At 34.1% G+C, this 109,095-nt stretch overlaps 3 protein-coding genes across 4 annotated transcripts in view; all 3 read right to left on the bottom strand.

The window, feature by feature from the left end:
- Positions 1-5,848: 5,848 nt before the first annotated feature.
- LOC126887433 (apolipoprotein D-like) lies at positions 5,849-18,056 on the bottom strand. Its single transcript, XM_050654964.1, has 5 exons — positions 17,761-18,056; positions 12,326-12,456; positions 8,060-8,148; positions 6,855-6,944; positions 5,849-6,002 (listed from the first exon to the last, which is right to left on the bottom strand). The coding sequence occupies exons 1-5, from the start codon at positions 17,878-17,880 to the stop codon at positions 5,875-5,877; spliced, it is 558 nt and encodes a 185-aa protein (XP_050510921.1). The 5' UTR covers positions 17,881-18,056; the 3' UTR covers positions 5,849-5,874.
- A 33,189-nt stretch (positions 18,057-51,245) lies between these two features.
- LOC126887432 (apolipoprotein D-like) lies at positions 51,246-87,508 on the bottom strand. Its single transcript, XM_050654963.1, has 5 exons — positions 87,267-87,508; positions 78,697-78,830; positions 60,151-60,239; positions 59,238-59,327; positions 51,246-51,420 (listed from the first exon to the last, which is right to left on the bottom strand). The coding sequence occupies exons 1-5, from the start codon at positions 87,375-87,377 to the stop codon at positions 51,287-51,289; spliced, it is 558 nt and encodes a 185-aa protein (XP_050510920.1). The 5' UTR covers positions 87,378-87,508; the 3' UTR covers positions 51,246-51,286.
- Positions 87,509-103,908: 16,400 nt separating this feature from the next.
- The window catches only part of LOC126887429 (apolipoprotein D-like), a 16,118-nt gene continuing 10,931 nt past the window's right edge, over positions 103,909-109,095 (bottom strand). For both annotated transcript variants that reach the window (XM_050654957.1, XM_050654958.1), the window contains exon 5: positions 103,909-104,062. In XM_050654957.1, coding sequence (XP_050510914.1) covers positions 103,932-104,062 — 131 coding nt within the window. In that variant the 3' untranslated portion in view covers positions 103,909-103,931. The remainder of the gene's footprint in view (positions 104,063-109,095) is intronic.

Raw genomic sequence — 109,095 nt, forward strand, 5'->3', positions numbered from 1 at the left:
ACTGTGTCATACCTCATAGGTATGATGTCACTTCTTCATTTGAAGACATAAGTGGATAAAGGTCATATGTCACATTTTTTGAGAAAATTGTTTTATTGGGTTTTTGTTCTTATAATACCTATGCTGTTTTACCTTTTAAAATTTTAAAATAACCTATTTTTAGCTAAATAAAAATAACAGGAAGGTATTAAAGCAATATGTCCCACTAGATTTTCGAATTCTAGTGGATAAAGGTATTATGTCCAAAATCTCATTTGGACATAATACCTTTATCCATGTGAAATGTGTAAATATGGAGAATTTTTTTTTACTACTTTAAAGATCTGCTGACGAACCTCTATTTGTGTAAAAAGCAAACAAACACTTCAAATCAAAAGGTTCATTTTCGTGTTACGTAAACTGGATAAGAGTTGACGAATTTGGCTTCTATCTCTATAAGACATAGATACCTTAATGACTACATGCTATTCTGCAAGTAGATTTAAGAGGAAACAGTAGCGATCAACAGGTAGCGAAAACGCGTTCGAAGATTGCGGCTGTAATTTTGAATATTTTTTCGAGATATTTGGTACACGTATTCATAATATAATAAAGAATGGCGGTACAGAGCCCAATTTTAAAAATATATTAATATGTGGAAATTACTATAGAATAGAATAGAATAGAAATATGCTTTATTGCCACTGAAAATTTTTACAATTTTATGGACAAAGCTTACATACAATCAAAAGAAAAACATAATATAAATAACAAATAACAACTACAATTTACTAAAATTAGATAAATCGTCAATAATGTACAGTATAAGATATAAAAGCCAAGACAAAAACAATTTACTCTGTAATTAAATACAATATTAAAAAAACGAGCCTGTACCGCCATTAAGAAGAACAAAAAAATACACTTTCTTCAAATAAACTTTTTTATCCGATGCCTAGATTTTGTGTCATTTTGGAACTATTAAAATTTTTTATTTCATTAGTAGTTCCAAAATGACACAAAATCTAGGCATCGGATAAAAAAGTTTATTTGAAGAAAGTGCATTTTTTTGTTCTTCTTAATGGCGGTACAGGCTCGTTTTTTTAATATTGTATTTAATTACAGAGTAATTTCCACATATTAATATATTTTTCAAATTGGGCTCTGTACCGCCATTCTTTATTATATTACGAATACTTGTGCCAAATATCTCGAAAAATATTCAAAATTACAGCCGCAATCTTGGAACGCGTTTTTGCTACCTGTTGATCGCTACTGTATCACCTTAAGAAAAAAAAAAGGACAGCACATTCTGACCACAACTAAATATAGACCAAGAAGACTGGAAAATAAAACTGGTAGTTTGAGTTTGGAAAAACTGGGAAATTTAAGAGACCGAATAAAATTTGTTCCCGAAGAGTATACAGGGTGATTGATTAGTAGGGTAAAGCTCAATAGCTCCGCTACAGTAATAGATAGCAATAAAAGTTAATAACAAAAATTTTAGCCACCTTTGAGCTTCACATTACAAAATTAGTTAGAATGTTACAGGGTGTTCGATAACACAGTGGCAGGCCTAACTTTTATTTTTTTAAATGGAACACCCTATATATTATTTTAAATTCGAAATCCTGTTAACTTCTCCATCGCAAAAATATAAAGGTTTGTTATGTTATACAGGGTGTTTACAAAGTTATAACCAATTTTATATGAAAATCGTAACAAGTTCAACTCCCTGTATAAATAAAAATAAGCACAACAGCAATGGTTTATTAATGCCATATTTTTTTATTTATTGTCAAAATTTTTAAGAATGATTGATATTGCTAATTTTCTTTATATCAAATACAGGGTGAGTCAAAACGCAAGTACATTATTTTCTCAGTAATGTTAAATGGAACACCCTGTATTTTATATCATTATTGAAAATTAACATTAACGTACTTTAATTTTTGTATAACATGCCCTATGCCCAAATTTATTAGTTTTCGAGATATTTTCATTTTTCAGAGCAAATTATTTTAGGTGTTTAAATTTATCTAAATTTTAAGTAAGCTATGACTGAATTGACAATTGAAGATTACCGATTATCAATCCGGTAATCAATGTAACACTGTAGCAAATAAAGAAATAAAAATAATTTGTTAGTAATACATTTTACAAACAAAAACACAACCACTACATGCAACATTTTTGAAACAATTAAAAACTATCTTTTTATGTAAATACAACAAATAAACAAAGAAAATTAGTAATAAATTTTACAAAAAAAAACACACAAACACAAAATACAATATTTTGTGAAGACAATTAAACACTGCTTTTGTATGTAAATGTAACAATGTAACAAATAAATAACGAAACATAATTTATCAGTAATACACTTTGCAAAAAAACATGTTTGAAAAAATTAGAAGCTACTTTTAATAAAATATTTTTAATATTTAATTACATAAAGTGTTCAAAATTATCGCCTACCACATTTATGTACGCCTAAAAACGATCATTGAATGAGCTACTTTCTCTACGGAGCATTTGTAAATTAACACATCGAAATACACTTTGTATTCTATTTTTCATCTCATCCCTTGTTGTTGGAGGTATTTTATAAACTTCATTATTAACGTAACCCCAAAAAAATCAGTCCAGTTTATTAAATTCTGGTGATTTGGGTGGCCACGCTACTGGTCCATTGAAAAATGAAAATATCTCAAAAACTAAAAATTTAGACATAGGGAATGTTATCTAAAAATTAAAGTACGGTAATGGTACTTTTCAATAGTGATATAAAATACAGGGTGTTCCATTTAAAATTAATGAGAAAATAATATACTTGCGTTTTGACTCACCCTGTATTTGATATAAAGAAAATTAGCAATATCGACCATTCTTGAAAATTTTGACAATACGTTAAAAAATATGGCATTTATAAACCATTGTTGTTTTGCTTATTTTTATTTATACAGGGAGTTGAACTTGTTACGATTTTCATATAAAATTGGTTATAACTTTGTAAATACCCTGTATAACATAACAAACCTTTATATTTTTGCGATGGAGAAGTTAACAGGATTTCGAATTTAAAATAAAATATAGGGTGTTCCATTAAAAAAAATAAAAGTTTGGTCTGCCACTGTGTTATCGAACACCCTGTAACATTCTAACTAATTTTGTAATGTGAAGCTCAAATGTGGCTAAAATTTTTGTTATTAACTTTTATTGCTATCTATTACTATAGCGGAGCTATTGAGCTTTACCCTACTAATCAATCACCCTGTAGATGGTTTTATGAAATCGCGATAGAGGAAAATAAAGAAAGTCCCAAAAAGAAATGAAGAACCTACTAAAAAAATATGTTTTTAATAATTTTACAGTTCGTATTGCCTTTTTTTTGACAATAAATGCCCATTTTTGATACTTAACTCTTTCATCCACTTAAACCTAACATTTTTTAATTATTTTTACTATATGGATAAAGGTAATATGTCCACAAAATTTAAAATATTTGGCTTAAAGTAACTTTTTTAAAATTCAATTTAAATTGTGAAAAAAGTACCTTCAAATACGTGTTTAAAAAAGTGTAGCAATGCAAATTTATAAAATAAATAACTAACTTGGAACAAAAGACACTAAAATGCTAATTACTCAAAAACATTATTTTGTTACATATGACCTTTATTCACTTATGTCTTCATTTGAGGTATGCGATGTCCATGAAATTTTGAGGATTCTCCCATAGATCCACATTTCAAAGGACTCCAATTTATTTGAAAGCTGGACATTGAAGCAAGAACACATAAATAAGCTACAGTCCTTTGAAATGTGGTGTTACAGGAGGATGCTTAGAATAGCCTGGACACAGATTTTATTTTATTTATCGTATGGCATAGATACAACAAGAACACATAATTTAAAAAAAGTATATAAAACATTACATGAGGTATCACAAACGAACATCTAATGTATTAATATACTGTAAAACATTTTCGGTCGCATTAAGGAACTCATCGAAAACTCCAGGGTACCGCCTTCGGGGGCATTCCTCAATAATGTGGCGGACGGTCTGCCGTTGCGCACCACAGTCACACTCAGGAGTAAGGGCCTTTCCCCATCTATGCAAGCTGTCAGCACATCTACCGGTACCTGTTCTTATTCTGTTCAGTGCCGTCCATGTATTGCGGGACAGTTCAAAGCCTGGCGGTTTCTGATCGATACAGGCCATTTGGTGTGATTCCTGTGGTGAGTCGCTCTCTCATTGTCTTCTCCAAGCGTTGGTGAGGTCGAAATGTTCCTGATGTAGGGAGGTGGCCCTTAACAATGGGGGATATCTGGAGCGCAGTCTGTTCATTTCGATATCAAGCTTATCATGGTGGATGGGTAGTTGATGGTTAGCCTCGATTTTTCGATATTCTCTGAGAAGAGAATGACTTCTTCTTAGTTTAGGCGGTGGAATGTGACTCAGAATGGGAAGCCAATAGTTCGGTGTTGGTCGAATTGTACCTGAGATCATTCGCATTATCTGGTTTAATTTGGTGTCAATGATCTTCGTGTGTTTGCTATTGAGCCATACCGGCGAAGCATATTTAGCCGCCGAGTATACGAGTCCTAGAGCGGATGATCTGAGTACGGAGGCTGAGGACCCCCATGTGGTGCCACATAGCTTTTGGATTATATTATTTCACGTCTTCAGTTTTTCTGCCGTTCTTTGTAGGTGTTCCTTAAAACTTAAGGTTCTGTCAAGAGTCACTCCAAGATATTTTGGTGTTGAGTTATGAGTGAGTAGTCTGTTTTCAAAGTGAACGGAGAGTTTTTTGTTGGCTTGGGCATTATTCAGATGGAAACAGCACACTTCAGTTTTCGTTGCATTGGGCCGTAGCCTTCATTTGCGAAAATATTCACCCATAACAGCAAGGTCATCCGTCAGTATTGTTTCTGTAAAATTCATGTTATTATGTCTTGCTGCAATGGCCCAATCGTCAGCGTACCCAAATTTCTGCGAAGTTGTCCTAGGTAGGTCCGCGATGTATAAATTAAAGAGTAAGGGTGCCAAAACAGATCCCTGTGGCAGTCCATTGCTGAGCTTCATTTGGACACTTCTTAAGTTGCCCATTGTGACGTGAAAAGGTCTGTCGGTGAGCATTCTATCAATGAGTTTGGTTACCTTTTGGCACGGGATGGCATGGATCAGTTTGCAGATTAGTCCTTGTCTCCAGACGGTGTCGTATGCAGCTGATAGGTTCTTTGAAAACCTGCTTTGATATGTGTTGTTAGGGATAGGATCTGATCTATGCAGCTGCGGTTAGGTCTGAACCCTGCTTGCTCAATAGGTATCACCCCCAATATGGTGTTACTAATTCTGTTGTGGATTAAGCGTTCCAACAGTTTATAGACACAGCTCAGCAGTGCAATCGGTCGGTAGTTTTGGGGTTGATCATTTGCTTTTCCTGGTTTCAATATGGCTATAATGGAGGCCTTTTTAAGGAAATGGGGGATTTCCTGGACACAAGAAAACTAACACGGAAGTATTGCGAGAAATAATTTTCAAAGAACACGAAATAATAAACACAATAAAAATAAGAAAGTTAAACTATCTGGGACACGTAATGAGGGGACAGCGATATGAACTGCTAAGACTGATAATACAGGGAAAGGTGAGGCGGAAGGAGTATAGGAAGAAGGAGAGTGTCATGGTTGAAGAATTTACGGGACTGGTTTAAATGCAGTTTAATCGAACTCTTCAGAGCAGCGGTAGATAGAGTAAAGATAGTGATGATGATATCCAACCTTCGATTGGGAGACTACTCTTAAAGAAGAAGAAGTCCTCTACATTTACAATTGAACTATTAATCTGCCAGATAAAAATAACAAATATACTTCAAAAATCTATTCTCATTATTAATCACATGTTTTATCAGTATGTAATAATAAAGTGGCATCAAGATTGTTGTCGTTGATAACTTTGAGGGCAGCATTGATCACATCATTCGATGGATTTAGACTTCTTGTCTGAATGTAAAGATTCTCTGAAACAAAACGAACAGATAATACGTACTCAAGAAAACTCTTGATTTATTTTATAAACAAAACACTAGAACACATGTTTTAAATCTCCATCTTAAACTTTTCTTATCAATTTCCGGCAGCTATAGGTAATAACGTACCATTCATCGAATATTTCATTTTTATCCTTTAACCGTTGATTGATAGATGTATATCTGTATATTTATCAATTAACGCTTTAACAGTGGACGGCTGCAGCTCAGCGGCAAGATACTGCTTCCATCTTGCAAAAATGTAGAACCTTACCAGGCACTCAAATTTATCTGTTTTGTCCTTTGTTAAGTGTGTAGCTATACGTTAATTTAAGTTGCCACCAAACTCTTTCATATTAAATGACATTCGAGGATAATACCTTCTCTTTATTGACGAAATGCCCCTGAAGATGCTCTAGATAGCGAAAGTATACTTGGGCAAGATTAAATAAATTCAGTGCTCGATATCTGCCTTTGCCTTTGTAAAATTTTTTCTATTACTTGAGTTATAGAGAAAATGTTGTCTGTTGTGGATCTACCTGCCCTAAAGCCGCTTTGTTCCTCTGATTCGTATGGGTGGTACTCTTCACATATTAGATCTTTTAGAATTCTTCCGTAAAGTCGATTTATTGTACTAGTTACGACATTTTCATTTCTAAAAAGGATACGAGCCGTTTACCGAGCTTCGGAGGATACAAGCCGGTTTACCCCTGAAATAGTGTGAGCATCGACACTAGCTACTTCAAACATGTCCAAAAGTATCTCCCCGGCAAAAATACCGATATGATTATCCTCATTTAACTTTTTATTTAATAAAAATTAAAGTAAACTTTTTATACATACCTACAACATGCCCATCCTGTATAATGCATGAGTAAGGTATGAAGAATTGGTCATAGTCTATATCAAGAATCCAAAAAGGTGCTGTCAATGCTGGAAACATACGTAATAAGTAATATTTATCTAATAATTAAAAATAAAAAACAAACCACTTAAAAAAATATGACATCAATAACTCTTCTTTTAGTAAATAAAATATCAAGTGCTATTATTAGCAATCGAAAAACATTAAACGATTTCATTAAGTATGTCACCCGAATATTGTAAATTTATTTATTTTAACTTCCATGTTCGCAAATCTTACACAAGTGAGCTTTTAATGATTATTATAAGACCAAGAAAAAAAGCACAGAGATATAAAAACAATACCTAGTACAAAAAGCAAACGAGAGTCAAGATAAGCAATTCTCTGCTATATTTTTAAAATAAGAAGAGGAAGAAAATCGTATAACGAAGTATAAAAAATAAGTAAAAATACATTCTTTATAGATGTCAATTGTATATTATAATACAGTATGCGCAAAATAAACAGTACAGAAGTGAATATTTAAATATTTATGATTATTTATATATATTTAGTAAAGATGATATTATAGCCTTGCAAATATTATTCACGACGACTTTTCCGATCAAACATATGTTAAAGATACCATATGGCCTATGGCATGAAAAAAATCTATAATTCTAGTCCGCAATTCCTTAATGTTAGACGGTAAATCGGTCTGCCTCCTTCAGCATTCCCCATATGTACCCATCAGCTGGCGTTATATCTGGTGAGTGGCGATCTCCCAAAATGATCACGCAGTATTCTAAGAGTCTCACTGGCCGTGTGACAGGTTGACCCGTCCTGCATAAACCATTGTTGATTTTAAGCTTGGATAGTTTTCGCGACCCTTTCCGTACGACCTAAAATAGCACTCCACAATTTTTTTCTGCAAACTGACAACTATCCTGCAGCATCTAAGATTAACACGACATTCACATATAGGTACATTATAATTATGTTCGGAAACCACTCGTACGTTTCAGCGCATGACACATAAAAAATTGAGGCATATCTACACATTTCAGTAGTGTTTATTTTGCCACATACCGTATTTCTATTTACTGGTTTTATTGATGCTAATGATAATGATTATTCTCCAGTACACTATTTAATATAATAATATCAATTAAGAAACTTAAATATCAATTATCTACTAACTAACCAGGATTTTTATATGTTACTGTAAACTTGGCTTCGCCTGTTGTCGAGTCTGATACTCCAACTCCTTCGAGTATTGTCCATTCATTTGATCTGAAAGATTTAAACTACATCAAACAGGATTATACCTACTTATTTTTAGAACTTTTGGAAAAATAAAGTGAAACCGTAAAGATTACCTATAGAGCAGTGGCGACGCGTGACTTTTTCGAAAGTTGTTACCAAAACCAGATGTAAAAAAATCTTATTTAAAAAAATTATTTTGAACCTCCCAAATATAAGTTTTTGTTTTTAATCCTGTGGTATAAAATCAAACAAATCACTATTCCCAAATTATATGTATGTAATTATGTATATGTAATAGGTATAACAATAAATAATTAACAAACTAAACAGATTATTCTATTATAAAATTAACATAAAAAAAATTAGGAAAAGTAGGAAAAAGAACATATATGTATTTTGAAAACTATTGTTTATATTTTAAGTCTTCCATTTTCAATAATCCCATTTTTTTCTTCAAAATGATATATAAAAAAAATATACAACGAGAATGACTTTTCCAGTAGTTGATCAATTACGCAATACGCAGCAACACTCTTCCATGTTTAAATGCAAGCACACTGTAATCTGTAATAGGTACTAATAAACGAACCATACCAAACCAAAATATGGTTACAATACTGATATACACAGCGTGCCAAAGCGCCGTCTCTAGAACCGTTGCTCCTTCAAAAATTTCAGAAACGAGCTAGTCCCGAGCGACAGCGAGTATTTTCCTGCGTTACCACACCGAAATGTGGTAACAGCATATAATTAACGTGCAACGGATTCACATAATCTCGCCAATATTTTCGTGCGTCTAGTTGGCTATTTACTGAATTAGGTACTATTAATAAATATTTCTGTTAGTAAAAAATATAAATGAAATTCTTTCATATAGACCGGACTCTCAAAGGAGTTTCGTTTGAAAAAATTGCAGACCGGATTCTGACTTCTGAAATGTGTTGTTGTAACCCTGAACTTTAATTTCACAGATGTTGCCAGTCTGTACTGTGGTTCCCCCTCCCCCCACCCCACCCGCTCCCATACTTCATAATATTTTTTTTCAAAAATTTCTACAGACTGTACAATAGCACCAGTAAAGTTAATTTTAAATTTGAATCGATCTCTTAAATATGACCTACATAACAAAAAATGAATCATAAAAATCGGTTCATAATTGATGGAGTAATCGCGTAATAAACATAAAAAAATCATACAGATAAAGGCTACATGAAAAAAATAAAGATGCGATGAGATAAAAGCTTCTTTTATTGTTCAATCTCAAATTAATCCCTTAATTTGTAATCTCACATTTTTTCTTAACTTCCTAAACTTTTATAGTTTCACCGTGTATGATTGAAACATTGGGAAACATCGAGTAATATTTTAATAATTAGAGTCCATTCAACCTGCAAACTTAATAAAATGCCAAATAATATATTTTCCAATTGAACTTTACAAGTTTTGCAATAGCTTCCTTTAAACTGTAGTTGCAATCTTTCAACATGCAAAGTCCGTAGTTCGGTTGTCATGCAACTTATTGACGAATTGTATATTTTGACGAGATTATAAATTAACCAAAGGGTCTATTTTGGGTTGCAGTCTAATTGAAATAGTTACCTCGTTAACAAGTGCATAAGTCGTTGTTCGAAGTTACGCCGAGTGTAATTATTATCTGTAGCTGTCATTAAGGGCAATCTATTATAGAAAGTTAACTGACCAACATCTATATTGTAATACTCAGTAGCTGTAAATAAAACCCCATTTTTACTCCACACTTCCAACATTTATTTACCATCATCGATCGAGAAGAAGCGGACAAAGGGGCATTACAAAACAATTCGATCCTTAGATCTACGTCGAATTGTCCATTTATTGAAGTCTATTAAAAAGACTATTGCCGGACTTACAGCCATTTTTTCATAAGAAGGTTCCTACTCACCCCCACCTCTTATTTGCCAAGGTAAAATTAAACTTGTGAAATCAAATATGCGGAGAATTTTATGAAGAAGACGATGATTGGATTTCCAGTGCGCTTTCATTAGGTAAATTTTGTAAAATTTTGATTTTTTAATTTTTGATATTTAATAACGCCATCTAGCGGTGAGCCTACAATTATGAAAATAATTTCCAGGCTTTTTCCGAGGCAACTTTTGTTATAAATATTTTTTTCTCAAAGCTGTACTATAAACGGTTCCTGAGATATGGCCGAGAGCCGTTCTTATTGGGACACCCGGTACATAAAAGACATAAATAATAACTTATATGCATTAAGTTCACTTAATTTTATTAACTAGCGGGTTTTATTGGTTGAATTTGTCTGTCGATAATTAAGTTTTATGTCAGCTAACATATTTTAATATTTCAACAATTTTTTTTAATTTTGGACCCCGTTGGGGGGAATTTTCCCATTACCCCCCTATTAGAGCCGCCACTGGTTCTCTCAAAAAAATTGTAGTAAATCGTAATTGCAACAATTTCTGTCTGTATACTTTTTGTCGAAAAGTTGAAAATGGGGAAGATATTGAACAAAAACAATTGCTTTAAAATCAATCGGGTCTTACGCTCGAGCTTTTACCGCATACGTACTACCTTAAATCTTGATTTTATCAAAAAAATGAAGAAGATCGAAATTGTGCAAAATTTAATTCTCTTCATTTTTGTAGAGGTTAGAATTTGTTGTAAAGGTAATAATAAACGAGATAATTCAATAAATCAATAATTATGCTTTAACTGTCACTGTTTTTCCCCATAACTCGGAAAATATTGACCGCACGAAAAAAATTATAATAAACGAAATTATATAATATCACATTTTAAACAATTCCAGTTTATATATTTTTTGTCGAAAAGTTGAAAATGGCGGAGATATTGAGCAAAAACGGTTCTCGTTTAAAATCAAGATGACGGCTAACGCAACGGTCAAATTCAGTTGAGATTTTAAATTTTTACTTCTATTGACCCCCCCTAAAGATTAGAAAAATAAAATTTGGGGCAGCTCCTAATGCAAGGTCAAATGGTATCCCGAGTGGGCTACTAGGGAAGTGGGCGAGGCGCGCAAGGTCGGAACGGCAACGCACCACGCATGCTCGTGGCAACAAGTATTTTCATACGGCTAAAGGTACCAATAACCCGTATCAAAACTCAAATCACGGTCGGCAATTTTTGCAAACGATTATGCGTTTCGAGCCTGCACTAATAGTAGTCATAAAATATTTATTTGCAAGATTTTTAACTATTACCAATGGTAACAGTGGTTACATGGACGCTTCGCCAGTGCTATAGAGTTCAGAACTCCAAATGTTTTTTGGGTATGGGAGTATTTTGAGTATTGTTTCGCAGTATTTTTTGGATATTAGGTAAGTATCGAGTTCAGAACTCCAAAAATTTTTTGGAGTATAGAGTCCAAGATTTTTCCAAAAGTACTAAAAATAAATATAGGTAATGTATGTGGTGTTTTAAAAAGGTAGTTGAACGATTTTTAACATGAGGTATCACTCAACCCCCATTTTCCATTAAAGATTTTAAGGGTTGTGTCTGCTCCCGCTAGAGGGTTGATGTAATAAATTTGACCTGCTTTTGCATATTTTTAGATTTTCTGTAGGGACCAAATTATAGAGGGTGGTACCTTTTCCAATGGACACACTCTCTAGGTAAGATATGGTCCTTTTCATAGGCATTTTTCAGTGCGTCAAAAATGATAGAAAAAAAGGTAAGTCCTTGATAATACACATTTATAACATTTATTATTCTAACATGACATTTTAGTTAATTCTGACAGTTGTCACATTTTATTTGCAATTTGGCATAAAAACAAATCAATTGTGTTTATTGCATTTATAAAATGGTATTTTCTTTGATTTGTATAGTCTTATAAATTGTACAGATTATATTCGTAGATATATTATATAATTCGTAAATAATTTTTTTCGATTATGGCGCAATCTATCGACAACTAGAATAAATGTTATAAATGTCTCTAATCACAGACGTGCCTTTCTTTCTGTCACATACAATTTAATGCTTAGAAAGAAATCGAAAAACTGTGACGCACTGAAAGATGCCTATGAGAAAAAGAATACATGTTATTCTACAAACGTACAAAGGGGCACTGGTGCCTAGTGCACAGTTTTTGGTAGGTACGTATAATAATTAGTCTGTTCTCAATTATGCAATAAATATTTATGACAACTAAATTAACTTATTTGGAAAATAGTGTACTTACTCTGCATTAAGATATCTGGTGTTAATTCCAATCGATTCATCGCTATTGAGTGAATATTTCGTGGAAACACATTTACCGTTATTTTCTAGGATTGTTGGATACCTTTGTTGTTCATACCAGAGACCAACAAACTAAAACAGAAAAAACTGGATCAGTCCAATGTGTCGGTTCTTTTGTCTGTGTTTGGTTTTCATCATCATCAGTGGCGTCACAGCTCTTTACGAGCCAAAGTCTTCTTTAGAACAATCCTCTATTCGCCCCTGTCTCTGTCAGCTCATCTCCATGCTCTAATTCCAATAGATTTTAAATCATCCTCTTGGTACCTAAGTCTCGGCCTTTCTCTTGCTCGTTGTCTCATCGGCCCTCTTCGGTCAATAACTTTCCTTACTATGATATCTTCCTCCCTCCTGATTACATGCCCTGTCTCAGGTGCCAAATTGCCACGTTTTCCAAAACTTCTATACAACGCCTGCGCCACAAACCTTGTTCTTTTATCTCTCCCTATATTCTTCTTAGGATTTTTGGCTCGAAACGTTTGAGCAGTTCTTGGTCATTCTGTGTAAGTGACCACGTTTCTGAACCATATGTTAGCACTGGTCTTATTAGCGTTTTATACAGTCAATTTAAGTTTTCTAGGTAGTTTTGATGCCATCTGTCTTCTTAAGCCATATTAACACTTATTAGAGAGCACTATTCTTCTTTTAATTTCTTTACTGACATTGTTACCTTTAGTTAGCAGCGATCCTAGGTATATGAAGGTGTTGCCACCTTCCAGTCTCAAGTCGTAAATTATTATTCTTGTAGGTGTCTGGTTGCTTGACCTAGTCCAACTAGGTGCCTAGTGGGTTTGGTTTCGGTTGTGGTTAATCTTTCGGTCAGAATATCATGGTCAGAATAGGTCAGGAACAAAGAGGTTCTGAGAAAAATTAATAAAGAAATGGAAGTCTTAAATACAATCAAAACAAGAAAATTGGAATATCTAGGACATATTACACGTGGAGAGAGATACAACTTGCTCAAACTTATTATGCAGGGAAAGATTCAAGAAAAAAGAAGCATAGAAAGACGCAGAATATCATGGCTGCGCAACCTGAGAAAATGGTATGAGTGTACATAAAACGAACTTTTCAGAGCAGCCTTCTCTAAATTAAAAATAGCTATGATGATTGCCTCCGTCGCGGAGATGGCACTTGAAGAAGAAGAATCGTTCGATCCTGTTTTAGGTGTCAGTCACCTCTTTAGAACGTGGTTTGTTTTTTATGGTGACACTGGGATCGCTGTGGATCACTGATGGAATTGATGTCTTTGCTGTGGATTGGTTTTGTCTGCGGAGTAGCCACCTTCACAGTTTGGTCAGAGAAGAAGGGACTTGGTGGTAAAACGGTCCCTTTCAGAAATTTTTTGTTATTAAATAGATTGAATGGATTAAAGATTCAGTGAAAGTTAAGAATTATGAAAATTTAGTGGATGAGACGCAGGGAGAGCAGCTGTGGCTGTATCCTCCCTGTGACAGGTATAATTGTGCAATGAGATCGGGAAACCACAGGAAATCGATCTCTCCCTGTCCGTGGCAGAATTCGAAGTGAGCCATTTATCTAACCGTTAGATAAAACTGACACAAATATACATTGTTTCAACCAACAAGGAATCTTAAGTCTATAATAGATTACGTGATAGTTAAACAAAATTCACAAATACTCATTAGGGTAAGAACAGAACAAGTGGGTCGAGGTGGAGGTGGAGGTCGCGGTGGATGCTACTAGTTAAGTTGCGGTCGATGTCGACAGCACATAGCAAGGATGTCACCTGCGCTGTCAGTCGAGCTATAGTCGGTTCGCTAAACTCAGACACAACTGGCTAGTGATTCTAGTAAGTAATTTTGCCAAATTAAAAAAACAATTACTAAACAATTAATAATTACTAAATAGTTAGTAATTTTGTCAATTTTTTCAAAATTGGCCAAAAACAAAAAAATTACCTACTAAAGTCACTAGCCAGTTGGGTCCGAGTTTAGCGAACAGATTATAGAACTACTATCAAGTGAAGTAGTTTAATAATGAAATTTGAATGACAAAAAGACTGTGCTTTTGCGATGTTGTGTCAGTCAAGTGCTTATACTCATGAAATGTCAGCTGTAAATAATCAGACCCTCCTTCATATTTCAAAAATTTACTGAATTTAGTTACTTTAGAAATTAAAAAAAACTGAATACAGAAAAGAGATTATATAAAAAGTATCAACTCAGATAGCGCAGGTAATGACAACTTGGCTTCGAACGGACCAATCACAGGGAAGCATCCTTGTAGGCCACGCAGTAGACATCCATGTAAAACAAACTCATTTTATTTTCAAAAGCATCGATGTAAACCTCCTGGATGGCATCGCGCTAAACCTCCACCGCGACTTACCTGCTCTGTTCTCTTTCATTCAGTACAATGTGTTTGTTTTACATGGATGTCGGCATCGACCGCGACTTCCACCTCCACCGAGACCCATTTGTTCTGTTCTTACCCTTAGTGATATTAGAGCTATGATAGGAGCAGTATGCGGATCAAATCACCACATGGTCAGGGCGAGAATTGTTTCCCATGTAGATTAAACGAAAGTGTCTCACCAAGCCAAGACGAACAGCCTTTAGAAAGAATTGAACTTCCTCGGTTCAATCTGTCCAGTTTAATTCATGAGAGCATCCGTGCACTATATAAGACTCTAATGGACACCAAACATGACGAAACACTAAGAAATACCAAATTCATATATTATGAGAACATAATATCAAGTATTCATCAAACAACATAGGAGGTCTGAGGAATCAAACAAAATAAAATTAGTAACAAGCTGTGGTGGAATGAAAACGTCGAAAATGCGGCAACAGAAAAGAAAAGATTATACCGCATAGATGGTTGAGTACAAAATGTGACGCAGACAAAGACCGATACAATGAAATGAAGAAGAAAACTAGAATGATAATTATGACCTCAAAAAATTAGACATAGGAGTGAAAGTGCAGAGAGATAGAATCTTATATTGGAGGACGACAATGCACTGAGGAGTGGAAGTTTATAAACTCTGTTAAGAAGCCGACTAACGAGAAAGTGATTCTAAATCCCATAAATCCCGAGGATTAGACACATTATTTCAAACAGCTATTAACTGAGAACAGGGACGAATTTTAAGAAGGTATGAATTCATCAAGAATCGAAAATTACCATAGATATCAATAGAGTTCAAAAAGCTATAGCAGGGATGAAGAATGGGAAAGAAAGCGGACCAGAGGGAGTAACTACGGAACTAATACAATTGAACTTGTACCGATATCCCTCTATAGTGTCTACAATTTTTCCTTTCACCTTTTTTATATATTGGAGTCATATATGCTGTTTTCCATTCATCTGGTCTTGGATGTCCGTTAATATATTCGTTAAATATCCTAGTGATCATTCGGTGTAATTTCTCTGAGCCATTGGGTCTATTGAATAAAAATAAGTATTTGCTTTTACTTACAAGTATTTAAATATTTACTTAATAGTAATTAAATAAAGCATTAAAGAAATGACTTTATTCAATTACTATTAAGTGAATACTTAAATATTTGTAAGTAAAAGCAAATACTTATTTTTATTCAATAAACCCAATGGCTCAGAGAAATTACACCGAATGATCACTAGGATATTTAACGAATATATTAACGGACATAATGGAAAACAGCATATATGACTCCAATATATAAAAAAGGTGAAAGGAAAAATTGTAGACACTATAGAGGGATATCGGTACAAGTTCAATGCGGCGTCGGCTATATGGTCGAATACTACGGGACCTGATAGAGGAAGATTATCAATCGTCTGAAGACAAAGAACAAGGAGGATTTAGAGCAGGTCGTTCATGTACAGATAACATCTTTTGTCTTAAACAAATTATAGAAAAGAAAGTTGTAACAAATTTAGAGTTGCATATGACTTTTGTAGATCTGGAGGAGGCTTATGACACAGTCCCCCTAAATAAAATATGTGAAGTTCTGGGCACATCAAACATATATCAAACATTGCTTAGTGCTCTCAAAGATCTATATTATGGTTCGAACTCCCAAATGAAATTCGGAAACCTCTTAGCTGAAAAATTTGCAGTTACTAAGGGTCTCAGACAGGGATGTTGTATCTTTCTGACTCTGTTTAAGATTTGTATTTCTGCAGCTCTGAAACAACGGAAAAGGAAAGTCAAAGGAATGGGTATACAATTGAACGATCAGGATTGCATATTTACTTTACAGTTTGCAGATGATCAGGTGGTGATCTCAAATGACAAAGAAGACATGGAATATATGCTTAGAAAACTAATTGAGGAATACCAGAAATGGGGATTAAATATCAATTTAGAAAAGAAAAAATAGCTCTCAATTGGCGCTGAAGCAGAACAACTCGATATCGATAACAATCAAAAAATAAATCCATGCGATCAATATAAATACCTGGGCGTCATCTTCCACCGTAGTGGAAAAGACGAACGAGAAATAGAACATCGAATCATACAAGCACGAAGAGCTATAGCATGTCTAAACGGAGTTTTATACAGTAAAGAAATATCAAAGAAAAGAAAATGGAACATATATGAGACAATGGTTAAAACTAGCCTACTTTCTAGAGCCTAGACATGGAGAATAATCGAGAAATATAACAAAAAGATCGAAGCCACGGAAATGGATGCCATCAGAAGATCGATGAGAATATCAAGAGCCGAAAGAATAAGGAATGAAGTAATAAATCGACAAATGGGTATAGAGGGCACTACAGTTGAGGATATTGAGAGAAAACAGCTCATATGGTATGGCCATGTGAACCGAATGGGAGACGAAAGATTGCCTAAAAAACTATGATGGCAACCGTCAGAGAAGATAAAACGAGGAAGACCACCACAGAGCTAGAATCTGGGAGTCAGGAAAGCGATTAGGGCTCGAAATCTAAATGAAGATCTAACTCAGGCAGAATACAGTGGACAACGTCGTAAGACGTTATGAAACCGAATATAAATATATAGACAAAAAGCTGGAGTTGCCTCCAGGATGTTGACATATTCATTAGGGAGTTCTTTACTGGCAAAGGTCAGAAATTTTGTTGGAAGGAAGAGTAGTTTGCGTTCGGATTGTCTGATGTATACATTACCAAAGGATGAGCAGATAATTTTGAGCACATTTTGAGCTCTAAAGTTGTGGCCGTTGAGTATTTTTATCGTTTACTACTTCTACTCGGACAAGACTTTTTTTCGAAAGTCAACGGACAATAATGATGATGCATTTAGAAATATTTTATTTGACATTTTGTTTTTTCGATTTTTTGAAAATTGTATTTGATTGCTTTTTGTGTGTAACATTTTTTGTAACACAATTCACTGAATTTTAGTCCAAATTATAATATATTGAAACTAAATAAGTAACTTACTTTTGAAGGATCGAAATTTAGTACTCCCTTTACATCTGGACAAGAAGCACGAGGAATATGACCGTGTGCATTTACTACAAACATACACAGAATTGCAACCAAAATGCTCATTTTCTTCATTTTACAATAAACCTTTGATCTGTTTTGAATCTTTACTAGTATAACTTTTTAATATATTTTAGTAAAATTTTTTAGTGGATTTTATATGCTTTATAATCTTGATTTATCAGTAAGCTATATTTAGTTGATAAACTATTTAATCACATTAACATAATCAATAGTTAATAATGGCTTAATCATATGAACTAAATTAGCTTTATTTTAAAAACAAGTACCTCACTACAATAATTACGTGGCTAAAGGTTTCAAACCAAGGCCAAAAAAACAAAACAAAAAAGTACCTACCGATTCATTATTTTTTCTTACAGCTGGTAACTAGATAACAAAACTATCAAGATTAACATTGTATTAAAGTAAGATTGAAAATCTTAATGGAAATGTAGGTGAAACTTATCGATGAGGGTGTTGATTCTATATACATTGCTGTTAAATAAGTTTACAATTGTTTGCTAGCGAGAAAAAACATGCTATCGGTCCCAAGCTATTGGTGAAAAACTGGAGAGAACTAACACTATCACCTACCGTGGTCGTAATCTAAATGAGAACTGGAACATGATCAAAGAAATTAAAATACATACGCATAGAGAAGGCCAGAGCTACATTCTTTAAAATGAAGAAACTATTACATATGTCGAAACAATATTACTTTTAGTCTGAAAGTTAGATTAGTGGGATGTTATGTGTTCTCTACTCTTTTATATGGTGTCGAAGGTTGGAGTTTAACGAATACACTTCCCAAGAAACTGGAAGCTTTTGAAATCTGGGTGTACCCTCTGCATTCCTTTTCCGAACTGCCGTCAACAAAATTACTATAGCCAATTTGGTAGCCAATGCTCGTTAATAGAGCACGGCACATGAAAAAAAAGTATACAACAATCATTAACATTAAAGTATATTAAAATTTGTATGTACATAAACAAATCAGATATATAATACATTTAATTTTAAACATATTCGCAGTAACTTTGTGGAGTTACTTCTATTTGCCTTCGAGGAATCTGCATAGGGATTACGTACACTCGATACGCATCGTATCCGCCATGTTTTCCCGTAAGGCGCTATGGGAAAACATGGCGGATACGATGCGTATCGAGTGTACGTAATCCGGGCCCTGGTTTGCATTTAGAACGTCGACAATATCATACAATTCGTCTACTGGTGGATATTGCTGTCTTACTAAAAGGAAAAGATTCGCTGAAACAAAAAACAAAAATTGATATTGTAGCGTGATTAGTGTAATTACTTCTAATTACAATAAAACTAGCGGTTCGTAATTTATATACGACTTTATTTATATAAGTTACAGACGAATTTATCTTATACACTAAACTTATTCACAAAATATGCCCGTATTTATACCCAGTTGTTATTCTGGAACAATCGACTCCCATCTCGAGCTATCGGCTTGTTCCGCCTACGTGACGTACCTTCCAGAATTCTCCGGCGAGGCCTAGCACATCCGATTACGTCATTCTCGAGGTGTTTACTGTTATACGGGGATCGGCCAAGATTTCTCTTCCGCTACACTGCTCCCCTCTTAAGATCTGAGCGTCTCGATCAGCAACTCTAAATGAAGGCCCAGGATGGCGGAATCTACACGACTCTCCAGCTCTGCATACACCCTTCAAGAAGAAATAACAGTCTACTGTCTTTGAAGGGTACGACATCTTCGGGTTCATGCAACACACAGTGATTTGTACACCAGTTCCTCTGAAGACCACTTCAAGCATGCTTCTCACAATCTTCCAATCCAGATTTTCTACTGCATGGCCTATTTTTGGTAAAGCCAAATTTTTGATGTCATAATTACACACGATTTTCTTCAAATTAGTTAGAGCACGCCATATGTTCTCGTAGCTTGGCGTGTCCGTATAAGACTTTCTGGTCACCATATACAGCAAAGATCGAGGACCATCTTCCAACCGCAGTACTCTTCCAATTTTAGGCTGCTGATTTCTTAACTCGTCCAGGCGGCCGAACTTTCTATTGAATACGGACGATATTCCTTTAGTCATTTCGAGGTCTTGGGCAACACAGTGGGCCAGAGAGACGTTTTCTGGAACACCAAACAGATCTTGCTGAACTTCTGTGGTCACGCCGAATCTAGCACTCTTTCTCGCTGCGTAATTTGACATAAATTGATTAAAACTTGGCTGTGCGACATCTTTCATCTCCTGTTGGAGGACTCGTGCTTCTTCTGTTTCATTTGAGCCAGCATATGGTGCAAGACGATTTATGTGAATAACTTTTGGTTTACCGTTTGGCAACTTCTTAATTCTATATATTACGTCATTTATTTTCTTCTTAACTTCATATGGACCTTCCCATTGTCTTTGCAGTTTAGGACATAAGCCTCGACGACGTTGCGGATTATAAAGCCAGACAAGATCACCTACTTCGAAGCTTTCATTCTTGCATCGAGAATCATATTGATCTTTCATTCTGTCACTGGCTATCTGGATGTGTTGTCGGGCAAGTTCATGAATGTTGTTCATTCGTAATTTCAGGCGGTCAACGTAGTCTTCGCCTGCAACATGTTCCTCGGAAGGTCCGCAGCCAAACTCTAGGTCGCAGGGCAACCGAACTTCACGACCCAACATCAGGCAGGTTGGTGTTTGACCTGTAGTTTCATTTACGGCCGAGCGGTAGGCCATCAGGAATAAATGAATGTGTTGGTCCCAATCTCGCTGATGTTCAGATACAACTTTGGACAAGTGTTTACCCATCGTTCGGTTCATCCTCTCGACCATCCCATCTGATTGAGGATGCAGGGGTGTTGTTCTGGTCTCATTGGCACCAATCAATTTACAAACGTTTTGGAAAAGAGCTGACTCAAAGTTTCGCCCTTGGTCGGAGTGGATCTCCAAGGGAACACCAAATCGGCTAAAGAATTCTTTAACAAGTACCTCTGCAACGGTAGCAGCTTCTTGATTCGGTAATGCATAGGCCTCGGTCCATTTCGTAAAATAGTCCATGGCTACCAGAATGTATTTATTTTCAGCATCGGTTTCTGGAAATGGACCTGCAATGTCGATTGCTACTCTTTCCATAGGACTTCCAACATTGTACTGTCTCATGGGTGCTCTCTTTTTACCAACTGGACCATTACCGGATGCACACAGTTCACATTTCTGGCACCATCTTCTTACATCATCTTTACAGTTCACCCAATAGAACCGTTCTCGAACCTTTTGCAGAGTCTTCGTAATACCAAAGTGTCCACCTGATGTACCGTCATGCAACTGACGCAATACTTCTGACACTTTACTTTTAGGTACAATCAACTGAAGCTTAGATTCTGTACCATCATCGTTCTCAAAGGTTCTGTACAAAAGATCATCTTTTAGTATCAGGCAATTCCATTGGCTCCAGTAGGCCTTGACTTCCGGACTACATGCACTAATGTTTTGCCAACTAGGTCTCTCACCTCGACGCATCCAATCCAATACTCTTTTTATACATGGATCATCTTCTTGGGCGTGTTGTAACTGTTGGGGCTGCCATTGTTCATTAACTACGGTAGTTCGTCTCACAGGGCAACGCTGTTCCTCTACTCTAAGCCGGTGATTACAACTTTCACCGCATGGCCGTATCGAGGAAGCATCTATATTTGAACGAACTCTTCCAGCCCTCTTCACGCGTCTCTTCGGCATCGTGTCACGAATCACCCTCCGTACCATTTCCACCAAACGTTCATCTTTTCTCTTATCGCCTTTTTCCATGGCTATTACTCCATTGTTTCGTGAAGCTTGGCCAGCTGCTTCGTGTTCCAAGGCAATAGCAAGTGCTTCATCTAAAACTTTCGGTCTTGCTAGTCGTAAAGCTTTCTGTATTTCACTATCTTTCAGCCCATTGACGAAGGTGTCTACCGCAATTTCTTCTAAAACGCTGTCTGGCACCTCTGGATAAGCCAACCGCACCACACGAGCCACATCTGCTTCAAATTCTTGCAGATTCTCACTTGCTCGTTGACTTCTACTTCGCAGTTGTGCTTTGTATACTTGTTGTAGATGGGCATCTCCATAGCGTTTTTCTAGACGAGTGAACAAGGTCTGGTAACAATTTTCTTGACCCTTAGGAATTGATCTTAATAAATCTGCAGCATCACCTCGCAAAGCAGCAGTCAAGGAAACAGCCTTTTCTTGTTCGGTCCAATGGTTGGCGGTCGCAATAGCTTCGAATTGTCTAAGGTATATGGACCAAGAGGACTTCCCATCGAATGGTGGTAATTTAAATCTCATATGATGCGATGTTTCGTCTCTCGGTGTTTCATCCTTCACTACAAGATCTAAAGCTACTGCATTAACTGATGGTTGTACTTTTGTATCAGTTATCATGCTCTCTAGTTGTTTGATCTTCTCTTCTAGCATTTCTTTATTGTCGTCTACACTTTTCTGTATCTTATCGAATGTTCTGGAAACTTCTTCAAATTTCTCGTCGGTCTGTCTACAAACGTCTTTTATTACTTGAGAAACACTTTCAAATTTCTCATCGCTTTTTCTAGAAGTTTCATCGATCTTTTGAGAAACACTTTCAAATTTCTCGTTGTTCTGTCTAGAAGTTTCATCGATCTTTTGAGAAACACTTTCAAATTTCTCGTTGTTCTGTCTAGAAGTTTCATCGATCTTTTGAGAAACACTTTCAAATTTCTCGTTGCTTATCTTAGAAGTATCATCAATCGTTTCAGAAACAGTTTTTAATTTCGATAAGATTGCTTGTTCTGCTGACTGGAAGTGGAACGTCTTTGGGTCTTCTCCGTTCTTCGTGAGGACATCCTCGAGTCGTGCTTGTAGGACTATCTTGAGCCCACTGCTGTCCAGATCCCGTTCCTCTAGCTGTTCACGGAGCTGTTTTACTGTAAGTTCTTGTAGCAACATCTTTGGTCGGCACACACGTACTTTCCAAAATGTCTTTTAACAGTCTTTCCGAATACCGAACAATCAACGCACTTTAACTATTCCCGACGAATAAAGTCCAAAAGTATTTTAAAGTCTTTCCGAATACCGAACAATTAACGCACTCCGGTTATTCCCGACGAATAAAGTTCAAAAGTCTTTTAAAGTCTCTCTGTAATTCACTTATTTATATCGCACTAAGTTAACCCCACACCTGACACCAACTGTAGCGTGATTAGTGTAATTACTTCTAATTACAATAAAACTAGCGGTTCGTAATTTATATACGACTTTATTTATATAAGTTACAGACGAATTTATCTTATACACTAAACTTATTCACAAAATATGCCCGTATTTATACCCAGTTGTTATTCTGGAACAATCGACTCCCATCTCGAGCTATCGGCTTGTTCCGCCTACGTGACGTACCTTCCAGAATTCTCCGGCGAGGCCTAGCACATCCGATTACGTCATTCTCGAGGTGTTTACTGTTATACGGGGATCGGCCAAGATTTCTCTTCCGCTACAATATGATTATTTATTTTATGGACGTTTAATATTCTTATATTCTATCTATCTAATAAGCCCTAAAGATCTATCCTTGGATATAGGCCTCCTCTTCCTTCTTCCATGCCTCTCTGTCTTGGGCAATTTGCATCCATTTTGACCCGGCATGTTTCTTCAGGTCATCTGACCATCGCATTTGTGGCCCTCTTTTCGTTTGTGGTTCCACGGTCTCCAATGTATAATTGTCTTAGACCAACTTTCATCCGTCTGCCTTATGGTGTGTCCGGTGAACTTCCATTCAAGCTTTGCTATTTGGGTTGAGACTTTTGTTTTGTCACGTTTAATATTATTAAAAAAAAATCGCAAGAGAATGCGGCGACTGCCGCAACATTAGCTTGATGTCCGTGTGCTAAAGTTGCTACTGAAAGTCATCCATAACGGAATATATCATAAATTGGACATAGCATTAAAATGATAAGCGATTGGGTTTAACACCAAACACGCAGTTTGATTACCTCCTGCAAATATTTAGGGGTTTGGTTCACTGATACTAATGACCAGACAAGCGAAATTAACGAGGCGAATAGAAAAATAGCGAGGCAATCATTTATCAAAATGAAAAAGTTCCTATGTTGCCGAGACATAAATCTGAAATTGAGAACGAGAGTGTTAAGATCCTATGTTTTCTCCTTTTTGATGTACGTCATGGAAGCTTGGACACTAAAAAAGATAAATATCAAAAACATTGAGGCATTCGAGCTGTGGTACTACAGGAGAATGTGGAAAAAAATAAAATATGTATAGGTCATAATGTGTAGCAGAGAGTGTGTTCTTTTATTTTCCATAAGTACGTTATCACTAAAATGAATAGGTGACAAAAAAAAAACAAAAACTGGAGCCGACTGAAGCATTTCTGAGGTTTACGGCGCCACTGTGCCGTAACGGTTGCGTATACGAAAAATGCATAGGACCTTATTTGTAGAGAAAGCAGTGGTCTTTAATTTTGTATTAAAATGCATAGGAAAAAATGCATGGAAAATGCATAGGTAATGAGAAAATCGTCAAAACATGCTCTCCAAGGGATAGGGGTAGTTTCTGCAGTATATTTTGTATATTTTCAAGGATAGGATATTTATAAAAAACCCTATTGATGAAGCATATGTCCATATGAGCCAAAAAGCAAAAAGAAATTGTTTTCAACCACCCCTTTGTTTATTTTTTTTGGATAAAGGGGTTGCATTAAAAAATCGCTTTTGGTGTCCATACATAGGTAATCAGAACGTGCACAAAATGATATATCAGGCAGTTTAATAAAGGGCATGGTATGTGAAGGATTCCAAGAAAATCACTGTATTTATTAATTTTCCTTTTTTTGGGGTGGTTCCAGAAAAAATGGAGGTGCATTATAGAAATTTGTAAATAATACCAGTACATGGATAATCGCTGAAAGTTCTTTTACTCTAGCATAGGCGTTTCAGATGGTATAAAAAGGGGTTTTTTTTTTAAATGTAACACCCTGTAATTAAAAAATGGGCAATTGCCCTTAAATGAAACCTATACCAAAAAATCAGCCACTTATTTGTGATTAATCTTCCCAGGGTTCCTTCTTAATTTTCATTACAGTTAGGGAAAAATATATTTTTTTTAATCATCTTTTTTAAAGACTTGTCAAGTTTGGGGCGCCACCCTCGCTAAACGGTGGGTGATAGACATATGCTGCCGGCAAATAAATAGTAAGAAATAGAGTCCTCTTCATTTAACTATTAAGTAAATTTTTTGCAAAACGTACAGGAAGGGCTACGTTTCGCAAAAACCACAAATTACCCCCTTTAAAGGGATGAAAAGGGGGTTCCGGGGCAAAATTTTTTAAGAAAAAGTTAGTCTTATAATAAACACCCCTTAATATATCAGAAAAAAAATAAAACCGGACTTGTGTCCATTTTGCGAGGTTCAACCTCTGTTTCCTACACTATATCCACAAGGAAGAATTTCCTGTATAGTATTTTTACTACAAAAACGTTACTACGTAGGTCAAAATTTTTGACGTAAGAGAACTGTCAAAACATTAGATTGTGACTTTTCATTATTGCCGTGTTTATAATAAACATAGCAATAATGAAAAGTCACATTCTAATGTTTTGACAGTTCTCTTACGTCAAAAATTTTGACCTACGTAATAACGTTTTTGTAGTAAAAATACTATAGCTGGCTGTATACCATTAATTACAAGTAAATTTAATAAAAAAAAAAGAATGTGTGTGTACTTTGTACGCACGTAAGAAGTTATACTTCTATTATATGATTTCTTAAAAATAAATATACTTTAAACAGTTTGTTTTAATTTTTTTTAAAAACCAAACTAATTTTGTGCTTACCGCTTTCAAAAAAATAAAAAAAAGTATAGGATTGCACTGGATTCGAACTCAAGACCTCTCGATCTCTGGCCAAATTAGTCGAGGCATTGAAGCACAAAAAAGGCCTTACTGTCGATTTTTGGCGCAGTAAGACGGATTTTAATGCAGTTTGGTGCGTTGGATTCATGAGAATGTCAGGAAATTTTGTGAACTAATGTAATGAACAAGAAATCTGAAATTGCATTTGTGCATAAGAAAAATGCATTTCAAAAGTGCATTTTGAAATAGGCAATTATTATAAATTTGCAACTCGGTAAATAGTTGGGCAACATCCCGATTAATTATTTTAATTATTTTTAAGTCCATATAATAATAGTCTAAGATGCCAATAAACAAAAAATTTTTCCTTATGGGGAATCGAACCAAGTACTAACACGTCCGTAACTAGATACACATACCGCTAGCCTACGCAGACACTTGCTAGACACGAGCGATATTAGGTATAAACAAAAACAAATAGGTAAGTAAAAATTGTAAAGACAATTACTACATACTTAAATGTATTATAAAATTAATATATTCCTAAATTTTAGAGGAAACATTCGTAAATACATTTATACAAAACATTCGAAAAATCGACACTTCAATCCTTCAATACCTCGACTAAATGCTATACCAAATACGCTACGAGTGTCTGTATCGGTTCGGACGTACCTAATGACAATTCACGGTAACAAACAGACAAGGTGAATAAATATGCAATAAAATGTTTTAATAATACTCATCTTATTCCTGAGGATGACAAATCCAAAGACACAAAAATTATAATAAATATATTTACTAAAAAAACTAATATATTCTTTTCACACCTTTTCTTGCACTGATATATTTATACATAACTAGAAAGATTTTAGCAGCTAAACGCCATACTGTCTGTGTGCGCTTGCGCGCAGATTATGAAATTTTACTCTCAATCGCGCCTAAAGAAGTATAACTTCAAAAATTTGTCTTGGTAAAAGGTATAAAAAGCCCCTATAGGGCTACAAACATAAAAACAAAACGTTTTCGTTTTGTAACAAGAGCATCATCAGTGTTACAAGAACATGGTGAGCCACCCAAAATTCCTTTTTTAATAACAATAGATAGCAAATTATTGTAATAATAAAAATGGTACATACCTAGAGTAACGCCATCATCTCGTTCATAACAGGAGAAACCTACAGAATATATATTATAGTCTGTACCAACAATACAATAAGGTATAGTTACCTCTGAAAACAAAGAGAACAGTTGTATGATACCCAAAAAATATTTGAAGACAATATAAAATTTTTCCTAACAATTTTATTGTACATCATTGTTTAGTTTTCCAATTTTCTGAGTGTAGATATACAAATGTAAATTTACAGATATATAATAGAATAGAATAGAACAGAATAGAATAGAATAGAATAGAATAGAATAGAATAGAATAGAATAGAATAGAATAGAATAGAATAGAATAGAATAGAATAGAATAGAATAGAATAGAATAGAATAGAATAGAATAGAATAGAATAGAATAGAATAGAATAGAATAGAATAGAATAGAATAGAATAGAATAGAATAGAATAGAATAGAATAGAATAGAATAGAATAGAATAGAATAGAATAGAATAGAATAGAATAGAATAGAATAGAATAGAATAGAATAGAATAGAATAGAATAGAATAGAATAGAATAGAATAGAATAGAATAGAATAGAATATAATAGAATAGAATAGAATAGAATAGAATAGAATAGAATAGAATAGAATAGAATAGAATAGAATAGAATAGAATAGAATAGAATAGAATAGAATAGAATAGAATATAATAGAATAGAATAGAATAGAATAGAATAGAATAGAATAGAATAGAATAGAATAGAATAGAATAGAATAGAATAGAATAGAATAGAATAGAATAGAATAGAATAGAATAGAATAGAATAGAATAGAATAGAATAGAATAGAATAGAATAGAATAGAATAGAATAGAATAGAATAAAATAGAATAGAATAGAATAGAATAGAATAGAATAGAATAGAATAGAATAGAATAGAATAGAATAGAATAGAATAGAAATATGCTTTATTGTCACTGAAAATTTTTACAATTTTATGGACAAAGCTTACATACAGTCAAAAGAAAACATAATATCGATAACAAATAGCAACTACAATTTACTAAAATTAGATAAATCGTCAATATATTATGCACAGTATATAAGATATAAAAGCCAAGACAAAAACAATTTATTGCAAAATTTATATTAATTGCAAATTGAACATACTTACAACAAATAAAATAAAATACAACATAAGGAACTGACTGTTTATGCTACTGTTTATGAAACCCAATTGTCTTAGTTATTCATTAAGAAATTCTTCTATTGAATAGTATGGTCTTTTAGATAGATAGGCTTTTGTCATTTTACGGAACTTTGGGAAAGATGTTGCAGATTTAAGTTGTAACGGGAGATGGTTGTGCAGTTTCTTTGCGGAATATAATATAGATTTCTTTATTAACTCAGTGGATGGAATCGGTAAATAAATGTCAAAGATTGAATTTCTGGTGGAGTAAAGATGATTGGGCCTTGCTGGAAAGACATGAAGGTGTTTACGAATTAAACAAACCGTTTCTAGAATATATAAAGTGGGAAGTGCTAAAATTCCGTGATCTCTGAAGTAACTTCTGCAATGTGTAGATCTTCTGAGGCCAAACATATATCTTATTGCTCTTTTTTGCAATTTAAAAATAACATCAAATTGAGCAGCTGTACTAGAACCCCAAAAAGGAAGACCATATCGAAGATGAGACTTGACCAACGAAAAATATGTTATTTTAGAAGATGCTAAATTGAGTTCCCTTGAGACAGATCTTATTGCATAGCAAGCTGAGCCCAGTTTCTTACTTAACGAATCGATATGAAGGGACCATTTGAGGTTGCTGTCTAAAAAAATACCAAGAAATTTTACAGAATCAACGGTACTGATCTGGCTATTATTAAGAGGCAAAGGTTGAAGAGCTCCTTTATAGGATAATGCTACTGTTTTATTTACGTTAAAAGAGAGTAAATTAGAGTCAGACCAGGTCTTTATCGTCAATAGATCCGAAGTTATAGTTTCATGAAGAGATGCAATAGTTGAGTTGCTTCAAGTGATACTGGTATCATCAGCAAAAAGAAAAAAATTTACCATCGATTTTTAAATTAGTGATGCCATTTATAAAGATAAGGAACAGAAGAGAATCCAATACTGAACCTTGTGGTACTCCACATACAATGTTTTTAAGACTAGAGTCAGTGTCATTTGCTCTAACTAGTTGTTTCCTATTATTCAGGTAGGATTGGAACCAATTCAAAGAAATACCTCGAATTCCATAGAAATTTAGTTTTGTAATCAAGATGTCGTGATTTACACAATTAAAAGCTTAAGATATAATATAAATGCGAAGAAAAAAATATTATCATGAGGATATTCTGGGCTGGCGATAACGGACTTGACGCTCCCCTTGAGGCCTTCTTCCAGTTGGGACTTCTTCCCATACCAGCCTTACCATTCTTTCGTCAGAATGGGTTTTGGGGTGTGGTGCCCATTGGAGTCTTCTGGACTTTATTTCTTTTATGATGTCGGCATCTGGGTAAAGTTATTCGAGCTCTTTGTTAGTTCTTATCCTATATTGTCTTGATGTTTCATTAAGCACAGACCCAAAGATCTTTTTTTTCCTTATTGGCTTTGGATTACTTGATCCATTCAGCCACGATAGATAATAAATTACTATTTGCTACAATATTCCAAATATAATAACATTACGTACATGTGCGCACGTATATAATATTTATGCACGCACATACATACATAGGTAGATACTGAAATAAATAAAAAGCAAAAAAATACAAAAAAGGAGGTGGAAACATTAAATTGAGCGGCAGGTAGGTATACTCTTCATTCATGGCCCTAACCAACTTAAATTAATTTACAAATAATGAAATTGACAAAAAAACTAAATGCTAATACTAAATACTAATAAATATATAAGTTTTTTTTTACACTGCGCTAAGGCTTCAACCCGGTTCGACACCTCGGAGGTTTAGACCTTCTTTCTGTTTTTAATTTTTTTCTCTTTTTTATTTTATAATTTATTATACTTTTTTTTTAAAATTCGATTTAATCTTTTCTTTTTTGTTTTGTTTTTTTTTGTTTTTTAATATTTCTTGTTGTTTTACTTTATCGTACTACATACGTAGTATGAGTATAAAGGTCGATTCATATTATACGTTTTCGGCACGTAACGTAGCGTTTCCGAAAAATATTGTTTTTATGGTTTTAAATATGAACCATTCATCTATACGAAACGTATCGTATCATACACTTCTTTGTTAAAACAGGTTTTTATATTTTCGGAAACGCTACGCTACGTGCCGAAAACGTATAATATGAATCGACCTTAATACATAAAGTTATAGGATCGTGCAAAAATTTTTTTTTTAGATTTCACTTTTTTTCGACGTTTTGAGTCTCCCTGAGTCTATAAAGCAAATAAAAAAACATGTCGGAAGTATGTACGTACGTACGTACGTACGTACGTATGTCGCCACCGCCCAGCAAAAACTACTGGACCGATTTCGATGAAATTCGGTATGAGTAAGTTTAAGAGAATTTTGTCGAGAAACTAAGCTTTTGAAAAAGACCTCTCAAAGGGGGGCCGAAATAGGGGGGTTATTTGGGGCCCATTTTTGCAAATTTTGACCGAAACGAATGAAATTTAACTAAAAGTTAGCTCATCGATAGGTAAATAGAAATACGGCATTTGACATTTCCAAATCCAAAATGGCGGCCAGCATGGCCGACCGCCCACTCGAGACATTTCCCTACCAATCTAAAAACTTGTTTAAGATAAATTTAATTTGAAAAACATTTATATAGCCTAAAGATGGGGCTATAACAAGAATATTATGGTTTTTCAGAAAAAGTTATGAGTTGCCTATATTTAAGGGGTCAAAGTTTGATATAACTTTGAACTACATTTTCTCAAAAATGGCTCCAAGGAATTTGTTTATTTTTTCATATATTTTTAATATCCTATCGTTAAATTGAATAACGTTAGTCAGATTTCTTAACTCCTCATAAGAGGGGAGTAAAAAAATATTCGAGTGCCCGTAACTTCCTCTGTAATATAAACTAAAATTTGAAATTTGGCAGACATATATAGTACTTTATTATCTATTAGCACAATAAATTTTAGCCACAATATGGCTTCCGGTTGAACCGGAAATGAAAAAAAAATCTTAATTTTTTAGATACGCCCTGTATATTTTTACATATTTTGAAATAATGTAAAATTACCTTTCCATAGACATAAAACTCGTTGCTATAACTCAAAAACTCGAACAGTTACAGAAAATAGAAATTTTGCTAGAATCTTGTGTGTGTCCTCTCTCACGCGATCATAGCAGAGCATTATTATAGGGCAGTCAATGAGGGTATTTGGCTTCGAATTCCATCCTACTACATCGATGTACTTGATATTTTCACAGTAAGTAGGGAATAGCTCAAGGAACAATATCTACCCTATATACTATGGCGCTTTTATCTTGGGTCAATTCCCACCCCTTCAAGGGGGTGGAAAATTTGTTGGTCAAAATAAGCATGGAAGTGGCTAGAGAACCTATTTTTAAGCAAAAACTGATCTATACTTTTTTTTGAGAACTCAATACTTTTTGAGTTATGCGTAGTTGAAAATTGGCCATTTTCATTTAAAAATGACACGTTTTCGGACGGTTTTTTGTGAATACCTTAAAAACTATGCATCAAACTAAAAAACACTATATAAAATTTTTTTAGATTATAAATAACAAAGAGATTCGTTCCTTCGTGAATTTTCTATTTATAATAAAAAAAGAGATATGGTAGGTAAAAAGAGTTTGTTTTTTGGTGCATGTTCAAAGTGCTCATGCTTTTGTAGTGTTTGAAAAGGCCTTTAAAACGAGCACCGTTAAATGTCGGTTACATTCAAACTAAGCGAGATATGGTGCAAAAAAATATATGACCAATGTATTTTAAGGAAAAATAAGAAGTACATACATTTAACCCCTCATCCACCAGAATTTAAATGCATTGTTTTTCTTTTGCAATACCTCTTAATATAGTGTTATTTCTACTTTCAAAAAGTTGGGCGGGTGAAAAAATAAGATCAAATTATAGAGCGCATTTTATTTTTTTTTAAATTCTTCCTTTTGCTCCATGCAATTCGAAAATAAAAATGTTCTATCCCCGAGAAGTGGTGGGAACTGCCCCCATGATAAAAGCGCCATAGTATATAGTATATAGGATAGACTTTGAATTACGAGATTGGGCTACTCCCAAAATTTCATTAAAATCCATGCAGTAAAATGCAAATATTGTAAACTATTAATTTCTCAGAAAAATGAACTAATTTGAAATGAAAGTATGACTAATATTCTATTGATTTATACAATAATCCATAGTGTGTCCCCGAACATTTTCTCAAATACAGGAATTAATAATGCGTAGAACCATAAAATATTTTCAAGTATACAAGGTGTTTCTAAAATATCAAAATAACGAGTAATTTTGTTATTTTTATAGAATGCCAGTATCTAGTATCATCTTTACAGTTCACCCAATAGAACCGTTCTCGAACCTTTTGCAGAGTCTTCGTAATACCAAAGTGTCCACCTGATGTACCGTCATGCAACTGACGCAATACTTCTGACACTTTACTTTTAGGTACAATCAACTGAAGCTTAGATTCTGTACCATCATCGTTCTCAAAGGTTCTGTACAAAAGATCATCTTTTAGTATCAGGCAATTCCATTGGCTCCAGTAGGCCTTGACTTCCGGACTACATGCACTAATGTTTTGCCAACTAGGTCTCTCACCTCGACGCATCCAATCCAATACTCTTTTTATACATGGATCATCTTCTTGGGCGTGTTGTAACTGTTGGGGCTGCCATTGTTCATTAACTACGGTAGTTCGTCTCACAGGGCAACGCTGTTCCTCTACTCTAAGCCGGTGATTACAACTTTCACCGCATGGCCGTATCGAGGAAGCATCTATATTTGAACGAACTCTTCCAGCCCTCTTCACGCGTCTCTTCGGCATCGTGTCACGAATCACCCTCCGTACCATTTCCACCAAACGTTCATCTTTTCTCTTATCGCCTTTTTCCATGGCTATTACTCCATTGTTTCGTGAAGCTTGGCTAGCTGCTTCGTGTTCCAAGGCAATAGCAAGTGCTTCATCTAAAACTTTCGGTCTTGCTAGTCGTAAAGCTTTCTGTATTTCACTATCTTTCAGCCCATTGACGAAGGTGTCTACCGCAATTTCTTCTAAAACGCTGTCTGGCACCTCTGGATAAGCCAACCGCACCACACGAGCCACATCTGCTTCAAATTCTTGCAGATTCTCACTTGCTCGTTGACTTCTACTTCGCAGTTGTGCTTTGTATACTTGTTGTAGATGGGCATCTCCATAGCGTTTTTCTAGACGAGTGAACAAGGTCTGGTAACAATTTTCTTGACCCTTAGGAATTGATCTTAATATATCTGCAGCATCACCTCGCAAAGCAGCAGTCAAGGAAACAGCCTTTTCTTGTTCGGTCCAATGGTTGGCGGTCGCAATAGCTTCGAATTGTCTAAGGTATATGGACCAAGAGGACTTCCCATCGAATGGTGGTAATTTAAATCTCATATGATGCGATGTTTCGTCTCTCGGTGTTTCATCCTTCACTACAAGATCTAAAGCTACTGCATTAACTGATGGTTGTACTTTTGTATCAGTTATCATGCTCTCTAGTTGTTTGATCTTCTCTTCTAGCATTTCTTTATTGTCGTCTACACTTTTCTGTATCTTATCGAATGTTCTGGAAACTTCTTCAAATTTCTCGTCGGTCTGTCTACAAACGTCTTTTATTACTTGAGAAACACTTTCAAATTTCTCATCGCTTTTTCTAGAAGTTTCATCGATCTTTTGAGAAACACTTTCAAATTTCTCGTTGTTCTGTCTAGAAGTTTCATCGATCTTTTGAGAAACACTTTCAAATTTCTCGTTGTTCTGTCTAGAAGTTTCATCGATCTTTTGAGAAACACTTTCAAATTTCTCGTTGCTTATCTTAGAAGTATCATCAATCGTTTCAGAAACAGTTTTTAATTTCGATAAGATTGCTTGTTCTGCTGACTGGAAGTGGAACGTCTTTGGGTCTTCTCCGTTCTTCGTGAGGACATCCTCGAGTCGTGCTTGTAGGACTATCTTGAGCCCACTGCTGTCCAGATCCCGTTCCTCTAGCTGTTCACGGAGCTGTTTTACTGTAAGTTCTTGTAGCAACATCTTTGGTCGGCACACACGTACTTTCCAAAATGTCTTTTAACAGTCTTTCCGAATACCGAACAATCAACGCACTTTAACTATTCCCGACGAATAAAGTCCAAAAGTATTTTAAAGTCTTTCCGAATACCGAACAATTAACGCACTCCGGTTATTCCCGACGAATAAAGTTCAAAAGTCTTTTAAAGTCTCTCTGTAATTCACTTATTTATATCGCACTAAGTTAACCCCACACCTGACACCAACTGTAGCGTGATTAGTGTAATTACTTCTAATTACAATAAAACTAGCGGTTCGTAATTTATATACGACTTTATTTATATAAGTTACAGACGAATTTATCTTATACACTAAACTTATTCACAAAATATGCCCGTATTTATACCCAGTTGTTATTCTGGAACAATCCACTCCCATCTCGAGCTATCGGCTTGTTCCGCCTACGTGACGTACCTTCCAGAATTCTCCGGCGAGGCCTAGCACATCCGATTACGTCATTCTCGAGGTGAATATATCATAAATTGGACATAGCATTAAAATGATAAGCGATTGGGTTTAACACCAAACACGCAGTTTGATTACCTCCTGCAAATATTTAGGGGTTTGGTTCACTGATACTAATGACCAGACAAGCGAAATTAACGAGGCGAATAGAAAAATAGCGAGGCAATCATTTATCAAAATGAAAAAGTTCCTATGTTGCCGAGACATAAATCTGAAATTGAGAACGAGAGTGTTAAGATCCTATGTTTTCTCCTTTTTGATGTACGTCATGGAAGCTTGGACACTAAAAAAGATAAATATCAAAAACATTGAGGCATTCGAGCTGTGGTACTACAGGAGAATGTGGAAAAAAATAAAATATGTATAGGTCATAATGTGTAGCAGAGAGTGTGTTCTTTTATTTTCCATAAGTACGTTATCACTAAAATGAATAGGTGACAAAAAAAAACAAAAACTGGAGCCGACTGAAGCATTTCTGAGGTTTACGGCGCCACTGTGCCGTAACGGTTGCGTATACGAAAAATGCATAGGACCTTATTTGTAGAGAAAGCAGTGGTCTTTAATTTTGTATAAACTTTGTTTTAATAAAATGCATAGGTAATGAGAAAATCGTCAAAACATGCTCTCCAAGGGATAGGGGTAGTTTCTGCAGTATATTTTGTATATTTTCAAGGATAGGATATTTATAAAAAACCCTATTGATGAAGCATATGTCCATATGAGCCAAAAAGCAAAAAGAAATTGTTTTCAACCACCCCTTTGTTTATTTTTTTTGGATAAAGGGGTTGCATTAAAAAATCGCTTTTGGTGTCCATACATAGGTAATCAGAACGTGCACAAAATGATATATCAGGCAGTTTAATAAAGGGCATGGTATGTGAAGGATTCCAAGAAAATCACTGTATTTATTAATTTTCCTTTTTTTGGGGTGGTTCCAGAAAAAATGGAGGTGCATTATAGAAATTTGTAAATAATACCAGTACATGGATAATCGCTGAAAGTTCTTTTACTCTAGCATAGGCGTTTCAGATGGTATAAAAAGGGGTTTTTTTTTTAAATGTAACACCCTGTAATTAAAAAATGGGCAATTGCCCTTAAATGAAACCTATACCAAAAAATCAGCCACTTATTTGTGATTAATCTTCCCAGGGTTCCTTCTTAATTTTCATTACAGTTAGGGAAAAATATATTTTTTTTAATCATCTTTTTTAAAGACTTGTCAAGTTTGGGGCGCCACCCTCGCTAAACGGTGGGTGATAGACATATGCTGCCGGCAAATAAATAGTAAGAAATAGAGTCCTCTTCATTTAACTATTAAGTAAATTTTTTGCAAAACGTACAGGAAGGGCTACGTTTCGCAAAAACCACAAATTACCCCCTTTAAAGGGATGAAAAGGGGGTTCCGGGGCAAAATTTTTTAAGAAAAAGTTAGTCTTATAATAAACACCCCTTAATATATCAGAAAAAAAATAAAACCGGACTTGTGTCCATTTTGCGAGGTTCAACCTCTGTTTCCTACACTATATCCACAAGGAAGAATTTCCTGTATAGTATTTTTACTACAAAAACGTTACTACGTAGGTCAAAATTTTTGACGTAAGAGAACTGTCAAAACATTAGATTGTGACTTTTCATTATTGCCGTGTTTATAATAAACATAGCAATAATGAAAAGTCACATTCTAATGTTTTGACAGTTCTCTTACGTCAAAAATTTTGACCTACGTAATAACGTTTTTGTAGTAAAAATACTATAGCTGGCTGTATACCATTAATTACAAGTAAATTTAATAAAAAAAAAAGAATGTGTGTGTACTTTGTACGCACGTAAGAAGTTATACTTCTATTATATGATTTCTTAAAAATAAATATACTTTAAACAGTTTGTTTTAATTTTTTTTAAAAACCAAACTAATTTTGTGCTTACCGCTTTCAAAAAAATAAAAAAAAGTATAGGATTGCACTGGATTCGAACTCAAGACCTCTCGATCTCTGGCCAAATTAGTCGAGGCATTGAAGCACAAAAAAGGCCTTACTGTCGATTTTTGGCGCAGTAAGACGGATTTTAATGCAGTTTGGTGCGTTGGATTCATGAGAATGTCAGGAAATTTTGTGAACTAATGTAATGAACAAGAAATCTGAAATTGCATTTGTGCATAAGAAAAATGCATTTCAAAAGTGCATTTTGAAATAGGCAATTATTATAAATTTGCAACTCGGTAAATAGTTGGGCAACATCCCGATTAATTATTTTAATTATTTTTAAGTCCATATAATAATAGTCTAAGATGCCAATAAACAAAAAATTTTTCCTTATGGGGAATCGAACCAAGTACTAACACGTCCGTAACTAGATACACATACCGCTAGCCTACGCAGACACTTGCTAGACACGGGCGATATTAGGTATAAACAAAAACAAATAGGTAAGTAAAAATTGTAAAGACAATTACTACATACTTAAATGTATTATAAAATTAATATATTCCTAAATTTTAGAGGAAACATTCGTAAATACATTTATACAAAACATTCGAAAAATCGACACTTCAATCCTTCAATACCTCGACTAAATGCTATACCAAATACGCTACGAGTGTCTGTATCGGTTCGGACGTACCTAATGACAATTCACGGTAACAAACAGACAAGGTGAATAAATATGCAATAAAATGTTTTAATAATACTCATCTTATTCCTGAGGATGACAAATCCAAAGACACAAAAATTATAATAAATATATTTACTAAAAAAACTAATATATTCTTTTCACACCTTTTCTTGCACTGATATATTTATACATAACTAGAAAGATTTTAGCAACTAAACGCCATACTGTCTGTGTGCGCTTGCGCGCAGATTATGAAATTTTACTCTCAATCGCGCCTAAAGAAGTATAACTTCAAAAATTTGTCTTGGTAAAAAGTATAAAAAGCCCCTATAGGGCTACAAACATAAAAACAAAACGTTTTCGTTTTGTAACAAGAGCATCATCAGTGTTACAAGAACATGGTGAGCCACCCAAAATTCCTTTTTTAATAACAATAGATAGCAAATTATTGTAATAATAAAAATGGTACATACCTAGAGTAACGCCATCATCTCGTTCATAACAGGAGAAACCTACAGAATATATATTATAGTCTGTACCAACAATACAATAAGGTATAGTTACCTCTGAAAACAAAGAGAACAGTTGTATGATACCCAAAAAATATTTGAAGACAATATAAAATTTTTCCTAACAATTTTATTGTACATCATTGTTTAGTTTTCCAATTTTCTGAGTGTAGATATACAAATGTAAATTTACAGATATATAATAGAATAGAATAGAACAGAATAGAATAGAATAGAATAGAATAGAATAGAATAGAATAGAATAGAATAGAATAGAATAGAATAGAATAGAATAGAATAGAATAGAATAGAATAGAATAGAATAGAATAGAATAGAATAGAATAGAATAGAATAGAATAGAATAGAATAGAATAGAATAGAATAGAATAGAATAGAATAGAATAGAATAGAATAGAATAGAATAGAATAGAATAGAATAGAATAGAATAGAATAGAATAGAATAGAATAGAATAGAATAGAATAGAATAGAATAGAATAGAATAGAATAGAATAGAATAGAATATAATAGAATAGAATAGAATAGAATAGAATAGAATAGAATAGAATAGAATAGAATAGAATAGAATAGAATAGAATAGAATAGAATAGAATAGAATAGAATAGAATAGAATAGAATAGAATAGAATAGAATAGAATAGAATAGAATAGAATAGAATAGAATAGAATAGAATAGAATAGAATAGAATAGAATAAAATAGAATAGAATAGAATAGAATAGAATAGAATAGAATAGAATAGAATAGAATAGAATAGAATAGAAATATGCTTTATTGTCACTGAAAATTTTTACAATTTTATGGACAAAGCTTACATACAGTCAAAAGAAAACATAATATCAATAACAAATAGCAACTACAATTTACTAAAATTAGATAAATCGTCAATATATTATGCACAGTATATAAGATATAAAAGCCAAGACAAAAACAATTTATTGCAAAATTTATATTAATTGCAAATTGAACATACTTACAACAAATAAAATAAAATACAACATAAGGAACTGACTGTTTATGCTACTGCTTATGAAACCCAATTGTCTTAGTTATTCATTAAGAAATTCTTCTATTGAATAGTATGGTCTTTTAGATAGATAGGCTTTTGTCATTTTACGGAACTTTGGGAAAGATGTTGCAGATTTAAGTTGTAACGGGAGATGGTTGTGCAGTTTCTTTGCGGAATATAATATAGATTTCTTTATTAACTCAGTGGATGGAATCGGTAAATAAATGTCAAAGATTGAATTTCTGGTGGAGTAAAGATGATTGGGCCTTGCTGGAAAGACATGAAGGTGTTTACGAATTAAACAAACCGTTTCTAGAATATATAAAGTGGGAAGTGCTAAAATTCCGTGATCTCTGAAGTAACTTCTGCAATGTGTAGATCTTCTGAGGCCAAACATATATCTTATTGCTCTTTTTTGCAATTTAAAAATAACATCAAATTGAGCAGCTGTACTAGAACCCCAAAAAGGAAGACCATATCGAAGATGAGACTTGACCAACGAAAAATATGTTATTTTAGAAGATGCTAAATTGAGTTCCCTTGAGACAGATCTTATTGCATAGCAAGCTGAGCCCAGTTTCTTACTTAACGAATCGATATGAAGGGACCATTTGAGGTTGCTGTCTAAAAAAATACCAAGAAATTTTACAGAATCAACGGTACTGATCTGGCTATTATTAAGAGGCAAAGGTTGAAGAGCTCCTTTATAGGATAATGCTACTGTTTTATTTACGTTAAAAGAGAGTAAATTAGAGTCAGACCAGGTCTTTATCGTCAATAGATCCGAAGTTATAGTTTCATGAAGAGATGCAATAGTTGAGTTGCTTCAAGTGATACTGGTATCATCAGCAAAAAGAAAAAAATTTACCATCGATTTTTAAATTAGTGATGCCATTTATAAAGATAAGGAACAGAAGAGAATCCAATACTGAACCTTGTGGTACTCCACATACAATGTTTTTAAGACTAGAGTCAGTGTCATTTGCTCTAACTAGTTGTTTCCTATTATTCAGGTAGGATTGGAACCAATTCAAAGAAATACCTCGAATTCCATAGAAATTTAGTTTTGTAATCAAGATGTCGTGATTTACACAATTAAAAGCTTAAGATATAATATAAATGCGAAGAAAAAAATATTATCATGAGGATATTCTGGGCTGGCGATAACGGACTTGACGCTCCCCTTGAGGCCTTCTTCCAGTTGGGACTTCTTCCCATACCAGCCTTACCATTCTTTCGTCAGAATGGGTTTTGGGGTGTGGTGCCCATTGGAGTCTTCTGGACTTTATTTCTTTTATGATGTCGGCATCTGGGTAAAGTTATTCGAGCTCTTTGTTAGTTCTTATCCTATATTGTCTTGATGTTTCATTAAGCACAGACCCAAAGATCTTTTTTTTCCTTATTGGCTTTGGATTACTTGATCCATTCAGCCACGATAGATAATAAATTACTATTTGCTACAATATTCCAAATATAATAACATTACGTACATGTGCGCACGTATATAATATTTATGCACGCACATACATACATAGGTAGATACTGAAATAAATAAAAAGCAAAAAAATACAAAAAAGGAGGTGGAAACATTAAATTGAGCGGCAGGTAGGTATACTCTTCATTCATGGCCCTAACCAACTTAAATTAATTTACAAATAATGAAATTGACAAAAAAACTAAATGCTAATACTAAATACTAATAAATATATAAGTTTTTTTTTACACTGCGCTAAGGCTTCAACCCGGTTCGACACCTCGGAGGTTTAGACCTTCTTTCTGTTTTTAATTTTTTTCTCTTTTTTATTTTATAATTTATTATACTTTTTTTTTAAAATTCGATTTAATCTTTTCTTTTTTGTTTTGTTTTTTTTTGTTTTTTAATATTTCTTGTTGTTTTACTTTATCGTACTACATACGTAGTATGAGTATAAAGGTCGATTCATATTATACGTTTTCGGCACGTAGCGTAGCGTTTCCGAAAAATATTGTTTTTATGGTTTTAAATATGAACCATTCATCTATACGAAACGTATCGTATCATACACTTCTTTGTTAAAACAGGTTTTTATATTTTCGGAAACGCTACGCTACGTGCCGAAAACGTATAATATGAATCGACCTTAATACATAAAGTTATAGGATCGTGCAAAAATTTTTTTTTTAGATTTCACTTTTTTTCGACGTTTTGAGTCTCCCTGAGTCTATAAAGCAAATAAAAAAACATGTCGGAAGTATGTACGTACGTACGTACGTACGTACGTATGTCGCCACCGCCCAGCAAAAACTACTGGACCGATTTCGATGAAATTCGGTATGAGTAAGTTTAAGAGAATTTTGTCGAGAAACTAAGCTTTTGAAAAAGACCTCTCAAAGGGGGGCCGAAATAGGGGGGTTATTTGGGGCCCATTTTTGCAAATTTTGACCGAAACGAATGAAATTTAACTAAAAGTTAGCTCATCGATAGGTAAATAGAAATACGGCATTTGACATTTCCAAATCCAAAATGGCGGCCAGCATGGCCGACCGCCCACTCGAGACATTTCCCTACCAATCTAAAAACTTGTTTAAGATAAATTTAATTTGAAAAACATTTATATAGCCTAAAGATGGGGCTATAACAAGAATATTATGGTTTTTCAGAAAAAGTTATGAGTTGCCTATATTTAAGGGGTCAAAGTTTGATATAACTTTGAACTACATTTTCTCAAAAATGGCTCCAAGGAATTTGTTTAATTTTTCATATATTTTTAATATCCTATCGTTAAATTGAATAACGTTAGTCAGATTTCTTAACTCCTCATAAGAGGGGAGTAAAAAAATATTCGAGTGCCCGTAACTTCCTCTGTAATATAAACTAAAATTTGAAATTTGGCAGACATATATAGTACTTTATTATCTATTAGCACAATAAATTTTAGCCACAATATGGCTTCCGGTTGAACCGGAAATGAAAAAAAAATCTAAATTTTTTAGATACGCCCTGTATATTTTTACATATTTTGAAATAATGTAAAATTACCTTTCCATAGACATAAAACTCGTTGCTATAACTCAAAAACTCGAACAGTTACAGAAAATAGAAATTTTGCTAGAATCTTGTGTGTGTCCTCTCTCACGCGATCATAGCAGAGCATTATTATAGGGCAGTCAATGAGGGTATTTGGCTTCGAATTCCATCCTACTACATCGATGTACTTGATATTTTCACAGTAAGTAGGGAATAGCTCAAGGAACAATATCTACCCTATATACTATGGCGCTTTTATCTTGGGTCAATTCCCACCCCTTCAAGGGGGTGGAAAATTTGTTGGTCAAAATAAGCATGGAAGTGGCTAGAGAACCTATTTTTAAGCAAAAACTGATCTATACTTTTTTTTGAGAACTCAATACTTTTTGAGTTATGCGTAGTTGAAAATTGGCCATTTTCATTTAAAAATGACACGTTTTCGGACGGTTTTTTGTGAATACCTTAAAAACTATGCATCAAACTAAAAAACACTATATAAAATTTTTTTAGATTATAAATAACAAAGAGATTCGTTCCTTCGTGAATTTTCTATTTATAATACAAAAAGAGATATGGTAGGTAAAAAGAGTTTGTTTTTTGGTGCATGTTCAAAGTGCTCATGCTTTTGTAGTGTTTGAAAAGGCCTTTAAAACGAGCACCGTTAAATGTCGGTTACATTCAAACTAAGCGAGATATGGTGCAAAAAAATATATGACCAATGTATTTTAAGGAAAAATAAGAAGTACATACATTTAACCCCTCATCCACCAGAATTTAAATGCATTGTTTTTCTTTTGCAATACCTCTTAATATAGTGTTATTTCTACTTTCAAAAAGTTGGGCGGGTGAAAAAATAAGATCAAATTATAGAGCGCATTTTATTTTTTTTTTAAATTCTTCCTTTTGCTCCATGCAATTCGAAAATAAAAATGTTCTATCCCCGAGAAGTGGTGGGAACTGCCCCCATGATAAAAGCGCCATAGTATATAGTATATAGGATAGACTTTGAATTACGAGATTGGGCTACTCCCAAAATTTCATTAAAATCCATGCAGTAAAATGCAAATATTGTAAACTATTAATTTCTCAGAAAAATGAACTAATTTGAAATGAAAGTATGACTAATATTCTATTGATTTATACAATAATCCATAGTGTGTCCCCGAACATTTTCTCAAATACAGGAATTAATAATGCGTAGAACCATAAAATATTTTCAAGTATACAAGGTGTTTCTAAAATATCAAAATAACGAGTAATTTTGTTATTTTTATAGAATGCCAGTATCTAGTACGATAACGATAATATACCGGTACGATTAAGTTCTCGGGCGGCCCTTCCGTCCAGCGTTTTTTGTTTTTTTTTTTAATTTTCAGTATACATATTTTTATTATTTTTTATTATTATTTTTTAATTTTTTCAATATAAATTTTTATACAAGTTTATTCTTATTGCTTCCCTGCACAATTTACTCCCAAATATCTTCCTTAGATTTTTCTTTCCCAAACACATAGTCTCTCTTCGTTGGCCTTTGTTGCTGTCAACGTTTCTCTACCATACCGATTATGGTTGGAAAGTTAAAATCACCGATTCTATCTCTGTTTTGGTTATTGTGGCTCATATACATACCTATGTATATTTAGTTTTATATACTTTCATTGATTAGTAGCCCCAGCCCCATCTCCTCTGCTTCTTTCTCGAACCTGACGAAAGTCTCCTTCATCCTTAATCTGTAAGTTTCTCGATTCCTGCCCTGCACTTATGATTATGTGTTCCAGAGCTAAGTTGAAGAGTTGTGGTGAACAGTGGCGACGCGTGACTTTTTCTAAATTGTTACCAAAACCAGATGCAAAAAATCTTATTTAAAAAAATGAAGATATGGCTAAATGTATATATAGCTTGAATAATGTTGTTCTGAATAATATAATTTTGTATATCACTTGAAACATAGGCGCCCATACACACGGACAGGGGGGCGTGCCCCCCTAGCTTTTCAGGAAAGAACAAAACTTAAATTTATATTACATAAACGTATTTTTGTCAAAAAATTATTGGATAATTTTGAGAGATAAATTGGAAACAACATATTTATTAATAAAAAATTCACATATTGGGTAATTAATAGTTTAACAGAAAATCTGTGTGTGCAGCAGCGGTCTATATGGAATGTGTGTAAGACACATTTCGCACAGTCACGGTATGCTATTAACGAAAACATTGAAAGAGATTAGAAACGTGAGAACATAATATATACTGTAATCGACACCCAAAATTACAAATTAAATGAATCATTTATACTACTGCAAAGAAAATCATATCAGCAAGAAATCCGATCTCTGACCGATAATCACTATGAGCCATTTGTCTTTGAGAACTGGCACTATAAAGTGTAAAATCTGTGAAGTGATTATATTAAGTTTTGTGTACACCGAACAGAACCATCTTCGTAAGCACCATTAGGTATTTAAGTAATTATATTTTATATTTTAAAATAAATTCATATTGAAAAATAATTTTTAAAATTTATTGAACATAGTCAAATTTTAGTTTGTAAAAGTATTTTTTAGTAAGTAGATTATTTTTAAAGTGTACATTATGATGAACAGAACAATTTTATTTAAATGAAAAACAGGTGATCTTGCATGATGAATGAGTGTTATATACAGGGTGTCCCAAAAGTAGCGGAAAGGTCGAATAATTCGCGAAATGAACAGCGGATCCAAAAACTGAAAAATATGTGTTAAATATTTCTCAAAAATCTATGCAATGATCGACACTAAACAAGTCCCCCACTCCAACACCTGGGTGTGGAGCGGGGGTAACTTCAAAATAAAAAAAAACCTAGTCAAAACCTTTTTAACCCTAGTCAAAATTTCAACATCTTTGCCTTTTTTTATCAGGTTATATTCATTTTATGTAAGCACTGATGATGACTGGTAAACCAGTCGAAAACTAGTTATGTGATTGATGTGGCACTTTTGAGGGTTTTTTAAATATACCATTTATACAGCATCTTATTGTTTTTTTTGTATTACATGGTATACAGCCAACTACAGGAAAACTTTTTTCTTGTGAATTTTTTAACTTTAAAATCTTAAATGGAACCCCTAATTTTTGTTGCAGATTTGGATTTTCCTTGTAAAAATAAGCAAATTTTATTCGAGTCATTTTGCGAATTGTGGATAGATAGCTTTATAATCGGAAAAAACGATATATCGTGATACCATAGCAAAATTATAGAAACGGTCTAATATCTCGAGAAATATACTTCCAAATGAAAAACTAAAAATCACAAGATGTGTGATATTTTTCAAAAATCTATAGAATGACACCAAACACGATTTTTCAGTCCACACTCTGGAGATGGGTGGGAGTTAACTTTAAAATCTTAAATAGGAACCCCCGTTTTTTATTGCAGATTGAGTTTCCTCCTCAAAAAATAAGTAACATTTATTCTAAACTTTTTTCTAGAATTGTTGACAGATGGCGCTATAATCGGAAAATGCGATTTATTTGCGCCATCTATCAACGATTCTAAAAATGTTTGGAATATATGTGACTTATTTTTCATAAGGATTCTAAATCTGCAAAAATAAAGGGGGCTCCTTTTTAAGATTTTAAAGTAAAAACTTGGTTAGTCTACTCACCAAAGTTGAAGGCAGGGCTTTGCAAGCATTGTATTCTTTTCAAACCGGTTTTAAAGAGAGGCGCATTTGGATCTTTTATAATAAAAGCTCATCAAGACTACAAACATTTTCACGAAGATGCCCGATCACATGAAAAGAGTAGTTGGCATCTAGAATCTACAAGCATAAGACCAACAGTTTGTGTGATTCGATCGAAATGAAAAAGAAAAACATTATTGAGCAATTGGATAGTGGGATTAAGAACTTGTGAATATCAATAGGAAAAAACTTAAATCGCGTCTTTAATTTTCTGTGGTACCCATGACATTTCCATTTAAAAACTTGGTCTAGTATTTAAATGTATGAATAATTTCTCACAATAGGGTTCAAAGTAGGTTTTTTAGGTGGTTTAAACTACAGTAGATGACTCCCTCTATAACGCTGAAACTGAAATGGTGGACTAATTATCTCGTTATAAGCGGATCTCGTTATATCAACAATAAAATTGAAATGTTTTGATGCCTCTTACGTAGTTTATTAGGTGTCGATGGTCAACGCACGAATCAGAATTGGCAACACCACGTCCAAGGAATTCCTCATTGACACCGGGCTTAGACAAGGAGATCCTCTCGCCTCCCTGCTGTTTAACTTCGCACTGGAACATGCAGTAATAAAAGCTCAGCCACAACTGACAAACGGATTTGCCGCCCAAGGATCAAAAATACTATTGCCCTTTGCGGATGACGTGGCCACAATTACACAATCCACCAGAGATGCAAAAGAAGTTTTCACCCTATTCGAGAACGGAGCCAAGGAAGTTGGTCTTAAGGTCAACGAGTACAAGACCAAGTACATGGTGGTTACGAAGAACCCAAGACCAAGGGTTAGACAAGACGTAACAATTAATGAATACAACTTTGAAGTCGTCAAAGAATTTAAGTACCTGGGAGCGATCATAATATCTGAAAATAAATATGAAAAGGACGTGGCAGCCAGGATCATTGCAGGAAACAGGGTATATTACACTATTAATGACCCTTCTTAAATTAAAAATACTCTCAATACCAGCAAAAATAAGAGTATATAAGACAATAATTCGTCCCACAATAACGTATGGAAGCGAAACATGGACTCTGAACCAGCGGGAAACGACAAAATTACTGGTACTAGAAAGAAAGATACTGCGGACTATCTATGGGCCTTGCAGAGAGGAGACTATAGGAGAATGGAGAAGAAGACACAATGATGAACTCCAGACAATATATGGAGATGAAAACATAGTACGCTACATTAAAGCAAACCGAATACGATGGGCGGGTCACGTGCTAAGACCGAGTGACGAAAGACTTCTGAACGCCACATTCTGGGAAAGGCCCGATGGCAAAAGGTCAGTTGGTCGACCAAGAAAGAGATGGAAAGACGCAGTAGCCAGTGACCTACGCAAAATGGGAGTACATCAATGAAAAATAGCTGGTCAGGACCGACAACAATGGAGGGAAATAGTAAACGCGGCCAAGACTCACATAGAGTTGTAGAGCCAAATGATGATGATGATGATGATGATGAGATGATGATGATGATGGTCAACCTGAACAGTGAACAATGAGACTTCGCCGTCATAAATTGTAAATTTCCTATAATATTCAATATCGGTCGATAAACAGGCAGAAGTTTATTACAGGCGGCCGAGTTTATTACAGCACTAGCCTCGATAATAAGACAGATGTTGGGCATTTCTATGTACAGACAGTTGGGACATTTATTTATTTATGACCATTACAACGCTAAAAACAGGTAAAGACACGTATTTTTCGATTTCAATTTTCCTCGTTATAACCAAATATGCCTCGTTATAGAGCGTTATAGTTCAATAGGAATTTCATGGGACACCTAATGTACCTCGTTTTAAGCGAAACCTCGTTATATCCGTGTTCGTTATAGAGAGAGTCTACTGTATATATTGTCATCCAAAATATACAAAATGTAATGTGCAACATCTTCACGTTTGGCCCCCCCCTAAAAATTTTTATATGGGCGCCCTTGACTTGAAACTCTCGAAAAAACAGTTGATGTTTCTAGATTTTGGCAAATTTTTGATCTTTTTTGACAATTAATGTTAACAATTCCCTGTAATTGCCTCGGTTGTCAAAGTCGTCGCCCTCAAAATGACCACGAAACGATAATTCTTGTTTGGCCAAAAAACATACGGTATCTATTATAAGTAAAGTCCGGATTATAGCATTTTGATTCTTTTGCTTTTTTGCTTATATGTAATTAGGATTTTTAGTAAAAATGCTTATTTTAAAGATATGTTGCTTATCTTTGTTTATTTTATTTCTTATGATAAACTATAGTGAAATTTTATGTTACTTTCTGTCTTAAGCAAAATTCTATGAAGTATACAGCCCTATAAAACTCTAATAATTCAATAAACCATAAGAATTTTAATCCTTTAGGCTTAGGAGATAAACAAGAAAATCCATCGTTATACCTGTCATGTAATAAACTAATATTTGTCTGCAGACAGCCCAAATTTATTATATTGTTGTAAAATAGTACCAATACATTTGTTTAAATTTAAATACGCACCAATCACACCTGCAGATGTTGAAAGAACTTTTTCTACGTATAAATATATGTATACAGATAGAAGACATAGCTTTTTACAAGATAATTTTGAAAAAAATATTATTGTTAGTTGTTTTTTGCTAATGGCCATGAATTAAAAATATATTAATATGTTAATTATTCTTCAATTTTTTTTATTATATTATAGCTTAACATTTCGATAATTTTTTATTTATTGTTAATAGTACGATAATTAAAAATAAATGTAATATAGTGTATATCATTATATCCATGTTTACTTACACGTTTTTTTCTTGAACCTTGCTTATTTCATAAAAACTTTGCTTATTTTTGCGACATTTTTTGCTTTATAAATGCTTATTTTGATCTTTCTGTCATGCTTATAATCCGGACTTTAATTATAAGTGTGCTAAGGATATACCTATCTATTTTTTAACAAGCTCATTATGTTTAGCAATATTTGCTTTAAAAGCTTGGTTAAGAGAACTTTCGATTCTTGTTTTGCCAAACTGAATCAAATTGTGTACCCATCTTACGTGGAGGTAACGGAGAAATTTCATGTCTCCTTTTTCAAACTATAAAACTATTTAAATCGTCAATCTGGTCATTTTTCTGTAGAAACCTGAAGACATGGCCAACGATACAGTCTATTTTTCTTGCAACCACATAACCAAGGATTTTCACTGTACCAACTAAATTTAAAATATCGTACTACTTTGTTTGATTCCATTTTTAAATTGTTTAAAATAAGTCTTTCGTTTTCAATAATCTCATTTTTTTTTCTTCAAAATTATACAAGGAGAATTACTTTTCAAGTAGTTGATCGATTACGAAGCGACAATTATCCATGGTTAACTGCACGCACACTTTTTATAGGTACTGTAACCAAATTTAAATCTGGTAACAGGGCTACTGATATACACAGCGCACTTAGGCCGTCGCTCATTCTAAATGTTCAGGCACTAGCCGATCCCGAGCGACAGCGAGGATATAAACATTGTAACCACAAATGAGACTGGTAACAGAGTATAATAAAGTGCAACTGAGTCACATAAACTCGCCAATATTTTCGTGTGTCTACGAGTAGATGGCTATTTAGCGAATTACGTACTAGTAACACATAATGTAATATATTTGTATTGGTAAAAATATTGGTAAATGGAATTATTTATCGTCATAAAATATTTATTTGCAAGATTTTTAAATGTTACCAATGGCAACAGTGGTTACATTGACGCTTCGCCAGTGGTGGTGAAAGCTGTTTTAGTCCATTGTTTATTTCGAATGTCTCCAAGTATTGTTGTCCAATTCTCACCTTACCATGTAAAAACGACAAGAAGGTGGGAGAGATGGATATTAGCGCCGGTCTGAACCAATAAAGAAAATTCAGCATTTAATCGTTTCATTTAAATGATAAAGGGTTTTGTTGTTACATTTAAATACAATAATTTCAAGTGTTAAAATATTTTAATTTGAACTTAGACAATAGACAATAAGTACTTAGATATTAATTTATCAAGGTGACAAACAAAAATTTAAGTAGAGGTAAAGAAGTATAGAATTTGTTTTGTATTAACATTTTTCTAATGATGTACCTACCTAATTTATAAAATATATTATACTGACTGGCGTAATAATAGACTTGGGAAGGTCGAGGCTCTTTCATAGGGCTGTAGCACCATTGATGATGATGAAACATTATATTTATTATTTATTCCTTATACGTTTCTTTAGATTTTTTCGGTAACATATTCTCAGTCGCTTTTTTGGCTTTTTTAACTATTTCTTCAGAAATATCGAATTTCTCTTGCATTCTGACTTTTTTTTGACAATGTCACATAGAAAAACTTTTGTTTACGTTAATAAGAAATTGCTAACCAACATCACTTTCCTAGCAACGGTACTAAATACCTGCTGAGATACAATATTACTTCTAATTAATATAAAATAATATTAAAACTTTAATTGATGCAATGAACCGGTATGCTATAAAGTTTTTTATGCGCCACGTGCATTATTAGCTGTTTATACCCTAGGGCGACATATAAACTCTCGGGCCAGAGGCCCTCGAATTTATAAACTTGTCACCCTTAGGGTATAAACATCTATGTAATGCCCTTGATACATAAATAACTAATAAAATGTATTTAAAATAAAATGGATATTTTTAACCCAGACTTCCCTATTTTTCATTATTAAAAACGTAATCCATTTTATTCAAAAAACTTCTTTCTATAATTTTCATTTTGTTATGCCTATTTTGTAAAATAGATTTATTTAATATTGATTTTTTAATTTTAACCGACATATTGTGGGTCCGCCACTTGTAATGTTACTTTAATGTAAAAGTTGCTTTTGACGAGGTAAAAATTCAAAAAATTGACTACTAAATAGATATGTAAGGGTGGAAACCAGTGGCGGCTCGTGATTTTTACAGTAGGGGAGACTATACCTTACTGTAAAATATCTAGACAAATTTGAACTAGCAAAACAATGCGCCAAAAAATGCAATTCAGGGCCATTTCATAATGTCATCATAATTCATAATTTCATAATATCATATCATTTTAAAAATAGTTAGTCGAATTGTAAAAATTTAGTACCAAAGTTTGTGTCGTTTATTTGTTAACAATTCCATCTTTGTAAGTAGATGTACATATCAAAATAAATACAAATTTGAAGTTTTGCAGTCCATACAGGTTAAAGGTTCACATTTTTTAAGATACTCAACTGAATTTTTTTAATTCTAAACGCCGACTACTGCGAATCCAAAAACACGATAAATTACCGATATTTTGCTTTGCGTTACAAATTTCATAACAAAATTCACACTTTTAGTTTTTTCATTATTTTTAGTCAGGACCCTAGAATTCATTGTCCCGGGATGCACGCAACGGAGTCGAAAAGTTAGTTAGCGTGCGTTGGTAAATCTCCGGGCAGCGTGTGATGGCACCGTAGATGCCACTCTTAGGAGAACGGGTCTCCTTAAACGCCTGCTGCGCTGTGCGGAGCATTGGCAACGGAGGCTGGCCGGCCTCTTGGCTCAGTTCATGCATCTCGGGATAACCCAGGGTCCTGCCTACAATAATAATAAAAAACTGAGACGCAATCATGCGTTCTAATGCTAATGATCCGTGCGTATGGATATTTAGGAATAATAAGATAATATGGTATTTACACGTTGTATAATAGTGAGAGTGCTTGTTGTTTTTCGTGATTCAAGATAAACAAAACAGTGTAGCGTGTGTAAAAAACTTATGTGAAACCTATGCCTCCCTTGCCTCCTCTGACGAGCCGCCACTGGTTTAAATTATTCAAATTTAATGGCCGCAGCTGTACATAAAATAAAAATCAGATATCAGATAATATACTCGTATTTTATTTTAATCTAATAACGTTCTAATAAGTACAATCATCTTGGTCTGTATCGATTATTTGCTCACGATCAATATTGTTGTCGTCAAGAACTTGGATAATCGCATCTATCTCATCTCGTGTTGGAACTGGAGTTCTTGTTGTAAGGAAAAGACTCTCTGCAACAGAAAATGAAATGATTATTTTTTATATTAATAGTCTAGGCGCCAAATAGAGGTCACCGTGTCCAAAAGAGACAAAAAAAAATGTTTCACATAAAAATTGTTCCTTAATAAATAACGAAGAAAAAAGCGTTTACTAAACTAAAATCCAAAAATTAGAACTCAAGTTATTGGAAAATTAGTGCACAATGCAAATTGCAAATTGCAAAGTAAGTATTTTTCGAAGCTTTATCGATTGTAACTCGGCTTTTACTAATGAAAATGAGCCTTAGAAGTTCTCACTTTAAAGCTTAATTAATAGGCTTCCAAACAAACTTTACTAAATTACTTTTTCTTCATTTGTTTTAAAGTTATACCCGTTTGAAGTTATAATTTTCTTAAAAAAATGATGCATTCATTTGTTGATAAGGGTTTCAAGCAAATTTGAGCTCTAAACATTTATTATTTAATTAACAATAATGATAGAAGAGCCCAAAAGGAACATTTTGAGCTAACGAAAATGTTCGTAGGTTTATTTTTGGTCAAGATATCGATATTTTAATCGCGCGCTCTGAGGAGCAAGATTGGGGCCCTGATTCTAATTCAAATTTCGACTCAAAACAAGTCGCAATCAATATGGCGACGCTGAAATGTGACTGTGCGAGCCTTGTGGATTTTAGTTGAACTAACGAAATATTGTCACAAAATAGCGATTTATCGAAATTAATTGCGACTCCAAAAAAAGTGGTTGATAATAGTTTCGAGTCGAAATTATTGTGACACGGACATGAATGAATGGCCGAAAGCGAGGTTAGGTTTAGTTTAGGAGATGTGTTTTGTTTGTTTCTTGCAAGGAAAACTAAAGCAAAAGGTATTAATATGGCTGGGTTTTATGGAAATTTGCTGGTTTTGGAGGAATTAGATAGAATAGTATTAAATGAGAAATATACCTAATAATTGAGAATGTTCACAACGTGAATTATCAAGTCAATGAAAAATGTAAGGTAATAGTCTGGGAAAATTAGTATAAAACAAAGAAAATTATGTACCAGCTGTTTTATTGCTGAACATGCTGGAATCAAATATTAAGATTTCATTTAGTAATATAGCTATGCAAAGTCCGCAGAAAGTGTGCTATTTGGTTTATAAACAAATTAGCGCTCCGAATTCTTTTTTCAATTATTGCATATTTTCAATCATATCATAGATATTTTTTTTCGATTTCCTTCGGCGGAAACTTTCCTCGGAAAATTCGGGTTTTCCAAACAAAATCGTTAATTTTCAACTAAAATTTTAGGGAAGTAATTATTTATCAATGATTAAATAACTTAGTGACATAAATATTTTGTTATGAGTGTCTTGAAGATATGAAAATTTGTATGTACAAAGGGGACCGGAATAAAAAGGTAATGGTTCAAAGTTTGAAATCCTGTTGTTTATAACGCTGTCGCAAATGCCGGTCAAAGGGCCTAGCCGGGTAATATGATGAAAAGTGCCCCCAACTCGATTCGAATTCCATATAGGTCACCGTTTAGCATATATAGTGAAACTAACTTTCTGAAATTTTTAGCCCGCTAGGTGGTCATGTGACCCACCTAGAGCCTAATTAGGCTTTTTAAGTTTTTATTTTTTATCTCAGCCGCATCGAGAACTAGCGAACAACTTTATATAAAAAAGTTGCAAGCTTTAAAAAGTTATGTCCAAAAATTTTTTTTTTAATTTTTGGCTGGAAATTTCAATTTTAGAACGATTTTAAAATTTTAAAAGAGTATAAAAAAATAACTAAGACATTCGCTTTCACGAAAAAAATATATAACGTGTATTTTTGCATAATATTTCACCCTGAATTTTTTCAAATTTTTAAAATTGGTGAAACGCACCTTTAAAAATAAATAACCGCATTTTTTCGGTTTTTTTTTTCGCTTTTTGATACAATATTATACATATTTTTCAAAAAAGGTAATACCGTCACTAGAATAGGTAAAAAACCGAAAAATAATTGGGGTTTGCTCAATAAAATTTTTTTGTAATTCCATCCATTTTCAATATACAGGGCGTTGAAGAAAACAAAATTTTACACATTTTTTACGATTTTGCCGAAACTACTGGCAACATTGTAATAAAACTTGGCGAGTTTTAAGAGGTAGTTGTTCATTTTTTGACGAACAATTAAGAATTTTATATTTATCATTGGCGCGTATACGGGTAATAGTCTGAACTTTTTAAAGAAAAAAGATAGTACGCCACTGACATTTCAAATTAACAATCCTTTTTGAATTCCTCGTTTAATTTGACAAAAAATCTATATACCTATTTTTTCATACAACGCGCCATTTTTATTTAAAAAATAAAACATCTTAACCCTTACAAAGTATTCGAACTTCTATTAGTAGTTTCTACATCTACATAATATATGTACGTAAACTCGTACGTCCATTATAAAAACTAATTCGAATACTTTGGAAGCGTTAAGATATTTTATTTTTTGCATCAAAACGGCGCCTCGTATAAAAAAAATAATATTATAGTTTTTTTATCGCAAATTGAATGGGGAATTTAAAAATGATTGTTAATTTGACATATGTCAGTGGCGTACTATCCTTTTTTCTTTGAAAACTTCAGACCATTACCCCTAAGCGCGCCAATGATGAATATCAAATCCTTAAGTGTATGTCAAAAAATGCACAATAACTACCTCTTAAAACCCGCCAAGTTTTATTACAATGTTTCCAGTAGTTTCGGCAAAATCGTAAAAAATGTGTAAAATTTTGTTTTCTTCAACGCCCTGTATCTTGAAAATGGATGGTGTTACAAAAAATTTTTATTAAGCAAACCCCAATTCTTTTTAATTTTTTTACCTGCTCCAGTGACGATGTTACCTTTTTTGAAAAATATGTATAGAATTGTATCAAAAAACGAAAAAAAAAACCGAAAAAATGCGGTTTTTTATTTTTGAAGGTGCGTTTCACCAATTTTAAAAATTTGAAAAAATTCAGGGTGAAATATTATGCAAAAATACACGTTATATATTTTTTTCGTGAAAACGAATGTCTTAGTTATTTTTTTATACTCATTTAAAATTTTAAAATCGTTTTACAATTTAAATTTCCTGCCAAAAATCAAAAAAAAATTTTCCTCGCACAGATCTTTTTAAATCTTACAAATTTTTTTATTTAAAGTTTTTCGCTAGTTAAAGCCTAATTAGGCTCTAGGTGGGTCACATGACCACCTAGGGGGCCAAAAATTTCAGAAAGTTAGTTTCTCTATATATGCTAAACGGTGACCTATACGGAATTCGAATCGAGTTGGGGGCACTTTTCATCATCTTAGTCGGCTAGGCCCTTTGACCCCTTATACCTGGAACCACTCAATTCGATTTTTTTTCTTCGAAGAAGAAGCCGTGCCCTTTTCAATAGCGTTAACTTAATTTAATTTATTTTGATATTTTCCGAGGGGTTCTATTTGTTTATAAGCAAAAAATTGTTTCTTTATAACATTCCTGAGACCGCTCAAATAGTCCAGTTTCAATTCTGTAAAGTACGTTGAATAGGTATAGTGCTTTTTTATACGAAAATCATAGTTATTCTGGTGTATAATAATCTTTCTGGTTATTATTTCGACCGAAATTTTTTAATTAACCTTTTAATTATTGGTAAATTATTGGTTAGATTGTCGCCGGCCTCCTGATATATAATCCACTATAAAAAATCTTTCATTTCATCAATTTATTTAATTATTGATAAATAATTACTTCCCTAAAATTTTAATTGAGAATTGCAGATTTTTTTGGGAAAACTCGGATTTTCCGAGTAAAATTTTTTTTGAAGGAAATTGGAAAAAATATAACTTTGCGCAGAACTAAATTACGGTGAATTTTTATTTGAGTAATTTTGGTTTAAAGGAAAAATCTTAGGAGTTACAGAGCACTAATTAAAAAAAGAAGATTTAGGGGTGCTAATTTGTTTATAAATAAAATAATACACTTTCTGCGGACTTGTCTTACCCCATATAACTAATGTAGGGAATCTTAAGATTCGATTTTAGCAATGAAATAGCTGGTAAATAACTTTTCTTAAAAATAGCATTTTTTCGATAATTTTCTCAGACTATCAACAAATGTTAGCCAATAAATCCAATAAACCGGAGCGCCAACCGAAATTTTGAGCAGTGTCAAAATGATAACGTTAATATCCCCAGTTGTAACTAATATCGAAATGAATAAGAATCGCTATAAATTGCGACCATCATGGCGGTGCCGAAATTTTATTGCGACCTCGAAATAAATTAGAATCATGCCTCGGCTCACAGCGTAAAGGTTTAAGCGTTAACTTCTCCATGCATTATAGCAACAACTCAACAATTACATTACACTATAGGGCTTTTCATCGATTGTCATTTCTTTTTAGCTTCTGTCATGTGTCACATAATATAAATGTATCTACGTCATACGACTTTGGTTTGTATCAATGGTATATACCAATAACGTATGACGCAGATATATTAATATTATGTGACAAATGACAGAAGCTCGAAACAAATGACTGTGAATGAAAAGCCCTTTTGAGAAACAATGACTTTTTTGTTACAAATAGACAGAATTGACAGTAGTATGTTATATTTGTAGACATTGACAGACATTTTAAGAATAGGGAAGGCATCCTGAGCAAAATAGTGTAACACGAGAGCAGTCGATCGGTGTCTTTACCGTGATATTACTTGACTGTGAGCCGATCTTGAGCCTCAGAGCGTGCTATTAAATGATCGATATCTTGACCAAAAATAAACCTACAAACACTTTCCTAAGCTCAAAATATTCCTTTTGAGTTATTCTATTATTAATGTTAACTAATATACAGTCGTAAAAATGAAAGAATACCCATGAACGATCACATCAATCACTTATTTTGTATTTGCTGTATTTTTCTATAACAAACGTTTGTTATTTATAGAAAAAGACAGCAAATCCAAAATAAGTGATTCATGTGATCGTTTATGGATATTCTTTCATTTTTTCGACTGTATAAATGTTTATTGCTCAAATTTACTAAAAACCCTTATAAACAAATTAATGTACAATTTTTTTAAGAAAATTCTAGTTTCAAATGAGTATCTATAACTTTAAAACAAATGAAGATAAAGTAATTTGAGAAACTTTGTTTGGAAGTCTATTAATTAATCTTTAAAATGAGATATTGAAAAGCTCATTTACATGCGTTGTAGCCGTGTTACGATAGATAAAGCGTCGAAAAATACTTACTTGACTGTGAGCCGATCTTGCGCCTCATAGCGCGGCATTAAAATATCGATATCTTGGCCAAAAATAAACTTATGAACATTTTCGTAAGCTCAAATTGTTCCTTTTGAGTTCTTCTATCATTATTGCTAATTAAAGTATAAATGTTTATAGCTCAACTTTGCTTGAAACCCTTATAAACAAATTAATGTACAATTTTTTAAAGAAAATTATAACTTCAAACAGGTATAACTTTAAAACAAATGAAATATAACGAAACTTTTATAAAGTCATTTTTTAATAATATTGTGGCGTATTTCCCATTATAAATAGTTAAAACAAATGAAGATAAAATAATTTAACAAATTTTGTTTGCCTATTAATGAAGCTTTAAAATGAGTCTTTCTTATTTGCTTGTGTAGAAGCCGAGTTATGATCGATAAAGCTTTGAAAAATACTTAATCTGCGATTTGCAATTTGCATTGTGCACTAATTTTACAATATCTTAAGTTTTAATTGTTGGATTTAAGTTTAGTAAACGTTTTTTCTTCGTTTTTTTATTAAGGAACAAATTTTATTTGAAACATTTTTTTATCTCTTTTAGTTCATGAGCCAGAGCCTTTTTTGACCACTCGGATCGAAATCCACCCTCGAAATTCGTAATTAGCAGGCAAATATCCAAAAGAAACCGTTGAGTTTGTTCATCAGATTGAAAAGCCTTATAGATCTGTAGTTTTCTAATTCATGAGGGTTTCCTTTTTTGTACAATAGAATTACTTCAGGATTGTGCCATTTGTCGGGTATATTACTATTCAAAAGGCACATTTAAAAAGGTTTTTTATTTTCTAAAGAAGACAAGTGCCTCCGATTTTGATTGCATCAGTAACTACACAATCTTCGCCTGGAGATTTGTTATTCTTAGCTTTTCTTATGGCTAGTTTTCTTTCGACTATTGTGATTTCCGGTAGTAGTTCTGATCCTTGGTTGACAATGCCCTTTTTCCTTGTTAATATTTCTGGTACTTGATCTTCTTTGCTATTTACTCTGTGTTGGTTTGTGTACAGCAATTTGTAAAAGTCTTCAACTATTTTAAGGGTGTCCTCTCTGTTGGTTGTAAGATGACCATTTCTATCTTTCATCTTTATTATCTGCTTTGTCCCCATTCTTAGTCTTCTTCTGAATACTTTCATACTTCTATTGTTCTCAATGGTATGTTTGATTTGTTCTTAGTTGTATTTTTCCGTTAAAAAAATGCCACCTAGATATTTAAATCCTTTAAAAACTTCGAAGTTATGATCGTTTATAGTAATATTTTGCCTTATTCGCCGTCGTTCTTGTTTTGAGACGACCAAGTATTTTGTTTTGCCTTAACAAGATATTCTTATTGAAGATATTCTTAACTTCTAATGTTGATTGTGCCACAGCATTTACGCCGTCGGCAAAGGGAGTACGATTTTTGCGAGTACGAATATATACATTATTACAGTCGAACCCGCTTATTAGAGTACCGGTTATAGAAATATCCCGGTTTAAGGAATAGAAATTTGAAGTCCCGAAACGTTTATATTTACTCCTTAATAAATTTATCCGCTGATAGGAATACGTTTTAGTTAATTAATATCGCTTAATCGAATATTATTCAAGTGGACGAACAACTTTTTATTCATATTTTCCAAAAAAATTAAAATTATGTCTGGGTTATTATATTTTTCAGATAATAAATACTTTATTACCAATACTTTATTACGCACCAGTTGGACCCTTTTACGAAATACAACAGGCCATAAAATACCTACTTGTACTTGTCTCACAAAACTTGTAAAAATTTCTATTGCGACCTACCTCGTTGCAGTTATAAATTTTATTGGTTAATGGCTTATTGACTTCGATAATACAATGGCAAACAAGAATAGAAATGGTCCCTTTTATTGATAACCGCCCTGTTCATAAACCCGACATGAGTTTGAATATTTTAACAATCCGTTTTTAAAGGACGAATATTTTTAAGAGTTGTTTCTTTTGACGATAATTTATCGGTTTTCGAAGATACTGAAGATTTAGAACAAAACAATGATGAGGCAAAAGATAAAGATTTTTTCGATTTTGTGGATATTCCATCCAATTTGGCAAGTCCTAACCGTTTGTAATATTATAAGAAGATTTCTGGAGGGCCAATTCAATGTAATTTTTTCTAATTTGTATAACTTAAAGATTTTTCAAAAAAAATGAGAAGTAATTTTGGCGTATGCATTTTAAATAAGATACTATATACATGTTTACATATTGCACACATTTCATGCTTATTAATGGATTTATGCACAGAAAATGTAATTTGGTTTTTTAATAAAATAAGTTACACTGCTGTATCATGGACATAAAAGGACCTAAAACCATATAAATATAATGTAAATGTAGGCACATACATAGTATGTACTATTATTATGTAGGTCTATTCAGTAGGTACACTTATTTATACCAGCCATCAATGATCGGGTATTAGAATATCCCGGTTATAGGAATATTTTTGCTTGGCACGAAGGCTATTCCAATAAGCGGGTTCGATTGTATATACATTATAGGTAATATTAAAAACGGTACATACCTAGAAAAACACCATTACGTTCAAAACAGACGAAACCTACAGAATAATTTTCATAGTCTGTACCAAGAACATAGAAAGGTACAGTTACGTCTGAAAATAAGTTAAAAAGTTAGAAATCGTATTAAAACAACAATTTATCGAATAAAAATAAAAATGAATAATTTTCATTTCGTTGCAACACGAAGCCAAAACCTTCCTATATTTCAGTTCGCTTAGAGAGCGCTATTCTGACCGGTTTTAAAACTCGTTAGTTTTTCATCAGAATATGCATATGTAGCTACCTCTAAACCTTCTCTAAAAAAAGTAAACAAAACATAAAAAGATAAGAAAAAATCATATTAATAGAAAAATATAGGAAAAAACAGACAAAAAAGACCAAAAAATGAATAAATAAATAAATAAAAAAATAATTATGAGCATAATAAAAAAATATAATAATAAATAAATATTTCAAAAAAAAAACAAGAGAAAAAAATTTTTTTGTTATAAGAATCAAAGGAAAATTATGATTAGGCTCATGCCTGTTTTACTTCGATTTTCCATTTTCGAATAACCATTTTCATTTCGTTGCAACACGAAGCCAAAGCTGCGTTATATTCCTGTTCTCTTAAAGAGCAGTACAAGCACTCTTACCGAACTTAAAATGGTTATTCATTTTTATTTGTATTAGTATTACTCATTTGTATTAGTATGTAGGGTCCATTTTTCGTTGGAATTTTTCCGCGCTGGACAGGTGGGATGTGAATTGCAAATCATAGAATTCCCTCATCTTCATTTGCTCCAGCATCGAAGTGTAACCAGACCAGCACGGCGGTGTAACCAGGATAATGGTCCAATATTATTTCATATTTTAATAAATTGAAAACTTTTACTTGTATTTGTCGAATACTTGAAACTCGAATCTTCTACTAACCTGGATTTAAGAAATGTACTAGAAATCGACCTTCCCCAGTTGTTGAACCTTGTTGTACTTCTCCTTCTAGAACGTGTGTCTCATTTGTCCTAAAATATAAATAATAATTCTAGAAATGCATTTTGTACCAAAAAAATATTTATTTGGCAGTTTTTTAACAAACTTATTAAAATATAATATTAGTGCAGTCATTGAAGGTTTTCACCTCCATCGTTGAACCTCCATCGATTTTCATGAAAATTGGTAAGTAATTAGAGGATACCTCAAGGAACAAAGGTGACATGATGCCAACTTGCGCTTTTACCCTGGGGGTGGATGCCGCCCCTTCTCGGGGGTGAAAATTATCTTATTAAAAATAATACCATAAGTCAATAGAGGGACAAATTATAAGCAAAATTTGTTATATAAAGTTATTAAAATAAATCAACACTTTTTAAGTTATTAAAGACCAAAGATTTTATTTTGTCGTAAAAAATGCATGTTTTAAATCGGTTTTTCACGTATAAATCAAAAACTATAAGCTTTTAGAAAAAAGTTATAATTACTGAAATTGAAGGTAATAAACAGTTGAATACATTCCTTACATAAAGAACTAAACTAATTTTAGTTCAAAATGAGTTATTGGCAATAGAATGTGTATTTTTTTCGACGAGTACTCAAATCTAAGTATTCAAACTTAAATAACGGGAAAACGATGCAATATATAAAATATTCCTGCTAAACATTTGCTAAAGTACTTCGGAATACCTATCAAATGAGCTTCAGAACAAGGTAATAACGTCAAAATTAAGCAAGTTATAATGAAAATAAAAGAACCGTTTCGAATTTTTTAGGAAAAAGTGAAAAATAAAACATACGCCATTTCCACAAAAATTAAAATTTATAGTAATCCTTACAAGAACTTCTTTATATCAGCATATGTAATGTGTTCTATAATTTTGACCGGTTTAGAATGCATATTCTTGAAAAAATATATAATTTAAAAAAATCATAATTTTTAAAATTATTGTAATTCTCATATTCTTTTATAGTATGGTATAGTTAGACCCAAACCCAGACATCCAAAGTGAAACTTATCCTCCAACACCAAATTGTTCTATATGGTCCACATAATTTTCAGAAAAAAGTCACACCATTTTGAGCGTCGGGTTTGGGGGGGAGATGGGGGAGAAGTCTGCAAATTCGTAGTTTTTTTACGTTTTTCGTCAATATTTCTAAAACTAAGCGGTTTAGCATGAACAACCTTCTACACAAAATTGTTCTACATTAAATTTGAAATAAAAAAGGCCCTATGCATAACCCTTCTAAAATGAACGGTTCCAAAGTTACGGAGGTAGTATAGTATAATTGGTCCAAAAAAAGGCCTAACCCAGACATCCAAAGTAAAAGTTTTCCTTCAACACCAAATTGTTCTATATGGTCCACATATTGTTGAGTAAAAAGTCACACCATTTTGAGCGTCCGGTTTGGGGGGGGGGAGAGATGGAGGAGAAGTCGTTAAATTAGTAGTTTCTTTTAAGTTTTTCGTCAATATTTCTAAAAATATGCTTTAGCGTAAGGAATGTTCTATAGAAAAATGTTCTACATAAAATTTGAAACAAAAAAGGTTCTATACATAATTGTTACAAAATCGACGGTTCCAGAGTTACGGAGGGTGAAAAGTGGAGGTTTTCGATACTTTTTATATTTACCGATTTCTCCCCCCTCTTCCCCCCAAACCTGACGCTCAAAATGGTGTGACGTTTTTCTGAACATTATGTGGATCATATAGAACAATTTGGTGTTGGAGGATAACTTTCACTTTGGATGTCCTGGTTTTTGGTATAGTTATATCCTAAATATTGCCCAAAAAATATAAAAAGTATCGAAAACCTCGACTTTTCACCCTCCGTAACTGTGGAACCGTTGATTTTATAACAATTATGTATAGAACATTTTTTGTTTTATATTTCTTGCAAAATATTCTTGTATATAACATTGTTTACGCTAAAGCATAGTTTTAGAAATATTGACGAAAAACGTAAAAAAAACTACTAATTTACCGGCTTCTCTCCCATCTCCCTCCCAAACCGGATGCTCAAACTGGTGTAACTTTTTACTGAACAATATGTGGACCATATAGAACATTTTGGTGTTGGAGGAAAACTTTTACTTTGGATGTTTGGGTTAGGCCTTTTTTTGGACCAGTTATACTATACTACCTCCGTAACTTTGGAACCATTCATTTTAGAAAGATTATGCATAGGAACTTTTTTATTTCAAATTTAATGTAGAACAATTTTGTATAAAAGGTTGTTCATGCTAAACCGCATAGTTTTAGAAATATTGTCGAAAAACTTAAAAAACTACGAATTTGCCGATTTCTCCCCCCTCTCCCCCCAAACCCGACGCTCAAAATGGTGTGACTTTTTTCTGGACATTGTGTGGACCATATAGAACAATTTGGTGTTGAAGGATAACTTTCACTTTGGATGTCTGGGTTATGCCATCTTTTGGATCAACTATACTATACTGTTAATAATAACTCCAAAAATACTCAATAATACGTAAAAAATTATATGTAACCAAATTTTAGTTTTTACTGTGCCAAATATTTTATCTGTTTTACTATTTCTATAGGGTAAAAAATAACCAAGATAGAAACGTTTAAATCTTAAATTTTGCTGTGAGAACCATGCAACCGGGGTTATTTAACCTTTTATTTTTAAAAAAGTAAGGGGTTTAAAAGATTAGGTTTAACGTGCTTAAATAGCACTTGAATTAGCTTTCAAACAGTTTTTTGTATGTACCTGATATTATAATCACGAACGGAGTTATTAAAAAAAAAATAACATTTTTTGGAAAAATTTTTATAAGATAAATTTTGAAAAAAAATTTGGAGCATAAATTTTAACGCTATCAACATGTTCGGGGGCTCATTTAATAGATATTTTTAAGTATTTTGACAAATATTTAATAAGTTTATGTTATAAAATGCATCAATTTCCCGTTATTTCAGCTTGAACACTTAGAGTTCTTTACTCGCCGAAAAAAATATACATTCAATTACCTATAACTCACTTTTAGTTAACAATAAAAGGTTTTTTAGTAAGGTGTCTATTTAATTTTTTTATTAGTTTCAATTATGATAATTATAACTTTTTTGTAAAAACTTACACTTTTTGAGTTATTGATGAAAAATTGGTTAAAAACATGCATTTTTCTCTAGAAAAATTAAAATCTTTGATTTTTAATAACTCAAAAAGTTTTGATTTATTTTAATAACTTTATATAACAAATTTTGCTTGAAATTTGTGCCTCTATCGAATCATGGGGTTAGTTTTAATAAAATATTTTTCACCCCCGAGAGGGGGTGGCATCCACCCCAGGGTAAAAGCGCAAGTTGGCACCATGTCACCTTTATTCCTTGAGATATCCTCTAACCATTCACCAATTTTCATGCAAATCGATGAAGGTTCAACGAAATCGGAGGTAATAGCTTATATCCACCTTCAGTGACTCCACTATATCGTCGATCGGATAGCCTAGCGGAACGACAGGTGGCTCGCACATTACTTGCGAGTTTTTGTGGCCCAGTGAAAGCAAAACAAAAAGGCTAAGGCAGCAGTTTAAAATTCATAAGAATCTGAGCCTTAGATTGGAATATGCGGGTTTCTGAGTATGACTACAATTCACAAAAGTTGGCCGAAAAATATTCTGTAAAACCTAAAATTATCAAAGGATATAAAAAAATAATAGTGGGTTGAATAATTCTTTAAAAAAGCTTAACATCAATCTGTTTTTTCCTTAGTATAGTTTTGTTTTATATTAGGATATTAAGGTAGTTTTAGTAGTTTCCGTTTATGTACCTATATAATTATATATTTGCTTTTATTAACAAAATAAACAAAGTTACAATTATCTTTTATATTTTTGTGAACTACAAAAAGTGGAAATACCGGCCACTTTTCTATATCGGCCAATAGTTCCTTCATTTTTAGTGACCGTTACTGACAGGATATACTGTATTGATCAATGATCAATTTTTAAAATTCTTATTTTTTTATTTAAGTTGGAGTTGTACGTTATTTTATGTGTTCATGGCTCATAAATAAATATGTTTAGAGAGTCAGAGATAATTATTACTCTCTTACCTTTTTTCGGGTTCTGTATTCAAATGTACTCTAAATAAGTACCCAAGAAATTCGGGTAATTGTACTTTGAGTATTGTACTCTGAGTACTTTTTTTGAGCAATGTATTCGGTACACTGTACTCGTTCCTCAAATTTGAAAAGTGCCCGGTACTCTGTACTCGAGTACAATTTATCAGTACCCGGCCCAACTCTGCCTATGGGGTAGCAGTAGCAGTACGGCAAGGATAAGGGCTTATAGACTAATAGGCCTTGGGCCCGCATATACAATTATTATTTATGACCACACCGTTGAAACTTTTTGTACTTGATATTTTTGTGGAGTCGGACAAATTTTGAGCATGGCGCATTATGGTAGTGGGGCGTTTGTCTGTCAAGCGGTGACGAAGTTGTCAATTTTATGCAAGAAAAAAATTTATTACCACATTGGTCATTATATTTTAATCAATGGATTTTATCATATAAACAACGAAAACAATTTTGTCGGACAAAAATATTGGGGCATATGACGCGTCGGACACGCTAAATCTGTCAAATTTATGAAAATAATAAATTTATTACCACATGGATAATTTTAACGGTATCTACCATAAAACATTTTTACAATAATGTGGTAACCTTGTCGGACAATTTTCACGGGGCATATGCGCAGTCGGACGCGCCGAACATGTCAATTTCCTGAAATTTTTTTATTTACAACCATTTTTCCGACAACATTAGTAGGTTATAAGTAATTATATTCTTAATCAAAAAATCAAAGTGTCGGACAAAAATATTGGGGCAACTCGACAGTCGGACAAAAAATTTAATTTTTATTAGTAAAGTATACTTTCAAATTATGCTGGGTTCGTGCATCCCTTATCTTTACAACCATTTTTCCGACAAAAGTAGTAGGTTACAAGTAATTATATTCTTAAACAAAAAATGTAATTGTCTGACAAAAATGTTGGGGCAAACGAACAGAAAACTTAATTCTTTTAGGCTATCGACGAGGAGGTATTATCAAAAAAAAAAATTTAAAACAGTGTTTCTCGGTTATTTTTGAATCGATTTAGCTGAAAATTGGTACACACACTAAGTAAAGCATTTAAAAGGGTATGACGTAGATCGGAACCCAAAATTTTCTTAAAAATTTTCCGTCAAGAGGGAAAATTTTAGAAAAATTGTGATCTGATAATTTGTGTACATACTCCTTGAACAACGACAAACATCGTTCTGTATTTTTTCTCGAATTAAAAAAAAAATTCAGCACATGTATCAGGTTATCAGTAGTTATATTCCAAATCAAAAAATCTAAGTGCCCGACATAAATAGTAGGGCACATCCAAAGTCGGACAAAAAATTTAATTTTTATTAATAAACTATACTTTCAAACTATTCTGGGTTCGTGCATCCCTTATCTTTACAACCATTTTTCCGACAAAAGTAGTATACAAGTAATTATACTCTTAAACAAAAAATGTAATTGTCTGACAAAAATGTTGGGGCAAACGAACAGGAAACTTAATTCTTTTAGGCTATGGACGAGGAGGTATTATCCAAAACTATTTTAAAACAGTTTTTCTCGGTTATTTTTGAATCGATTTAGCTGAATATTGGTACATACACTAAGTAAAACATTTAAAAGGGTATGACGTAGAGCTGTACCCAAAATTTTCCCAAAAAAATTTCGGACAAGAGGGAAAATTTTAGAAAAATTGTGATCTGATATTTGCGTACATACTTCTTGAACAACGACAAACATCGTTCTGTAGTTTTTTTTCCAATTAAAAAAAATTTCCGACACAAGTATCAGGTTATAAGTAGTTATATTCTAAATCAAAAAATCTAAGTGTCCGACAAAAATATTGGGTCAAATCCAAAGTGGACAAAAAATTTAATTTTTATTAATAAACTGCCTTTTAAAAAATACTGGGTTCGTGCAACCCTTACCTGTAAAACCATTTTCCGACAACATTAGTAGGTTATAAGCAATTATATTCTTAATCAAAAAATCAAAGTGTCGGACAAAAATATTGGGACAACTCGACAGTCGGACAAAAAATTTAATTTTTATTAGTAAAGTATACTTTCAAATTATGCTGGGTTCGTGCATCCCTTATCTTTACAACCATTTTTCTGACAAAAGTAGTAGGTTACAAGTAATTATATTCTTAAACAAAAAATGTAATTGTCTGACAAAAATGTTGGGGCAAACGAACAGAAAACTTAATTCATTTAGGCTATCGACCAGGAGGTATTATCAAAAAAAAAATTTAAAACAGTGTTTCTCGGTTACTTTTGAATCGATTTAGCTGAAAATTGGTACACACGCTAAGTAAAGCATTTAAAAGGGTATGACGTAGATCGGAACCCAAAATTTTCTTAAAAAATTTTCCGGCAAGAGGGAAAATTTTAGAAAAATTGTGATCTGATAATTTGTGTACATACTCCTTGAACAACGACAAATATCGTTCTGTATTTTTTTCTCGGATTAAAAAAAAAATTTTCAGCACATGTATCAGGTTATAAGTAGTTATATTCCAAATCAAAAAATCTAAGTGTCCGACAAAAATATTGGGGCAAATCCAAAGTCAGACAAAAAATTTAATTTTTATTGATAAACTATACTTTTAAATTATGCTGGGTTCGTGTATCCCTTATCTTTACAACCATTTTTCCGACAAAGGTAGAAGGATACAAGTAATTATACTCTTAAACAAAAAATGTAATTGTCTGACAAAAATGTTGGGGCAAACGAACAGGAAACTTAATTCTTTTAGGCTATGGACCAGGAGGTATTATCCAAAACTATTTTAAAACAGTTTTTCTCGGTTATTTTTGAATCGATTTAGCTGAATATTGGTACACACACTAAGTAAAACATTTAAAAGGGTATGACGTAGAGCTGTACCCAAAATTTTCCCAAAAAAATTTCGGACAAGAGGGAAAATTTTAGAAAAATTGTGATCTGATATTTGCGTACATACTTCTTGAACAACGACAAACATCGTTCTGTAGTTTTTTTTCCAATTAAAAAAAATTTCCGACACAAGTATCAGGTTATAAGTAGTTATATTCTAAATCAAAAAATCTAAGTGTCCGACAAAAATATTGGGTCAAATCCAAAGTGGACAAAAAATTTAATTTTTATTAATAAACTGCCTTTTAAAAAATACTGGGTTCGTGCAACCCTTACCTGTAAAACCATTTTCCGACAACATTAGTAGGTTATAAGCAATTATATTCTTAATCAAAAAATCAAAGTGTCGGACAAAAATATTGGGACAACTCGACAGTCGGACAAAAAATTTAATTTTTATTAGTAAAGTATACTTTCAAATTATGCTGGGTTTGTGCATCCCTTATCTTTACAACCATTTTTCCGACAAAGTAGTAGGTTACAAGTAATTATATTCTTAAACAAAAAATGTAATTGTCTGATAAAAATGTTGGGGCAAACGAACAGAAAACTTAATTCTTTTAGGCTATCGACGAGGAGGTATTATCAAAAAAAAAATTTAAAAGGGTGTTTCTCGGTTACTTTTGAATCGATTTAGCTGAAAATTGGTACACACGCTAAGTAAAGCATTTAAAAGGGTATGACGTAGATCGGAACCCAAAATTTTCTTAAAAAATTTTCCGACAACAGGGAAAATTTTAGAAAAATTGTGATCTGATAATTTGTGTACATACTCCTTGAACAACGACAAACATCGTTCTGTATTTTTTCTCGGATTAAAAAAAAAATTTTCAGCACATGTATCAGGTTATAAGTAGTTATATTCCAAATCAAAAAATCTAAGTGTCCGACAAAAATATTGGGGCAAATCCAAAGTCAGACAAAAAATTTCATTTTTATTGATAAACTATACTTTTAAATTATGCTGGGTTCGTGTATCCCTTATCTTCACAACCATTTTTCCGGCAAAGGTAGTAAGTTACAAGTAATTATATTCTTAAGCAAAAAATGTAATTGTTTGACAAAAATCTTGGGGCAAACGAACAGAAAACTTAATTCATTTAGGCTATCGACGAGAAAGTATTATCAAAAAATGTTAAAAGAGTTTTCTCGGTTATTTTTGAATCGATTTAGCTCAAAATTGGTACACACACTAAGTAAAATATTTAAAAGGGTATGACGTAGAGCTGTACCCAAAATTTTCTTAAAAAATTTTCCGACAAGTGGGAAAATTTTAGAAAAATTGTGATCTGATATTTGCTTACATACTCCTTGAACAACGACAAACATCGTTCTGTAGTTTTTTTTTCCAATTAAAAAAAATTTCCGACACAAGTATCAGGTTATAAGTAGTTATATTCTAAATCAAAAAATCTAAGTGTCCGACAAAAATATTGGGTCAAATCCAAAATCGGACAAAAAATTTAATTTTTATTAATAAACTGTCTTTTAAAAAATACTGGGTTCGTGCAACCCTTACCTTTAAAACCATTTTTCCGACAACATTAGTAGGTTATAAGTAATTATATTCTTAATCAAAAAATCAGAGTGTCGGACAAAAATATTGGGGCAACTCGACAGTCGGACAAAAAATTTAATTTTTATTAGTAAAGTATACTTTCAAATTATGCTGGGTTCGTGCATCCCTTATCTTTACAACCATTTTTCCGACAAAAGTAGTAGGTTACAAGTAATTATATTCTTTAACAAAAAATGTAATTGTCTGACAAAAATGTTGGGGCAAACGAACAGAAAACTTAATTCTTTTAGGCTATCGACGAGGAGGTATTATCAAAAAAAAATTTAAAACAGTGTTTCTCGGTTACTTTTGAATCGATTTAGCTGAGAATTAGTACACACGCTAAGTAAAGCATTTAAAAGGGTATGACGTAGATCGGAACCCAAAATTTTCTTAAAAAATTTTCCGACAAGAGGGAAAATTTTAGAAAAATTGTGATCTGATAATTTGTATACATACTCCTTGAACAACGACAAATATGGTTCTGTATTTTTTTCTCGAATAAAAAAAAATTTCAGCACATGTATCAGCTTATAAGTAGTTATATTCCAAATCAAAAAATTTAAGTGCCCGACATAAATAGTGGGGCACATCCAAAGTCAGACAAAAAATTTAATTTTTATTAATAAACTATACTTTTAAACTATTCTGGGTTCGTGCATCCCTTACCTTTACAACCATTTTTCCAACAAAAGTAGTAGGATACAAGTAATTATACTCTTAAACAAAAAATTTAATTGTCTGACAAAAATGTTGGGGCAAACGAACAGGAAACTTAATTCTTTTAGGCTATGGACCAGGAGGTATTATCCAAAAATATTTTAAAACAGTTTTTCTCGGTTATTTTTGAATCGATTTAGCTGAAAATTGATACACACACTAAGTAAAACATTTAAAAGGGTATGACGTAGAGCTGTACCCAAAATTTTCCCAAAAAAATTTCGGACAAGAGGGAAAATTTTAGAAAAATTGTGATCTGATATTTGCATACATACTCCTTGAACAACGTGAAATATCGTTCTGTAGTTTTTTTTCTCGAAATAAAAAAAAATTTCCGACACAAGTATCAGGTTATAAGTAGTTATATTCCAAATCAAAAAATCTAAGTGCCCGACATAAATAGTGGGGCACATCCAAAGTCGGACAAAAAATTTAATTTTTATTAATAAACTATACTTTCAAACTATTCTGGGTTCGTGCATCCCTTATCTTTACAACCATTTTTCCAACAAAAGTAGTAGGATACAAGTAATTATACTCTTAAACAAAAAATGTAATTGTTTGACAAAAATCTTCGGGCAAACGAACAGAAAACTTAATTCTTTTAGGCTATCGACGAGAAAGTAATATCAAAAAATTTTAAAAGAGTTTTCTAGGTTATTTTTGAATCGATTTAGCTCAAAAGTGGTACACACACTAAGTAAAACATTTAAAAGGGTATGACGTAGAGCTGTACCCAAAATTTTCTTAAAAAATTTTCCGACAAGGGGGAAAATTTTAGAAAAATTGTGATCTGATATTTGCTTACATACTCCTTGAACAACGACAAACATCGTTCTGTAGTTTTTTTTTCCAATTAAAAAAAATTTCCGAAACAAGTATCAGGTTATAAGTAGTTATATTCTAAATCAAAAAATCTAAGTATCCGACAAAAATATTGGGTCAAATCCAAAGTCGGACAAAAAATTTAATTTTTATTAATAAACTGCCTTTTAAACAATACTTGGTTCGTGCAACCCTTACCTGTAAAACCATTTTTCCGACAACATTAGTAGGTTATAAGCAATTATATTCTTAATCAAAAAATCAAAGTGTCGGACAAAAATATTGGGGCAACTCGACAGACAGACAAAAAACTTAATTTTTATTAGTAAAGTATACTTTCAAATTATGCTGGGTTCGTGCATCCCTTATCTTTACAACCATTTTTCCGACAAAGGTAGTAAGTTACAAGTAATTATATTCTTAAACAAAAAATCTAATTGTCTGACAAAAATGTTGGGGCAAACGAAGAGAAAACTTAATTCTTTTAGGCTATCGACGAGAAGGTATTATCAAAAAAAATTTTAAAACAGTTTTTCTCGGTTATTTTTGAATCGATTTAGCTGAACATTGGTGCCCACACTAAGAAAAACATTTAAAGGGATATAACGTTGAGCTGTACCCAAAATTTTCTTAAAAAATTTTCCGACAAGAGGGAAAAGTTAAGAAAAATAGTGATCTGATATTTGCCTACATACTGCTTGAACAACGACAAACATCGTTCTGTAGTTTTTTTTCTACAATTAAAAAAAAATTTCCGACACATGTATCAGGTTATAAGTAGTTATATTCCAAATCAAAAAATCTTAGTGTCCGACAAAAATATTGAGGCAAATCCAAAGTCGGACAAAAAATTTAATTTTTATTGATAAACTATACTCATAAACTATGCTGGGTGCGTGAATCCCTTATCTTTACGACCATTTTTCCGACAAAGGTAGTAAGTTACAACTAATTATATTCTTAAACAAAAAATGTAATTGTCTGACAAAAATCTTGGGGCAAACGAACAGAAAACTTAATTCTTTTAGGCTATCGACAAGAAGGTATTATCAAAAAAATTTAAAACAGTTTTTCTCGGTTATTTTTGAATCGATTTAGCTGAAAATTGGTACACACACTAAGTAAAACATTTAAAAGGGTATGACGTAGAGCTGTACCCAAAATTTTCCCAAAAAATTTTCCGACAAGAGGGAAAATTTTAGAAAACTTGTGATCTGATAATTTGTGTACATAATCCTTGAACAACGACAAACACCTTTTTGTAGTTTTTTTTCTCAAAATCAAAAAAAAATTTTCCGGCACATGTATCTGGTTATTAGTAGTTATATTCCAAATCAAAAAATTTAAGTGTCCGACATAAATAGTGGGGCAAATCCAAAGTCGGACAAAAAATTTAATTTTTATTGATAAACTATACTCATAAACTATGCTGGGTGCGTGAATCCCTTATCTTTACGACCATTTTTCCGACAAAGGCAGTAAGTTACAAGTAATTATATTCTTAAACAAAAAATCTAATTGTCTGACAGAAATGTTGGGGCAAACGAACAGAAAACTTAATTCTTTTAGGCTATCGACGAGGAGGTATTATCGAAAAAATTTAAAACAGTTTTTCTCGGTTATTTTTGAATCGATTTAGCTGAAAATTGGTACACACACTAAGTAAAACATTTAAAAGGGTTTGACGTAGAGCTGTACCCAAAATTTTCCCAAAAAATTTTCCGACAAGAGGAAAAATTTTAGAAAACTTGTGATCTGATAATTTGTGTACATAATCCTTGAACAACGACAAACATCGTTCTGTAGTTTTTTTTCTCAAAATCAAAAAAAAAATTTCCGGCACATGTATCTGGTTATTAGTAGTTATATTCCAAATCAAAAAATTTAAGTGTCCGACATAAATAGTGGGGCAAATCCAAAGTCGGACAAAAAATTTAATTTTTATTAATAAACTATACTTTTAAACTATGCGGGGTTCGTGCATCCCTTATCTTTAAAACCATTTTTCCGACAAAGGCAGTAAGTTACAAGTAATTATATTCTTAAACAAAAAATCTAATTGTCTGACAGAAATGTTGGGGCAAACGAACAGAAAACTTAATTCTTTTAGGCTATCGACGAGGAGGTATTATCAAAAAAAATTTTAAAACAGTTTTTCTCGGTTATTTTTAAATCGATTTAGCTGAAAATTGGTACACACATTAAGTCAAAGATTTAAAAGAGTATGACTTAGAGCTGTAGCCAAAATTTTTTAAAAAATTTTCCGACAGGAGGGAAAATTTTAGAAAAATTGTGATCTGATAATTTGTGTACATACTCCTTGAACAACAACAAACATCGTTCTGTAGTTTTTTTTCTCGAATTAAAAAAAAAATTTCCGACACATGTATCAGGTTATAAGTAGTTATATTCCAAATTAAAAAATCTAAGTGCCCGACAAAAATATTGGGGCAAATCCAAAGTCGGGCAAAAAATTTAATTTTTATTGATAAACTATACTTTTAAACTATGCTGGGTTCGTGTATCCCTTATCTTTACAACCATTTTTTCGACAAAGTTAGTAAGTTACAGGTAATTATATTCTTAAACAAAAAATGTAATTGTCTGACAAAAATGTTATGGCGAACGAACAGAAAACTTAATTCTTTTAGGCTATCGACGAGGAGCTATAATCAAAACAAAATTTTAAAACAGTTTTTCTCGGTTATTTTTAAATCGATATAGCTGAAAATTGGTACACACACTAAGTAAAACATTTAAAAGGGTATGAAGTAGAGCTGTACCCAAAAATTTTCTTAAAAAATTTTCCGACAAGAGGGATAACTGTAGAAAAATTGTGATCTGATATTTGAATACATACTCCTTGAACAACGTTATCAGGTTAATATTATCAGATTAATTATAATGGTTGAGTAAGGGTAAGATGAGTTGGGTAAGATGATTATAAGTATCAGGTTATAATTAATTATATTCTAAATCAAAAAATCTAAGTGTCCGACAAAAATATTGGGTCAAATCCAAAGTCGGACAAAAAATTTAATTTTTATTAATAAATGATACTTTTAAACTCTGCTGGGTTCGTGCATCCCTTATTTTTAAAACCATTTTCCGACAAAGGCAGTAAGTTACAAGTAATTATATTCTTGAACAAAAAATCTAATTGTCTGACAAAAATGTTGGGGCAAACGAACAGAAAGCTTAAGTCTTTTAGGCTATCGAGGGGGAGGTATTATCAAAAAAAATTTTAAAACAGTGTTTCTCGGTTTCTTTTGAATCGATTTAGCTATAAATTGGTACATACGCTATATACAACACATAAAAGGGCATGACGGTGAGTTGTACCCAAAATTTTCCAAAAAGATTTTCCGACAAGAGGGAAAATTTCGGAAAATTTTTCTAAAGTTTTGGAATGTTCTCTACGTTACGTCCTTATAAACATTATAAGGAGTATTTCTACAAATTTTCAGTTTGATCTATGTAGATCTAACCGAGAAAAATTGTTTACAGTTCGCTTTGGTCTCCTTGATGCTTATTGTTTTTTATATCCCAGAGAACGGCTGTTCTCGTACATGCGACACTATATTATACAAGAAATTTTCGATTTTCTAAATGTGACTGAATTGAAAAAATTGGGCCAAATCCAATCTTAAAATATAGGAAAAGAGAAATATATCAACCATCCATTTTGGTACAACGGTGTGGATGTTACGGCCATTCCCCTTTAGGGTCTGTTTTTCGTTCTCGTCCCCAAAACTCCCAAAAATTTCGAAAATTTAAGTCCGATTTTACGGCTTCTTATAGTACTGAACATTACCTTTCCAACGCATGTTTAATTTTGAAAATTCTTCTCTTCTTCTTCTCTTTTTATATAGACATTACTCTGTCTGTTTTTCAATGTGCCTCCAGTAAGTTGCCATTCCATCTTTTTCGTGGTCTTTCCACTGATCGTCTTCCTATTGGGGAACCGTCTCTGTCCGTTCTTACTACTCTATTTGTTGTCATTCGGCTTATGTTGTCATTCCATTCTACTCTTCTGCTTTTCATCCAGTTATTAATGTTGTCCACCTTGCATCCCCTTCTTATATCTACACTTCTAGCTCTATCCCACAGCGTCTTACCATTGATTTTTCGCAATGTTTTCATCTCTGCTGTTTCTATAGCTTTTTTTTGTCCTTTCTGTATCAGGTTGTGTTTCTGCCGCATATGTCATTATTGGTCTGATGACTCTTTTGTAAATTCTGCCTTTCACTTCTTTTCTGATGTTTTTATTTCTCCATATTGTTTCATTCAGGCAACCTGCGGCTCTGTTTGCTTTATTCACCTGATCTTCCACTTTTGTTTCGAGCTTTCCGTAGTTGCATAGTGTGATGCCTAGATATTTAAACTCCATGACTTGTTCTATTATTTGACCCTCCAGCTCTAATTTACACCTTATTAGATCTACTGTTGTAACCATGCATTTAGTCTTTTTTGGGGAAATTAAAATGTTAAATTTTCTAACGGTTATATTAAATTCGTGCAGCATACGTTGTAAATCATCTTCACTTTGAGAGATTAGTATTGCGTCGTCTGCATAGCAGATTATTTTAAGTGGTTTTTCTCCCATTTGGTATCCTTTTTTTGTTCTTACTTTTTTTTATTATTTCGTCCATGATCAGGTTGAACAACAGAGGACTCAGGGAATCTCCCTGTCTTATCCCATTGCCATTTTGAAAATTGTATATACCATTCAAAAGTTACCGATCTCAGAAATTTTATTCAATTTCTATTTAAAAAGGGGAAAATATTTTGTATGTTTGTGTGTATGTTTGTGGAAAAGTTATACCGATCTGAATTTCTTTTCTATGTTTTAAGAGGGGGTCAGGGCCGATTCAGAACCGGTATAGCTTGTGACTTTCGACCACCCATAAGCCAGCTATAGGACTTGGTAGGTACAAAACGGCATATTTTTTGGGGGTATATATCTTAGGTTCAAGGAGAGACAGGAAAACCGAAAGTACACCAGATTAATAGCGTTGAGTTAAGCTTTCAAATAGTGCTTAAGTGGTTAGGATCAGAGATACACACGGCTCAGTACAGCTGAAAAACCGAAAAACTAAACTTTGAAAATTTTGGTTTTTAGACAATTACTCAAAATTTCAACCTACAAATTGCGCCAACAACTAAGGAGGACTCCAGATGCGTCTATCGGTGTATACCTCTATTTGGGAAAATTCGAATTTTTAAGTTATAGCCTTCATAAGTGTGATCAAATCTATTTCCTATAGGAAAACCGGTTTTTCAAGCTCAATAGTCCTATAGTACCTTCAGTTATCCTACTTGACCTTGGATGCATCAGACACTACTTCTCAATACGTTTCAAACTCATATTTATTATTATTATAAATTATGGATATTATGCTAAAAATGATGGTGTATCGCAGATTTAAAATGCGTTTATCTCGAAAACGGTTGAGTTTAGGGAGATGAAAGAAGTATATCTGTTTTAAGTAAAACTAATAGGAAAATAAAAATTTTAATGTCAAAATTATACAGAGTGAGGGATAAAAAAATTGAACGTAATAAATGAGTGCTGAAAGGCGTATGTGGCGCCCTCTGGGCAATGCATAATTTTTGGTAGGGAATTTAGTTTCCTCGACCCAAAAAACCCCCACATACCAAATTTCATGTTGTTATCTCATACCTGTCAGGAAATATTCAATAATAAATAAAAAAAAAGTTTAACTTTGACACCCTCTATCTCCAAAACGCCCCATTGTTTTTGTCCGACAAGTGATCCAATATGCATTACAGATGTAAAAGAACAGCACAAAATAAAAATGACATCTATGGTAATAAATAAAAAATTTTCAGGAAATTGACATCTTCGGCGCGTCCGACTGCGCATATGCCCCGTGAAAATTGTCCGACAAGGTTACCACATTATTGTAAAAATGTTTTATGGTATATTCTGATAAAATTAGCAATGTGGTAATAAATTTATTATTTTCATAAATTTGACATATTTAGCGTGTCCGACGCGTGGTATGCCCCAATATTTTTGTGGCGCATCAAACTTTCCACTTATGGACGGGATACATAAATTAAAAAATACCCTCCCTCATTACCAGAATTTAATTTTTTTCATTTTTTTAAGTTCTGCGTGATTAAGACATAAAATTCATCGTAATTTTAACCCACCACCCCCTTCTCTCTGCCCCCACCATCAAAAACTTTATTTTTCGATTTTATGTTTTTTTTGGAGGGATGCAATCAATTTTAAAATTTCAAAAAATTCACAAGCATAGTTAAGGCTTTTATAAAACACGTATATTTTTTATAGACCTGTAGGTTGAGTGTACATAACCTCAAAAAAATTAAAAAAATTTTTAAAAAATTTAATTCTGTTAGTAAGGGAGGGTAACTTAATTTATTTACCCCGTCCATAAGTGGAAAGTTTGATGGGCCACTGTCGACGCATGTGCCACTGAAAAGTGACGGCACAGTGTTCAAACGTTTTCTTTTAGGTTCTACTATTTAAGTTATAGGGTCCCATCGTGCCTAAAATGATTAAGAAATTTCACCTATAGCGGCTCTTAGTCTACTAGTGATACTAGCGTTGACCGTTGACGTCTAAAATACCGGTATATATTAAAATATAATATTTGATTTATTATACTGTACATTATCATATTAGTGTTGATGAAGATAACAGAAGAAATTTTTTTAAAATGTTAAGAGTTTATGAAATGGGAATTTTGACCAGACATATTTTAAAAATATTCGGTGAGATGTCTGCTGCTAACGAACGCTTCGATTTTTTGTAATATTTTTGTATATTATTATAAGAGCTTAAAAATCCGACCACTCACGATACTGCTGGGTCGTTCAATTTTCTATCTGCGTTCTATCTGCAATTTTTGTCTAAATTGAGATTTTTATATAACTTGATTTAATTTTATGTTCTTCACCTTAATATGATACTAGCACCGACATCTATTAACAGGCGGCTGAAATACGCAAGTTACATGGTTCTATCTATAAGATAATTTTAAATGCTGATAAGTTAACAAGGTTCTAACTGACATAAAGAACAGCCAACTAAGTACACAAAGTCCTATCTTCAAGAAATAAGTGTCTATAAGTTAACAATAAGACTTTATCAAATAACTTGAAGTTGTTTTATTATATAATAATTATTGTTAAACAAGTGTATATGTGGAAGATAAACCTTTATTAAATAAGTTTAAATCATTTCTCAAATCAGAACTCCTTTGTATTAACTATTGAAGTAACCTTTCACGGTTAATAAAAATATATTATTTTTTTTTAATTTACATTGTTAACACAGACAGGTGGCGATAATAGTAAAATAAATACATAACATAGAAACAGTCATAACTAAAAATGGCACCTGAGGCAGATAGAACTTTGTTATTCCAATGCAAAGTTTTGTCGAATTCAACTATATAGTTAGCAAAAATGTTGATCGTGTGTGAACGTGCACCAGCGAAATCACACAATTTGACCACAGACAGACTCTCCTGTCTGCTGTAGGAATGCAGAACTGACATCATCAATCTTGTCGATCTTGTCGAACGACACCGCAGTACCGTGAAGTAGGGATGGGAAAAACCTACCGGTTTAAACCTAAAACCGGTTTTTTACTTCGCAATAACCGGTTTTACCGGTTGTTTTTTTGTCCCAGTTATAACCGGTTTTTTCTTTTTAAAGTAAAAACCGGTTATTAGGTTTTTACGGTGATTATAATTAGGTTAGGTATTATTTTGGATCCCAATCATAATTATTATTTTCAAGTAATTATTCCAAACAAAACCATAATTCAAATTTTATTTTATTTTATAAAATACAGAAGCAAACTGAAAGTGCAATCTCACATCAGCCAGAAACAATTATTAAGTTTTATCAATTATATTTATTAAGTTTTAAAACATCATCTATTTTTCACACTTAACTCTTGAAATTGAAAGTGGGTGAATTACTTTTTCTGATTACCAAAAATAATGCTCTGACTATGAATATCGAATTACTGACTGATTACGAATACGAATCTCCAAGAATTTCGCTACGTTTTCAAAACGATACACTCATACAGGAAGTATTAAATGAGTTAAAATGTACCTATTCTACAAATATACAAACGTGTTAAAAGTAATACATGTTCTTTCGATAGTACTAATTTTGATCATATTGATATCGAGTCGAATGGAGTATCGCAAACTAAAGTTTATTGTAAATATAACTTTGTAACCTATTGTATTAAAAAAACCGAAAACCGGTTTTTCCAAAAACCGGTTTTTTGGCCGGTTATAACCGCCAGGTTAAACCGTAAGAAAAAAAACCGGTGTAACCGAAAACAGGAGTTTTGTCAAAAACCGCCATCCCTACCGTGAAGCATTGGCTTAACTTACTCTGAATTGATATATTGCGTACGACTCCTTATAGTTCTACTTATAGGGCCTACTGCAATATTGGTAACAACACATCTTCCGTGATCTTCCAGTAAAGTTGGATATCTACCTTGTTCGTACCAGTTACCCAAATACTAAAAGAAAATATTAAAAATAAACATAGTTCTTTTAAAATTAGAATCCTAAGCTATTGATGTTAAAACCTTGACAAAATAAAATCCAAAATCTAAATTATTTATTCAAAATTAGGAAGATAAATAATCAAACAACATAGTATGGTATAACTAGATCCAAACCCAGACATCCAAAGTGAAAGTTATCCTCCAAGACCAAATTGTTCTATATGGTCCACATAATGTTCAGAAAAAAGTCACACCATTTTGAGCGTCGGGTTTGTGTAGGAGAGGGGGAGAAATCGGTAAATTCGTAGTTTTTTACGTTGTTCGTCAAATATTTCTAAAACTATGCGGTTTATAGTACAAGAGCTAGTGAACCCTCCGAGTGCCTCCGACTAACGGTCTTCCTGTAAGGCTATAAATGTGTATAGTGATAATTCATAGCACACCAAGGCTAAAAACCATGACCTGGCAGGCATCAGCCGTGCACGTGTATCTACCAGGTGAATCGAAAAGTGCATAATCGAAAGGCGCAGAGAGCAATGGAGAGGTCAATGTTGGATGTATCCCTGAGAGACAGAGTTTCAAATACAATAGTTGGAGAAAAACTTGTGTTGCCAACGCAGTTCAAAGAATTACAACGCTGAAATGGAACTGGGCGGGTCATGTTGCCGGATTCAAAGATGGAAGATGGACAAAGAAAATTCTAAAATGGGGACCTAGACACGATGCTTATCGTACTCGAGGACAACTCCAACAAAGTAGTTGGATGACATCAAGCGGGTTCAGCACAACTGGATGGGATGCAATGTGGACTCGAAACGGCTGATGATGATAATAGTCGCGTAAACTTATTTACTAAAAATATGCAAAAAGGTAATTTTTTAATAAAAAAATATGAAAAAAATATTTTTAAGAAACGCTTTTCTTTAGTTACTAAAATTAAACTAGTGACTAAAATTGAACATATTATAAAAATCAACTAAAAAGCAAAAAATAAAAAAAATTGAAAAAATCTAACACATTCGTTAAAGAAAAGCGTAGTGCGAAAAACGTTTATTCGATGAAGACGCTTTTCTGTGTTAGATTTTTGTGTTAGATTTTTTCAATTTTTTTAATTTTTTGCTTTTTGGTTCATTTTTACTTTATCGTACTACATACGTAGTATGAGTATAATAGATAAAGTTATAGGATCGTGAAAAAAAAATTTTTCAGATTTCACTTTTTTTCGACGTTTTGAGTCCCCCTGAGTCTAAAAAGCAAATAAAAAAACATGTCGGAAGTATGTATGTACGTACGTACGTACGTATGTCGCCACCGCCCAGCAAAAACTACTGGACCGATTTCGATGAAATTCGGTATGAGTAAGTTTAAGAGAATTTTGTCGAGAAACTAAGCTTTTGAAAAAAATCTCTCAAAGGGGGGTCGAAATAGGGGGGCTATTTGGGGCCCATTTTTGCAAATTTTGACCGAATCGAATGAAATTTAACTCAAAGTTAGCTCATCGATAGGTAAATAGAAATACGGAATTTGACATTTCCAAATCCAAAATGGCGGCCAGCATGGCTGACCGCCCACCCGACACATTTCCCTATCAATCTAAAAACTTGTTTAAATAAAGTCAATTTGAAAAAATACTTATATAGCCTAAAGATGGGGCTATAACAAGAATATTATCGTTTTTCAAAAAAAGTTATGGGTTGCCTATATTTAAGGGGTCAAAATTTGACATAACTTTGAACTAGATTTTCTCAAAAATGGCTCCAAGGAATTTATTTATTTTTTGAAATATATTTGATATCCTATCGATAAATTGAATAACATTAGTCAGATTTCTTAACTCCTCATAGGAAAAGAGTTATGAATTTTTTATAAAAAAATATTCGAGTGCCCGTAACTTCCTCTGTAATAGAAACCAAAAATTTGAAATTTGGCAGACATATATAATACTTTATTCTCTATTATAACAATAAATTTTACCTACAACATGGCTTCCGGTTGAACCGAAAATGAAAAAAAATCTTAATCCTTTTGAAAAAAATCTCTCAAAGGGGGCCGAAATAGGGGGGCTATTTGGGGCCCATTTTTGCAAATTTTGACCGAATCGAATGAAATTTAACTCAAAGTTAGCTCATCGATAGGTATATTTTTACATATTTTGAAAGAATATAAAATTACCTTTGTAATGATATAAAACTCTTTGCTGTAACTCAAAAACTCGAAAAGTTACGAAAAATAAATAGAAATTTTGCTAGAATCTTGTGTGTGTCCTCTCTCACGCGATCATAGCAGAGCATTATTATAGGGCAGTCAATGAGAGTATTTGGCTCCGAATTCCATCCTACTACATCGACGTACTTGATATTTTCACAGTAAGTAGGGAATAGCTCAAGAAACAAAATCTACCCTATATACTATGGAGCTTTTATCTTCGGGCAATTCCCACCCCTTCAAGGGGGTGGAAAATTTGTTGGTCAAAATAAGCATAGAAGTGGCTAGAGAACCTATTTTTAAGTAAAAATTGATCTATACTTTTTTTTGAGAACTCAATACTTTTGACTTATGCGTAGTTGAAAATTGGCCATTTTCATTTAAAAATGACACGTTTTCGGACGGTTTTTTTGTGAATACCTTAAAAACTATGTATCAAACTAAAAATACTATATAAAATTTATTTAGATTATAAATAACAAAGAGATTCGTTCCTTCGTAAATTTTCTATAAAACAAAAGAGATATGGTAGGTAAAAAGAGTTTGTTTTTTGATGTATGCTCAAAGTGGTCATGCTTTTGTAGTGTTTGAAAAGGCCTTTAAAACGAGCACCGTTAAATGTCGGTTACATTCAAACTAAGCGAGTTATGGTGCAAAAAAATATATGAATAATGTACTTGGAAAAATGAGAAGTACATACATTTAACCTCTCATCCACCAGAATTTAAATGCATTGTTTTTCTTTTGCAATACCTCTTAATATAGTGTTATTTCTACTTTAAAAAAGTTGGACGGGTTTAAAATGAAAGGTTTTTGAAAAAAATAAGAACAAATTATAGAGCGCATTTTTAAATTTTCTTAAAATTCTTCCTTTTGCTCTATGCAATTCGAAAATAAAAATGTTCTATCCACGAGAAGTGGTGGGAACCGCCCCCATGATAAAAGCGCCATAGTATATAGTATATAGGATAGACTTTGAGGGATTTCCTGACCCGGGAAACTAGCACCTGTTTAGGGTCCCTTGTCCAGGGTTACGGATGAAGTCCACAACGGCAGACACGTCGGAGAAGCAGAGCTTCGGTACGGGGCGGACGGCGGAAGTGGCAACCCTTGATGTTAGGGTTAATATAAAATCAAATTCCTGGAGACGGAAGCAGCGTTTTCAGTACCAAGTTGTGGCGTACAGGAATAGATCCTGGACCGGCTCATCATTGGATACTAGGAGGCATGACTGAAACAGTTTTAATGGCTTCTACACTGCGATGAGGAAGGCAACGGGAAACCACCTCATTAAAATCCCTAGTAAAATCATCATGACTACAAGTAATGAAAGATTAAAGATTACTGATCATGGAACACGGAAACCAAGATCCGGCAGGAGTGGCATGACAACATACTGCAGGGTCCCTCTGGTCGTCAGCCTGCGAAATCCCTGCATAAAAATTGCTACATGGAATGCGAGAAGTCTATATTCTCCAGGTAAAATCGATAATGTTGTATCCGAAATGAAACGACTGAAAATAGATATTCTCGGCATAAGCGATGTTAGGTGGCCAGGAGAAGGTAAATGTACAGCAACAAATGGCACGATGTACTATGTAGGAAACAACAATCCAGCTCATCTTTATGGAGTCGGTATTGTTCTGGACAGTCGCATAAATGATTCGATGATAAATTTTGTTCCTTATTCAGATAGAGTAATGCTGATACAATTAAAAGCACAACCGAAGAACATTAATATTATTCAGGTATATGCCCCTACAGCAGATAAGGATGACAATGTAATTGAGGACTTTTATACACAATTACAAGCGGTCCTCAAAAGTATACAGAAAAAGGAACCCATAATAATAATGGGTGATTTCAACGCCAAGGTGGGTCAGGGTAGAGTGGAAGATTGTGTTGGAGACTATGGGTTAGGAGACCGTAAAAATTTGTAATTACAAACACAATGTTTAAACTCCCGAAGCGTAGACTTTACACATGGAAATCCCCTGCTGATGGTAACGGGAGGATGATTAGAAATCAAATAGATTACATTCTGGTTAACCACAGATTTAGAAATTCTATACTATCAACAAAGACCTACCCAGGTGCGGACATTTACTCTGACCACAATCCGGTTGTATCTGTGTTAAACATAAAATTAAAGAAACTAAAAAAGAAAAAAACGACTCGGATAGATTTCAATAGACTAAAAGATACAAGAACAAGAGAAGACATAAAAGAAAAAATTAATAAAAACTTGAAAGAAATTAATAGCGTGAACTCCGAAGAAGTTGAAAATAATTGGAAACAGATAAAGGCAGCACTAACAACAGCTGTTAAAGAGACGTTGACTCCTAAACGAACTGAGAGAACTAAAAGAAAGGCATGGATGACAGAAGAAATTCTTAATTTAATGGATGAGAGACGTGCCTATAAGAACAAAAACAAACAACAATATGATGCAATAAATCGAACCATAAAGAGAATGATCAAAGAGGAAAAAGAAAAGTGGCTGTCAGAACAATGCAAGGATATTGAGGAATGTGAGAGAAAGTACGATAGTTTCGGCATGCATAAGAAGATCAGAGAAATGACTGGTACAAAGAAGAAGATTCATAGTGGAATGGTGAATGATTCAGAAGGCAAGATTATAATAGATTTCAAACAAAAACTCACAAGATGGAAAGAATACGTAAAAGAACTTTTTGACGACGAAAGAGAATTAATAACAGTGAAACGAGAAGAAATGAAGGGTTTAAGGATACTTAAACAAGAACTGGAATATGCTTTAAAAAACACCAAGGATGGTAAGACACCAGGGCCTGATGAAATACCGGTTGAAGTATTAAAACTTATTGATGGAGAAGTGATGAACATGATACTCGAGTTATTTAACAACATATATGATACTGGAATAATACCACAAGACTGGTTAAGGTCCACATTCATTTTAATACCTAAAAAATCAAATGTAAAAGAGTGCTCGGATTACAGAACGATTGCCTTGATGAGTCATATGCTTAAAGTTTTTCTAAAAATCATTCATAATAGAATTTTCCGCAAACTTGAAGACGATATAAGTGAAACACAAATGTGCTTCAGGAACGGCCTTGGTACGAGGGAAGCGCTCTTTGGTGTGGGCGTACTATTTCAACGGTGTTTGGATATCAATCAGGATGTATACGCCTGCTTTATAGACTTTGAGAAGGCCTTCGATAGAGTCCGACACGACCGACTGAGACAACTTCTAGTCGAAAAGAACATTGATGAAAAAGATATTAGAATAATAACTAATTTGTATTGGAATCAAACAGCACGAGTCAAGGTAGATGATGAAATGACTGAGGAGATCAAAATATGTAGAGGAGTAAGACAGGGGTGTATTCTGTCTCCTCTTTTGTTTAATTTTTATAGCGAAGTCATATTTAAAGAAGCTCTGTCGGACGTTAGTTGTGGTGTAGTGATCAACGGAAATACAATCAATAATTTGAGATACGCTGACGACACAGTGATATTAGCAGACAATCTTACAGATCTGCAACGACTGATGGAACGCACTAACCACTACTGCAACAGCTACGGACTTACATTAAACCTCAGAAAAACTAAATGGATGGTAATAACAAAAGATCCACACGCCAGGAATGATTTGGTTGTCAATAACACGGTTATAGAAAGGGTATCCTCCTATAAATACCTTGGAGCTTGCCTGGATCATACAGGCGATCAAACAAAAGAAATAAGAGCAAGAATAGAAATAGCTAGATCAGCATTTAACAAGATAAAAATATTTCTCTGTAGTCGTGACATAAATCTTGATCTGAGAGTGCGTATGCTGCGGTGTTATATCTTCTCCACTTTATTATACGGAGTTGAGTCATGGACCATCAAGATGGGCAGCATTAAAAACATTGAAGCTTTTGAGATGTGGTGTTACCGTAGAATGCTACGTGTATCTTGGGTGGACCACGTGACGAATGCCGAAATTTTACGTCGGATCGGAAAAGGATGTGAAGTTGTACTTACTGTTAAAAGAAGAAAGCTTGAATACTTTGGCCATGTTATGAGAGGTGACAAATACTCGCTGCTGAGACTGATCATTCAGGGTAAAATCAGGGGTAAGAGAAGTATCGGTAGGCGCAGAATATCTTGGTTAAGAAATCTGAGGGAATGGTTCGGCTGCAGTTCCATCGACCTATTTAGGGCAGCCGCCAGTAAAATAAGAATAGCTGTGATGATTTCCAACCTCCGATAGGAGACGGACTTGAAGAAGAAGAATAGACTTTGAATTAGGAGATTGGGCTACTCCCAAAATTTCATTAAAATCCATGCAGTAAAATGCAAATATTGTAAACTATTAATTTCTCAGAAAAATGAACTAATTTGAAATGAAAGTATGACTAATAGCCTATTGATTTATGCAATAATCTATAGTGTGTCCCCGAAATATGGCATCGAACATTTTCTCAAATGCAGGAATTAATGATGCGTAGAACCATAAAATATTTTCAGGTATACAAGGTGTTTCTAAAATATCAAAATAACGAGTAACTTTGTTATTTTTATAGAATGCCAGTATCTAGTACGATAACGATAATAGATCGGTACGATAAAGTTCTCGGGCGGCCCTTCCGTCCAGCGTTTTTTATATGCTTAATTTTAGTCCTTCGTAACTAAAGAAAAGTGTTGCTTAAAAATATTTTTTTCATATTTTTTTATTTTTTACTTTTTAGTCTTACAATTTTCAAACATTAAAATATATAATAAAATAAGAAAATCTACGGTTTCGTTTTGAGAATCTGTCTTCCTCCATCCCCCGATAGCACTACAGTACAACCTGCCATATCCGGATCAACGTGACCGGATATGAAAAAATCCGGATATCAAGACGACTTCTTTTATAGTCTCTGAAACGTTTTCTCCTTTATAAATTCCAATAATCAACGCCGCCAATAACTTTCGTCGATAGACACGTTTTATAGATTCTATAATACCTCGATTTCGCCAACTTTTAGTTCTTTTGGGTCGGGATGAGAGGGTACGTTTTCCAACAGCAGGACTGCCTTTCTCGGTAGATTTCCGGTTTATCTCCGGATATGGGGAGGTCCGGATATGACAGGTCCAGATATGGCAGGTTGTACTGTATTTCTAGGTCTACCTGTTGTCAAGGACGCTCTGAGAAAGACAGATTTTTACCATCACGGCCGTAGATTCTCGATATCAATTGAAACAATTTACATCGCAGTATGGTTAGAACGCCCTCTAACGGGGAATAAGCGAAATGAATTCTTATATTATTATTTTACCAATGCCATACTCTGTATAGAGTACACAGACTCGTTTCATATGGGTTCTCTGAACCGCAAAGTGGAATGTTTTCCTAGCGGTGCCTGATGGTATGGTTATACCTGGGTTAAGCAGAGAACTCGAATCGAGTCGAAATTCATTTCGATTAAAATATATCGTCATGTTTATTAAAATATGTATAAAAGTAGTCGGAATCGGCAAAGAATCTGAAACTTTATTGTTTATTGCATTTTCCGTTAAAATAGTTTTTTTATTTAAACAATTAATAAACAAAAAAAATTTATTGAATATTCGTGTATTGTTCCCACGAACATTATGTCGTAAATTTTTAGTCATTTGCATTAAAGAAAAGGCAGTCAAATTAACGTCCAAAGATTTGACCCAAACGATTGAACTAAAGAAAAGCGTTTAATTAATTAATACGACAAAACGAATTCTAATGTTAATTGTATTGTAGCACAAAACGTCTCTACCGCTGGTTTTTCTAAGACTACGATAAAAACACGAATTTTTTGAATTGGAGTTTTGGTTCGTATCGTATTGAAATTTGACACGAATAAACGCCGATTTATATATAATCAAATATATCAGCGTTCAAAATTTGAAACTCTATTGTTTATTTATGAAGCATAACGGAAACAATTAACGTAAAAAGTGAAATTATGTAAAGTTCATATCATTAGCTACAATCCGTAAAAGTTTCAAATTTCTTCATTGTAGAAAACAAGAGAATTTAAGCATTTTCCGTTAAAATCGTTATTTTATTTAAATAATTAATAAACATAAAAAAAAATTTTATTGACTATTCGTGTATTTTTCCCGCGAATGTATATATCTTCAAATTTTCATTCATTTGCATTGAAGAAAAGTTAGTCAAATTAACGTCTAAAGATTTGATGCAAACTATTGAAGTAAAGAAAAGCGTTTAAAAATAAAAATGTAACTTACTGCATATCCGTCGAAATTTGCCACTCCTTTTACATCTGGACATCTTTCAACAGGAATTTGTCCCTGTGCAGATATTACCAGCAAACAAAAAGTTACTGCAAAAGCAATCATTTTCGTGGTTTATTAATTTAATAACGATTGATTTTAATGAAATATAATCTTTTATACACAGATGTTAATGATTGATTAAATAATGTGCGTCTGAAAATTGTGAAGAATATCATTCATCTTTAGAATAATTAACATTGATAGCCAAAGGTTGAAATTCGTTGTGCAATAGATAAGATAAGACGAATTAATGTTTTTGCGTAATTTTTTTAAGTGATTTTTTAAATTTATTCGTAAAACTTATTCATAATATTCTTCTATAAGTCCATAACTCGAAGACTTCCAATCTATCTGAAACATCTTTTTCTCTAATTTATTACTACTACTACTACTACTACTACTACTACTACTACTACTACTACTACTACTACTACTACTACTACTACTACTACTACTACTACTACTACTACTACTACTACTACTACTACTACTACTACTACTACTACTACTACTACTACTACTACTACTATAAAGGTATCAAGAATGCAATAATCAAAATTGATAGCCATACAAAAAGAATACCCAAAGACATGGGATTCATTAACGAACTTCTAAACGAGTTTAAATCAGAAACCATCAATAAAAAAGACGTAGTTGAAACCACCGCCTCTACGGATTCCACCGGAAAGCAAATGATGCAAACTTCAACTCAAACTGTGGAAGGAAAAATCAAGAAGAAGACCGTGGCAGATGCTGATACGCAGACCGAGAGTCCACAGCAGGTGCAAATGTTAAGACTTACCTCCGAGATCGAGAGGTCCCTGGAGCTAAACTTGGATGATGAGAACTTCCTAAAATTTGCCGATAATGCATGGCCAGAACAGGTGTACGTTAAGTCCAAGCGTCTTAGAGGTAATCTGACGGGCGATGAAGAAAATCTAGTCATCGTTATCAAAGAGGACGGCTTAAAAAATGGAGCTGTCATAAACAAATTAAGAGAGAGAAATCCGCAAATAATGAAGTATGTAAAAGAAGAGATACTTAAACCTGGTGAGATGGTTGGAGGCTTCACGGTAAACGGCATAATCGAAGAAGAACAGAGTAGTGGCCAAAATACAGAGAGGTATACTTATGCCACTAGAATAGGAAATTTCTCGACAATGGAGGGCAAAAATAGCCTTAGAAAGAACCTTGCTAAAATAGGTAAGGCCATCAAAGAACGTAACGGGAGAGAGGCCGTCTGCATCATAGAGGAAGGTGTATATACGAGAAATATCATGGAGCACATTGGCAGAAAGGAAGGAATTACCTTTAATATTCTGATGGATAGGAACAGGGCCACTACGATAATTCAAGATGATCCAAAATGGGAAGCTGCTAAGCGAAAAAGAAACCTTGAGGAAACAATAATTGTTAAACCAAAGGGAGATAGTACATACTCAGACATCATTAGGAGTATGAAAAAGGAGATAGGTACGGAAGGGGTCTCGATCGAGAAGGTAAATAGGACAAACAGCGGAAACATAGTCCTAAAAATCAAAGGTAAAGAAGACAAACATAGGGAGGCTTTTACAACCGCCTTGAACTCCAAACTCACCAACCTAGCCCAGGTTGATGTTAAAAAGAAGGGGAAAACCTTTATGCTAATCGACATAGACGAAACGGTAAGTGAAGATGAGGTGAGAGAGGCGATCACAAAGGAGTTAAATATAGAAGGAACCTCTAGAATAGACATGACGATTAAGTTAGCACAAAAGACCAACCAAAGAGGGTATAAATTCGCCTTTGTCACCATGGAACATGATGCAGTGGATCTTATCACTAAGAAAAAAAGAATAGGTGAAGGCTGGAATCGATGGAGAATCAGAGAGCTCGACCTCTTAGATAGATGTATGAAATGTTTTCAGATAGGACATATAGCAAAAGAGTGCCAGAGAAAAGGGAGTCAGGATAGATGCCATAGATGTGGGGAAGAGGGTCATAAGAGAGGACAGTGCAGCGGAGAAGAGAACTGCTACCTCTGCAATGAAAAAGGGCATGGAGCGGAAACCATGAGGTGCCCGAAATACAGAGAACTATTAAAGAGAAAAAATGAGGAGAAGAGGGACCGACTAGACAGTGTCTTTTCGTAAGCGTGACAAAAATGTATACAAAACTGCTACAAGTAAACATCGATAGGAGTCCTGCGGGAACTGACCTACTATTCAAAAATTGCGAAGAAGCAAACGTAGATATAATCCTGATCTCTGAACCGAACAGAAAAAAACTTAAAACAGGCCATTGGTTTGTAGAACAAAATCTGGATGCGGCCATCAAAGTAATCAACAACCAAACTAAAGTTCTTAAGCATGGTGGAGACAAAGGTTTCACATGGATTGAAATAGCCACCATGGTGATATACAGCTGTTATATCTCGCCTAATGTGGATATACAAACCTATACACAGTTTCTTGACAGACTTAGGACAAGTATGAAAAAACATAAAAAAGAAATACTCGTAGGAGGGGACTTTAATGCCAAATCAGTTGAATGGGGCTCGAATAGAGACGACAGGAGAGGTGAAATAATGGCAGAATGGCTAGCCGAAGAGAACCTTATAGTTCATAACAAAGGAAATACCCCTACATTCGTTCGTGGAGACTACGGATCAATCATTGATGTTACCTTTTCGACAAGGAAACTAGCTAAATGTATACACAACTGGAAGGTGCTGGAGGAAGAAAACCTAAGCCCACATCAGAGCATCATCTACGAAATAAAACAGCATAATAAACATCAAGACCCCACACCGGTAAGCAAAGGATGGCGAGTTGTAGAGCATAAAATCCAAGCACTCACGTATAGAATCGGCGTAAAGCTCGAGAACAGAAGTGATAATATGACAGCCGAACAGCTCATGGCAGACATTACCAGCGCGTGTGATGAGGTACTTCCCAAAAAACATTGTAGAGGAAAGAAGAAACCAGTCTACTGGTGGTCAGAAAAGGTGGCAGAGATGAGGACTGCCTGCAACCAAAGCAGAAGAGCCAAGACCAGGGCAAATAGAACAAACAACGCACAACAAAAACTTTTGTTGAACGAACGCTATCAGGAAAGTCGACGAGCCCTAAAGAAGGCTATTCTGGAAGCCAAGAGCGATGCCTGGAAAAAAGTTATAGAGGAGGTCGATAACGATGTATGGGGCAAGGGATATCGCATAGTTACTGATAAGTGGATACATAGATTACCGACATGTTTGTCCGACGAGGAACAATACCAAATCGCAGAACGACTTTTTCCCTCGGATCCAGAAGTAAGGTGGAATAAACTGCCAGTATTAAAGGAGAGAATCCCACCTTTTACTCTAGAAGAGTTACAAACGGCGACCGACTGTATTAAACCCAAGAAGGCACAAGGTCCGGATGGCGTACCGCCCGAAGTTATTAAAGCCGTGGCAAATGAACATCCGCTTAAACTGCTGCGATTATTAAACAGGCTCCTCTCGACTGGAGTTTTTCCCGACACATGGAAGCAGGCAAGGCTCGTACTCATCGAGAAGAATAAACCAGGGCAAAACGATAAAGCATACAGACCAATATGTGTACTGAATGTCATAGGAAAACTCTTCGAGCAACTTATATTAGGTAGGCTAAAGGAACAGATCGTTCAAACTGGTGACCTAGCATCGGAACAATACGGATTCCGGAAACAAAAGTCAACCGTACAAGCACTAAAGAGAGTACAGGAGATAGCGGACGAGGCAAACGAAAGAGTAGGAAGAAGACGATGTGCATTGATAACACTAGACGTCCAGAATGCCTTTAATACAGCCCCGTGGGAGGGTATAATTGAGGAACTTCGCCGTAGAAATATAGCCCCATACGTTTTTAATATTCTTGCGAGCTATTTAGAAAATCGTATCCTATATATAGGAAACAATAAGGAAATGAAAGTAACGTGTGGAGTCCCCCAAGGATCCGTCCTAGGGCCCACCCTCTGGAACATCTACTACGATGGAGTGCTTAGGATACCAGTTCCTAGAGGTGTCAAATTGATTGGGTATGCCGACGATCTCGCAGTAGTTGTGGTAGCCCAAGATGCCGCCAGCTTAGAAGATACATCACGTGAAGTGATAGAAGACGTGACGGAATGGATGCAAAGAAAGAAGCTAACACTAGCATCGAAAAAAACTGAAATAGTCCTCCTAGCCGCGGGAAGAAAAATTAAAGACATTTCTATACAACTGGAGAATACGACTGTCACGAGTAGGGATAGCATCAAATACCTAGGCATAAATATGGACAAAAACATGAGGATGGGAATACATGTTCGCAAAATCGCAGAGAAAGCAAACAAGGCAATTGGAAACCTCAGCCGAATTATGCCTAACGTAGGAGGCCCGAAGGAATCCACAAGAAGACTACTGTGCTCCGTGGCAAATTCCATAATACTCTACGGAGCAGAGATATGGCAAAGGGCTCTAAGAAAACAAGTACACAGAAACGTCCTTCTCTCTGTCCAAAGGAAGATAGCCATACGCATAGCCAGTGCATATAGAACTACCTCCACTATGGCCCTTCTAGTAGTAGCGAGGGTACCTCCTATAGAACTGCTTGTCGAAGAACGAATAAGAGTAGGAGAAGGCGAGAACAGAGCAGAAGTTTGGAGATCAATAATCGATCAATGGCAAAATAAATGGACACTGAATGAGGATAAGGGGCAATGGACCAAACGCTTGATACCGGACATAAGGACCTGGATAAATAGAAAGCACGGCCAAGTCAACTATTTTATAACACAAATGCTAACAGGACATGGAGGTTTCAGAGAATATCTACATCGATTTAAGATAAGCCAGACAGACGAATGCTTCTACTGCAGTTTAAGGGATACCGCAGAACACACATTCTTCGAATGTCAGAGGTGGAGCCTGGAAAGAAATAGGGCAGAAAATGTTCTTGGAATATTCACCCCAGAAAACATAGTTCAGAAGATGTTGGAGAGCAAAGAAAATTGGGAGATCATAAACCAGATGGCTACGACAATAATGTCCAATAAAAGAAGGGAAATTGACAACTAGGAGTGCTAAATAACAGGAGAAGACAGGGACAAAAAATGGAGAGGGAACCACCTAAACCCTTCCCGAAGGGAACGGGTGGACGTACCTCACGACTTATTCCACCAAATATAACTTCACCTCTTGAGGTAATGCAGGAAGCGGTTCCGAGAGGTCTACTACAAGTTCATAAGGGCCACTAGTTGGTTAGCTTCGGCGCCTTACTACGTCCTTAAAAAAAAAAAAAAAAAAAAAAAAAAAAAAACTACTACTACTACTACTACTACTACTACTACTACTACTACTACTACTACTACTACTACTACGACAGCAGGTGCAAATGTTAAGACTTACCTCCGAGATCGAGAGGTCCCTGGAGCTAAACTTGGATGATGAGAACTTCCTAAAATTTGCCGATAATGCATGGCCAGAACAGGTGTACGTTAAGTCCAAGCGTCTTAGAGGTAATCTGACGGGCGATGAAGAAAATCTAGTCATCGTTATCAAAGAGGACGGCTTAAAAAATGGAGCTGTCATAAACAAATTAAGAGAGAGAAATCCGCAAATAATGAAGTATGTAAAAGAAGAGATACTTAAACCTGGTGAGATGGTTGGAGGCTTCACGGTAAACGGCATAATCGAAGAAGAACAGAGTAGTGGCCAAAATACAGAGAGGTATACTTATGCCACTAGAATAGGAAATTTCTCGACAATGGAGGGCAAAAATAGCCTTAGAAAGAACCTTGCTAAAATAGGTAAGGCCATCAAAGAACGTAACGGGAGAGAGGCCGTCTGCATCATAGAGGAAGGTGTATATACGAGAAATATCATGGAGCACATTGGCAGAAAGGAAGGAATTACCTTTAATATTCTGATGGATAGGAACAGGGCCACTACGATAATTCAAGATGATCCAAAATGGGAAGCTGCTAAGCGAAAAAGAAACCTTGAGGAAACAATAATTGTTAAACCAAAGGGAGATAGTACATACTCAGACATCATTAGGAGTATGAAAAAGGAGATAGGTACGGAAGGGGTCTCGATCGAGAAGGTAAATAGGACAAACAGCGGAAACATAGTCCTAAAAATCAAAGGTAAAGAAGACAAACATAGGGAGGCTTTTACAACCGCCTTGAACTCCAAACTCACCAACCTAGCCCAGGTTGATGTTAAAAAGAAGGGGAAAACCTTTATGCTAATCGACATAGACGAAACGGTAAGTGAAGATGAGGTGAGAGAGGCGATCACAAAGGAGTTAAATATAGAAGGAACCTCTAGAATAGACATGACGATTAAGTTAGCACAAAAGACCAACCAAAGAGGGTATAAATTCGCCTTTGTCACCATGGAACATGATGCAGTGGATCTTATCACTAAGAAAAAAAGAATAGGTGAAGGCTGGAATCGATGGAGAATCAGAGAGCTCGACCTCTTAGATAGATGTATGAAATGTTTTCAGATAGGACATATAGCAAAAGAGTGCCAGAGAAAAGGGAGTCAGGATAGATGCCATAGATGTGGGGAAGAGGGTCATAAGAGAGGACAGTGCAGCGGAGAAGAGAACTGCTACCTCTGCAATGAAAAATGGCATGGAGCGGAAACCATGAGGTGCCCGAAATACAGAGAACTATTAAAGAGAAAAAATGAGGAGAAGAGGGACCGACTAGACAGTGTCTTTTCGTAAGCTTGACAAAAATGTATACAAAACTGCTACAAGTAAACATCGATAGGAGTCCTGCGGGAACTGACCTACTATTCAAAAATTGCGAAGAAGCAAACGTAGATATAATCCTGATCTCTGAACCGAACAGAAAAAAACTTAAAACAGGCCATTGGTTTGTAGAACAAAATCTGGATGCGGCCATCAAAGTAATCAACAACCAAACTAAAGTTCTTAAGCATGGTGGAGACAAAGGTTTCACATGGATTGAAATAGCCACCATGGTGATATACAGCTGTTATATCTCGCCTAATGTGGATATACAAACCTATACACAGTTTCTTGACAGACTTAGGACAAGTATGAAAAAACATAAAAAAGAAATACTCGTAGGAGGGGACTTTAATGCCAAATCAGTTGAATGGGGCTCGAATAGAGACGATAGGAGAGGTGAAATAATGGCAGAATGGCTAGCCGAAGAGAACCTTATAGTTCATAACAAAGGAAATACCCCTACATTCGTTCGTGGAGACTACGGATCAATCATTGATGTTACCTTTTCGACAAGGAAACTAGCTAAATGTATACACAACTGGAAGGTGCTGGAGGAAGAAAACCTAAGCCCACATCAGAGCATCATCTACGAAATAAAACAGCATAATAAACATCAAGACCCCACACCGGTAAGCAAAGGATGGCGAGTTGTAGAGCATAAAATCCAAGCACTCACGTATAGAATCGGCGTAAAGCTCGAGAACAGAAGTGATAATATGACAGCCGAACAGCTCATGGCAGACATTACCAGCGCGTGTGATGAGGTACTTCCCAAAAAACATTGTAGAGGAAAGAAGAAACCAGTCTACTGGTGGTCAGAAAAGGTGGCAGAGATGAGGACTGCCTGCAACCAAAGCAGAAGAGCCAAGACCAGGGCAAATAGAACAAACAACGCACAACAAAAACTTTTGTTGAACGAACGCTATCAGGAAAGTCGACGAGCCCTAAAGAAGGCTATTCTGGAAGCCAAGAGCGATGCCTGGAAAAAAGTTATAGAGGAGGTCGATAACGATGTATGGGGCAAGGGATATCGCATAGTTACTGATAAGTGGATACATAGATTACCGACATGTTTGTCCGACGAGGAACAATACCAAATCGCAGAACGACTTTTTCCCTCGGATCCAGAAGTAAGGTGGAATAAACTGCCAGTATTAAAGGAGAGAATCCCACCTTTTACTCTAGAAGAGTTATAAACGGCGACCGACTGTATTAAACCCAAGAAGGCACAAGGTCCGGATGGCGTACCGCCCGAAGTTATTAAAGCCGTGGCAAATGAACATCCGCTTAAACTGCTGCGATTATTAAACAGGCTCCTCTCGACTGGAGTTTTTCCCGACACATGGAAGCAGGCAAGGCTCGTACTCATCGAGAAGAATAAACCAGGGCAAAACGATAAAGCATACAGACCAATATGTGTACTGAATGTCATAGGAAAACTCTTCGAGCAACTTATATTAGGTAGGCTAAAGGAACAGATCGTTCAAACTGGTGACCTAGCATCGGAACAATACGGATTCCGGAAACAAAAGTCAACCGTACAAGCACTAAAGAGAGTACAGGAGATAGCGGACGAGGCAAACGAAAGAGTAGGAAGAAGACGATGTGCATTGATAACACTAGACGTCCAGAATGCCTTTAATACAGCCCCGTGGGAGGGTATAATTGAGGAACTTCGCCGTAGAAATATAGCCCCATACGTTTTTAATATTCTTGCGAGCTATTTAGAAAATCGTATCCTATATATAGGAAACAATAAGGAAATGAAAGTAACGTGTGGAGTCCCCCAAGGATCCGTCCTAGGGCCCACCCTCTGGAACATCTACTACGATGGAGTGCTTAGGATACCAGTTCCTAGAGGTGTCAAATTGATTGGGTATGCCGACGATCTCGCAGTAGTTGTGGTAGCTCAAGATGCCGCCAGCTTAGAAGATACATCACGTGAAGTGATAGAAGACGTGACGGAATGGATGCAAAGAAAGAAGCTAACACTAGCATCGAAAAAAACTGAAATAGTCCTCCTAGCCGCGGGAAGAAAAATTAAAGACATTTCTATACAACTGGAGAATACGACTGTCACGAGTAGGGATAGCATCAAATACCTAGGCATAAATATGGACAAAAACATGAGGATGGGAATACATGTTCGCAAAATCGCAGAGAAAGCAAACAAGGCAATTGGAAACCTCAGCCGAATTATGCCTAACGTAGGAGGCCCGAAGGAATCCACAAGAAGACTACTGTGCTCCGTGGCAAATTCCATAATACTCTACGGAGCAGAGATATGGCAAAGGGCTCTAAGAAAACAAGTACACAGAAACGTCCTTCTCTCTGTCCAAAGGAAGATAGCCATACGCATAGCCAGTGCATATAGAACTACCTCCACTATGGCCCTTCTAGTAGTAGCGAGGGTACCTCCCATAGAACTGCTTGTCGAAGAACGAATAAGAGTAGGAGAAGGCGAGAACAGAGCAGAAGTTTGGAGATCAATAATCGATCAATGGCAAAATAAATGGACACTGAATGAGGATAAGGGGCAATGGACCAAACGCTTGATACCGGACATAAGGACCTGGATAAATAGAAAGCACGGCCAAGTCAACTATTTTATAACACAAATGCTAACAGGACATGGAGGTTTCAGAGAATATCTACATCGATTTAAGATAAGCCAGACAGACGAATGCTTCTACTGCAGTTTAAGGGATACCGCAGAACACACATTCTTCGAATGTCAGAGGTGGAGCCTGGAAAGAAATAGGGCAGAAAATGTTCTTGGAATACTCACCCCAGAAAACATAGTTCAGAAGATGTTGGAGAGCAAAGAAAATTGGGAGATCATAAACCAGATGGCTACGACAATAATGTCCAATAAAAGAAGGGAAATTGACAACTAGGAGTGCTAAATAACAGGAGAAGACAGGGACAAAAAATGGAGAGGGAACCACCTAAACCCTTCCCGAAGGGAACGGGTGGACGTACCTCACGACTCATTCCACCAAATATAACTTCACCTCTTGAGGTAATGCAGGAAGCGGTTCCGAGAGGTCTACTACAAGTTCATAAGGGCCACTAGTTGGTTAGCTTCGGCGCCTTACTACGTCCTTAAAAAAAAAAAAAAAAAAAAAAAAAAAAACTACTACTACTACTACTACTACTACTACTACTACTACTACTACTACTACTACTACTACTACTACTACTACTACTACTACTACTACTACTACTACTACTACTACTACTACTACTACTACTACTACTACTACTACTACTACTACTACTACTACTACTACTACTACTACTACTACTACTACTACTACTACTACTACTACTACTACTACTACTACTACTACTACTACTACTACTACTACTACTACTACTACTACTACTACTACTACTACTACTACTACTACTACTACTACTACTACTACTACTACTACTACTACTACTACTACTACTACTACTACTACTATCAAAGCCGTGGCAAATGAACATCCGCTTAAACTGCTGCGATTATTAAACAGGCTCCTCTCGACTGGAGTTTTTCCCGACACGTGGAAGCAGGCAAGGCTCGTACTCATCGAGAAGAATAAACCAGGGCAAAACGATAAAGCATACAGACCAATATGTGTGCTGAATGTCATAGGAAAACTCTTCGAGCAACTTATATTAGGTAGGCTAAAGGAACAGATCGTTCAAACTGGTGACCTAGCATCGGAACAATACGGATTCCGGAATCAAAAGTCAACCGTACAAGCACTAAAGAGAGTACATGGATATAGCGGACGAGGCAAACGAAAGAGTAGAAAGAAGACGATGTGCATTGATAACACTAGACGTCCAGAATGCCTTTAATACAGCCCCGTGGGAGGGTATAGTTGAGGAACTTCGCCGTAGAAATATAGCCCCATACGTTTTTAATATTCTTGCGAGCTATTTAGAAAATCGTATCCTATATATAGGAAACAATAAGGAAATGAAAGTAACGTGTGGAGTCCCCCAAGGATCCGTCCTAGGGCCCACCCTCTGGAACATCTACTACGATGGAGTGCTTAGGATACCAGTTCCTAGAGGTGTCAAATTGATTGGGTATGCCGACGATCTCGCAGTAGTTGTGGTAGCCCAAGATGCCGCCAGCTTAGAAGATACATCACGTGAAGTGATAGAAGACGTGACGGAATGGATGCAAAGAAAGAAGCTAACACTAGCATCGAAAAAAACTGAAATAGTCCTCCTAGCCGCGGGAAGAAAAATTAAAGACATTTCTATACAACTGGAGAATACGACTGTCACGAGTAGGGATAGCATCAAATATCTAGGCATAAATATGGACAAAAACATGAGGATGGGAATACATGTTCGCAAAATAGCAGAGAAAGCAAACAAGGCAATTGGAAACCTCAGCCGAATTATGCCTAACGTAGGAGGTCCCAAGGAATCCACAAGAAGACTACTTTGCTCCGTGGCAAATTCCATAATACTCTACGGAGCAGAGATATGGCAAAGGGCTCTAAGAAAACAAGTACATAGAAACGTCCTTCTCTCTGTCCAAAGGAAGATAGCCATACGCATAGCCAGTGCATATAGAACTACCTCCACTATGGCCCTTCTAGTAGTAGCGAGGGTACCTCCCATAGAACTGCTTGTCGAAGAACGAATAAGAGTAGGAGAAGGCGAGAACAGAGCAGAAGTTTGGAGATCAATAATCGATCAATGGCAAAATAAATGGACACTGAATGAGGATAAGGGGCAATGGACCAAACGCTTGATACCGGACATAAGGACCTGGATAAATAGAAAGCACGGCCAAGTCAACTATTTTATAACAAAAATGATAACAGAAAATGGAGGTTTCAGAGAATATCTACATCGATTTAAGATAAGCCAGACAGACGAATGCTTCTACTGCAGTTTAAGGGATACCGCAGAACACACATTCTTCGTATGTCAGAGGTGGAGCCTGGAAAGAAATAGGGCAGAAAATGTTCTTGGAATACTCACCCCAGAAAACATAGTTCAGAAGATGTTGGAGAGCAAAGAAAATTGGGAGATCATAAACCAGATGGCTACGACAATAATGTCCAATAAAAGAACGGAAATTGACAACTAGGAGTGCTAAATAACAGGCGCGGAGCGTACTTGGGATTAGGGAAAACAGGAAGAGAGAAGACACAGGAGAAGACAGGGACAAAAAATGGAGAGGGAACCACCTAAACCCTTCCCGAAGGGAACGGGTGGACGTACCTCACGACTCATTCCACCAAATACAACTTCACCTCTTGAGGTAATGCTGGAAGCGGTTCCGAGAGGTCTAGTACAAGTTCATAAGGGCCACTAGTTGGTTAGCTTCGGCGCCTTACTACGTCCTTAAAAAAACAAAAAACTACTACTACTTACAAAAAATCAGAGGCAAATGCCATATAGGTGATTATGCTTTTCCCTTAGCAGAAGAGTTATAAGTATTTGGGCATGAGCCTAGATAAAAAACTCTTGTGGTCTAGCCTTATAAAATATGTGAAACAAAAGTCAGAGCGTGGAATTAACCTTCTGCGTTTCGTTTCCAAAAAAAGTTGGGGTGCAGACCAATATATTTCCTTAATGTTTTATAGATCCTACATACGATCAATTCTAGATTATGGCTGTATTCTTTATGGTTCTACTTGCAAAACAAATCTTTTAACACTAGACAGAATACAATATAAATCTATAAAAATCTGTCTAGGAGCTATGATGTCCTCACCAAGTCATGCGGTTCTAGCAGAAGCTCAAGAACCACCTTTATACATACGTAGGCAAATATTAGCAATCAGATGTCTAATTAAATACAGAACGTTTAATACAACTATGGTTCACAAAATAGGACATTTTTTAGGACAAATTTTCGACAGAAAATTTAACAAATTCTTACTGGAGGATAAAAAATTCGCCTCCTCTTACAGAATCTTTTATCGATACGAATCTTTACCAACCTTATATTTTACAGCTACCAAAATTTCCTTTTTTCGAACATGACTTTGAAATTCTGATAGAAAAACCAACCATTATAATGCCATCTTATTCAGACTTGCCAACTTTAACAGATCTTATATTTAAATCCATACTAAACAAATTAGGGAAAAATTTAACAGTAATTTATACAGATGGATTAAAAACAGATTAAAGTACTGGTTTCGCATTTTTTGTTTCAAACAACAATTATGCAGAAAAATACCGAATTCCGGATTGTTGTAATATTTTTACAGCCGAGGCTGCTGCCATACAGAAAGCACTAACTTGGTGTGCTTCTTATTATTGCGAGAACGTTGTAATAGTCTCAGACTCTCAGGCAGTACTACAAGCTATTTGTAGCCATCCATTAGATAATTTCCAAAACTCCATTATTCTTGATATCAAAAAAACATTACATAATCTAAAATCTACAAAAAAAACAGTGACTTTACTGTGGGTTAAAGGACATAGTGGAATAGTTCGAAACGAAATAGTGGATGGAATGGCAAAAAATACATCCGAGATACCAGAAATCACAAACATTTTCAACTTCAAAGACCTATTTTCTATTATCAGAAGTGTTGGCAGGGAAAGATGGAGGTCCAAATACGAAGATGTTCAGCGGACATCAAGAAATCATTACTTTTCTATTCACCCATTATTACCCAAAAGTATACCTCATTTTAACTACAGTTATAACAAAGTTATAATTATCTCATTAACTCTCATTACCTCATTAATAACCCGGCTAAAACTTAACCACGGCCTTTTTCCAGAGCATCTACATAGGATTGGAATCTATGAAACTCCCTTCTGTTCGTGTAACAATGAGTCCATCGGGAATCTGAACCATGTATTCTTTGATTGTCTTAATCATAGGGATCAGACTCAAAACTTATATTTAGGTTTAATTGAGCTTAACATTAGCCTTCCAGTTAACATCAGCAATCTTTCATCTTATTTTGACAAATCCATATTTAGTATCTTAATCAAATTTATAAATGATTCTAAGATAAAAATTTAAACATATTTATAACAAAATTCTGTGGCAAAAAGACTCTTTTTCTAATGCCATCTCTTTCTCTCCATATACATACACTACTACTACTTGTCGCTTTATAACGTTCTCTGCCGTTTTGTGACTTCCAATCGCCACTTCGTCCGGTTGTTCCGTAGGCCCTCTTCTATGACCCTTCCTCTCAGCTCATTATTTATTCCTTCGCTCCAACTTTTTCTCGGTCTACCTCGTTTTCTCTTTCCTTCTGATTGCCATTTTAGTATTTCTTTTGGTATTCGTTGTTCATCCATTCTTTGTATGTGCCGAACCAGATAACATGTTTTGTTGTTAGGTCATCTGTGATTGTTCGCTTGCTTCCCATTATTTCTCTAATGCGTTCGTTGGTAATCCTTTCTCTTCTAGATCTTCCTGCGGCTCTTCTCTAAAAATCCATTTCCGTTGCTCTCAGCGTTGCCAGTGTTCTTTCTTTCAGTGGCCATAATACACATCTGTATTATAAAGTGATACTTTTTACTATAGTCTCATACCAAAAAAATCGGCTTTTTGAAGATATACTTCTTTACGCGCGATATGAGGGTGAATTTTTATATGTTAAAACCTACGATCCGGGCGCATGCGCATTATAACTTTGTTCTGATTGGATGTTCAAATGACATGTCAAAAATTATTCAATATGGCGGCTGTAGCACAGCTGTGGTTTCATAGAGAAATAAAAAGAATGTTGTTTTTATTTCTCTATGTGTGGTTTAATTATTTATGGTTGTTGCGTTTTGAAATTTGTGGTAAAAAGAAACAACAAACAAAAGTTAGTTAATAGTTATACTGCCTTTTTAAACAGTTTTCATATATATTTTTGGACTTTTGGACAAGGAAAACTCATTCTAATTTGGTAAGTAGTTTTTATTATAATCATATTGTAATTATACATTTGGATTAGGTTGGAATAAATTTATTTTCTCAAGAATGGGGATTTTAGAGAGAAATCCGAAATTAGGTCCGATTTTTATTTTTAAATTATGATTTTTTGGCGTAGATTTATTTATCTAGTAGGTATGTACTGCTTTGATTTACATACTTAATTTGATTACCAACAAAAGTTCTACCAATCTTCATCTAATATATTGTTTTCTTACTGCTTTGTCATATTTTAATATTTTCTTCCACAAAAATCAAACTACATAATTTGATTAGGTAAATTCAGAACAACTGTCAAACAGTAAAACGTTCAGTTGCCCTATTTTTCCACATGACAAATAATGTGTAATAGGGAACTTGCATACATTTTTAAATTCGAAAAAAATGTTATAAATCACAACAGAACATAATTTAAAACATGTATCAAAGATGGTAAGCTTATCATGGTAAATGGGTAGTTGATGGTTAGCCTCGATTTTTCGATATTCTCTGAGAAGAGAATGACTTCTTCTTAGTTTAGGCAGTGGAATGAGACTCAGAATGGGAAGACAATAGTTCGGTGTTGGTCGAATTGTACCTGAGATCATTCGCATTGTCTGGTTTAATTGGGTGTCAATCATCTTCTTGTGTTTGCTATTGAGCCATACCGGCGAAGCATATTCAGCCGCCGAGTATACGAGTCCTAGAGCGGATGATCTGAGTACGGAGGCTGAGGACCCCCATGTGATGCCACATAGTGTTCCTTAAAACTTAAAGTTCTGTCAAGAGTCACTCCAAGATATTTTGGTGTTGAGTTATGAGTGAGTAGTCTGTTTTCAAAGTGAACGGAGAGTTTTTTGTTGGCTTGGGCATTATTCAGGTGGAAACAGCACACTTCAGTTTTCGTTGCATTGGGCCGTAGCCTTCATTTGCGAAAATATTCACCCATAACAGCAAGGTCATCCGTCAGTATTGTTTCTGTAAAATTCATGTTATTATGTCTTGCTGCAATGGCCCAATCGTCAGCGTACCCAAATTTCTGCGAAGTTGTCCTAGGTAGGTCCGCGATGTATAAATTAAAGAGTAAGGGTGCCAAAACAGATCCCTGTGGCAGTCCATTGCTGAGCTTCATTTGGACCCTTCTTAAGTTGCCCATTGTGACGTGAAAAGGTCTGTCGGTGAGCATGCTATCAATGAGTTTGGTTACCTTTTGGCACGGGATGGCACGGATCAGTTTGCAGATTAGTCCTTGTCTCCAGACGGTGTCGTATGCAGCTGATAGGTCAATGAAAGCAACGGATGTTTTTTGCTTTCTTTGAAAACCTGCTTCGATATGTGTTGTTAGGGATAGGATCTGATCTATGCAGCTGCGGTTAGGTCTGAACCCTGCTGGTTCAATAGGTATCACCCCCAATATGGTGTTACTAATTCTGTTGTGGATTAAGCGTTCCAACAGTTTATAGACACAGTTCAGCAGTGCAATCGGTCGGTAGTTTTGGGGTTGATCATTTGCTTTTCCTGGTTTCAATATGGCTATAATGGAGGCTTTTTTAAGGAAATGGGGGATTTCCTGGACACAGAAGAAAACTAACACGGAAGTATTGCGAGAAATAATTTTCAAAGAACAAGAAATAATAAACACAATAAAAATAAGAAAGTTAAACTATCTGGGACACGTAATGAGGGGACAGCGATATGAACTGCTAAGACTGATAATACAGGGAAAGGTGAGGCGGAAGGAGTATAGGAAGAAGGAGAGTGTCCTGGTTGAAGAATTTAAGGGACTGGTTTAAATGTAGTTTAATCGAACTCTTCAGAGCAGCGGTAGATAGATTAAAGATAGTGATGATGATATCCAACCTTCGATTGGGAGACTACTCTTAAAGAAGAAGAAGTCCTGTACATTTACAATTGAACTATTAATCTGACAGATAAAAATAACAAATATACTTCAAAAATCTATTCTCATTAATAATCACATGTTTTATCAGTATGTAATAATAAAGTGGCATCAAGATTGTTGTCGTTGATAACTTTGAGGGCAGCATTGATCACGTCATTCGATGGATTTAGACTTCTTGTCTGAATATAAAGATTCTCTGAAACAAAACCAACAGATAATAGGTACTCAAGAAAACTCTTGATTTATTTTATAAACAAAACACTAGAACACATGTTTTAAATCTCGATCTTAAACTTTTCTTATCAATTTCCGGCAGCTATAGGTAATAACGTACCATTCATCGAATATTTCATTTTTATCCTTTAACCGTTGATTGATAGATGTATATCTGTATATTTATCAATTAACGCTTTAACAGTGGACGGCTGCAGCTCAGCGGCAAGATACTGCTTCCATCTTGCAAAAATGTAGAACCTTACCAGGCACTCAAATTTATCTGTTTTGTCCTTTGTTAAGTGTGTAGCTATACGTTAATTTAAGTTGCCACCAAACTCTTTCATATTAAATGACATTCGAGGATAATACCTTCTCTTTATTGACGAAATGCCCCTGAAGATGCTCTAGATAGCGAAAGTATACTTTGGGCAAGATTAAATAAATTCAGGGCTCGATATCTGCCTTTGCCTTTGTAAAATTTTTTCTATTACTTGAGTTATAGAGAAAATGTTGTGTATTGTGGATCTACCTGCCCTAAAGCCGCTTTGTTCTTCTGATTCGTATGAATGGTATTCTTCACATATTAGATCTTTTAGAATTCTTCCGTACAGTCGAGTTAGGGCCAATTTCTCATATCGAGTTCAACTCCAGTTTAACCTGAACTTCTAGTAAACGTCAGTTTAAAGTCAAAATCGTCTTTCTCAATTCGCACGTTCAACCGATGTCAGTTTAAACTTGAACCATGGTTGAACGGTGGAATTCGGCCGTTCAAAGATTTCAGAACTCAGTTCAGATGATTTCATGGACTACGCATGCGTTGAATTAACACGAAACGCTGTCATATATAAATATATCCTATTTTATTATATTAAGCCTAACGATAAACGATAACATTATTTTTGTTTTTATAATATTTATTTATAATTATTAAAATGACTATTTGACTATAAATACTTTTTTTTTTTTTTTTTTTTTTTTTTTTTTTTTATTTTGGCTTAGACTTACCGTCATACTGCCAGACACATAAGGAATACAAGTTATCAAGTTATACAAAACAGGTTTAAAACAAAGATAACAACTAAAAGGTATTAAGTAACACTAAGCTTAACAGCTAAAACTACTAACTACCAAAGGTATTAATTAAAAATGTTTAAGGGAATTATAATGATAATTTGCTGTCTTTTAAAAAGTTAATTAAAGAGTTGTATACATCTACAGAACCAAGTGATAATAAATATAGTATATTCCAAGGAGTTGCTACTTTACATTTTAATAAATCATTTATTAATTTAGATGAGTAAATTGTATTTTTAGAACAACCAAAAAATATATGATCTAAATCACTTTCCTCTTCACAATGCTCACATTTATCATTATCCAAAACCTGTATTTTAAATAAATGCTTTGGATAACATGCGTGCCCGAATCGTACTCTAATAATAGAAGTTATGTACTTTCTAGAAGCTCTACAAGACTTGTACCAAGGAAATTTGGGAATATCGGGCTGAATTAACGAGTATCTATTTTGATTCACAAAAGAGTATTCCTTCCACTGGTAGCTCCACTCCCGATGCAGTGTTGACTTGAAAGAGATTATACTATCAGTCAGTGTTATTTTATGTAGAATACTGGTATCGGATGAAACGCTTTCTTTGGCTAATAAGTCGACATACTCATTATGTTCAAATCCTGCGTGTGCTTTAATCCAGATAAAATGTACATTGATTCCTTTGGTTAAAAGATTTTGTTTAATATGTTTAATTTTATAAATGTATGGGCAGTCTTGGATGTTTGGGGGTCCATATTTACCAAGAGATTTCAATACTGCTAAGGAGTCAGACAAAATTATAATATGGGCGAAATCAAATTCAGCTACATATAGTAAAGCTTCATATATTGCAATAGCCTCTGCTGTATAAATCGAAGTCTCCGGTTTCAGTTTGAATTTCTTTTCTATATGTTTCGATGGTATAAAAAAGGCGCATCCAGTTCCATCTGCAGATTTAGACGCATCTGTATATAGAGCTATTGACTCATTGTAACTATTCGTTATGGATAAAAGAATATTTTTATTTAAATATATGTTTTCACTATAATTTGGTACAATAATATCTGTAGGAGAAAAGAAAGAAGAGTACGCGTAGTTTTTGAATAAGTCGTTCGTTTTATCTATATTTTTTAAGAGTACTATATTTTGATTATAAGCTTCACACAGTAAGGGAGATTTCTTTTTTTGCCAGTATTTATTGGTTAGATCATGGCAACTTAAAGTCACTATTTTTTGGTATAGAAGAGGGTTAATTAAGTATACTTTCATTAAATATTTTTTGGACAAAAAACGTCGTCTTAGATTTAAAGGAGGTTCCAAGGCTTCCAAATATAAAGCTTGTACTGGAGTGGATCTCATAGCTCCTAGACATATTCGTAAGGCTGAATTCTGTAAAACGTTGATTTTGTTTAGTAGTGCATTACTTGCTGATCCATACAAAACACTGCCGTAATCGAAAATAGATCGTATGTAAGCTTTATAAAATAATAAACTTACTTCAACATCCGATCCCCACCAAGTTCTATTAATTGATTTAAGAAAGTTTATTCCCTTATTACACCTGTTCAACATGTCGTCAATATGTAACTTCCAGGTCAATTTTTGGTCGAGTATCATTCCAAGATATTTAATTTTATTTTTAAAAGAAAATTTATGCCCACCTAAGGTGATTGTGCTAATATTAGGAAAGTTATGTCTGGTAAATAAACAAACTTGTGATTTACTGCATGATAATTCAAAGCCATTTTCAATAAACCATTTTTTATGGAGACCATAGACACTATTCAAGTTTTCAATGGATTGCTGATATTTCTTGTGTTCTGTGTACAAACAGAAATCGTCAGCATATTGTACAACATTAAATGCAATATTGTTAATAGTGATGTTGTGTAGATCTGCTGTGTAAATATTAAATAAAATAGGGCTCAAAACGGAGCCCTGAGGTAATCCTTTATTATTAAGTCTAGGGCCTATAAGAGTATGATTATTTTTTAAATAAATTATTCTATTTTTATGCAGGTTTACCATGTTAGAAGCAAACTGTGATGGAATATTAAAAAATGTAATCATTTTTTCTTGGAGAATTGAAAGAGAGACAGAGTCATAAGCACCTTCGATGTCTAAAAATAAAGCGGGCACATAACTGTTCCTGGAAAAACTGTTCTGAATGTCTACAACAAGAGTTGTTAAGGAATCTAAAGTTCCATAACCTTTTTTAAAACCATGTTGGTTAGCGGGTAAAGGATTTTGATCCCTTAGCCACCAATCCAACCTAATCTTAACCATCCGTTCGAGAGTCTTCAATATACATGATAATAATGATATCGGTCGGTAAGCTTCAGCTAATTTAGGGTCTTTCCCCGGTTTGGGAATAGGAACGACTATAATACGCTTAAAATCTATTATGCTGTTGCCTTCAATAATTATCTGGTCAAATATATTTAAAAGTAATTGTTTTGCGTTATCTGGTAAATGTTGTATCATAGGATATTTGATTGCATCGTATCCTGGTGAGGTACTAACGCGATTATCAAGGGCAAATTCTAATTCAGTTCTCGAAAAAGGTGTAAGGAGAAAATGATTCTGATCAGATGGAAGCGTTTTAGAATTAATAACATCTAACTGGTTATTTACGTAAGGTGGAGCTATTTTATCGAAAAAATCGTCTACCCATGAATTACTTAGAGGTAATGAAAAATTAACTTTTTTCCTATTCATTTTTCTTGCTTGATTCCAAATAAGACTAGATGGAGTTTGTTTATTTAATTTTGAACACCATGCAACCCAACTTTGTTTGGCCTTTAATTTCAGGAATTTTTTGACACGAGCATTTACTTCTTTGCATTTACAAAAATTTTCAGGAGAAGAATTGTTTTTATAGTTTATTAATGCCTTCTTTCTTTCTGCAACGGATTGATCACATTCCGAATCCCACCACGGAGGGGGAGTCCGTTTGCATTTAAATGGTTTATATTCAGAAATAGATTGTTTAGAAGCTTCATTAATACAGTCAATAAGGAAATTATATTTTTCTTGGGTATTTAAGGATGTGTGAGGCTTTTCGTTTAATAAGGTATCAACAAGCTGAGAGTATAATGACCAATTTGCTTTTTTAATGTTCCACTTAGTACTGGGATAAATGGTATTAGCATTAGTTCCCAAGACATCGATCACAACCTTTATAACGAAATGATTTGATCCCAAGGTATCAAGATCTACAGACCACGAAGTTTTATCAAAAAGGGATGGTGAGCAAAACGTGACATCAATCATGGAATCTGAGTTTCCTGGACTCGTTTGGCAAGTTGGTTGTCCATTATTCATTACTACATAATCTAAATTCTGAATTGTCTCCACAATTTGATGGCCTATATTATCATTTTTATATGAGCCCCACAAAGAATTATGTGCATTCATATCTCCTCCAATGATACAAGGGTGTTTTAGTTGAGAAAATAACTTATCCCAATCTTCGGTTTTGGTTTTAGTTTTTGGGCACCTATATACAGAGAGTAAACTTAAATAACTTTGTTTATAGTTGATTTTAATACCACAAGCAAGCAAGTCTTGAATATAATTTTTTTTAATTGTTATGCGCTCAAAAGGAATACCAGTTTTAATTAAAATAGCAACTCCAGAATAGCCGTCATCGCGATCTTCGCGTATCACATTATAACCTCTATAAATATATACAACATCCCGTTTAAACCAAGTTTCACTTATTAAAGCTATGTCAATATCTTCGGTTATTAAAAAGTTAATAAGGCTGTTTTTGTTAGCAACAGCTGATCGAGCATTCCATTGTATTATTTTGAGTTTAGATTTGTTCGTCATTAGATGAGTTATTTTTTAAAATATTATCTAGAACATTATTAATACCTTTGGCTAACAAATTCATGTCAAGTGATTTTGCCTCTTCTAAACAATTAATATTTTGAATAAAACTTGAGAAAAGAAGTACTAAG

Source organism: Diabrotica virgifera, chromosome 6, assembly GCF_917563875.1.
Source record: "Diabrotica virgifera virgifera chromosome 6, PGI_DIABVI_V3a".
Classification (NCBI taxonomy): Eukaryota; Metazoa; Arthropoda; class Insecta; order Coleoptera; family Chrysomelidae; genus Diabrotica; species Diabrotica virgifera.

Excerpts from the sequence above, each read along its gene's own strand:
- LOC126887433 (XM_050654964.1), bottom strand. The coding sequence starts at position 17,880 with ATGAAGAAAATGAGCATTTTGGTTGCAATTCTGTGTATGTTTGTAGTA. Across the intron at positions 6,945-8,059 it reads AGTAACATATAAAAATCCTG|CATTGACAGCACCTTTTTGG; the intron begins GTTAGTTAGTAG and ends GTATGTTTCCAG. Across the intron at positions 6,003-6,854 it reads ACAGGATGGGCATGTTGTAG|AGAATCTTTACATTCAGACA; the intron begins GTATGTATAAAA and ends GTTTTGTTTCAG.
- LOC126887432 (XM_050654963.1), bottom strand. The coding sequence starts at position 87,377 with ATGATTGCTTTTGCAGTAACTTTTTGTTTGCTGGTAATATCTGCACAG. Across the intron at positions 78,831-87,266 it reads CAAATTTCGACGGATATGCA|TATTTGGGTAACTGGTACGA; the intron begins GTAAGTTACATT and ends ATTTTCTTTTAG. Across the intron at positions 51,421-59,237 it reads ACGTAATGGTGTTTTTCTAG|AGAGTCTTTTCCTTACAACA; the intron begins GTATGTACCGTT and ends TTTCTGTTGCAG.